Source organism: Cryptomeria japonica, chromosome 4, assembly GCF_030272615.1.
Source record: "Cryptomeria japonica chromosome 4, Sugi_1.0, whole genome shotgun sequence".
NCBI lineage: Eukaryota > Viridiplantae > Streptophyta > Pinopsida > Cupressales > Cupressaceae > Cryptomeria > Cryptomeria japonica.
The window spans coordinates 495,455,620-495,599,798 of record NC_081408.1 but is presented as its reverse complement, the minus strand read 5'-3'; positions in this window follow the sequence as shown (position 1 = coordinate 495,599,798).

Genomic DNA, 144,179 nt, shown 5'->3' with positions numbered 1-144,179 from the left:
CATTCATTTGCCTCTTTTCTCGAGAACTTAATTAGTTGACTAAAATTAATGAAAAACAAAATTTAAAACCAAATCTAGAGTTGTTTTTGGGTTCTCTTTAAATACTTTTTACTGTTTTTTTATTTTATGTTTGATTCAAATAAAGCAAGAAATTAAAGACTATGCTCAAAAGGGAAGTGTCTAAAGACACTAAGGCGGACACGTTGTTGCAGGGGCGGACATGCTGATCGCCAAAACCTACAAAAAATGACGGTCAAAAATTTGAAATTCAAATTGGAGGCGTTGTTTTGAAGTGCACGCATTGAAACAACAAAGTGGAGGCTTTTAAATACAGTCAGATGCACTATTCCAGAACCCATGTGCTAAAAGCTCACAAAAAATGTTAGAAAATGAGACGTGGGTCCCATCGAGCATGCCAGAATGAAGCAAGGGAAAACCAATACAAGGTTAGATGGTTAGTTTAAACCCATATAAACATAGAAAACCAAATAAAGTATAAACCATACTTCTTATACCTTGCAAGAGAGAGTTCTCTCTTGTTCCTCCAATCGAGCTATTGGTCAAGCCAAGGATGCACCCCTCCTTGAGTTGTTTGGATTAGCTCCTTGGCTGGGATGTGGATTTATCTCCACACACAACAAGATTGGTTGGATTTGGATTAGATTTGAATGATGATGGATATGGATTAGATTGGAGAAGATTTGGGCATTATAGGAGTATGATAGGGGATTTTCATCCTCAAATTGACAACATGAGCATGTGATGGAAGTGGATTTTCATCATTTGTGAGGAAAATAGACTCTGATTTATAGATTGGAGGCGGCCAAAATAAAGGGCCAAGATTGACTTTGGGATGAAAGGTTGAAATCAATTTGAGAGGGAGCACATGGATTGAGAGGACAAGGTGTGGTGACCAAGAGATATTCCATAAAGGCATTTCTTGTCTCCACACCTCTCAAGGTAAATGGTGAAGAGCTCCCAAGTACATTGGGAAGAGAAAAATGAATATAAAATTCCTTGGGGGGAGGGAGGAGGAATTAAAAATTCCAAAATAAGAGGATGTGTGGGAAGACTAAATGGAAAAAAGGAATTAAAAATTCCTTGGGAAGAGGATGCATGGGGAGATTCAAAGAATTTTAAATTTCCTTGAAAGGATAAAAGTTGACCCATCCCTAATCAATGTGATTAGGGATGTGTAAATGATTAAGGTGATTGATTAGGTGAGTTAATGATGGATTATAATGCAAGTGGGAAAGTCAGGAGGATGTGACACGAGGAGAGAGAATGAGTGGATCAATATGAAATTAGAGAATAATGATAAGCATGATTCTAGAAGAATTAATTAGGCTAAGTGGGGATTAGGAAAAGTGATTTGTAGGAATCACTTTAGCTAAGTTAATTAATTATGATTAATTAACAAAGAAGAATTTAGAAGAATGGGGAAATTAATTAATTTATTGATAAATTAATTATTGGACTATAAAGATAAGATTAATTAAATTTGATTTAATTAACCTTGAGACAAAGGGAATTAACACAATTAAATTGGTTAATTATGTTGAGAGGCTTCAATTAATTAAGTATTAATCTAATTAATTTTTGGTGTCTACACAAGCTTCTCACATTCTTCTATCTTCTCCTTCAAGGTTTGACTTAGGTGACCATCTTCCATGCTTTTGCTTTCTTTCTACTTTAGCTAATCACAAAGTTCCTTTCTCTTTTCACTAGACTTATCCAGTTGCTCTTTGAATGACTAAATGAAATTCTCAGCATCCTTAAGGTTTGCTTTCAAATTCTGGACTTCAACTTTGAACTGATCAAGATCATCTAGTGCAACAAGAAGTTGATGTTGAAGACCACCAGAATGTATTGAATCACCTTCCTGGAACCTCCTCAAGTTGTTAGAATTCTTTCGAGAAACTATGCTCTGATACCAATTATTGGAATCAAGGAACACTGAGAGGGGGGGGGGGGGGGGTGAATTAGTGTTCTACAAACTTTAACTTTATTAATATGCTTTTTCAACCACTTAACAAATTGAACCAAAAGAAAGATGCCAGAACACAAAGCAATCAACCACAACACCATAACACAAAGATTTTATATGTGGAAAACCTGGTCAAGGGAAAAAAACACGGTGGGCATGAGACCCACAAATGAGTATACTCAGATATAAAGTTTTACAATAAGAATGCACATGCATTTAGGCACACTGCTTAGAACTCACTGCTCAAGAAAGAGAGACTCACTGCCTACAAATAAATTAGAACATATCACTAAAATATATGAACTACATAATAACATCTACAAATTCCTAATTATAGTTTCGGTTAAGCATATTTTAAATTTTTTTCATATTCTACCTTATACTACTCTAATCCACTATTGTGCAATAATCCAGAGCACAAATATCTAACTTGCACATGTGAAACTAAACCCAATTGATCACCAACACCTTTCACATATAAACCAATATCCAAAATGATTATATTAATTGATCTTATATATCTGCAACAAGAAATCACATCCATTTCTAGTCGGCTCAAGAACACTTAGAACATTAATGAAACATGTCCACATAGTCAGCTCAATCAGAACTCAAATACCAATGCAGACAAAAAATAATTGTCCACACGCTACCAAAACCCTCAGACAAAGTACCTAGGTCATAAAAACCATCATTAAAATTGATCCACATAATCCACATAAGGATTATCAACACAAGATTGCCATTTTGCATAGCCAAACTGAAAACTGATACACAGAGGCTTCTAACTCACGAACCAATCTTCACTAGAGGCTAATACTCTAGAATAGGGAAATCCAGACATCCATCTACCTTCCCTGAAATACGCAACTTAAAATGATAACTCGAAAATATGTACTAATCAACGAAATGAACTTCTGCCGAATACTTTGTTCAAGTTTGTCAGACTCAACCAAATCACCAATTAGTCATCCGATATAATCAAATCACATAGTGTGGATGGGATAAATGACTTGGGTTTCCATGAATGGCAACATCAAATGACCTATGTAGTGTCTCTTTCCAACACCCCTTTCAAACCATCTATCACAATATTATCTTTTCCATACAAGGCACCCCAAATAAGTCTAGATCATTTCATTCTTTAATTATCCATCTATCACATCATAATCTAAACAACCATCTTTCAAAATGGAACTAGACCATTTACTTAGGAATCATATTACATTTCACAAAGATAATTACTCACACACATATACAATAATAATAACAATAATTACTAATTTACTCCCCAAAATGGGATTCCATATTAAAAGATAAATTGCATGAACTATATAATGCTAGAATACACATAAGCTAACTATTCAAGTCTTAATACAGCTTGGATTATCAATCTCTCACTTATATAATGAGAATTCCAATTACATCGTAAGTCATTCAATGAATACATCATCTCATAACATTACAAGGTTGAGCTCTCATCTACTACATCTTGTCCTAATGCATATGAATACTAGGATAAGAGTACATATTTTCTTTTACATTTATAATGCCATCAGGATACAATATTACTTTCTTCAATGCATATAAATCAGCTCCATAAACCATCCACATAATGAAGGATCATAGGACCTATATCCATGCACGTGACCATCCGACAAAGAACATCCCAATGGAAGAAGACATCAAACCACCTGAACATGTGGAATCAATAAGGAATGACCCCCTGTGCTAAGAGATGACACAAGGTTCCAAATAACACTCTAGATCTAGGTTGACATCTAACAATCAAGGAACTCAACATGACATCCATGAGATAACAATCAAGAACAAAATTAAATCACATTACAGGGCTGAATCAAAAGCAATAAACTCCTAGAGGTAAAAAAAACCATAAAGATGTACTGCTTAAGTTGGCCTAGTAGTGGAGAACTTGTTCTCTTGAAAGAAAGGTCACAAGTTCAAAGCCCACAAGGGGGTAGGGTATGTACACCTTATCAGCTTCGGCCCGTTACCAATTTAAAAAAAAATCAACCATAAAGACATAAGGAACATGGACACATGTAGGGAAAGAGTGTCATCACATGCTAAGGGGGCCAAGCCACACCTTGATAGACATGTGAAACCATCTCAACCTTGGAGCCAATCAAGGGAGATCGGTTTACTGCTCCAACAATCTTCCCAAGATCATCCCCAGTCAACAATCAAGGGCTATGAGGTGGGGCACCAAAACAAATTTCATTATCTTGATTAAGTGAATTCATAATTACCCAACCCACTAATCAATTATTAAGGTTATCACTTGTAATTACAAAGGAAAACCCTTCATGTGGTTCCTTGGCTATTCTATACCCTAGTGGTCTATTGCTCATGACCCTAGTCCACACATGAAAGATCCCACTTCCCCTAATCATGGAACAATACCTTGGGGTGAAACATAAACCACAAGATATCACAACAACATCATGAATGATCAACATGAAATGATACCATAATCACAACATCACTGATACAACTAAAACACAATAAGAACCATGAGACCAACACATAAAGCAAGAGTATTCACCAACAAAAACATAGCAATAGGCATGAGTAAGACATGCATTCCTCCAACTCAAACATAACCAAATACATCCTCTATAGTGAGGCACAAATCTTTCATTGCAATTCACATAATTCATCCCTCAACAAGACATATCCCTTCTTGCTGGAGCTAATCAAACACACATGCACAATCCTCAATGGTAATGCATAAGCCATCCTACTGGATCTCAAAGCAACATGAAATGATCAAGATAACATCATAAACACTTATGAGAAACTCAAAGCAATCATAAAAATCCTTTGGTAAATGCTCAAAATTTGGAAAAGCAACCAGACAGCACAAAATTGACAAAAGTCATAAAACAGAGTAGTTCAATGCATACACAGACTAGTTTAGCACATATAAAGTACATATTAGCACATATGATACAAAATTCAGCACATATGTTGCATACTTTAGCATTTATGAGACCAAATACAAAAATAAAGGAAAACAAACAAAGTAAGCGACAAAAATGCCCAGTTTCACACATAGGCTCACAAAATGATTACACAACACTCCTAGAAGGCGCAGGAGGATAAAATAAGGATAAGAAAACACAAAACATGATAATAAGATCATATGGAAGAAATTTATCATCAATTCCCAATACTCCTTTCATTAAAACATAGACAAAACTACCTAGAATTTTAAGAACAACTTCAAGGAGTAAAATCAAGCTGAGAGGGGGTCTCTTACACCAAAAGGGAAATCAATCAAGGACTCTTCAAGTCCACCATGAAGGAGAAACAACTAAAAACATCAAGCAACACACATTCACAATCTTCAATAGTACAGTGTATATGTGTGAATAGAACCATAAATCGCTTTTCCTCAATTAATATAAAATAATGCAATACCAAATAACCACTTCAATCACTCCGAAGACAATATTTTAGTAGACAAATATTTTTCTGAAAAACCAAAATGCAAGAAAGAAGTCAAGCTCCAACTTGGAGAATTGAAGTGATGGCCAAGGCAATTGATGAAGTGCAACAAATCCAATCTAAAATTCCAGCAATCCAATTCCAAGCCCAATCAATCAAGAATTAACAATCTTCAATCAAAATTCGCAGAGATGCCAACCTTGTCAATACACAACCAAAACCAGTAAATAGAAAAATTACACCAAAACTATAGAAATGCACCGACCAATTAGAAAATTCCAATAAACCATATTATTTACCTGTTATGCATAGTTTTGAGGTAAGTATTATATTATAGTATTATTTACTTACCCCCACCAAATTAGCCAATAAGATAAAAGGGTAGGTAATAAATATATTTATACCAATAACCAAATAGTAACAAGAGAAATAATAAATCAAAACCATTTAATAAAATAATCTCATGGCAAAATAACATACAAATGCCTAATAATCAAATAAATCAAAGTCAATACAAATTAAATATCACAATTAAATAAATAAACAGATAAATAATAATCCAAAGGCCCAATAAATAAATAAAACAACCAAGCGCAATAAATAAATAGTAAACCATATAAAATAAATAAATATATATATATCCAAGGCTCATAAACTATAATTAAACAATACAAATGCATATCAATTCTCAATAATAAATTGGACAAATAATAATTAAATGACCAAGCTATATAATAAATTGATTTTAACATTAATAAATTATATTGATCAATTATTAATTAATTATATAATCAAATACTCTCAACACCATAGGGTAAATCGATAGAGGGTCGCACAACATACTGTAAGATGCCACAAGGCAATTCAACTACAACACTAGACTAACTAGGATATCCACTAGGACCTAGAGTATAAGGAAGGAAACTTATGCCATCTCCAACACCTTGCCATTGGGATAAGACACACTCAGACTTGTGAGACCAAGTGGATTCAATGTCTAGTACTTGCAATCCTACAACCACCAATAACCACAATACAACATATACAATAATATATCATAGATAATCAGGCAAGTGATAGAGAATCACAATGCCATATCATGCTCACAAGGAGTGGTATGACATTGTCCCTATAACGAAGACACTAGAAGACAAACACAATAATTATATCATCAATTTAATCATCATAAACATGGAATAGGGTTAGCATAATCATAATTTCATAGAAATCCCATAGCAATATGAATCCATCATGAACCATGAGCACATATAAGATCATCAAATAAATCCATCATCATCATAATCCAAGATATGTCAATCATCCATAGGAGCCATCATATAACATATGCCAATATAAAAGGTCTATCATCATCCATAGTGTCAAAACATAAATCAAAACATCGCATAAGAGTCAAACCAAGTCTATCGATGCATAAATCAAAAGACAAGTATAGGAGGGACACTACATCCTCCCTCCCTTTGCCTAGGCTTACTCCTGGAAGCCTAAGAACAAATAGGGTTAAATCTCTCTCATTAGAGAAACATCCTCCCAAGTCACCGAAGAATCATCACTCGGGTCCCATTGGACCCTTATCTGCTCTATATCTCGACCCCTAAGGGTCAGCCCTTAACATTGAAGAATGCACACAGGTTCCAAAGAAAGTTGCTTGTCCTCAACTTGCAATGCATTCCAATCCAAAACATGTGATACATCAAGATGATAAGGCCTCAAAACAAACACATGAAACACATCATAGATACATGACAAGTTGGGAAGCAAGGCAAGGGGATAAGCCACATGACCAATCCTCTCCAGAATCTTAAATGGTCCAACAAAATGAGGTACCAACTTAGAACCTTTTCCATAGTGGATAGGACTCTTTCGTGGATGCACTCTCAGAAAAACCTTGTCACCCACTGAAAATTGCCTATCCAAACGATGAGCATCCACATATTTCTTTTGTCTATCTTGTGCTACTATCAAAAGCTATCTAGTACATGTCACCTACTTCTCCATGTCCTGCAACATCTCTAAACGAAGAATCACTATGTCCTCAAAACAATCCCAACTCAAGGGTGTTCGACATAACCGACCATACAATTCCTGAAAAAGGGACATGCCAATCAAACTATGATAGTCGTTATTATAGGAAAACTCCACCAAATGAATCTAATCCTCCCATATAGACAGTTGATCCATGACATACATCCGCAAGATATCCTCCAACACTTGATTAACCCTCTTAGTTTGACCATCTTTCTCAGGATGATATGTTGAACTAAAGTTTAGCTAAGCTCCTAAACCATGCTGAAGCAAAGTCCATAATGCAGAAGTGAACACTGGATCACGATTTTCTATAATCCATCAAGGTATACCATGCAATCTCACATTCTCCTCCATGAAAATATGAGCTACTATTGCTGTTGTATATGAATATATGATTGGAGTGAAGGGTGCCACCTTGGTCAACCTATCAATGGTGACCATTATAGCACCATGTCGAACGTGAAGACATAGGAAATCCAATGATAAAATCCATAGATATAATGTCCCATTTCCAATATGGAACCAAGTTCGACTACAACAAGCCTGTTGGATGCTGATGCTCTGCATTCACGCGCTGACACTGTAAACAAGAAGACACAAAATATGCTACATCTCTCCTCATGCCTAGCCAATGATATAGCTATTGCAAATCTGCATGCATCTTCTTGACACCTGGATGTGCCAAGTAAGGTGCATGATAAGCCTTTGATAAGATCAATGCTCGAATACCATCTAAAGATGGAACATATATACATCCCGAATGTCAAAAAATAACATCAGACTCTAATGAGTAAGTTGCACATCTATCATCCAAAGCTCTCCTTGATGTAATCTCTGCATGGACCTCTCGGTACCAAGTATCTGAAAGAAGGGTACTATGAATCTTGCTCCTCAAATTGACATCGATAGTCATCACTAAAAAATCATGCCTCCTACTACCACACTCTCCTTTCCCTAAATATATCACCTCAAAATCATACTCACACAAAAAATCCATCCAACGCTACTACCTGGCATTCAAGTTTTGCTGTGTAAAAATGTATTGCAAACTGTAATGATCACTATGCAACTCAAACTGATGCCTAGGAAGAAAATGTCTCCATCGAACTAAGGCATGTACCACTATCGTTAGCTATAAATAGTGAGTACCATAATTCAACTCATGATCTTTGAGCTTACACTACTCATATGCTATCACTTAACCGTCCTGCATTAGAATTTCTCCAAGACCCTTGAAGGATGCATCTGTGCACACCATAAAATCACCCAAAGGATTTGGCACTGCTAGAATAGGTGCACTATTCAGATGCTCCTTAAGGATCTAAAATATTGTCTCACACTGGTCTAACCACATGAACTTCTTCCCTTTCCTCTGAAGAGAAGTGATAGGATGAGAAATCCTCGAGAAATCCTGAACAAATCTGCGATAATAACCTGCAAGACCCATGAAACTACAAACCTTGCCCACATTAGTTGGTGTTGGCCAATCCACAATATCTTGGATCTTAGAGGGATCCACTGTGATACCCTCTCCTAATATGATATGGCCAAGATATCTAAAATCTATCTGGAAAAACTCACACTTCACCATATTGGTGTACAATTGATTCTCTCAAAGGCACTACAAAACCTGCCTCATATGCTCCTCATGCTCCTCCATTGGTCTCAAATAAACCAATATATCATCCAAGAATACAATAACATATCTATCAAGATACATCCTAAATAATCTATTCATCAAGCTCATGAAATCTAATGGAGCATTAGTGAGACCAAAAGGTACCACTATAAACTCATATATATCGAGTGCAAAATGTTGTGTGATGAAGCCTCATGAATCCTCAACCAGTGATACCTAGACTTAAGATCTATCTTAGAGAAGACCTTTGCATCCTTAATTTGATCAAACAAGTCATCAATCCTTAGCAAGGGATATCAGTTCTTCATTGTCACCTTATTAAGATGTCACTAATCAATACATAGGTGAAGAGAACCATCTTTCTTCTTCTCAAACAACACAGGTGTACCCCACGAAGAGACACCGGGTCAAATGAATCCCTTATACAACAACTCCTCCAACTATAATCTCATCTCACTCAACTCCTGAGTAGTCATCCGATAGGGAGCCTTAGATATAGGTTCTTCTCCTCGAACAAAATCTATCCAAAAATCAATGTCGTGCTTAGGCAATGTACATGGAATCTTGCTAGGGAAAACTTATAAATACTCTTGGAGGATGGGATGATGATGAAATAGATCATCACTATTCTCTCCCTCATCCAAGTTATTCACCCTCACTGCAAACAACTGACAACCGTATCACACACATCGCTTCAATTACGTAGCAGAAATCATGCGAAGAGAAATAGGTCACTACACACTCACTATTTCCACACTCTTCCCACTATCATCAAAACATTTCACCCTCTTGCCACGATAATGAATACTAGCCCTATGAGCCTCAAGCCAATCCATACCTATCACAACACCATAGGAACCCAAAGAGAGAACATGAAGATCCACTGAGGTGGTACAAACTCCCAAATCCAACACACAACCATGAACAAAGGAATAAACTGCCACCTTGGACCCTGTAGCCAACTCAACCTACCACCTATCACCTTGCTTTTCCACATCAAGCCACATCACTCAACTATTGAAGTACAAATGAAATAATCTAAAGAACTTGAATCAAATAGTACTGGATAAGAGATACCACCTATCTCACTTGTGGTCTCAAAAACTATAGCCTAGTGCCCAGCCTGATAGTTATCAGCCACTGCAAAAACACGATGGGACCTCCCTGCATCATCTACTATATGCTCAAAAGTTTGTAGTCTCTGACTTGATACTTGTGTGGATATTTGAGGGCAATGAGTTACAAAGTGGCCCTACCGTCTACAAGTGAAGCAACTCTCTCTACTAAATCACTGAGTATCAAGAGGTGCACTAGACTGTTCAACGCTACCTCTACTAGACTGCTACTGAGAACTTTGAGCTGGCTGATAAGGTTGCGACCGCCTATCTCACTATCTATCACCATGAAAAAAGTTTTGATTCTGAGGATGCTTCTTCTAATATCGCTAACTACCTCTGAAAGAAGAAGGATAACTCCTAGCATGACTTGAAAACTATGACTGAGCACCTCTCACAACTAATCCTGTAACTGGAGCACTAACTGTCTGCACACATGGTGTGCCTCCCAAAGCTAAAGTCAGGTTCTCCTTAGCCAACTTTTCCTTCTCCACAACTACCTCCATATTCTTAGGCTCAAGAAGTCTAACCCCTCCATAGATGCGATCATTAAGACCTCTAACAAAATGTTGAATCAACATGGGCTCATCATCTGCTATCCCAACATACTGCATAAGTTCAAAGAACTTATGCTCATGCTGCTCAATTGTCATGTTCTGCTGCCTCAAATCATGGAACAAACTCAACATGTTCTTGGCCGATTTTGTGGTCAATATTGATGAGAGAAAACTATGTTCCATTTTATGCCATATTCTAGCCTATTTTATGCCCCTTCATACTCATTCCAACATTCTACTTCATACCATTTTGTCGTCTTTATCTTGCATATGGTGACATATATATATATATATATCAAAGAGGTATTTAATATAGTTTTGGGATTAAATTATGAAAATTAATTATTGATTGTTTTTATTAATAAGCATTGTTATTTCATGCCTTGGAAAATATATGTTTTAGTATGCTTCCTATCATCTTCTGTGTAAGAACCTTCTTGTCACTGATTATTTCCATGTGGACTCTTGTCACATCAATTCAAAGCATCATTTCTTCCAATGATATTCACCAATGCATATTCAACAAGCATCAAATATGCTTACATGGTTGTCCACATTAGCATTTGGTTGATATTTTAAATTTTGATTCTCACCTCAATATTCGCCATTGATAGAAGATGCCTCCTCCAAATCCTCCATGATCTCCCAGCCATTTATGCTACTTCAACACAACATTTAATCTACCATCAATTACTGCCACGTCATAAATACTAATCTAATTAAGGAGACCCGTTGTTTGTTTTCTAGCTATTTGGTGGTGTTGGGTGAAAATTTTATCAACTCAAGAGAGATTACAAAATGAGGGTTTTCACCACAACATGTGAGACAATATCTCTTAGAAGGCAATATATGGTCCCTCCTACTTATAAGGGAAGACTCCCCTTTTCTACAATAAACTATATCTAATATTATCCTACCTACTAACATTACACTAATCTAGGATGATGCAATTACTTTACTCTCTTTTTTCAGAGTAAGTATTAACCCAATGCTCTATTTACAATGATTTTTTCTTTCCTAAGGCTAAAAACACTTCTTATTTGCAGTGATATAAAATCTAGACTAACTTAGAAGCAAAGAGTCCATAAGAGTATAAATCCTCCCATTGCTCCCTTTTTTTGAAAATAAATTTGGGATGGGAAAGTAATAATAAAGCTCAGAGTCTTATTTTTATCACTATCCTATCAACCTTTACAAATAGATGACTCTTTCTTACAATAAACTTTCAAATATAATCAAGAAGCTAATGAAAGCACAAATACTTTCTATGATTTCCTATAAAGCTTCAAGAACAAAGATGAAATATGTGTAGCCGAAAGAAGTCAACATACACTTCACCTTAAATGCACAAACATAGAAGATAAAAGCAACACATAGACTACAAGTTAGCTCTTTGCTTGAGCATGAAACATTATCTTCAAACATGATAAGTAACTCAAAGATTACAAGATCAAGTTTGACAATATATCATTAATTATAAACATAATAAGTAGCTCAAAGACTACAAGATTGGGTTTAAATATCTTTCAAATAATACCACAATACTCATAATCAACTCCAAATAACATTGTCACATTACAACTTATCCCAACACAAAGATTGAAAGAAACTTTTTCCTTTTATTGATTGCAATTCGATTTACATCTAAAAATAAATTTTTAGAGTGCTTCCCAAACCGATAAAGTTTTGTTGCATTGCCAAAAGATTCATCCAAATATCCTTATTACAATGACCATCCTCATATATATAAAGGAGAGGTGCAACATGAAACTAGGAAAGTTACAACTAATTTGTGACGAAGTCAAAATTAGAGACCTATTTGACTTAGGAAACATGCAATCCTACACGTGTACTAGTGTATACATAGAATGACACTTGAGGTGTTGATAGTTTATTACAAAATGACAATTGAAGTGTTGATTGAAATCACAAAATGCCACTACACCAGAGATGCATAAAAATGACTAAGTGTTTAGAGACACATATTTATTATGATCATCATTCTTCAAAAAGTATTTGTATTGTTGTCAAGTATCCTATATTTCAGATTCATTTGGTATTTGTGATGTTTGACACCTCTGAGGATGAGAGGAAGAGTGGATAGGAGTCTTGCTTCTTGAACTTCATTGTCTTTTCCATTGAGATGGTTCTGGCATTTGAATAGCATTGTAGCATTGGGAAAGCATAAACACTTGTAAGGAACAATTCATCAATCATCTCAATCATTTGAACTGAACAAGATCATTTATTGTTGAATTTAGTGATATTAGGGTTTCCAAAAACCCCATTGTATTATAGTAGATCAATGTGTAAACCGGGCCTATGAACCCTATTTACATGTGTGCATTTGGTGTAATTCGATCTCGTAGACCTGATTTACATGAAGAGGCTAAGTGTGGCTCAAAGGTGCAGTTCAAGTTCGTAGACTGAAACTACACTTATGATAAAGGCTAGGTGTAGTTCGGACCTATGGACCCAAACTGCACCTTGGGGAAAAACATGACATTGGTGTAGATCATACCCATAGGTTAAAACTACATCTAAACAATGCTTTGGGTAAAACTTGTGTAGGTAGAACCTATAGGTCTAACACACACCAAAATAGTGAATGATAAGAACAGGTGTAGGGGGAACCTATAGGTCCAAACTACACCATTATAGTGAAGGGCTAACACAATTGTAAGGTGGACGTATGGGTCTGAACTACACCAAGGGAGATACATGGTGTAGATTGGACCTATAGGCCCGCCATACACCAAAGAGGGAAGAACAAAGTGTAAGGCGGGCCTATAGGTGTGACCATACACTTAGAAATGCTAGGACTTAAACTCTAGTGTATGGCAGGCTTACAAACCAACCCTACATTGTACATAAGGTTCATGGTGTAAGGCGGGCTCATAAGTCCACCTTACACCAAGAATCACACTAAATGGGAATAAGGTGTAGGTTGGACCTACAGGTCTACCATAAATCTTAAGAAGAGGCAATGGAAAGGTGGAGGTGCAATTCGGGTTTGTAAACACGATTTTCACCTGGAAGATTAAATGGTATAATCCGGGTTTATAAACCCGAATTGCACCTAGACACTTAGAATTTACAAGACACACAAGAGACCGAAAAACTTCAAATGAAGGTTCTAAGATGAAAAATCACACATGGGAAGTGACACAAATTACCTCAAAAAGAATGCATAAAGCATATAAGCTACAAATGGGTTAAAAATTTATAGGGTTACCCCAATTTTCCAAATTGAGGATAACAGGTGGAAAAAAAAAATTCAACTGTTTTTATTTGCCTCTTTAATTAAACCCTTTCTAATTTATTGGTGCAAGGTGCCCTCCTGATTCTATTGTTGTTTGAGTTCTAAATAGGTTTTAGATCCTAGGTTGGTGTGTTGGATCAGTTTGGATCCTCTTGATGTAATAAGGAACCTATTTGTAAGGCCAATTAGCTCTAAGGTCATTTATAAACCTAGAGACCAAATTAGGCCATGGGGTTCATATGTTGGCATTTGCATGAAGATTGCATTAATGATATGTTATGTTGTCATTGATGTCAATTAACCGGTAATGATATTGTTGTAATGATGTTTTGTAACCAGTAGGAAGAATTTGTGGAGTGAACCGATATTGCTATATATTGGAGAGATGAACCGGTAATCGGTAAACCCTGCCTGTTGTTTTTGATAAACCCTAACCGATTAAGTTTGGTGAATTGGTTATATTGGTTTACAACCTGATGATGAGTGGTAATAATTATGACACATATGATTATTGTATGAAGACAATTTCAAGTGATTTTGGCGCATTGATGTAACAATTTTTGTCTAGGGAATGAGCAAGTATACTACATATAATGCAAAGCGTGTGATGAGTTACTAAGTTCGATGAAGCGGTGATCGAGGAGTGGTCGAGGCTTTCTTGATTAATGTGTAGAGATTGCTATGTAATCTAACGGTCATACTTGAACTGACTTGTTTGTAATCTCTATGAGAATTAGATTTTTGTTGTGTTACCGACCTAAATGATTTGTTTATAAGGTCGATGAAGTTGTTTAGTTTCAGTTTTGGAAAAGATCACTTGAGTGTGTGGTTGCCAAACCAGATGATGTATCTACAGTTTGAGTAAAGGCGGATAGGAGGATGAAAAATATCTGAACAAGCAAGTGTAGGTCTATTCAAACAGATTAGAAAACTCCTAGTGTTTTCTAACAATTACAATAGAATTGAAATCCCTTAACCGGGCAAGATCTAACAAGCTTAGTGCTATTCAAATCCTCTAACCAGGTGATCCATTAGCTTGGATTTTAAGATCCTCTAGGAGGTTCCTCCTTACAAGGTATTGATTCTAACAAGGCATTGTAGTCAATCCCTTAACCAGGTGGTCCCTAACAGGATATGTTCTTAACAAGACTTTTGTAAAGCTTTAATAGAATAGGCTCCTAATAGAGCGAACTTCAGAAGAGTTTAGATAGTTATCTTGTGAGTCTCATATCACCATGGTTTTTCCCATTTGGGTTTCCACGTCAAAAATATTTGAGTCTAGTGGTGAATGTTTTTGTGGTTATGTTCTTATGGTTGATTTGATTAACTACTTAACTACTTTGAGAAGTCATGATAACTAGAAGCATTGAGAAATGAAGTCTGGTGACATATGAAAAAGCATTTGGATGTTTATGAGTTTGAAGTTGTTTACTGTTAATTTGTTGTAATAGTCAACCAATTTATCTTATGAGTTTTTATCTTGATAGTGGTATTGCATTGATAGTTTACTTTGAGAGATTGATTTTGAGATTGGTGAAGTTAGTATCAGTTTTTATATCTACTGATTCACCCCCCCTCTCAGTAGTTGGCTAGATACTTATTCTTTCATCATACCATCAATTGGTATCAGAGTGTATCATGTCCTCTAAGGTCTAAGCCTAACAGCTTGAGGTAAAGATCTTGCAGATTGTGATGAAGAAGGAAGGTCTGAAGTTTAATAGAGAGAACTATAGGATATGGAGTGACAGACTGAAAATTTATATCAAGAGTCTGGGAAGCTAGTATTGGGAACATGTCAATACTCAATATGTTGCACCTACTGGGATTTTGACTGATGATCAGAAGAAAGAGAAACAAGAAAATCATCAAGCATTAGAGGCCATTATCAATCCTTTGTTTGATGCAGAATATGTAGATGTTCATGGTCTAGAGACTGCATATGAGGTATGGAAAAAACTTGTAGAGATTTATGGCAGTGATGAACATGTTAAGATTGCTAAAGAAGAGATTCTAAGAGGAAAGTTTGATGACATGCGGATGGCTGAAGGTGAGAATATCCAGCAGTATGGTCAAAGGATAAAAGAGATAGTCAGTGAAATTAAGAGTGCAGGAGGTAAAGTGGAAGATGCCATAGTGATCAGTAAGGTACCGAGAACCCTGCTACTGGTCTATGCTATCTGAGTTGCAGCCAATCCGGAGCTAAAGTCCATTGACAAAACTAAGGTAACTCTTGACTCCATCATTAGTAAGCTTACTGCTTTTGAATTTAATGGTTATGATGGTAGTGTACAAAAATATGAGTCTGCATTTAGAGCTTTAGTTTCTAATGCATCTGTGAGAAAATGTAGAGATGCCAGTCATAGTTATGAATTCAGATCCAACAGAGAAGTTGATGATGAAGACAGTTTAGTTGAGCTTGAAGCATTGTTGGCCAAGTGGTTGCCCAGAGGTACAAGTAAATATAGAGGTAAATTACCTTTGAAATGTTTTGCATGCAACAATATTAGACACATAGTTGCTAACTGCCCTAATGGTGATAATGAACACAAACGAGAGAAATTCAAGAAGTATGAGGGTACAGGCAAAAGAGTTTGTCTTATTGTTGTTGATGGTGGTATCACTGATGAAGAATCTGATGGTGATGCTAATGAAGATATTGTGTTTGTAGCTATTAAAGAAGAGATATCAGACTAGATGGCATTAGTATCCAGGATGGATAACTTTGATGATTGGATCATTGATAGTGGTTGCTCACATCACATGACTGGTGATCGGAGCAAATTTATTTCTTTGAAGGAATTTGATGGCAGATTTTTAAGATTTGGTAATGAATCACCTTGCATGGTTAAAGGTAAGGGAACTATTTCTCTTAATGGAAAGAGCAGTGCAAATGTTGTGTATTGGGTTGAAGGTTTACAGAACAATCTTTTGAGTGTGGCACAACTCAATGAAAAAGGATACCCATTGGAGTTTAAAAATGGTATGTGCAAAATCTATGGCAACAAAGGTGAACTGATTGCATCCGGGAAGCAAACTAAAGGCAACCTATTTCACCTTAATCCTAAAGTCAGCAACTATTTAATTGCAAAAATAGATGATAGTTGGCTTTGGCATAGGAGATTTTGTCATATAAACTTTGATAACATTATTAAAGTGAGTAAGTCCAAGACAGTGAGAGGTTTTCCTTAGTTGGACAAACCGGTTAATGCTCTATTTAAAGAATGTCAGTTGGGAAAGATGACATCCTCAAATTTCAAGAGCAAATCTTTTTCAGTAGAACATTTGTTAGATTTCGTTCATACAGATCTTTGTGGACCAATAAGAACCAAAAGTATTCAAGGTGACAAATATTTTATGATCTTCATTGATGATTGCTCAAGGATGATGTGGGTCACATTCTTGAAGAATAAACATGAAGCTTTTAGTAAGTTCGATGAATATGGTGTTGTAGTTCATAACAAAGCTAGGTAGGTTTGCAAAGGTTATGCACAAGAGGAAGGAGAAGATTATGGTGAGACTTTTGCACCAGTGGCAAGACTAGAAGGTGTCAAAACTTTACTTGCCTTTGCAGAACATAAGAAATTCAAGGTATACCAGGTGGATGTTAAGTCATCATTTTTGAATGGGATACTGGAAGAAGAAGTATACATTGAGTAGCCAGATGGTTATGCTCTGACTGATGAGAAAGATATGGTATGCAAATTGCATAAGGCTTTATATGGATTAAAGCAGGCACCAAGAGCATGGTATGAAAGGATTCATACACATCTAATGAAGATAGGCTTTCTGAGAACCAATGATGATAGTAACATATATCTCAAATATGAAGGAGATAAAATACTGGTTAGTGAAGTATTTGTAGATGATATCATATTAGGAGGTAATGATGACATGAACAATAGTTTTGTAGATGAAATGCAAAATGAGTTTGAAATGTCTTTAGTGGGAGAAATAAATTTTTTTATAGGCTTGCAAATACAACAAATGAAGAATGGTATTTTCATCACACAGTCTAAGTATGTGAAAGAGGTCTTGAAGACATTTGCAATGAGTGATTGTAAACTAGTTGGGACACCAATGCTTATAGGTTATAGGTTGTCTAAGGAAGGTGAATCCACATCTATTGATGAGAACGAATATAGGTCAATGATTGGAAAATTGCACTATGTTGTTCACAACAGATCGGATATAGCTCATGTAGTTGGGCTAGTTGCTAGATTCCAAAAGAATCCTAAGGAAACACATCTGATAGTGACCAAGAGGATTTTTAGATACTTGAAAGGTACTGTTGACTATGGATTATGGTATCCATATGGAGGAAAATTTGACTTGAAGGTGTACATAGATGCAGATTGGGCAGGAAATGTTGATGACAAGAAAAGCAAAACCGGTGGAGCATTTTTTCTTGGAGGAAGACTTGTTTCATGGAGTAGTAAGAAGCAAAGTTGTACTTCACAATCTACTACTGAAGCTGAGTATGTTGCAGCTTACATGAATTGTACTCAGGTTATCTAGATGAGGTACATTTTGGAAGGTTTTGAAATGAAGATTTAAGAACCTATAAAGATTTTATGTGATAATACAAGTGGCATAAATATTTCCAAGAACCCTGTTTTGCACACACAAACCAAGCATATTGAATTGAAGTATCATTTCTTAAGGAAAAAAGTGCAAAGTAAAGATGTAATCTTGGCGCATGTTTCTACCAAGGAGAAGCTTGCTAATATCTTTACTAAACCTCTTCCTAAGACTACTTTTGAGTATCTTAGAAGTCAATTAGGGGTTGTACCCCTTCATGAGGTCAGTTAAGCATGATGTAGATTACATCAGTCCCGGACCTACTTACAAAATTTTATAGAAGGATTGGTGTAGAAGTGGAGTTATTCTATAGGGGGAGCATGAAGTTGTAGGTTGTTGATGCTACATAGTAAAATTTGACATTGCTGTCAAAAGGGGAGAAGAATTATGTGATTATGGGGAGAAGAAATAGTGACAAGTTGAAGACATGGAGTGCATGATGAATGCTTGGTAATGTAAACCAAGATTCTTATTCACAATCACAGCAGTAATCGATGGTATTGATATTTGTATTGCCATCAATGCCAAAGGGGAGATTGTTGGCATTTGCATGAAGATTGCATTAATGATATGTTATGTTGTCATTGATGTCAATTAACCGGTAATGATATTGTTGTAATGATGTTTTGTAATCAATAGGATGAGCTAAGTGAAGGAAACTATAACTAGTAGAATAATTTGTGGAGTGAACCGGTATTGCTATATATTGGAGAGTTGAACTGGTAACTAGTAAACCCTACCTGTTGTTTGTCATAAACCCTAATCGATTAAGTTTGGAGAATTGGTTATATTGGTTTACAATTTGATGATGAATGGTAATGATTATGACATGTATGATTATTGTATGAAGACAATTTCAAGTGATTTTGGCACATTGATGTAATGGTTTTTGTCTAGGGAATGAGCAAGTATACTACATATAATGCAAAGCGCGTGATAAGTTACTAAGTTCGATGAAGCGATGATTAAGGAGTGGTCGAGGCTTTCTTGATTGATGTGCAGAGATTGCTATGTAATCTAACGGTCATACTTGAACCGACTTGTTTGTAATCTCTATAAGAATTAGATTTTTGTTGTGTTACCGACCTAATTGATTTGTTTATAAGGTCGGTGAAGTTGTTTAGTTTCAGTGTTGGCAAAGATTAGTTGAGTGTGTGGTTGTTGAACCAGATGATGCATCTATAGTTTGAGTAAAGGCAGATAGGAGCATGAAAAGGATTTGAACAAGCAAGTGTACTACTAATCAAACAGATCAACAAACTCCTATTATTTTCTAACAATTATAGCAGAATTGAAATCCCTTAACCGGGTAAGCTCTAACAAGTTGAGTGCTATTCAAATCCTCTAACCAGGTGATCCATTAGCTTGGGTTTTCAAATCCTCTACCGAAGTTACTCCTTATAGGTTATTTCTTCTAACAAGGCATTGTAGTCAATCCCTTAACTGGGTGGTCCCGAACAGGATCTGTTCTTAACAAGACTTTTGTAGCTTTAACAGGCTAGGCTTCTAATAGGGTGAACTTCAAAAGAGTTCAAATAGTTATCTTGTGAGTCTCATCTCATCATGGTTTTTCCCATTTGGGTTTCCACATCAAAAATATTTGTGACAAGTGGTGAATGTTTTTGTGGTTATGTTCTTATGGTTGATTTGCTTAACTACTTAACTACTTTGAAAAGTCATGATAATTGGAAGCATTAAGAAATGAAGTCTGTTGACATATAAAAAAGCATTTAGATGTTTATGAGTTTGAAGCTGTTTACTGTTAAGTTGTTGTAACACTCAACTAGTTTATCTTATGCGTTTTTATCTTGACAGTGATATTACATTGATGGTTTACTTTGAGAGATTGATTTTGAGATTGGTGAAGTTAGTATCAGTTTTTCTATCTACTGTTTCACCCCCTCCTCTTAGTACTTGACCGGATACTTATTCTTTCATCATACCATCATTATAATGTGTAGAAAGCATGTTGATATGTTTATTTGAGTTGTTTTAGGTCTAGGATAGGTCTACAAAGTCCATTAGGGACTTTGGTACATCAAAAGTGTCAATTATGCAAAATTGTAAAAAGTTGCTAAGCAACATTTCCACCGATTGGGGAAAAGAGGTTCCAACAGTCATAACCAATTAAAAACTGTTATATTCATTGGAGGATGGCCTATTTAGGACTCTGAGATCATCCATGTTGGTGTTGGATGATACATGTAAAGATTTAGTATATTGAGTAACAATAAAACTCAGATTTTGCCCAATTCCTGTAGTTTTCCGTACAATATGATTTGACAAAGGATTTGATATGATGAAATTTTAAATTGGTTGTGTAGTGGTGCGAGTTCAAGTTCTAATGCAAGTGTTCTAACTCCATTTGGAATCATTTGGAGCGAGTAGTGGTCAGTTTCCCAAAAAATGTCATTTAAAACCTCGGTTCATAGGGTTTCACCTAAGATGTGGCCCTAACTTGCAAATTCCATTGTGGAATTCAACGACTTGTTGCAAAATACAAGTTAAGGGAGTGTACATTGAGATTTCAAAAGGGTGGAATCAGGGAGTGAGGGTTGGTGCGGTCACCATCAAGCCCTAGGCTAAACAAGACAATGTGTTTAGTCTAGACTACAAGGAGGAATGAACAAACAATCACCAAGAGAGTGTATGGAGACCATTTTGATGATTTATTTGGTCCATTAGAGGATAGGGGAACATGTCCAAGTGATGAGCTTAGTTTTGCAAACCCATTCTCAAGTGTTTCTTTGGAAAACAAGCCTAATTAGGCCTATTAGGTTTGTATCCATAGTAGGTGCTTACAGGTGTTGGAGAAGAGTCAAGCCTCAATATCTTGGGTTTGGGTGTAATTTTTTCCAAGGGTGCTATGGAATAATGTTGAATAAAGGTGGAAATACTGGTCTGGCAGGGCTACTAGAACTAGGCATAAATAGGGGTTTCTTGACCCGAGTGCACAAAGGAGGCTTCCAATATTGATTGGAAGGTTAGGGTAAGTTTTCCTAGGTGTGAAAAACTCCAAAACCTCCCTTGGAAGTTTAATTGGTGACTGGCTGCCATTAGTGTGTTAGGACCCTAGTTGTGGGGTTGTATTAGGCCTTGGACTAGGCATAGAGGGATGATTTTGGGTCTTCTATTCTTCTATTTTCCCACTTTGCATTAGGTGGTATTAGATCCAAGAAGGTTCTTGAGGGTGGAATAATTAGATTGACAAGATGTCAAAAGGAGAAGACACCAGTGATGGGAGAAGGATGACCAACATTGAATTGGCCAAGATGGTAAGACAACAGGTAGCAACAAACAAAGAGATGAGAAAAGAATTGGATAAGTTGAAGGGTAAGATGGACAAGAAGGAAGGAGACTCTAATGAAGAAGAAGGGAATGATGAAGATTCTCTTTTGTAGGCAAGAGAGAGGATACTTGTAGATTAGAGAAGTTTCCTTGAAGCCCTTGAGAGAGTAGGTAGTAGAGATGGCAAATCAAGCCTACCTATGTTCACTGGGAAGATGAACCCAGAGGAAGTCATGGATTGGTTGGAGGCCTTAGAGAACCACTTTGAGTGTGAAGATGTGCCTAAGAACCAGAAGATGAAGACTGCTAAGTCTAAGATGAAGGGATCTGCCCTTAGTTGGTGGAACTTCTTACAAAATGAGAGAGTAGAAGAAGGGAAGAACCCCATCTCATGATGGAAGAGGATGGTTGTAGAGGTGAAAAAGAAATTTGTGCCTGAGGATTATGAACTGACAATGCACAAGAAGTCGCACAGCCTAAGACAAAAGGATTTGGATGTGATTGGATACACCAAGGTGTTTCACAAACTATCCCTAAGAGAAAAGGTGCCAGAGAGTGAGAAGCAAAAGTTGGCAAGATACATGAATGGCCTCAAATTTGCCTTTCAAGATGAACTAAGTCTCTTCAAATGGCATTAAGAATTGAAGAAAAGTTCATAAGAAAGGGGGACCAACAAGGTAGAGGAAGAGGAGGAAACTTCAAAGGAAGGGGTAGATTTGGTGGAAGAGGAACATCTCCTAAACCCCAAGGAGAGTCAAGTAATCAAGAACTAGAAGGAGAACCAAGGTACAGGGGTAGTTTTAGAGGGAGAAGACCAAATGGTCAAGGTAGATTTGGAGGTAGAGGAACTAATGTGTTCACCAGAAGATGTTTCACATGTAATCAAGTTGGTCACCAATCATTCAAATGTCTCAAAAAGCAAGGTTCTAATAGTCAAAGTGGAGAAAGAAGAGTTCATTTGGAACAAGAAGAAGACACCCAAAGTCTGAAATCACCTTCAAGGCATGCAGATCCAAAGCAAGGGGAGTGTCTAATGTTCCGAAGGACCGTCTTGAAGGTACCAACCTCTAAGGAGCCACCACAGAGGAAAGCACTGTTTAGAACTACTTGCATGGTAAGTGGAAAGGTATGTGGAGTCATTGTGGACTCAGGGTCAACTAATAATATTGCTTCAATGGAGATGGTAAACAAACTTGGATTGAATAAACTCCCTCACCCTTGCCCCTACAAAGTTTCATGGTTGAGCAAAGAGAAGCAAGCCATGGTAAGTGAACAAGTTTGGGAGGATTTTCAGATAGGTGAATATAGAGACAAGATTTTGTGTGATGTTGTAGAGATGGATGCTTGTCATTTACAACTAGGAAGACCATGGCAATATGGTGTAGACTCAAGGTATGATAGGAAAAAAATGTCTATAAGCTGACCAAAGATGGTATGCAATACACTATGACCCCACTACTGGATGATGGTAAAGACAATCATGTTGTGACTAGTTTCATGTTAATAGGTAAGGAGGAGTTTATGAAAACAATAAAAGAAAGGATACCCCATGCTTTTCCATAGTGGTGAAGCCAAGAGAAGAAGTGAGGAAGAAAGAAAAAGACAAGGTGCGAAAGAGGACTGCAAGTCCTAGAGAGGTGAAAGGGTTGTTGGAAAGATACAAGGGTATAGTTGCAGGAAGAAAAATAGAGAACCTACCACCTTTCAGAGATGTAAGTCATTGCATTGACCTTATAATAGGCTTTAAATTTCCCTACAAAGCAACATACAAGTTAACCCCTGATCAAAATGAAGAACTTGCAAGGCAAGTACATGAGTTTCTAGAGAAAGGGTTCATAAGGAAGAGCATTAGCCCTTGTGTTGTCCCTGCAGTATTGGCCCCAAAGAAAGAAGGTACATGGAGATTATGTATGGATTCAAGAGCCATAAGCAAGATCACAATCAGGTATAGGTTTCCTATGCCTCAGATAGAAGACTTTATGGACTGTCTAGCAGGAGCCAAGTACTATTCCAAGGTGGATTTGAAGAGCGGCTACCATCAAATCAGGATAAGAGAGGGAGATGAGTGGAAGACAAAGTTCAAAACAAATGAAGGAATTTATGAGTGACTAGTTATGCCATTTGGCCTCTCAAATGCTCCCAGTAAGTACTAAAACCCTTTATTAATCATTTTGTTGTTGTATACTTAGATGATATCTTGATTTTTAGGAAGAATAGAGATGAACATCTAATACATTTGGATTTGGTGTTGAAAACATTGAATGAAGATCAGTTGAAGATCAATTTGGAAAAATGTGTCTTCTTGCAGTAGGAGTTAGTGTTTCTTAGTTTTTTGATCTCCAAGAGCAGCCTCAAGATGGATCCGTTCAAGGTGGAAGCAATCATCAATTGGCCTACACCTAGAAATGTAAGTGAGGTAAAGAGTTTTCATGGTCTTTCAAGCTTCTATAGGAAGTTTATTAAGAATTTTAGTGGTGTGTGTGCACCTATGCTTGACACAGGTAGAAAATGTCAATTCGTATGGACTAGTGAAGCAGTTAAGTCCTTTGAGTATTTGAAAAGAAGGGTAGTAGTGTTGGCATTGCACACTCCAATGAGAAATTGTAGGTGATTGAAGGTATTGTCATTGATGGAAACCTTGCAATCCTATGGCACTGGCACCAGAAAACTCTACACCGACAGATAGCTTACTAGCACCAACAAAGATGATTACCGACACCCTGGCCGACAAGATTTTGTTTATTGCGTTTTGTATTTAATTGTAATATCTTTTTGTAAGCTGACAAGGCGAATTATAATAGGACTCATATATAAGTATGAGATCTTATAGATCATTTGTGTAAGAATGTAAGTAAGAAAAGGCAGATGTGAACATGTGAATATTAAGGCAGACTTTGGAGTAAGGTTTATGGTTATTTTGTGAGCTTAAACCGATACTGAACTTGGTATAGCAGATACTGAACCAAAGCAGTACATTATATTGGATTTGCATAATCCATTTTGTAAGTCAATGAGACTTCCCTTTTGTAATTAAGTAGTGAGATTCAGGCAGTTGGCCTTCCTACATGTGCATGCCCCTATTGTAAGTAATATTCATTTATTGGCCATTAAGTGAATATTGTGGGTCACAAATCCCACCAAGGTTTTTCCCACATCAAGCTTCCTCATTAAAAATCTTGTGTTATGGTGTGCTTTCTATGTTGTTCTTATTGTTCTAATTCACAACATTAATTCTGGTTTACCGGTACACTGCATTGGAATGCAATTTGTTTAATAAGATCAGAAAATCAGTTAACCGGCAAGATATTGATTCACCCCCCCCCTCTCAGTATCTTTCAGAATCCTAACAATTGGTATCAGAGCCTGGTACTCTTTTTTTCAAAAGCCTAACAACTTGAGGGAGATTCTGACACTGGTATAGATGGATAGCTTGAGAAAGCAATTGGTAATAGCTCTTGCAGATTATGATGCAAAAAAGTTGAAGAATATCAAACTTGAAGATGATCTGAAGGCTGCATAGGAAAGCATTCAAGGACTTCAGGAGAATCTTACTATTGCTAGAAGGAAAAGAAGAGAACTTCATGAGAAGATACAAAATGATGATGATGAAAAGGAAACTCTTAATGATCTTGTAAGCAAGATGAAGCAAGAAAACATGACCTTGAGGAATGAGATGCAAGATATGACTATGAGATTTTGTAAAGACATTGAAGACATAAAGAAGAATGAAGATGACTTGACTAGGAGAATCAATGATGTTGGAAATGAAAATCTAAGACTCGGTCATGAAAATGATATGTTAAAGACAAATCTGATTCATTTAGAACATGATAAAACTGAAATCATGAGACAAAAAGATTTCTTAGAAAATGAGTTGGCTATTGCAAATCAACATAAGGAGAAATTCAATAAAAATTCAGAAGAACTTGATGATATGCTGAAAAATCAGAAACCTAATGGAGATACTAATGGTCTTGGCTTTGAAGTTGGTGAAAGCTCTGGTACTGCAAACAATCATGATCACTGTAAACCAGTAAGACAGCCTAATGCCTACAAATTTAATGGGAAATGCTTTAACTGTAACAAGTATGGTCATAGAGCAAATCGATGTAGATCTAGAAACTATCAGAACACTAATGCACCCATCGATCAATGTTCTAAATGCAACAAAATTGGTCATAATTCAGAAAATTGTAGAATGAATGTAAGATGTTCTGCTTGTGGAAGATTTGGACACTTATCTAATCAATGCATAACACATACCAGCATAGGATATGGAAAAGCTATTCAGAAAAATAATGTGACTTGTTATGCTTGTAACAAGATTGGACATATTGCAAAATTTTGTAGAAGTAAGGCATCACCGACAAATAACAAAGGACCCAGTTTGAAAGGTAAAGAGAAGGTTGATGAGGTAAAGCAAGAATTTTCAAAACAATGGATTAGAAAGACATATCAAAATGTTGATGAGGCTATTCCTTCACCAGTAGAATAGAGTATCACTACACCGGCAGGAGATTGTTCATCTAATTGAAAATAAATCCCTTGGGGGTATGGCAACAAATTGAAAACATGCTAGTTTATCCTCGGTTGATATTAAGAAGATGAAATGCTTCTTTACTGATAGATGAGTTAAGTTCTCACTTAACCAACAGTCATTTATTATGGTAGTTGAACGAAATGACATTATAAAGCAAGTGTTTTTCACTCTTTTTCACTCACTGAGCATTCAAATTTCCTAAGAGTGCAAAAAACCAAAGCTAGAATGAAGACTAGGGAGAGACTATCTCAAACCATATATGACAAATACCAAAAGGAGATATGCTTTGTTATAAAGAAGGATGAAATCTGGATGGGAGCAGTGGTTCCTAGAACAATTTGGGTAATTGAAATGGGTTATGAGGCAGATGAAAACATAATAGAAACATATGCTAAAGCCCTCCTTGAAGCCCCTAGAGAACCAAAAGAAGAAGTATTTGGAAATGTTGAAACCATTGAAAGAAAAGTGCAAACCATGGAACAAAGGAAGAGAAGAGAACAAACAATTACAAAAGTAACTAAATAGGCAAAAGAAATCAAGGAAGACTTGTTGAAAAAGACCGGTATCAAGGAAAGTGATCTGGAAGGGTTACAACTGGAAGCACATCTTTCACTGGTTGGTACCTCCTCCAATAGTGAAATACTAGTAGAGTTTCAAAGAGAAAGAAATATTCTTTGAAGAAACAATAAAGAGATGTAAGGAACACATTGTACCTTATTACCGGCACTAGGAAAAACAATAATGGAATTTAAGGAGTTGTACATGGATACATGCAAGACTAATGTTTTGACAATGGATATAGACAAGAAAAATCAATGAAGCACAGAAAGAAATAAATAATATTGCTGATAATATCATTGGTTCACCAAAACCATTATCGGTAATAGAGCATGAAATAGCAGAATTTGAGGAAAAACTTGAGAAATTGGAGAAGGAAAAGGAAAGAATAAAGTTCAAGGCTAAGAAACTAAAATGCAGACTTGGTTTGAAACTTGACATCCTCATCTCTTTGAGAAAAGAGATATCAGAGGTACTTTTTCTTGGACTTAAGACACCTGAAGAGAAAATGCACATACTCACCGGTACAATACAAAGGACAGAAGCAACATTGTAGGACAATGAAAGGTTCACTAACAGCTTAAATTTTGTACTGGCAGATCTATTTCAGATTGTAACCAATCGGTTCCAGGGATCCAGCTGAGAACTACACTTAGTTGATATTTTTGACAACCTTTGTCATTGATGTCAGAGGGGGAGTAGTTGGGATGAGAAAAATGATGACAGAAGAGATCATCTACTCAGGGGGAGCACACAGTTTTTGGCAAATTTTTGGACTTTGATTTTCTATCGCGCTGTGATATCTGGACTCGCGTCTATGTCTTTGACATAAGTTTTATTGTTTTTGCAGATTGCAGGGTCGTGTTTCTATTCCAAAATCACGTCTGTGAAGCCTTCAGAGACATCTATGTTTGGTGGTCGAGTCTATGTCCAGAAGACGTGTCTGTGTCAGATCTTGGCGCATCTGCATTTTTCTATAGCATTTGTGATAGTTGAAATCATGTCTATGTTTTAGCTTTTGCATTTTGGTTTCTTATCCAGTTTTAGGGTTTTATTTCGTCATTCAAAGTTTAGATCTAGTTTATATTGAGCTAACATCTTATGATCTAGCTAACGAATCGATACAGTTTGTCTTGAAAGCAAAATTGGTTTGTCGAAGGCCCCTATTTCACAAAGTCTTTTGGATCTAAAACTTACCTAACTTGTGTGCTTGCATGAAGGGGTGATCATTTGAAACAATCCAAACTACTAACAAATCTTTGTTGCAGGACCTTGACAGGGATTTTCTTTTGATCGTTATTGTGTGCCTTGTTTTCATAGATTATCAAACACTTGAATTGGTGCACTAAAATCGAACTAGTGTCTTTTGTGTCTTGAGCAATAGGCTCTTTTTGTTTAATCTTTAGAGGGCCTATCTCCCCGTGTTGTCATTAGGATTACTAGTGAGGGGAGAATGACCCAAGTGGTAGTGAGGAAAAGCCATCCTCTTCTGAACCACTATAAACAACTGTATCCATGGTGAAAGCCATGGGTAATTTGTGCTGATTAGTTCATACCAACATTATGTCTCAACATAAACCCATTTGATCAAATTTATTTGATTAGTTGTAGGGCATAACACCTACCAGCTGGGAGCCTTCTGTATTTATAGAGTTGAAAGTGCCACATGTATGGCCACATGAGAAAATTCCCTTACTAGCATCTTTTTGTTTTAGAAAGCCAAAATCCTTCTAGTTGTTGGGTTAGGAGGTCGGACCTCTAGAGAGACCCACACACATATGGTTCTTAGTAGAGATACAAAGTTCGCCACGGGGAGTTTTCATGGGGACTGATGCTTGGCTGCCCCAGAGAAGTGAGTGTCGAGGGTGGAGCAACTGGGGTCAAGCATCTAAGTATCTTATCTGAATAGTGTAGCCTTGGGGGAAACCCCATGTGGGATCAACAACTATTGTCCTGGCAAACCTTAAGAATTGTGCTTGTCTTCTTTTGAACATTCAAACATTCAGGACCAAACATCAAAACATTGTGTCTTTTGTGTCTTCAAGTGTATGCAAAACATTTTTACATCAAACATCACACTTTTCTTTGAGTCATTTTGAGTTTAAACACTTGTAAACATTGATTCTTCATCAACATTGTGTCCTCTTGTCACGGAAATATAGTCAAAAATTTTAGATTTGGTCACAACAAACAACTTTAAAAATTGAAAAAATTGCACTAAGTTTTCAGAAACGCGTCTGTGTCTAACAGAGTTGCGTCTATGTCATCTAGCCATGTCTGTGAAGGGAAGATACACTTCTATGTTCTCTTGAGAAACATTGCATTTACAAAACCTCATAAATGCATCTGTGTCTGACAGAACCACGTCTGTGTCATTTAAGCACGTCTGTGAAGTATACAGGCACTTCTGTGTTCAAAATTGGAAAATTTGTATAGTCCAACAAACAAGAACAGTCAATTTCAGACTTATTGAGCTTCCTAAGTTATTTCTCTGGGTTTTTCATCTAGAATTCAACCTATTTCTGGGTCTCACATACTCTATCATTGCTTTACATCTTGCATTACATTCACATTTGTCTAAACTTGAATCAAAAGGTCACTTGCTTGTCCTCATCTTACTTTGTCAACACACTACATACAACAACATTTTGCTAAGTGGTCCCTCATCAAGGTCTATCACCTTTGGGTCTCATTTGGTCTTACTTAGTGTCAAGGTCAACTTACCTCATCAAGAGAAACTATCATCTCTTTGGAAGCCACACCTACTCTACTACATACATACTTGGTCTTACACTTTGGACATTGCAAGTACACCTTAGAGTCATTTACATTCCATCCAACTCTTAGTCTTCCATACTCTTTTCCATGTTTCATCTAGTCTCACACATCTTGGTCAAGACCTAGTTCATGGTTGAAATCCATTCCTAAAAATCTAGGAGAGAAATTAAAGAGGCTCAAGAGTCCACAAACATGAGTTCCTATGAGTATGACAATGATATCTTTTTCAATTCTGATCATACCACACTACCTGACATGGATGCCTATAGAAACATTCCAAATGTTGAGAACATGGACACTATAAACAACAATGATACACACAATGCCAATATGGAAAACATTTCAGTACATTCAGCAGAAGTGGAAGACTCCATTATGGATCCTTGTTTTAATTGATTGGTTGAGGAAATAATGAGGAGAGATAGACAATATTTCTTACAAGTGATGGCGCAAAGTGGAGCCAAGATCCCTCATGATTTTGACATGTCTCAAATAATGGAAAATCGACCTTTACAACAAACTCACCTCAACATGGATCAAAGGAGGTGTAATAGTGGAGGAAATAGAGGACCACATCTTGTGCCTAAATCACCATCATCTTTGTTTCAAAAACCTGAGGTCCCATACACACATGGTCAAGCATATGATACTCACCTTCGCAAACCATTATGGAAGTCTTATGCAGAAAAATATACTCAATCACATGCCAATGCTAAGGACCAACCACCAAAGCAATTGGATATCCAAAGGCATGTTCAAGACATGGACACAAGGAAATCCTGCATCAAATTTGGGGGCAACACACTACAACAAACTCATGACATGCATGTACAGTATGGTATACATGGACAAAACAAATATTCCATTCCTCATCATGACTCTATACCAAGTGGTCCCTATATGAAACACCACTATAGACCTCCTGCATATGAACATGTGTATGATCAATACCATCCATATATGCAACATGCTCCTCCTCCACCGGGTGGCTCAGGCATGGGATATGGTCTAAGAAGTCAGTCTCCACCTAAGAATAATTTGGAACAGGAAAGTAAGGACTCGCAAAATAAAATGGAGGACATAAATACACCAAAGCCAACTTACACAATGAGAGACATATGTTCTTATCCATTTGACAAAAGCATTCCAATGCCTCCATTTCCTACACACTTTGTGACACCCAAGTTTGATAAGTACAGAGGAAAAGGGGATCCTAAGGCACATATAAGACAATTTTTCACAGCCTGCATTGAGGTAGCAGCAAAAGAGACATATTTGATGAGATTATTCCCACAGAGCTTAGGTGATCAAGCTATAGAATGGTTCTCCCAACTCCCACCTAGAATTAAGTCTTGGGGTGATCTAGCAGAGACATTTATCCAACATTTCTCATACAACATAGAGAGAGATATATCAGTCACTACCTTGTGTAACACCAAACAAAGGGATGGAGAGTATTTTTTATCATTTTTACAAAGATGGAGGAATTTAGCCAGCAGATGCTCTTGTGAAATTCCACAAAAACAAATGGTAGAGATGTTCACCCAAAATGTTAACAAAGACATTGGTTATGAATTGAGAAAAGCTTGTTTGTCCACCTTCAAGGACATCATTGAAAACGTCTTAATGACAGAAAAGGTCCTAATTGAGCAAGGCGTCATCAAAATATTCAAAGAAAACAAAGAGGACTTTAAAGGAAAAGACAAACCAAGATTTTGGAATAAAAACAAGAATACAATCAATGATGGTGTTGTTGATACCAATACAATACGACCCAAAATCATTTTTTTCAGGATCAAACTCTACAAACAATCAAGTGAATACTCAAACAACTTCCAAATCATGAAGGAAGTACACTCCATTGGGAGAACCACTAGAGTCAGTTTGCAAAAAGCTAGTGGCAAACAAAATAATAACAATCCCAGATTTGCCTCCATATGAGCCAAAGGTTAAACCAAATTGGTGGAATGATGATGAGTATTGTGAATTTCATAAGAGAAAAGGTCATAAAATAGGAAATTGCTATCGACTGAAGAACACCATACACAACCTTATTGATAGAGGTGGCATTGAGATTGAAGGAAACTCATCCAATCAAGAACATGAAATGTTTAAGGAACCATTCCCGAAACATGACAAGGGAAAAGCTAAAGCAGCAGATGAGCATACCAAGTATACCAGAGCATCCTATAACTATGATTCAACTGTTAATCATATTTCGATGGACAATCATGTCTCTACCATTATCATCAAGGACAAAACACCTGAGAATTCTACCCAAAGACCCAAGATTGTCCTAAAAGGCATTGGGTCTTCTTCTAAACCAACCTCTAAATGTAATGTCACAATTTGTTGAGGTAAATTCACTTTTCAAGGTGCTCTAGCTAAAAACACCGCTTCCTCATCAACCAAACCTGAGTATGACCTTGTAGAACAATTAGGGAAGACACTCATGCTTATCTCAATCCTTGAGCTCTTATGCATATCCCCCATACATAAATCCATTCTTGACAAAATCTTGAGAGACACTTATGTCCCTACTGATCTAAACATGGACCAGTTTCAAGCCATGGTGGGATACCTTTTTGTTCCACACTCCCTTACATTTACAGAAGCTGACGACACCTTCGTGAGCCAACCACATAATGCACCTTTACACATTGAAGCCTTCCTATGTTGTCAAATGCACACTCCAATGAGAAACTGTAGGTGATTGAAGGTTTTGTCATTGATGGCAACCTTGCAATCACATGATACTGGCAAGACAATTATACCAGCAATGACAAACTCTACACCAACACACAGAACACCGGCAGTGAAAGAAAGGATACTGGCACCCAGGCCGACAAGAATTTTATTTGTAATATATTTTGTAATTAATTGTAAAATCATTGTAAGCCAACATGGAGAGTTGTAAGATGACTCATATATGTATGCGATCATTATAGAACATTTGGAAAATGAAGGATAGGCGAAATAATGTAGACCTAATATGTGAATTTTAGGTTAAGGGTTTATGTATGCAACAGAGCTAAAACCGGTACTGGATCTAGCATAGCAGATGCTATTTTGCAGCAGTACAAGACATTGGATTATTATAATCCATTTTTGTAAGTCAGTGTGACTTCCTTTTGTAGTTGAGCAGTGAGCTCTAGGCACTTGGCCTTCCTGCATGTGCAGACCCCTATTGTAGTAGTAATATTCCGTTATTGGCCAATAAATGAATATTGTGGGTCACAAATCCCACCGAGTTTTTTCCCACACCAGGTTTCCTCATTAAACTACTATGTTATGGTGTGCTCTTCATGTGGTTGTTGTTTTTCTTGTTTACTGCATTACTTTTGATTTACCGGTACACTATATTGACATGCTTTACATGTTTTAAATCAAGTAAATCTTTAAACCGGTTAGATACTAATTCACCCCCCCTCTCAGTATCTTTGGGAATCCTAACATCCTACACAAACATCGAATAAAACGAGTCCTGGTAGATGGAGGAGCTGGTCTCAACATTTGCAAATTGAGCACTATTATACAATTGGGATATTCTGACAAAGTTGTGAATGCTACAAACAAAACTACCATCAAAGCATATGATGATGAAGAGCGTTCATCCAAAGGCATAGTCACCTTACCTCTTAGAGTTGGACTAGTTACAAAGGATGTGGTTTGTCAAGTCCTAGACTTGGATCTCACATACAATATATTGCTAGGACGTCCTTGGATTCATGAGATGAGGGCAGTCCCATCTACATACCACCAATGCATCAAGTTTCCTCATAATGGAGTTGAAATAATAGTTAATGGTGATCCTAATCCATTTATATACTGCAATAACTTGAAACCAAAAATGAAGATGATCATTCCCAGTAATAGGGAAGTTGTCCCTTCTTCTACATACATTGATCCTAAATCATTAAAACCTTTGACATCAAAACAAGGTGAGCTTAAAGGGAAATATCAGGACAAGGGCATGGGTGAATACTCTTTGAATCAAACCATGTGCTTACAACAAGTTATGAGTTCACCAAAAGAATATAGACAACCACATCCTTCTAAACAGGTATCTATCGTTATACTCAAATTTGATCCTACTATCTTCCAAAGATGGGGTGAAATGGAAGAAGAAGACTTATACAAAATGCTTTACAAAGACCCTGAAAATGATACACAAGATCACATCACCATACCATGTGAAAAATATGGTTAAGGATTCAAGATCCTACAAAAGTTTGGGTATGATGGTAAAAGTCCTCTTGAATTAAGAAAGGAAGGTATCATTCAACCTTTGCAACCAGAATTGACATTTAAAAAGGAACGCTCAAAAGGACTTGGTTTCATGTCTTCCAAGGTAAATATTCAAAAGGCAGAAGAAGCATTACAAATCAAAGCTTCCAAATATCAACAAGAGAACCACTATTCCACCAACTCCAATGAATGGGAATGGGGTTTGGAAAAATCCTTTAGTGACTATGAACTCACCAAGACATTCAGAGAACCAGGTGAACCCACAGAAGAAGAGGAATTTTATAGAAAATTCAAAGTTGGTCAAGAAACAACCCCTGAGGATCCCACACAGTTCTTGCCTCTAGGTTCTAGGTCAAAGTCACAAAGAATGAGGACACCTGTCCTGGAATGTGCTACTAGTGATGACAATTTGGATTCATTCACAATCGAGACAGATGAGGAGAGTGCCAACGATGATCTCGACAACTACCTCGACATACCTGAATATAGCTGCATCTTCACCCTTAGTCCTGTTCACTTTGAAAACATTGAAGGTCTTCCCCTTGTCCACCACCAACTTATTAACAAGGACCATGAAGGACCTGTACAGTTCGACACATTCCAAAATGGTGAAGCCTTTATTGAATATCTAGGCATACGATATGATCTTCCACTTGTGGACCATACGGTAGGATACACTATAGAGCTCAACAACATGGCATATTTTGGCTAGGGTGTTGGGCCTTCCAGTCACAAAAATATAAAAAAAACAAAACAAACAAAGGGTCTTATGGTGAAAACCACATTGTGGCATTGTCTGACCCCAAAAATGTAAAAAGAAAGGACGTATATGAGGGAAAAAACCTCTTTGAGGCACCTGAAGATGGAAGGCTTGAAATTCTCCCAACATCATATGAAGAAAAATCATCTATGTTAGTGGAGGAGACCATCAAAACAAACATTGGTACATAAGAAATTCCAAATAACATATTCCTAGCATAATCTCTGACACAGACAAAAAGACCAAAGTTCATAAGTTTCTTCATAGAGTGACAAAAAAATTTTGTATGGTCATATGCTAGTATGCCTTGATTGGATCTGGATTGAGTAATGCATCATTTGACAGTCAAACTGGGGGCAAAACCAGTCAAATAGAAATTAACAAAGATGCATCCACAAGTGGCATTATTAGTCAAAGCGGAGCTTGAGAAATTATTGAATGTCAGATTCTTACACCCAATTGATTATCCTGAATGGATCTCCAACTTAGTGCCTATCAACAAACTAGATCGTATCATTAGAATATGCACAGATTTCAGAGACATCAACAAAGCCTGTCCTAAGGATGATTTTCCATTGCCAAATATTGACCTGATCGTAGATCTCACAACAGGTCATGCAATGTTATCTTTGATGGATGGATTCTCTGGCTATAATCAAATAAAAATCGCATCTGAGGATTAGCCCAAAACATCATTTACTTGTCCTTGGGGAACTTTATGCTGGAATGTCATGCCCTTTAGGCTAAAGAATGTAGGCGTTACATATCAAAGAGCCATGACTACTATCTTTCATGATCTCATGTGCGTTACTATGGAAGATTATGTTAATGACCTCTTGGGAAAATCACTAGACAAAGATACACATTTGGACATACTGTCAGTCATTTTTGATCGGTTGGAAAAATACAAAGTAAGATTAAACCCTAAGAAATGTGTCTTTGGAGTAACCTCCAGGAAGCTCCTGGGATTCATTGTCTCAAAAAAAGGAATTGAAGTCGATCCAGCAAAATTCAAGGCAATCCTAGAGATGCAACCACCAAGAAGTATCAGTCAAATTCGATCTTTGCAAGGGAGACTCCAGTCCATACAAAGATTCATAGCACAACTTGCAGATAAATGTCATCCTTTTCAGCATTTTCTACACAAAAACATCAAATTCAAATGTGATGATAACTTTCAACAGGATTTCCAGATAGTCAAAGATTATCTTCTGAATCTGCCAGTCTTGATGCCACCAATTCTGAAACAACCCCTATTACTATACATATCTGCTAGTTCAATAGCACTGGGACCACTCTTAGCACAACAAGATGCTGAGGGCAAAGAAAAGCTAGTCTACTACATCAGTTGTACTTTGGTGGGATATGAGCTAAACTACACACCAATTGAGTGTGCATGTCTCACTGTGGTCTTTGCTTCACATAAATTATGACATTACATGCTAACTCATAAAACTAAGTTGGTCGCAAGAATAGATCCATTGAAATACCTTCTCAATAAAGCAATTCTTACTGGTTGACTAGCCAAATGGGTGATGCTCCTGAGTGAATTTGATGTTGAATATGTAGACAAAAAAGCAATAAAAGGACTAGCTATCACAAATCAATTAGAAGATGCTCCCATGATAGATGATGCTCCTCTAATTTTAGAATTTCCAGATGAATCCATCTTGACAGTATCACACACAAAGCCTTGACAACTATACTTTGACGGCTCATACACACAACATGGTGCAGGAGCTGGCATCCTCTTCATCACACCTCAAGGGGATTCCATACCAAAATCATATCAATTATCATTTCCTTGCACTAATAACATAGTAGAATATGAGGCATTAACAACTGGTTACAGATTTCTATTCAGTGGAAGATCCAAGAACTTCATGTTTTTTGGGACTCTCAACTTGTAATTCGTCAAGCAACTGATGACTACCAAACAAATGATGAAAAATTAATGCCTTACAAAAGAATGGTGGATGACCTAAAACAACATTTTGCAAAGTTAGATTTAGAGCAGATACCAAGAGAGAAGAATCGAGCCGCAAATGCCATGGCTACTATTGCTTTACTGATCGATCTACCACAGAATGAAACCCGCTATGAGTTCTTGGTGGATAACCTTTTGGTTCCCTCATATGAGATCACTCCTACTGAGATGATATGTGTTGTTGGTCCTGATTCCCAATTATATGGTTCCATTTTCACATACCTTCGTAATAATACCCTTCCTCTTGACTTATCCAACAATCAATGTCGCACTTTCATTCGCCAATCTTCTCGATACGTCATTTTAGCCGATATCCTATATCATCAAGGTCTAGATGGAAATCTTCTTAGATGTTTAGAAAGGGATGAAGCTCAGATTGTATTACATGAAGTTCATGAAGGGATGTGTGGTCCACATTCTAGTGGTTCTACCTTAGCCAAGAAACTCATCATGACTGGATATTACTGGCCCAATATGGAAAAAGACTCATAGTAGTTTGTCAAGAAATGTAAACAATGTCAGCTTCATGGAGACCTCATTCATGCACTAGTGCAATAACTTCAACTGATTGTGACTCCTTGGCCCTTTTGCCAATGGGGACTCAATCTCATAGGAAAGATTCACCGTCCTTCCTCCAATGGCCATAAATTCATCATCACCGTCATAGAGTATTTCACAAAATGCATTAAAGCCATTCCTCTTACACAAGTCACTGGAAAACAAATTGCTACATTCATCCTCAACTAAATTATTTGTCAATATGGTATTCCTATTTAAATCATCACCGATAACGGGCGTCCCTTCAAAAATAAAGATGTTTGGGAACTTTGTGATCACTTCCATATTACCCATCATTTCTCCACACCTTATTAACCCCAAGGTAATGGCCAAGTTGAGGCATCTAATAAAACCATTCTTAAAATCCTAAAAAAGATAGTCGATGACGCTGGCCACAATTGGCATATCCAACTTAATCCTGCACTTTGGGCTTACCGCACAAGTGTCTGCACACCTACAGGAGCCACACATTATTCTCTTGTCTATAGCGCTGAAGCTATCTTGCCTATCAAGGTCGAGTTACCCTCTTTACGAGTCTCTTTGCAAAACATTATCAGTGATGAAGACTACAAGGTCTCTCAATTACAAGAACTAGAACTATTGGATGAATGAAGACAAGCTACTTTTAATCATCTCAAGACTTATCAACAACGAATGATTCATAGTTAAAATCATAAAGTCAAGCCTAGCACATTTGAGGTAGGTGAGTTAGTTCTCAGAGAAAATCCTAAAAATCAGCAAGACAGAGAGAAGAAGGGCAAGTTTGAACCAAATTGGCTTGGTCCTTACATCATCACAACAACCTATGGATCTAATGCATATCAAATTTTGACTCCAGAGGGAGAATATTTGAAGGATCCTATCAACAACATGCACCTTCGCAAGTTTCACACATAGCTCTTCAGAGTATCCTAATTCAAAAATACAAAAAAATCATAAACATAAATAAATCGTTACTTGGTGAAAACCTGGCAAATAGGTGCCTTGTGACACAAAAAAAAAAAGAAAAGTAAACATAAAAACATTTCGTCCAATGGTGAGAATCACTTCGATGGTGCATTGGGCAAGTACCATGGTGAAAACCGGGTCACCGGTGCCATGAGTAGAGACATTGCTCCTCCCTCCTTCAGGATTCCATTTCATCCTTCACTTTGCACACACTCACAACCTATCCATCCATAATAAACTTACCCATTCCCATCATGGATTTTTATTGATAATACTAAGATTAGTTAGTCATTCATAATAATCCTTCCTTTTCACCCCTTTCTATCCATAATAAATCAGCTCCTATCTGTGGCTAAGGCAAATCCTATGTCTAGTGATGGGTGTGGAACTAAGAACATCACACATTCTGAGGAGTACAGTTTCTTCCAGTTTTCTTCAGTCTATCCACACACAATCCACAATAAAGTTCCATCTTCTCCGCAATAAAGTATCAGTTTCATGGATTCAGTTAGTTTCAAATGAGACACAATGGCAACAATTGGCTTCAACAAAATCAAATCTTTCAACAGACTCATACAACATTATGGTTCAGTGTTATCTATCCTTTTTGTGAAAGTAAACATTGTGACCACAATCAAATAGACTTACAAGTGACAAGAGACACTAAACTCGAGGACTACAGTGAATGTTGGTGTCGAGTCTTGGTTTTCTTTTGATTTTATCTTTTGGTGACATATCTTTTAGATTTTCCAGGATGTCTTTGACAAGAGATTCTATCTTCAGGATGTCTTTGACTAGAAGGCGAGGATGGGGTATCATCACCTATTTTTCTTTGTTGTCTATGGATTGTCTCTTAGTAATGCTATGACTTGTCCAAGGATATGAGGACACTGTGAGTCTAGTATGAACTGGGGCATTCTTTGTTTGTGACTATCTGATCTCCATGCAAACAGGTACAATGACTTTCTGGGTCGAACATATATCTAGATTGTCATAACCTATTTGCCATAATAAAGCTCAATGATGATAACGCACAAGAATCTCTTTCACTTCCATATCTTCTATCTTCCATCCCCCTTTCTTGATTGACTTCCATCCTCCTTCTTGAGTCCGTGTAGCCCACTATCACATGACTGAGTATAATGACACACCAAAAACATTTGCATTTCATGTAGTTGCACCTGCATTACCACATATTAGCATATCATACATACATATAGCTATCACAATTGCATCACATCCTGCACACAACACATGTTAGCACATTTTACATTCTCATCATGTAAATAATCATTTTCATTATCATATTCATCTACATTTCATACATTCACATTTGCATTATGCATAACATATAAAAACATAAAAGAACAAAAACATGGCATTTCATCATGTACATATTTGCATCCATATCATAAAATCATCATCATAAAACATATAGAAACATCACATAGGTACACATACATATAGTTGCCACAAGGATGAATCTCATATATATATATATATATATATATAATCATAAGTGTCATGATACAATGATGTCAAAATCATATGGCTACAATCACCTGAAGGTGTCATCATATAAAATGGTAAAAAATGATACATAGGGAGCCCCCTAAGGTTGTGATGAACTCCCTCCCTCGAAGCTGGTTGGCCTCGATGGAGTCTGAGCCCTGGAAGGACCCGCCCTAGGATCATCTCTCCTGCCCCCTCTACCTGGTGGTGTTGGAGGACCCATGACCCCACCACTCGATGCCTGTCTCCTATCCCTCCCTCCAGTGGTCTTTGTTATCTGTGATGGTCTATGGAAGCTCCTAGACCATTTCTCTGGTGGCACTACTCCATAGTATAGGTCTCTCCAGTAGCCTATCTCCTCCCCAGATCGTAGAACATAGGTGTATCCAGCTCCTATATCATTTGTTTCCTATCTCCCTTCCCTCAGTGTCGTCTTAGCCTTTGTATAACACTGGATAGCCTGATCCCTCTCCTGCTTAGTATCCCTCAGCTATCTCCTGAGCCTATCCATCTCCTGCTCGAGATCCTGGATCTCATTTGCCTCTCCTTGGAAGATCTCCCTCAAATCTAGTAACTCATCCTCCTCCTCTCCCCCCTCACCCTATCCCTATACCTATGGCTGCTCCTGTGGTTGCCCCTGTCCCTGTACCTGTCTGGGAACCTGTGCTACTAGCACCTCTAAAGGTAATCCACCTCTACCCCTCACCATGTGATCTTGCCAAGCCTACCTCTCCTCTCCACCCTCTCTCCTCAGAGCTACTCTCCTCTCTCATACTACACCCGGCCTCCTCTGTCGGCCTCTACCCCCACCATCTCCATCATCATCCTCATCACCTCAACCATCTCCATCTATCAGCTCCCTTGGATCTGTTAGCTGTGGAAATGGATGCTCTACCCAATATGTAGTATACTCTGCATCCATCCCTGCATCCTTTATCTCTGACCACATATGCCAAGGCAAGGGAATCATCTCTACCAGCTGCATCACTACCTGATCATAAGACAACAATGGCTTGAAGTGCACTTGATCTCTCACTGTCTAAGCATACATCCCGGAATCCCATGGCATCCGATGTATCCTGTCAAACTGTCTGCCCACCCTATCCACCAAATGCCTCTCAAGAACATATGGCATCTGCCTAATCAGATATCTACTCCTAAACACATATGGCAGCTCCACTACGTCATCCTCCCACTCCTCATACTCTCGGTACGGCCTCCATACTACAATGTTGATCTCATCAATGACCCTGCGCTAGAACTCCAATCTCCCAATCCATGGCTGAGATGTAATCATATCATATAGATGTACAAAAATGTGCCCATGGCCCCTGCCTCTAAAATGAATCGATCATGTCATCAACAGATGATCATATACCCACACCTGCAACAATGTCACTCCACAGCCCAATCCTACTGATCCATGGTATACAAACTGATGTAACTCATAATACAAGTGTGCTAGTAGACACGACCCCCATGCAAACCTAGTGTGCTCTATCACCAATGTCTCCAGTTTACTCCCTCATCTCACAACCAATCCTCGTGTAGCCCTATCTGGACAGAGGAACCCACTAATCACTCTTGCCAGTACTATTGGTAGTGCTAATCCTATTCATGTCATGGTCTCCCAAGTCATGTGTCCAGCCCTCATCTCCAGTCCCAGATCCTGGAACACTCATCTCAGTGAATCCCTATCTCCATCTCGATTGTAGGGTACTAACTCCCCATCGATTGGTATCCTTAGTATCCTATAAACATCCTCCAAGGTGACTATCATCTCACCCATAGCCAAATGAAAACTACAAGTCTCTAAGTGTCATCTCTTAGTCAATGCAGTCAGCGACCCCATGTTTGCCCAAAACTCAGGCACATACAAAATATGACACAGGCCCATATCTTGAACTGCTTCTCTCTCCTCGACTGTCAGCTCTGCTCACAAACTCTGAGTTGATGGGAATCTCTCTTGTGACTCCTGCATAGGTAGGTCCTCCTGCAGTCATGCAAATCAACTATGTCAATCATAGTGGCATTCCCTGTTCATCACAAAATGCTACTTATTATCCTAGTGCTTATATCTATCATATGGCACTCTATCCTAGTGACACTCAATGTTCATCACAAAGTGTTTGTTTTTATCCTATTAGCACTCCCTATTCATCACAAAGTATTGTTGTTTATCCCAATGGTACTCCCTATTCATCACAAAGTACTATGTGTTTTGCACTCCCCGTTCATCACAAAGTGCTGCTTTTTTTTAGTACTCCCTGTTCATCACAAAGTAATATGTTTTTGTACTCCCTATTCATCACAAAGTGCTTCAATCTATCTTATCATAGGGCCTCTACTTGAGTGTATCCTCTTGATTAGTTTCTTGATTGGCAACGTATGTTCTATCACAGAATTGTCAATCCTAGCCCTACCCAGTCTTCCCTAGAGGACCCACCTGAGTGTATCCTCTCAGCAACTTATCCAATCGACAACATATGTTCATCACAGAACTGTCGATTTGGCCTAGAAGACATAAAACACACCTTTATGACATAAATGTGCTTACATACTGCACATACATGTCTACTTTGCATAGACACGCTTGACATACATAAACTTGCCTCTGCTCTGCATGGACGCGCCCATATAGCACATACGTGCTTGCACAACATAGACATGCCTGACACAAACACAGATGTGCCTAGCCAACCCAGATGTGCCTGCCACCAGCACAGATGTGCCTTAGCATTTTTTGACCTTGCTTGACATATCCTAAAAATCATTAAATGTGCTACCTAACATGCATTTATGGCAACATTTATTGCGATAAAGTACAAGGAGGTTTTGCGATACTTACTGGCTCTCTTGCATCTACTGGCCTTTGATATCGGCGAACACGATCGAATCTATGCACCAATACCATCATTGCTGACTACTGTAGCTCTATTCTCTCTCTGCACTCTGATCTCTTGGATGTGTGGATGACAATGAGGATGTTTTCCCCTCATGGTCTATCTTATAGACCACCCTAGCCCTATCCCTATCCCTAGCCATAGTCTCACATGTCAGTCTTCTTTACCCCATGACTCTGTCACTCTATCCTATCTGGTCAGTCCATTCTAGCCTTTCTTTCTTATCAAGAGATTGTCTTCAATATTTCTAGACATTTTCATCCAATCTCTCGAGGGGGCATGTCATTCCCATCTTGGGGCAACTTTGTATCAGTTCATCTTATCTTCTTTGAAACAAAGCGACAAGCTGCATTGTCTCAAAGAGGGACAAAATGTAGACACCTAATATTGTCCAGTCTAATTAAATAAATATCTTATTTATTTAATTATTTAAGCCTGATTCTTCTATTAATTAAATAAATCTTTATTTATTTAATTAATTCATTTATCCTCTTCTAGCCTTATTTCTCATTTAAATAAATACATTTATTTATTTAAATTATCCCTTTTCCTAAATTAAATAAATATTGTTATTTATTTAATTGATCCCACTTCTTCTATTAATTAAATAAATCTTTATTTATTTAATTAATTCATTAGCCTTTTCTACCCATGACACATGTCATTCATCTGTTAATTCCTTTACTACCTACCCTCTCATTATTTTATTATTTCCTCTACCTACCCTCTAATCCTAGCCGACCATTAATCTTTTACACCTCTCAATCTTATCCCTCCATTTGTTATAGTGTCTTCTATATAATGAGATGCTTCCTTCATTATCAACCCTAATGATTCAATCCTAACCAGCTAATCATTCTCCCCGACGACTCTAGCATTTGAACTTTCTTATGCGATCAAGTCTACTTGCAACCACATTTCCATTCTTCATTGAGCTCTTGTGCACACATAAAATCTGAGAGCAAATATATCAAGAAAGATCAATGGAGATAGGAAGAATGGATATTCAAACCCTATTGGACATGTGATGGGATAATCTTTATGATTTCATTTGATTTGCATTGTCTTAGGTAATCTTCATATGTTATGGTGGATCTTTGTTGTTGTTAGGCTAGGGTTTTGTGGTTGAATTCATTTAGTCTTTCAATATTGTTGTTTCCACTTTTACCATATACTGTAGGTGACTGAAGGTATTTTCATTGACGAAAACCTTGCAATCCTATGGCACCGACACCGACAGATAGCTTACCGACAACGGCAAAGATGATTACTGGCACCCTGGCCGACATGATTTTGTTTATTGCATTTTGTATTTAATTATAATATCTTTTTGTAAGCTGACAAGGTGAATTATAATAGAACTCATATATAAGTATGAGATCTTATAGATCATTTGTGTAAGAATGTAAGTAAGAAAAGGCAAAGGCGAACATGCAAATATTAAGGCAGATTTCTGAGTAAGGTTTATGGTTATTTTGTGAGCTTAAACCGGTACTCAACCTGGCATAGCAAATGTTGAATTGAAGTAGTACATTATATTGGATTTGCATAATCCATTTTGTAAGTCAGTAAGACTTTCCTTTTGTAATTAAGTAGTGAGCTTTAGGCAATTGGCCTTCCTGCATGTGCAGGCCCCTACTGTAAGTAATATTCATTTGTTGGCCAGTAAGTGAATATTGTGGGTCACAAATCCCACCGAGGTTTTTCCCACACCACATTTCCTTGTTAAAAATCTTATGTTATGGTGTGCTTTCTATGTTGTGCTTATTGTTCCTATTTACTGCATTAATTCTAGTTTACCGGTACACTTCTTTGGAATGCAATTTGTTTAATAAGATCAGAAAATTTATCAAACGGCAAGATACTGATTCACCCCCCCCCCCCCCCCCCCCCCCGCCTCTCAGTATCTTTGGGAATCGTAACAAGTAGAGAAAACTATATTGATTCAACCTGATTTCCATAAGGTCTTCACCATAGAATGTGATGAAAGTAAGAAGGCAATAGGAAGAATCTTGAGTCAAGAAGGTAGACCAGTAGCCTTCTTTAGTGAAAAATTAAATGAATCCAAACAAAAGTATTCAACTTATGACTTGGAGATGTATGCAATGGTCCAATATTTGAGGAAATGGAGGCATTATTTGTTGCCAAAGGATTTTATAGTCTATACTGATAACCATGCTCTGAGATTTTTGAATAGACAAGACAAGTTGAACCACCAACATATGAAATGGATAGAATACTTTCAAGCATTCAATTTCACCATCAAGCACAAGAAAGGATTGGCAAATAAGGTGGTTGATGCTCTTAGCAGGAGGAACTTTACAGTGAAGGAGGTAAAGTTGGAGAGCATAGGAATTAGTTCCATGAAGGATATGTACCAAGGAGATGAGGACTTCAAAGAAGCATACTGAGTGTGCAAGGAAATGGGTGACAAGTACCACAAGGAGTTCTGAGACTTCATTTTGTAGGAAGGTCTAATTTCAAAGGAAGCCAACTTTGCATCCTTAAAGGCTCCATGAGAGAAAACACTGTGAAACAAAAGCATTATGGGGGATTGGCAGGTCACTTTGGGATTCACAAGACCCTTGAATTGGTTAGAAGATTCTACTTCTGGCCTAGGATGCAGACTAAGATCAGAAAGTATGTGGAAGGTTGTATGATTTGTCAAAAGACCAAGGGTAGTAGTTTGAATGTAGGTTTGTATACTCCTCTGCCCATACCAAACAAGCCATGGGATTCAGTCAACATGGATTTTGTATTAGGACTCCCAAAGACCAAACAGGGTTATGAAAACATCTATGTAGTTGTTGACAAGTTCTAAAAAATGGCTCACTTTCTACCTTGTAAAACCACACATGATGCATCTCACATAGCAGGTATATTCTTCAAGGAGGTTGTGAGGCTGCATGGTTTGCCACTATCAATCATCTTAGATAGAGATTCTAAGTTTATTGAGCATTTTTGGCGAACACTTTGGAGAAGGTTGGGTACCAATCAGTCATTTACCTCAACTTATCATCCCCAATCTAATGGGTAGACTAAGGTTATCAATAGGTCACTTGGAAACCTATTAAGGTGTCTAACTAAGGATCAAGGAGCTACATGGGATTCAATACTTCCTCAAGAAGAATTTTCTTATAATGACTCAGTGAATAGGAGCACTAGTCACAATCCCTTTGAAATAGTGTATGGGTCACACCCTAGAGGTGTATTGGAGTTGAGAGATGTGAAGGATTTAGAAAAGAGAAGTACACAAGTAGAAGAATTTGCAAAAGTGATGAGAGACATACACAAACAAGTAAAGGATAGGTTGGAACAAACCTTAGACGAATACAATCATGAAGAAGATAGGTCCTTTTAAGATCATCCAAAAGTGTGGCAACAATACCTACAAGATTGATCTTCCTCCAGATATTTGTCTCTCTAACACTTTCAATGTTTCAGATATATATGCATATAAAGGTCATGTTACTAATGTGTGCGATGCAGGTCAAGATGATTCCAGGAGGGAAGAGATGTTACAAGACCTACCTAAGAAGCCTAAGCTTGAAGTTGAGAATGTACTTGACAAGAGGGTGAGTAAGAAAACAAGAAGACATACCTACTATGAGTACCTGATCCAATGGAAGGACAAACCCTTAGAAGATGCAACTTAGATAACATAGCAGGCCTTGGAGAAGATTGGATGTAAGGTTCCAGATTTGCGAACTCAAGAGACTTGAGTTTTTTCTAGCCTTGGGAGTATGGTGCATCGAACCCTCCTGATTCCATTGTTGTTTGAGTGATAAATAGGTTTTAGATCCTAGGTTGGTGTGTTGGATCAGTTTGGATCCTCTTGATGTAATAAGGAACCCATTTGTAAGGCCAGTTGGCTCTAAGGTCATTTATAAACCTAGAGACCAAATTAGGCCATGGGGTTCATAATGTGATTGAAGCATGTTGATAGGTTGATTTGAGTAGTTTTAGGCCCAAGATAGGTCTACAAAGTCCATTAGGGACTTTGGCACATCAAAAGTGTCAATTATGCAAAATTGTAATAAGTTGCTAAGCAACATTTCCACCGAATGGGGAAAAGAGGTTCCAACGGCCATATCCAATTGAAAATTGTTATAGTCATTTGGGAAAGGCCTATTTAGGCCTCTGAGATCATCCATGTTGGTCTTGGATGATAAATGTAAATATTTAGTGGATTGAGCAACAATAAAACTCAGATTTTGCCTAATTCCTGTAGTTTTTCGTACAGTACAATCTGACAAAGGATTTGATTTAATGAAATTTTGAATTGGTTGTGTAGTGGTGCGTGTTCAGGTTCTAATGTAAGTGGTATGACTCCATTTGGAATATTTTGGAGTAAGTAGTGGTCAGTTTCCTAAAAACTATCATTCAAAACCCCGGTTCATAGGGTTTCACCCAAGATGTGGCCCTAACTTGCAAATTCCATCGTGGAATTCAATGAACTATTGTAAAATGCAAGTTAAGGGAGTGTACATTGATATTTCAAAAGGGTTGAATCAGGGAGTGAGGTTTGGTGTGGTCACCACCAAGCCCTAGGCTAAATAAGACAATGTGTTTAGTCTAGACTACAAGGAGGAAACAAACAATCACCAAGAGAGTGTATGGAGACCGGTTTAATGATTTATTTGGTCCATTAAAGGAGAGGGGAACATGTCCAAGTGATGATTTTAGTTTTGCAAACCCATTCTCAAGTGGTTGCTTTGGAAAACAAGCCTACTTAGGTCTATTAGGTCTGTATCCACGGTTCTTAGGGGTGGTGGAGTAGAGTCATGCCTCAATATCTTGGGATTGGGTGTAAGCCCAAAAAGGGTACTCAAATCTATAATTTTTTACAAGGAGTCTTTGGAAGAAATTTTAATAAAGTTGGAAATGTCGGTCTGGTAGGGCTACTAGAACTAGGCCTAAATAGGGGTTTCTTGACCCAGGTGCACAAAGGAGACTTTCAAACTTGATTGGAAGGTTATGGTGAGCTTTCCTAGGTGTGAAACACTCCAAAGCCTCCCTTGGAAGTGTAATTGGTGACTGGTTGCCATTAGTGTGTTAGGACCCTAGTTGTGGGGTTGTATTAGGCCTTGGACTAGGCATAGAGGGGTGATTTTAGGTCTTCTATTCTTTTATTTTCCCACTCTGAATCATTTATGGACAATGGCCAAGGTTTCATAGGAATCATTATTTTGTTGGCCACATACAAAAAACCTTGTGGCTGAAATGCACTACCAAAGTGTGGGAGGAGAGAATTGGAAGCTTGTCATTTTATATTACTGTTGGAACAAAGTCAATTGTAATTTGTAGATAGCGGCCAAGATTGTATAAGCCATTATTTTTTTAAGTTATCTAAACAAATAAAACTATTCTTGTATGCCTTTGTTATAGCTATGTATATATAAGTAGCATAAGCCTGATTATTGTATGCAGATTTTGATCTCAAAACTCTTTTCTCTGATAAATAATATTTGCACGATCATTTTGGTGCAAAAGAAAAGTTCTCATTTCATCACTAGGAAAATTATGGAGGCAGGGCCCACTTCATAGGGTGCTTGGTGACTTTTAATTTCTGCAATTTTATTTCAGTAATGTGTGATTTGATTTGTATCATTTTCTAATTTAATTTAATAATTAGGGGTAATTAATGTTGCGTTATGACTATTGCAAATCAATTAAACATTTTATATTATTACACATTGGTTAGTACTCTGGAATTGTGACTAAAATGATTTATCATTAAGACAAATTTATATTCTAGAATAAATTGTTGATTTCACAGATTACTATCATATTGTCACCAGGAAGTGACAGTTCTTGTCGCTAGAGTTATTTTGATTTATTGTAGACAATATTTGCAAAGAATGTCAAGTGGGAAAGCATACAAAAGAAATATTCAGAGGAAAGGAACAATCGTCTACTGGATTGTTGGATCTGATATGCGGTCTGACCAGAACAAGGAGTTTACAAGGTGAGAGGTATTTCATGCTCTTAATTGACGATCATTCTAGAATGACTTGGGTTGCATTTGTAAGAGAAAATTCAGAAGCATTAGAAAAGTTCACGATATTTAAAGCTAGAGTTGAGAATGAAGTTGATAGAAGAATTAAGTTTCTGAGATCTGGTAGAAGAGGATAATTTATTTATGATGAATTTGATACATTCTATGAGAAATATGAAATTAGAAAGAAATTATCAGCTCGTAGGACACCTCAGTAGAATGGTGTAGTTGAAAGGATGAACAGGACTATTCAAGAGGTGACAATGAATATGACCAAGGAAGAAAAACTACCAGAAGTTTACTGCAGAGAAGCTATACACATTTTTGTGAATAATAATTCAAAAAATGTATACTCCCAAAACAATAAAAAAAAAATCACATTATAGTTATCCAACTTACTTTTAAAAAGTAAGTTGATTAAATTTAGTGTGAACAAAAATTGAAGAATACATATCATCATATTGTACCTTGACGTCCTAGCAACATGATCATGTTTTGACTAAAGTCAAGGAGAAACATAATCATGGTTGTTTGTATTTGTTTACTTGTTTCAACCATCTCGATTTTAACTAATCAAAGCCTTACTGACTTTCTTTCACGTCCTCGGACCTTGTGAATTCTTGGGTTTCACTAGTCAGACCGCATATCAGATCCAACAATCCAGTAGATGATTGTTCATTTCCTCTAAATATTTCTTTTGTATGCTTTCCAACTTAACATTCTTTGCAAATATTGTTATCCAGTTTAGTCAATTTTGGTAAATCTCTCACAACTTTTATCATACTAATATTTACATAATTGTCAAAATTGATATAAAACATCCTCTGATGGCAAAGACAACCCTCATCTATCTGTGATAATAATCAATGTCATGTAGTAGCTTCCAATTGTTACATGTTTCCACCAGTCTCCTTCCCTGTAGAAATAAAAATTTCGGATCTCACAACCACCATCGTGAAAGACAACATTGTAACAATTTTCTTACATCTGTCCAATACTCAAAATATTATGATGGAATTATTTTACAGAGTAAACAATTTCAATGTTATGCTTCCCATCAAATGTAATAGAACCAATTCCAACAATTTGAGCAGTCTAATTATCTCCAAATCTAACAAAACCACCATCATATTTCTCAAGCTTTACAAACTTACTTTTGTCACCTGTCATATGATTTGAATATACACTATCAATCAACCATTCATCTCTATCTCTCCTAACATGCAATGTTGAAGCAAGGGTCTCAACAATCTTAGAGTTATTAGATTTAGGTCCATCTTTCTCTACCATGAACAAAAAATCACCATCCTCATAATCCAACTCATCATCTGAAATACTAGCATCATCTCTAACATAATAGGCTTTCTTATTGAACTTTCCCTTATTATCCTTAAACTTATATTTTGATCTTCTTTCCAAACATCTAGATACATTATGACCAAACTTTCCACATTTAAAACATTTAAGAGGTAACATACTAAACTAAGGGAAATATTTTTATAAGGCTTATGGTTAGTTTCAATTCAAATAAACATAAAACATTCAAATAGACATGAAATAACCATTATACCTTCATAAATCTTCTCTTGCTCCTCTGATTGAGACCTTAATAAAGTGGAATTTGTGCCCTTTCTCCACTTGTTTATATTGGCTCTTGATTTCAGATGTGGGTTGCTCTCCACTACAACAACACCAAAGGGATTTTGATAGGTGGATGGGATGATGGATGAAATTGGCTTAAGTATGGAGTGATTTGGGTAGCATAAGGATGCTATGGGGGATTCTAAAAGCCTATTTGGAGAAAATAAACTTTCACAAAGATGAGATATGGAAATAAGGGAAGGATACTCCAATTTATAGATTGGAGGAGGTCCAAATTAAGGGCCAAGATTGATTTGAAATGGAGGGTGGATATTGCAAGAAAGTGAGAGAAGATTGAGAGGACAAGGTGTGGAGATCAAGAGATTTTTCATAAAGGCATTTCTTGTCTCCACACTCCTCAAAGTGCATGGGAAAGAGATCCCTAGGAACATTGGGAAGGGAAAAAGGAATATAAAATTATTTGGGGAATGGAGAGAGCAATTAAAAATTCCAAGAATAAGGGATGTGTGGGGAGAATAAAGGAAAAAGGAATTAAAAATTCCTTGGGAAGAGAGGGCATGGGAATGTGCAAAGGATTTGAAATCCTTTGACATGACCAAAGCTGGTGCATTTAAGGTTTGGAAGGTGAGAGGGGAAAGCCATTTATGGAAAAGAGTTAACTTGCTCCTAATATTGGAGATTACGATTGTGCAATGATGAAGAGAGGTGATTAGGTTGGTTAATGAAAGATTAAAATGCAAGTGGGAAAGCTAGGAGGATGTGACATGAGGAGAGAGAATGAGTGGAGGAATATAAAATTGAGGGATAATGATAAGCATGATTATAGAGGAATTAATTAGGCTAAGTGAAGATTAGAGGATGTGATTTGTAGGAATCAATTTGGTTAGGTTAATTAATTAGAATTAATTAACTAAGTGGGACTTAGAAGAATTAATGATTTAGGTGACTTTAGAAGAATATGGGGAATAATTAATTTATTTTCAAATTAATTATTAGACTTGGTGATAAATTAATTAAATTAGATTTAATTAATTTTAAGAAGAACAAGGGTGAACATAATTAAATTAATTAATTATATCAAAAGGCTCAAATTAATTAAATATTTAATTTAATTAATTTTAGATGTCTACACATACCTTTATACTTGCAGGTTCCTCTCTTCAGTTTTCTCACAAAGTTTGCTTCCATCTCATCCAAACTCTCATAATCTGAATCTTCATCTACAGTTTTTGTGCTTTAAAGGTCATTTCTAATTTTTCTTTGTCTCTGCCAAACTTCCTCATCTCAAATGAAGTCAAGGTGCCAAATAATAGTTCTCTAGTGAATTTTGTTAGATCATAGGTTTCTTCAATAGCTGATATTTTGTTGTTGTGTCTCTCTAGTAATGTTCTCATGATCTTTTGTATCACATCCTTCTCATTCACAACACTATCAACCTTCTTCCATCTCAAATGCTCATAAGTGCCCTTAGCAGTCTGCATCTTAGATAGCTTGACTATTTCATTTCCTTCATAAATAATTTTCAACCTTTCCCAAACTTCATAAGCAGTATCTAAAACAACAACCTTCACCAATTCAGTTTTAGATAAAGCACTAAAGATAACATACCTTGCTCACTCATTTTGTTCATAAGATTCAATCTCATCCAGTGTAGTAGGTCAATTTGTTAGTGTCAAATACTTAGTCCCCACAACCTTCCAGGTCTTGTAACTCAGAGAAATCAAATATCCTTACATCTTTACTTTCTAGAAACTATAGTCGCATCCTTCAAAGGTAGGGATAGTCAATTTATGTGTCATCAGATCTCCTCGAGCGATTAGTCTCACTTTCTAGGAACCAAAGCTCTGATACCAATTGTTGAATGTTCGAGACAACTGAGAGGGTGGATAAATCAGTTGTCAATTAAAATTCATCTAACTTTTCACAGAAACAAATTCAGCAAAAACAGATTTCAGATTGCATAACCATGAACAAATGATAACATGAAAAGAGAACACACAAGAGACACCCAATATGACGTGGAAAATCCAAGAAGGGAAAAAACATGGAGAATATTAGTTCTCAAATTAGAAAACACCCGTTAGGGTGACGTTGGATAAGGTGGTTTTTACAAGATGACTCACTACCAGAATTGCTCACTGCAAGTGGGCTCACTGCTTGACTAAAACTACCAGAAAAAAAGGAGGGCTCACTGCCTAGAGGAAGAAAGAAAGAATCCACCACAAAAAAGAACAACTGCGACCCTACTGCAATGGTGAAAGAAACCTTAGGCTCACTGCCACTGGTACCAAACAACATCAGCACATAAACCCACTCATCAATCACTTCGCATCACCAAAGATATATCTTCCTTTTACAATCAACTTCCTTCTACTAAAACATTTATGCATTTTTAATTACAAGCGATTTTTATATATATTGATCTCTAGAATGGATTTTTCAAGTTGGCCGACGAGATAATAAAACAAAATTCAAAAATAGGTCTTCACTAAGTATTCCCACGGTGGACAAGAATGAAAAGTGGCCCATACCACAATGCAACAACACGTAATCCAAATGCCACAATCACTAGACCAAGAACATAGAACATCTTGGGATAACCGAAATAGGTAAGAACAATTTTAGAGTACAACAACATGTGTCAAATCAAAATAACAAAGATACATGCACTAGAAGCATAAACCCTTAAATGCAACAAAATAATTGAAGATGCGAAGCTCTCCAAACTCTGTCAAAAAAGCATCATTAACACAACATAGAATTCCAAAGAACGCCTTCCGGACCACCAAACCATGAAAGAAAAATCTCAAAACAATATCCAACAATGTACCAACATATCATGAATATATCTGCAATAAGTCCAAACATCCAACAAAAAAACAAGCATAGAAATAGAATCAATACATTGACATCAATAACATCCATATCGAAACATCAATCAAACTTCACATTTGCAACAACTATCCTTTCCCAAAGTGTGGTCCGGGTTTGAAAAACTATAGTCACATCTTTTTTGCTTGGTATTTTCAAATGCATATGCTCTCTTTTCATTTTACCTCCAATGATGGTGTGCTTGAGTCAATAAACCCAAACTACACCAATGATTTGTGGTGTTTGGGTTCATTGACCCAAACACCCATCTTGTCTTTCACTTTTGATGGCCCTTTGTTTGACTATGCACCATGTTATCGGAGTTGTTTGGATTCATCAACCCAAACAACGCTAAATTTGTGGTGTTGTTCGTGTCAATGAACCCGAGAAGCACCCAAGTCCATCCTTTGTATTTTATACCATTCTTGTTAAAGTTCAGGTTTACGAACCAGCACCCCACCTTACCATTCAACCAACACATGTTGTAAGGTGATCCCATAGGTCCACCCTACATCGTGAACCCAATGTGTGGTGTATGGTGGATCTATGGGTCTAACCTACACCATTTTTTCCTTATACACTTTATAAGTGCATTTTGGGTTTATGGGTTCAACCTACACCTATAACAAGCTTTTCCCAAGGTGAAGTTTGGGTTCATAGGTCCAAACTACATCTAACCTTTTTTCCAAGTGCAGTTTAGGCCTATGAATCTGAACTATACCTTTGAACCACACTTTAGCCATTAGTGTAAGTTGGGCTTATGAACCTGAATTACACTAATTGCACAAACACATAAATAGGGTTCATAGGATTGATTTACACCTATACTACTATAATGAAATTAGGGTTTTTATAATCCCAATAACACTAAATGCAACACACTCATGAGCCTGTTTAGTTTAAAATGGTCAAGATACTTGATGTTTGCTCATCTAAAAGTAATGATGATTTCTCCATGCTACAATATAATTCTTGTATAGATGACAAAAGCATCTCCAAGCAAGAAGGCTATGAAGTTCAAAAACCAAGATTCACATTCGGTCTTTCCACCATCATTAGTCTCGTCAAATATTGGTGACATAAGCAACACTGAAATAGGTCATGTTGACCTAGCATATTTTCTTAAGAGAATAGAGCAGCCATCCTCATACTATAAAAATGGATCCCACCATCAATAATGGTATTCATTTGGGTTAAATATTCCCCATGTCTTCTTAGGATATTGAATTTGTTATGGTATTTGCGAATCATTTTGATTCTGTTAGCAGAAGCGTGAAAGACACAAGTGGCAAAAATTTAATTAGACTTTATGAAGACTTCTTTGACACTATCTTCAAGTGTCCTGGAACATTAAGAAGTACTACGATATCACCATTCCCTTGACACAATCCTACTATGATAAGAATTCAGATAAGTGTGGGAAGAATATGAATGACAATTAGTTGAGGACCCTAAGACCTACAATTGCTAGGTGGCCAAAGACCTTTCCTAGAAGTGATCTTATTGAAGAGTTCAATAATTTGGTTACTCTCTTCAGCAAAGTGAAAGGACTTCCTACTTCAAACACCTATTATGAATGGATGTATCAGTTTATCCATGTCATCAAACAAAATAAGGAGAAGATATTTTGGGGGAAGCAAATAAGTGATGCCATATGTGAGAAACTCACCAAAGTACCAACTACCCTCAAGTTTTACATGACATCTATCTGGTGTATGCAACAACTTCTATGAGACATTTCTCAAGTTTGTCTACATCAGGAGATAGAAGGCAAGTTGTTGTATATGAGTACTATTCCCAATTGGTATTGAAGAATAACTTCAATCATTTCATAAGGGTGAATTATGCATTCTTTGGCTATCATATGTGTATGTTGAAAAAAGATTTATACAACAAAAGAGTATCAGATCATGCATGGTAGGTAGTGAACAAATATGGATATATGTTCCTACAATTCCCTATCTTTACCTATCTAAGGGTAGGATGATTAAATGGTAAACCTTTCATTCTCCCAAAATATCCATCAAATAAAATTATTGTGATGGAATTGGATCATCAAATGGTGGTGGTACATGAAGCACAATATGTATCACACAAAACAAATCTAAAGTTCTCATTGACCATTGGTAGGTACTCTATCAACTCAATATTGAAGTCTACAGAAATGGAAGAAAATATGAGGAGAGTAAACATGAGATTCTTCAACGCAAGAAGAGACTTTGATTACAGAGGAATGAGGAACAAATTGAAGAAATTATCTATTCACATGTACCGCATTGAAGACATCTAGATTGATTGCAATACAGAGCATGATATCAGGAAGCTTGATTATTGTCGGCTCACTATGGACCAAATTCAAGAATTTGATCTTGCAGATATCCCAGATGATCTTGAAAAAGATGGTAATGTTCTACACCTTACCTGTGTTTAAAATAAATTTTCATCAACACCCTTGCCTCTCATTCAATGGTCACAGAAGAAGTCAACTTCCATTAGAGACAGATTCTAAAGTATTCTTACGAATACCAATGTTTGGCTTGCAAGCAAGGGAATTCAATTGAAGCCCTTCTCTATTGGTTTCGATGATGATACAGTCAAACATGTTGGTAGGAGGTTAGAGATTAGAACAAAGAATAAACAAGATCCAGCCACTCCTCAAAAGGCTCCAAAGTTTAAATTTACAGTTGGGGCAAACAAAGAAAAGATCGCAGGAGCATTTCGATGATGAACACCCTAATCTGGAGCTAATTAATGTTGATCAACTTGAAGGTGAGCCAGAGGATAATGAAAATCATGATGAATATGATGAAGAAGGACTACCATAATCAGATAAGTCCCATGAGTCTCTACCCCAAGTATCTCTTTCTTCTTCCACCATGGTTCATGCTCTTGTTTCTACCATTGAATCAAAACCTTTTGGATCTACTATCACATGTGTCATTCCTAGTACGATTGTACATGTTTCTTCCACGAGTGCTAGTGAGTCTTCCTTGGATACCTCACATGACAATATTGATAATGTTTTCTCTACTTTACCAAATTTGTCGGAAGTGTTGGCTACCATGCTTGATGACATTGATAAGTTCATGATAGAGATGGGTCCTAGACCCAATGACTTATCTCTAGAAAATTCTTGTATTTTTGTTACCACAACATCACCTATTGTGACTACTACTTCTGAAGAGAAAATAGATACCTCTCAAGATTTAGTCATAAGTTTTTATGATGATTCCTCCATACCGCCATGGTTCTTCTCTAATGCCCCTCAGAGGAAGAAACAAGTTGTTTCTCTAGATGATTTTGATTTTAGTCAAATCATCTACACCAAGCCTTAGAACATCAAGAAAGTTGAGACCATATCAAGGGTGAAGGTGGATAGAGCTAGAAACAAATATGTAGAGATTTTCATTCCTCCTCCTGATAAAGACATTGATCATATCCAAGAATTATATTATATCATCAACAGAGTTGAATTGGGCAAACAAATTCATGATTCTATCATAGGAGATGTTCAATCAACTTTGTATGCCCTTGTATCTAGGCATGATGAAGACAAAAACATGAAGGATGAGCTCAAAGCATAGGTTGAGTAGCTCACTACTATGCTAATTAAGGTGACTAAGTCTTTAAAGGCCATTGAACCAGTGACTTCATCATTGAATGAATAGATTATGAAGAGAGTTGAGCAAGCAACTTCATGAAGCAGAGCAATGAGCAAATGGATGGATGAAATGCTTATCCAAGGTACATAGTTCCTATTCTTAGTTGTCACCATAATCAACAATCTTGATACCATGAAAACTAAGGTGGATGACACCATAGAAATATTCTCTCAAGAGTTAGAAGAAAAATAAAAGGATTTTGATGCAAGGTTGAAACTTGAAGACTTCAATTTAGATGACCTTGTGCAAAATAGTGTCATCCCTTCTCGAGCTATGTATGTTGAGCAACATGAAGCATTAAAGCATCAAATAAACAAAAATGAGATTATTGATAGGATATCAAAAATTCCTTGTACTTTCCTTGATGAAAATCAAAACGCACTTGGTGTGGATATGATCATCAACAAGTTTAGTTAATTGCTGACTACTGAAATTGAAAGAGAGGACTTCTCTTTGTCCTCTATTGATAAAGTGGTTGATCTATAGTTCATTCTAGATTTCCTATATTCTCTTTTATAGAAACATAAGAAATGATGTGTTGACTTAGGAAATTCTATTACATGGGTCAAGGTCATCACTAGTTATACCCAAGGACCCGATGAATCTCAAATGAAGATTGTTGTACAAAAAATTGAAGAATTCTAGAAACGAGATCAATGTGAAGAAAATGATAGTCATTTTTATGATTTTCCAATGGTATTTTGTAATCCCAATTGACACCTTAAGTGTCATTTTGTATATGCTCTATTACACATTAGGACTACACATTTCCTAAGTCAAATAGGTCTCTACTTTTGACAAAGTCACAATTAGTTGTAACTTTTCCTATTTTTGTGCATCATCCCTCTTCTATATATATAAGGGATTTCATTGTAATAAGGATCTTTTTCCATCTTTTTGCTAATACGCAGAAACTTTGCAGAATTGAAAAGATATCTAAGTCTTTGAGCTTATAGTGTATTCAAGAAAATTTAATCAAAGAAGAAAAGAAGTTGCGTCCAATCTCTATCTTGGGACTACTTTATTGTGTGAGGGAATGCTAGTATGCCATTCTTGTTCACTTTCTTTGAGGTTAAATCTTGCATTGTAAAAAAGTATTTGAATTAGAAGAGGTAAAGGAGAATATTGTAAACTTTGCTTTATGATATCTCGCTAAAAAAGTTTGTAAATAGTGGATAATAAGATGAAGTCTTTATTTTTTATTGAGTTATCTTATTAGAGCAAAAAGTTTTATGATATATTTAAAAGTCTTTGAGATTTCAATATATCAATATTTGGGTTACAATGGTTGATATGACTTAAGTATTTGAAGGAAACTTTGAGTTTGTTTGCATACAAAAGGCTTATCCCTTAAGTCATTTTCAAAAAAGGAAGCAACGAAAGACTTTGCACTTTCATGGACACTATGCTTCCATTTAGCATAGATTTTTAAGATTACTGCAAGTTAGAATTATTTTTTTACTCTATTCTAAATAAAGAATTGGAGAGATACTTATTCTAAAAAAAAAGAATTAAGTTGTTATACCATCTGATATTAGTGTAAAGCTGGCAGGTAGAATAAGAATATATAGAAATTGCAGTAGAAAGGGGGAGACTTCCCTTATAATTTTGAGAAATTATACATTTCCTTCTGAGAGGTATCTCACTTATTGTCATGAAACTCACATTTTGTTAACCTTTACCAATTTACAAAATTTTCACCCAACAATACCAAAAAAAATCATTAGTACTACAAATTAAATAAAATAGAATTAAAGGGATAAAGCACAATTACTCGCATAGCCATCCACAAGACCACATAACCAAAATGGAGATTAAACCAAAGGTAAATCAATCAACAAAAGTGTCAAAACCAAGACATGGACTAGGGTTAGGTGTGGTAGGGACTTAGTGTCACCTTCGATCGACTACCATTGGGAAAGGACGGACATTCAAAACTGTGGGACTAGGTGGAGTCGGTGCCTAGTACTTGCACTCATACACAACATCATCTTGGAACAAACATGTACATGTATATATATTTATTGTATCAACATATCCAGGTGAAAGAGAATTATAAAATCACATCCATCTAATAATGAGTGATGTGATATCATCTCTTACACAATTGTAGATAGTAAAATAATATAAACATACATATACCATAATTAAACAACCATCATCCATATATAATAAGACTATCAGAATTAGGGTTGTTGGAAGATGCAACATCACAAGTAGTAAACATAAACTATATCATCTAAGAAATGCATTATCACCAAGTCCATCAAATTTATTAAACCCTAACATCATCTAGTAGCCCTAAATCTAGAATCTTCATAAAAAATACCGTACTATATCCACTGATGTGCAAAAGTATCTCAAAATAAGAAAGAGCAAAGCATGAAACAAGAAGTATGAAGACATGAGAAGAGTCCATCAACATCTATCATAACCATCATAGATTATAATCATAGAGGGACACTACATTATTGTTGAACTGAGTAGAAGCCCATCTTTTGGAATGCTACTTATAATTCATTATTCTAAACATCTAAAATTAACTTCATTACTACTCATCTACATTTATGTACCTTTGCACTTATAATTCACAAATTCTCATACAATCAATACATACATCCTCCACAAAAGATCTCTTCTTTTATATATCATTATCATAAATAAAATACATCAATTACATTGGCCTAATTGGATGTGAGGTGTAGAGTATAAAGCATCAGGCCAAAAAAAAATCTCCAAAGAAATGTAAAAGGGAAAAAAGATGTGGGAAGAATCGCACCATGTTGGTACACCTTCCAATTACTCCCAAATCGTTGTCATCAATTCCACACACAATTGCATGGATAAAAAATGCTCAAGAAGTAGACAAAACCAATAAATAAATCTAATCAAATATATTCAAAATATGATGTGGACCTCCACAACGAATGCAAGAGCATCCCCGGTTCATAGAAATCTTGCATCAACCAAAAATATTTCCTTTATGTTTTGCTTTATGTTTGCAGTTTCAACATTTCTTTCTATGTGTCCTAGATTTGGCTCACCGGAACCTATGGAGTTGTATTTTACTTGAAGACTTGATCATCTTCCTTATTCCCAAACCGTGGAGCATTTGGATCATTTTCTGGCAAGTTATTGCTACCGATTTCTGAGGCAGTTTCTTGTTACCGATTGCCTAGACCTATTTGCTTTGGTGATGTACCGGATCCCTTCCTTAGTTTACGGAGCCCTAAGCATTGATTTTGATGTTCCTTGGTGTGTGGCTGACCTTTTCCCATCATCTACTCTTCATCCTTTGGATTTTCTAGAGGAATTTCTTTGGCGAAGGCTGACCTTGTTGGTTTTGCATGTTAGGTATTGTTCTTTGGGTTTTGATCTTTTTTGGGGCTAATTGTATCCTCTTGGATCATATAAATCATTGTAATAGAGTATTAGAATGTAACCAAGCAGTTATACTGAGCATAGAAGATAGATCTTAAGATTTGAGGTCCCAGTACTTGTGATCAGTTCTTTATTTTGAGCATGTTTTAATAGGCCTGTGAATTAATTTCTATAACTCGGTTGTTACTAGTTGGTTGTAATCAATTTTCATGTGATAGTCCAATCTATTCTACATTGCCTCTATCATGTCCTTGTGTTTCCATTGTGTTTACTCTTTCTAACCAATCCAGATTGATCTGTTTGAGGTCCTGCCTAACCGATGACTGCGTCAAGTGGTATCAGAGCGAGTTTTCATTCCGAAGACTGCATTGTCCTGAGAATTTTATTGTAGGGTGGTGGACTATGCATCCGATCTATAGCTACAGAGGACTGGCGTAAAGATGGCGTGAAGAGGAACTAGGAATTGTGGAGAGCGTAGGAATGTAGACCCTGCTGTGATGAAAATGTTGTGAGGAGACAACCCAGAGAAGAGGCTGACATATTGAAAATGTAAGTGAAGATGAAGGAGAAGAAGAACCGACATAACAAGTAAACCCACCAGTGGTTGATCCAAATAAGGAAAGGTTTTTGAGGGTTTTGAGTAGGTCGAATACTAAACCTCATTTTACCCCACTAGAATATGATAGAAAGTTGGATTTAGATGAATTGATGGATTGGATCTCGAAGATGGAGAAATATTTTGATTTTGAAAACATTGCAGAAGAAAGGAAGGTGAAATATGTCTGTACTCGGTTGAAAGGTCATGCATCTCTTTGGTAGGAGATTTCATAGGTTGATAGATAAAGAAGAGGTAAATAGAAGATCAAGTCATGGGATCAGATGATTGCTAAGTCAAATTCAAAATTTATGCTAGATGATTCTCAAGTGAATTTGTTCTGAAAGTTGCATAATTTGAGACAGAAGGAATCTAGTGTGAAGGAATACACCGAAGCATTTTACAAGTTGTATATCAAATCCGGACATGTTGATGATGAAGTTGAACAAGTTGCAAGATATTTGACTGCATTGTGGGTGTCTATACAAGATGAACTCAATTTGATCAAATTACAGAGTGTTGAAGAGGCCTACTAGTATGCCCTGAAGGCAGAAGAAAAGCTAAACAAAAGACACGAGTAGAGGTAGAGAGGCAGAGGTGGAAGGTTTTCCAGAGGAATATTTCAAGGAGGAAGAGGATATACGAGAGGTAGAGGAGCCTATACAAATTAGAACAAGGACATAGAAGTGAACAAAGAAGGTAATTCATACCAGAAAGATGAAAGAAATTTCTAGCGAAGGAGAGAACCAGATGCCTACCGGAATGAGAATTTTGGAAGACAAGACAAGAGAACATTTAGAGGAACTTGCTTTAAGTGTGGAGGAGAAGGACATCATTCTTTCTAGTGTAAGAAGGCAGAGAATATCAGAAGAGTAGCAGTTGTGGAAGAAAAACCCATGAGATCAGACAATAAACTAGAAGATGGGGAACTGTTGATGATGAGGAGAGCTTTGTATCATACCGAGAGAGATGAAGAGCCCTTGCAGAGGAAGAATTTGTTCAAGACCAGATGTAAGGTATCTGGTAAGTGATGTAAAGTTATTATTGATGGTGGTAGTTCAGATAATCTTGTTTTAGAAGAGATGGTGAATAAGTTGACTTTGGAAAGATTGAAACACCCTAAGCCTTACCAAATAGCATGGATTCGGGATGAACATAAGTTGTTAGTAAGTGAGAAATATTTGGTGAAATTGAAAATTGGGAATTATCATGATGAAGTATTGTGTGATATTATGCCTATGGATGTTTGTCATCTTTTGTTGGGTAGACCTTAGCAGTTTGATAAATAGACAATACATGATGGGAGGAAGAATAGATACACTATTGTGGCCAATGGGATGAAGCAAACCTTTTTTCCCTTGGAGGAACCTCTAAAGAGTGAAGTCTGTATGAATGTTATAATCTATTTGGTGGATAGAAAGAAATTATTAGATAGATTGAGACATGAGAATGTTTTTTTTTGCTTTAACTCCCAGGAAGACTAAGAATCTAGAGCATGAAGAGGAACAATGGGAAGAGATAAAAGATTTGTTAATAGAATATGAAGACATCATTTCAGGTAATGTGCCTGATGGATTGCCACCTATGAGAGGTATCAATCATTACATGGGCCTAGTTCCTTGAGGAAATTTGCCTAACAAATATGCACACCAGATGACATTGACAAAGAATAAAAAACTGAATAGACAAGTGTAGGAGCTGTTGAAGAAAGGTTTGATCAGAGAAAGTTTGAGCCCTGGTTCAGTACCAATAGTATTAGAACCTAAGAAGAATGGAGAGTGGAGAATGTGTACCGATTCCAGAGCAATAAACAAGTGGTGTCATAAATTGTACACCCTTACTAGGGTGGTACAATTTCACACTTAGGTTAGAACCTGCCTTAGTGTGTCTTGCATCTTGCATTTTTTATTCCCCTTTGATAATTTAATTAGTTAATTTAATTAAATATAAAGTCATGTTTCATCACTTTACATATTATAAAGTTGGACCCTTTACCCTAAGCGTGCCCGTTTCCATTTTATTCCTTTAATGAATCATTTAATCATAAACCCTAATTATGTCTTATTTTGACCTTTAAGGCCCAATTTTGCATATCAAAAAATCTTGAAATCAGCTATAACTTTGGGATGCGCTCTAATATCATCATATCTAATGGCCCCAAAAATTTGGTGAAAAGTTGGTCAGACCGTGGCGGGAATGCACATGGTCCTTGACTTTTTTCTCAAAATTTAGGGAGCATAATCCTATGATATAATAATTCTTAACCCCAAAATATTGGTGGGGAATTCAAATCCTAGGTCAGCCTAAAGAGAAAATTAAGATCTAGGGTTTCATACTTAAGAGCTCTCTTTCTTCATTTAAAGGGGTTTTCTTCTAAGAATCTAAGAGCAGGTTTTTGGAGCATAAAAGAGCCTTCATTGTAGCAAAAGAGTAGATCTTTAAATTCTTTAACAACATTCGACATTCATCCATCAAAAATTCATCAAGCATCATTTCATCAATTGGGGGGCTTTTGAAGATGTAGGAAAACAATAGGATATCACTGACTGAAGATTGGCTTGTGAGGCCCTTGGGGTTGGGTATGGTTTCATGTTGTTTTCATGTCTTTGCATAAGCTTCAATTTGATTCATATTCATTCTTTAGATTACTTTTCATCATGGATTTAGAGCATTTACTTTGTCAATTATAATCAATTAGGGTTTACTCTTTAGGGTTTCTCTAGATTGTTTGCTTTCATTTTAGGATCTTGAACACACATTTTCAGTTTATTATCAGCTATTTGTGGAGGTGGAAATCACCAACATAGGGGTTTGACTAAGGAAAAACACAATATAGCCACCCAAAACCCTATTTTGCAAATTCAGATATCGGTTCGGATCTAAGCGTCACTAGAAGTTTCAGGACCGAAGGAGCGCATAGAGATAGTTTTTGAGTGCAGATTTCATTAGAAACCCCAAGGATAAGGGCATGGCACCCTAGTCCTACCTAGGATAGGGGTGTGGCACCTTGGTCCTACCCTCTGTCAACAGGATTTGGCACAACAATGTACTACAGGCTTCAGAACTTACTCTGTCAGTTGCAGCTCCAGACTTGCAGAATCAGGACAGTGGCGTGACACCCTGATCTCGAAAATTTCTGCTTAGATTTAAGACACAGGTGCACCTTTGATTTTATCTATTATTCTGTACTTTTTAATAGTATATCAGTTGTCCTTTGATATGTATTTATAGATTAGGGTTTCCTTGCTTACTTGCATCCTAGGTTAGAATGCATTTCTGAATCATTCCTCTATCATTTACATCAAGGAATAGAAAACCTATGAGGTGATCCTCAACTCTCTCTTCCACACAAGAAGTAGCCCGAAGTGTGTCACCTCCCTAGGCTCTTTCATATTCCATGAGTGTGTATGAGAGTAGGATTAGGGTTTCCATAACTAGTCTCACTTTTTCCCTTACACATCTTTGGTGAGCTCGATGTGAACACGATTGCATTTTCATTACGTTGCATTGTTAGATCTAGATTTGATTTCTTTTCATTTTTCTTTAAAAACATAAATTCCAAAAAAAAAGTGAAAAAAATTAAAAGAAAAGAAAAAAAAAGTGTTTTCCCTTTATCTGCTTGCATTGTGTGCTTTCATTTCAATTTCAAAATGTTAGATTTCTATTTGCAAGATGTTCATGATTTTGATTATGTATGCAATTTTGTTGATTTTGAGTTTAGTAAGGATGAATTAGATGAATCTCTAGAGGATTTTTTGAACTCTAAGCCTTATAAACCCTCATTTTGCCAAAAAACTAATCAACCTTGTTATTATGCCATTTCGTGGTGTTGAGAAAGATAAGTTGAATGATTCGTCTCATGGGTATATTCCTATCAAATCCTCCACAAAATATAATAACATGGTTGACCTTCACGATCCCTTTATGAGGCTATGTCTCCTTTTGAGTCCAAAGATAAGCCTTTCAATCACTATGTTCATGCTTTATTAGATGATGCTCTTGATAACTTTATGTCTTTTCCTAAACCTTCAAACAAGAGTAATGCATCTAAAAGGTTAATCAATATGATCAATGTGAATGAACATAGCAAACCTCTTTTTATAGTCCAAGGTGCTTGTCCTTCTCCAACTTCACCTCTTCCTAATCAACCTCTTTTCACGGTTCAAGGTGTATATAGTCATGAATCCTTTAGTACTCGAAACAAACCCATCATTATGGTTCAAGGAAGGAATCCCACTAAGAGTCTTTATAGCTACGCTAAACAACTAACTAAGGAGAATTATAATGCAATTTCCCATACCTATAATATGAGAAACAATAGGCAACCTAATCCTCCTCTGGTAATTCCAACTTCTCTTCCTGATCCTCAACCCATTCTTCCTCAAGCGCCTCACATTTCACAAACTCTTGGTAAGGACTATGACCTAGTTGAACAGCTTAAAGCTACTCCTACCAAGATATCCCTCTGGGATTTGATTCAAACTTCTTCAACTCATCATGGAATAATACAATATGCATTGAAAACATTAAATGTCCCACCTGCAGTGACATCTAATAATAAGGCTTCCTTGATCAATTCTATCACATCACCTAAGGCTCAGATTGTATTTACACAAGATGAGCTACCCTCTAGTGAAATTCAACAACAATATGATCCTTTGATGATTGTGGTTATCAGAAATGATAGTGCAATAAAGTGAACACTAGTGGACAATGGTTTTGGCCTTAATGTTTGTAGTATTAACTTGTTTCCTAAGATCAATGCTGATACATCTCTTATTAAGCCCGATTCTCATACTATCTGAGGCTTTGACAATGTTGCTAAATCCTCATTAGGTATCATTACCTTGCCTATTAAGGTAGGTCTTGTTACTTTACCCACACCTATCTATGTCATGTCTGGAGAATTGACGTATAACTTATTGCTAGGGTGACCTTGGATTCACAGCATGCAAGTTGTCCCCTCTACATTGCATAGGCAAATTAAATTCATTTACAACAATAAAACATATACCTTGCTAGGTGACACAAGTCTCCAGGCTTGTCTACAAACATCAAGTTCTAAATCTTCTTCAATTGGTTCTTCCCCAACTGTCTTAGATAATTCCTCTACAACTTCTACTCCTACTAATATGACCACTTCATCAAACTTATCTCCTACATCCAAATCAATTCCTAATACTTCCTCAAGTGAACCTAAGATTCTTGAGACAAAATCTTCTCATCCTAATTCTACTACTAGGAACACATTTTCTCCTTAGAATGTTCTTTTAGAAGATGATTTGGGATCCCTCGATTTCAATCCTACTTTCATAGGGGAATACAAAATCCCCCCTAGAGAACCTAAGGTGCAATCTCCTTTTTCTGGGCCATTGAGTAATAACTTTATGGCAGCTTCCTAGACTTCATCTCCCATTTCTGACTTGGAAAACTTTGATCCTTCACTTTATGAAAATCCTCCTTCCACATAAATGGCTAATCTTTATGGTACTAGTTTTCACATCCTAGCTAGATGCAGATATAATGGCAATGGATGTGGTGCTCAAGAACAGGGGATCAACATTCCCTTGGAAAAAAACTTCCACGATATGACATTTGGGCTTGGTTATGATCCTTTTAAGCATAATAAAACCTCTAGGAGATCATTTATTAGTGTTAATGTTATTTCTGCTTCTCTTTCACTAAAATATCCAGAGTATATTGACTGTGACTCTTCTAGTGTCCTAGCTTTGGATGTTTTTCCTAACAATGATTCCTTAGCTGAATTCTTAGGAGCTTATGACAACTTTCCTCGTTATCACCATAATTTTGGCTTTCCCTATTGTCTAAATGTGGAAGCTTACTTTGGGAAATAAAGAAATAGCGATGAGATAGTTAAAGAATTTCTTGAGTTAAAAGACGCTCCTCAACAAAGAAATCTCCTAATAAGTGACACTATTGATATCAGGATAGATCCTTATGTTGAAGATAAAATCATTAATATAGGGAGATGTCTTGACGAAGAAGAGAAAAAATAATATTCTGAGTTATTACTTGAATTTCTTGAAATCTTTTCTTGGATATACTCTGATATGCCTAGCATAGATCCTAAGATTGTCACTCATAACATTGTCCTAATTCCTAATGCTAAACTTGTGAAGCAAAATATTCAAAAAATTCACCCTAAAGTGGCATTACTTGTTAAAGTTGAGATTGAAAAATTGTTGGATGCTAGATTCATCTGTCCTATCAATTATTCTCCATGGATTTCAAACATTGTGGTTGTGGCTAAGCCTGATAATAAAATTAGGATGTGTACGGACTTCCGTGATCTAAACAAAGCCTCTTTAAAAGATGAATTTCCTCTCCCGAATATTGATATGATAGTGGATTCTGTAGTAGGTCATGCCCTATTATCCTTCATGGATGGTTTCTTAGGATATAATCAAATCTTCATTAATCCTCAAGATCAATACAAAATTGCTTTCACCGTCACCCCTTGGGGCACATTTTGTTGGGTTATGATGTCTTTTGGATTGAAAAATGCAGGTGCAACCTATCAGTGTGCTATGACTCTCATCTTCCATGACTATATGCATAAGACTTTAGAAGATTGCGTTGATTATATCTTAGAAAAATCCATTCTTCGTATAGATCATGTTAAGATCCTTCGCCAAATCTTTGAGAGAATTCGTAAGTATAACATGTTTTTGAATCCTTGAAAGTGTGTGTTTGATGTGGATAGTGGAAAACTATTAGGTTTTGAATAGTTTCACATCATGGCATTGAGGTGGATACAAAGAAAATAGATGCTATTGTTAACATGCCACCTCCTAAGAATGTCTCCCAGCTAAATAGTTTGCAAGGAAAAATCCAACCTATTCGTAGGTTTGTTTCTCAACTTGCGGATCGTACCTTTCCTTTTACTCAATTGCTTAAAAAGAATACCATTTTCCAATGGAATAAGGATTGTTGTCAAGCATTTGAAACCTAAAAGCCTATTTGACCAATCCTCCTATTCTTCGGCCTAATGATCCGACTAAGCCTTTCTTGTTATACATAGTTGCTTCCCTTCATGATCTTGCAACTTTATTGGCACAACGTGATAAGGGTGGTAGAGAATGTCCAGTTTATTATATAAGCCACACTCTACTCGATTACAAAATTTGATATTCCGCGATAGAAAGGCAGTGCCTTTCTTTGGTCTTTGCAACCCCAAAGTTAAGGCATTACCTTTTGAATGTTGAGGTCTATGTTATCATTATATCTATTCCCCTCAAGCATCTTTTCTCTAAAAATGACCTCTCTGGATGCTTAGCTAAGTGGGTTATGATGTTGACTGAGTTTGACCTTAATTTTGTCTCACAGAAGGTGATAAAGGGTCAAGCATTGACTGACCACTTAGTTGAGGCTCCTTCACCCTTCTCCTTACCTAATCTGGAGTCCTTTCTTGATGAATACATTTTCTCTATTGAGATTGATGATACATGGGAATTGTAGTTTGATGGCTCTAGATGTCGTACATGATTGGGGGTAGGGGTGGTCTTAATTTCTCCTAAAAAGATGTATATTCCTTTATCATATCATCTCAATTTCTTGTGTACCAACAATATTTCTGAATATGAGGCTCTTATAGCTGGAATTAAAGAAACCTTAGCATTAAATATAAAACATTTGCATATCTATGGATATTCTCAACTAATCATAAGACAAGTGACAAGAGTTTATAAAGCTAAGAAAGACAAATTATCACAGTATAGAGATCTAGCTATATCCTTGTTAGATAAATTTGATTCTTATACCAGGGAGCCTATTCCTCAAAAAGATAATTGACATGATGATGCAATGGCATGTGTAGCCTCTCTTGTATCTTTAGAGGATCCCTTGGTAGATCTTCAATTCACTATCCACAACATCACTACCCCCGCTATTGCTGATAATCCTAGTGATGTGGCGTATTGTTGCATTATGGATTCTGATGAATGGTACTCGCATATCGTGAGATATTTGAATGATGGTACCTTTCCTAACTCTTCGAACAAGAATACTAGGGCTAGGATTCATAATTTGGCTGCTAGATACATTATCCTTTCTAATGTTCTTTATAAGAGGGCTTATAATGGTCTTCTCCTTCATTGTCTCAACAAAATCAAAATCCCTATTGCCCTTGAGGAAGCACATTCAGGTGCTTGTGGGGGGAATTTTGGGGGTATATCCTTAGTTAAGAGGTTTCTCTGAATGGGATATTATTGAAAAATCATGCTAGAGGATTCCTTCACGTTTGTTAAGAAATGTCATCAATGTCAGCAGCATAGCAATTTGTTCCATGACCCTGCCCAAGAAATTTGATCTCAAGTAGCATCTTGGCCCTTTTCTACGTGGGGTTTGGATCTTGTTGGTAAAATATCTCCTCCTTCATCTCAAAGAAATACCTTCATCATAACTACAACCAATTACTTTACGAAGTGGGTGGAAGTTGTTCCTCTTTGATCCATTACCGTTGAAGTAATTTGTCAATTCATTTTGGAAAATATTATTTCCCAATTCGGAATACCTTCTAACTTAGTTTCAGATAACAAAACGTCATTTAAAAATAAGGATGTGAAGAAGTTTCTCAAGAAATATCATATTCAACATAAATTTTCTATACCTTATTACCCTCAATCAAATGGTCAAGTTGAGTCTTCATATGGGATAATTGAATAGATTCTTTGAAAGACGGTGAACCATGGTAAGGATTGGCATACTCAATTAACCTACACTCTTTGGGCCTATCGAACAAGTGTACATATTGCTATGGGTTGTACTCCTTATAATCTTGTTTAAGGTGTTGATGCGATTATGCCTTTAGAGTTAGAAATTCCTTCTTTGAGAGTCTCTCTTCAGGGTATAATGGATTATTATTCTTATAGAGAAAAAAGAATTCAACAACTTGAAATGCTTGATGAATGACATATAAACGCTCTCGATCATATTCAAGCATATCATAAAACTTTGCAAAGGAGCTACAATGATAAAGTTATTCAACATTCCTTCTTGGTAGGTGATATAGTGCTTTATGAGAATCAACGTAATGTGAATGCTTTACTCGAGAAGAAAGGAAAATTCAGTCCTAATTCACTTGGACCATACATCATTGTCGAGGTCTATGGATTAGGTGCTTATAGGATAGTAGATGTGGAAGGTACACCTCTAAAGGAACCTATAAATGCTATGCACCTTCGCAGATACTATGCCTAGCCTCTATATCTTTCTTTCTCTTCCTCTTTCTCTCTTTCTAGTTTATCTTCTCTCTTTGTACTTTTTCTTTCTTCAAAATTGGATAATGTGTTAGCGTATCTTCATTAAAGTATGTGGTATTAAATGGTGTTATATTGTTTAGTCTACATTACTTCATTCTTGACAAGAATGTTCTTTTACTTTATTGTTTGTCTTGGATTCATTTATGTAAATTGTAATAGATTTGCATTTTATACATGCTAGCATATTATACAATTTATTATGTGTTTACTTCATTCTTGACAAGCATGTTTTTTTACTTTATTGTTTGTCTTGGATTCATTTATGTAAATTGTAATAGATTTACATTTTATACATGCTAGCATATTATACAATTTATTATGTGTTTACTTCATTCTTAACAAGCATGTTTTTTTACTTTATTGTTTGTCTTGGATTCATTTATGTAAATTGTAATAGATTTACATTTTATACATACTAGCATATTATACAATTTATTATGTGTTAAGTAGGATTGTATCATGTTGTGTTTAATTAGAGTTAATTAAATCACATTAGTCATATAGTTCTTGAGCTTAACACATTTCTCTTCTACATCAACAAAATAGCATTTAATTAAATACTTAGTTATTTAATTAAATCACACATGTATCAATTTAATCATGAAGCATTGAGAAATTAATCACATGGAAATTCAATTAGACATACATGTTCATCACCAAATGTGTTACTTTGAATCTAAGCAATGCATACATTGTTTAAGTATTACAATAACATGTTTGAGATATAACACGGGCATAAATACATACATATCCATCAGTGTTATAACATATACATCAACAAAAATGTCTCATAATCTAGTAAGGTCATCTCCTATCCCTGGGACTAGTAGCTGGAGGATGGCGACTAGATATCCCCTCCCGATTTGTATGTGGAGGTGGGCCCATGGGTGTGTATCATGATACAGACCTCAAGTGACTCTACGAGGAGCTCCTGTGATCCCTCTCCATCATAATCCTACGATATGTGGCTGCCTCTATGTGCAACGCTGCTAAATCATGCTTTATGCATTGTAATCTCTCTAGCGGGACCTCCATCTCTATCTGAAGGGGGTGAATAGATCCTCATGGCATCTTACACTCCTATGTGATCTATGCACTATCTGCAAAGAACTGGGAATGTGTGCAGTCATGATAAGGTCTGTCAACGCGTTTTGAATGAGAGAGTGCCACTCCTGGACATGAGCTGCAAGGAAAAGGAAGAGTGCCACACCTTACCTACATCTCCCTCTCACCAATAGGGATCGTGGATAGAGACTGCCTAAGATTGGGACCTGCTAGGTTTTCCATGCTTGAATTGTCTCTGTACAATGGGCATGGGCCAATGGGGACTAGAATCAGGACCCCTAATAGGGTCTTTCTTCACTTGCAATGGGATGCTCGGTGGATCTAGTGCTATGGTATCATCCCCATAGTGATGAGGAACTGCATCTGATTCATCCTCCTCCTCATCCTCCTCCTTGTCCTTGTCATCCTCCTCATCCTTGTCATCCTCCTCCTCGTCCTCCTCCTCATCGTCTCCATCCTGATCTCCCTCTCTAGTATTAGTATCATCTTCATCTCCACCTGCCTCCTGCTCTCGTACATCATCAGCCTGATCATCTGATCCCTCCTTGGATGTATTGGGTCCTCCTCTGTCACCCATCTGTCTCCATGGTCTAGGGTTCCCTCCAAGGAAATCTGATGGGAAGATGGCTCCAGGATATGTCCTACCCCACCATGTGATGAACCATCGATGTGCACCCACATTGTCTTTGTATTCTATCATAGCATCTCGATCTGACCCATCTGAATCCATGATGTCAATCTCATCACTAGTGAGCCTAGGAATAGCTTCAGGCCTTGGAATCACGCGATAATGACAAATGTACATAGGCACATCAGTAGGAACACATTGCTTGAACCCAAACTACTATCAAACTCGGTCGAAGTAGAAGGGGATGACTATGTCATTGTATCGTCCCTCTAGTAAACAGTTCCTCTTCATGCAAAACATATGCCTGTGTATCCCTACCCACATGTACATCCTAAGGTAGGGTCTCCATATGACTCTGCCTATTGTTAATCTATCTAAGCTCAATCTCCATTGCAAGAGATCACCAAATTGCCACTCATGGGTAAGTGGATAAGCATATACCCTAGGCTGCTCTGGGACTAAGTCTATAGGGTCTCCAATGGGCCTCGTACAGGTAATGTGCTAAAAAATCCACACCTGTAGTAGTGTGCATATCACCAGGTTGCATCTTTGTCCAAATACATACTCCCCAAGGTCGTGATAGAGATGTGCAAGCATGCTCTAACCCCAAGAGTATACTCTCATGTGTCTCTCCATCACTCAGATAGTGTACACGAGGCCTCTATGCATGTGTGTGTTGCACCCATTAGGGCACACGACCAATGTGATGGTAGCTATCATCAGTTGCCTCAGTAATGGAACCTCATCGGTCGAGTGTAGGAGCCAGCTAACCATGATATGGCCTCTCGTCTCACTAAGCATCACTCTCCCCACAACATATACTTGCTCTCTCCTATAATCTTCCTCAAAGTGGTTGGATTGGTATCACGGTCTCTCCCCTAATAGGAAGGCACAAGATGCGATATACATCCTTGAGGGTGATCGTCATCTCCCCCATAGGCAATAGGAACATCAAGGTATTTGCATTCCACCTCTCCATCAATGCCATAAGCATCATAGAATGGAATCTGATGGTCGACATAGTCATCGCATACCACAAACCCATCGGGCGCAACAACTCCCTCTCCCCCTGTGTCAGCCTCGGGATCTGCTCCTAAAGGCTTCAAAAGGTGATCCTTAATGTATGCTCATGGGTGTATGATAGTATCTGCAAAAGCGAAACATTCTTAATTGATCATCATCATCATCATTGTCGTCATTGTCATCAAATCAAAGCATTCATTCTATTTATTCCAACATTCAATCACCTGATCCTGTGTCGCCATTGGTCACCCCAAACAGGGACCAAGACGCCTTGAGTGGAATAGGGTGCCCTATTGGGACTAGGGCACCTCGGATGCCCTAGGAGGACTAGGGCACCCCGGACACCCTAGGAGGACTAGGGCGCCCTAGGACCCTTAGGTGCCCAAACAGGGGGCACAAACCCAGTTTTGATGATGACATCATAATATTGAAATCAATGAAAGCATGAAAAAATTCAAAGGGAGTCAATGGAAGGTCACCTCACCTCGTCAAGTGGTCGGTCGGTGAGTACGGACTGGCATAGGATCTCCATCCACATAGGTCGCTCAGGTCGGCGTCGAGGCATGGTGGCTAATAGGTGGTCTCCTCTGCTGTGAATAGTGCCCAAAAGTTAAAAAGTGACAAATGAAGGTGTCACTTTCATATTTATGAGTTATGTACTTTTTCATTTTATGATTTTAAGTTAAAAAACCTAATTTTCGTAGTTTTCCATTAATCTCACATATCTTGAGCTAGAGAGCTCCTATTCTCGCACCGTCGATGGTGTTGGAATCCTGAGTTCTCCCTCCCACTCCATATTAGTTCCATAACATGCTTGGATGAACAATCAAGCCTTTTTGTCAACTTGCTTCATGAAAATCTTTATCACAATTTGCAGTGGTAAACATGATACCCTATTTCACCTCACTAATTAGCAAGCCGAAATAGGGGGCATATAGCTACCTACGAATTTCATCACCTTCCTTAGTAAGAATTAGGTGATTTTGTGATCTAACATGTGGTTTTGTAGGGTGTGGTTCCTAATTGTGTACTGCAGATACTATTGGAGGCTTCGTCCAACAACTTATGGATATATCCTTTTTCAAATAATTTTTACTTTTATGTACTTTAGCTTGCATATGCACATAGTGTCATATGACCGCTAAAGTGGGGGCTAAATGTAGTGTTGTAAATTGTACACCCTTGCTAGGGTGATACAATTTCACACTTAGGTTAGCACCCACCTTAGTGTGTCTTGCATCTTGCATTTATGATTCCCCTTTGAGCATTTAATTAATTAATTAAATTAAATCTAAAGTCATGTTTCATCACTTTACATATTATAAAGTTGGGCCCTTTACCCTAAGCGTGCCCCTTTCCATTTTATTCCTCTAATGAATCATTTAATCATAAACCCTAATTATGTCTTATTTTGACCTTTAAGGCCCGATTTCGCATATCAAAACATCTCGAAATCATATTTAACTTTGGGATGTACTCTAATATCATCATATCTAACAACCCCTAAAATTTGGTGAAAACTTGGTCAGGCCGTGGTGGGAATGCACATGGTCCTCGTATTTTTCCCCGAAAATTAGGGAGCATAATCCTATGATATATTAATGCTTAACCCCAAAATATTAGCAGGGAATTCAAATCTTAGGTTGGCCTAAAGACAAAATTAAGATCTAGGGTTTCATACTTAAGAGCTCTCTTTCTTCATTTGAAGGGGTCTTCTTCTAAGAATCTAAGAGCAAGTTTTTGGAGCATAAAAGAGCCTTCCTTGTAGTGAAAGAGTAGAACTTTGAAGTCTTCAACAAAATTCAACATTCATCCATCAAACATTCATCAAGAATCATTTCATCAATTGGGGGGCTTTTGAAGATGTACGAAAACAATAGGAGATCACTATTTGAAGATTGGCTTCTACCTCTCCCTTGGGGTTGGGTATGGTTTCAGGTTGTTTTAATGTCTTTGCATAAGCTTCATTTTGATTCATATTCATTCTTTAGATCACTTTGCATCATGGATTTAGAGCATTTACTTTGTCAATTATAAGCAATTAGGGTTTTATTTTAGGGTTGCTCTAGATTGTTTGCTTTTATTTTAGGATCTTACACACACAAGGTTATTTCCACACATTTTCATTACATTATCAGCTATTTGTGGAGGTTTAAACCACCAAAAAAGGGGTTTGACTAAGGAAAAACCCCATATACCCACCCAAAACCCTATTTTACAGATTCAGAAACAGGTTCAGATATGAGGGTCGCTTAAAGTTTCAGAACCGGAGGAGCGCATAGAGATAGTTTTTTAGTGTAGATTTCATTAGAAACCCCAAGGACAGGGGTGTGGTGCCCTAGTCCTACCTAGGATAGGGTCATGGCACCTTAGTCCTACCCTATGTCAGTAGGATTTGGCAGAAGAGTGTACTATAGGCTTCAGAACTTACTCTGTCAGTTGCAGCTCCAGACTTGCAGAATTAGGACAGTGGCGTGACACCCTAGTCCCAGACATTTCTGCTCTAATTTTAGACACGGGTGCACCTCTGATTTTTTCTCTTAGTCTATACTTTTTAATAGTATATTAGTTGTGCTTTGATCTGCATTTCTAGATTAGGGTTTGCTTGCTTACTTGTATCCTAGGTTAGATTGCATTTTTGAATCATTCCTCTCTATCATTTACAGCAAAGGAATATAAAACCTAAGAGGTGATCCTCAGCTCTCTCTTCCACACAAGAAGTATCTCGAAGCGTGTCACCTCCCTAGGCTCCTTTCTATTATGTGATTGTGTATGAGAGTGGGATTAGGGTTTCCATACCTAGTTGCACTTTTTCCCCTACACAACAAGTTCACAGTGAAATATTAGTTTCCTTTGCCTAAGAGGATGACATAATGGATTGTTTGAGTAGGGCCAAATACTTTACAAAGATAGATTTGAATAGTGGATATCATCAAATCAGGATCAGAGAAGGAGATGAGTGGAAGTTCAAGACAAATGAAGGACTGTGTGAATGGTCGGTGATGCCTTTTGGGTTAACTAATGCATTGAGTACTTTCATGAGGCTAATGAATGAGGTATTGAAGAAATTCTTAGGTAAGTTTGTTATTGTATATTTCGATGACATTCTTATTTTCATTAAGACAAAAGAGGATCATTTGTTGAGAGAAGAAAAGTTGCTGATAAATATTAAGAAGTGTACTTTCATGAAGGATGAGTTAGTCTATTTGGGATTTGTGATATCTCAGGATAGTTTTAAGATGGACACTAAGAAAGTAAAAGCAATTGTTGAGTGGCCTACACCGAAAAGCATTGGAGAGGTAAGATCATTTCATGGATTGGCTAGTTTCTACTGGAAGTTCATCAAAAATTTCAGTTCAGTTTGTAACCCTATGACTGAAACCATGAGGGGAGATCGCAAGGAATTCAAGTGGACCACCGAAGAAAACAAAAGTTTTGAGCTATTGAAAAGGAAAGTGATTAGCATCCTGTGTTAGCTTTACCAGATTTTAATAAAGTATTTCAAGTGGATTGTGATGCAATTGGAACAACAATAGGAGCAGTCTTGAGTCAAGAAGGGAGAGTAGTAGCTTATTTCAGTGAGAAATTGAATGATGATTGGATGAGATATTAGTGTATGATTAGGAGTTTTATGCCATAGTTCAAGCCTTGAAGAAGTAGAGACATTGTCTGTTGCCTAAGGATTTTGTGTTGTATATGGATCATCAAGATTTGCAATATTTGAACAGTCAAAGTAAGTTGAATCAAAGACATATGAGATGGGTAGAATTTTTGTAGAGTTACACCTTTGTGTTGAAGCATAGAAGTGGGAAATTTAACAAATTTGTTGATGCACTGAGTAGGAGAATGAATCTATTGATAGCGATGAGAGTGACAGTATTAGGATTTGAGGAATTGAAGACCTTGTATGATGATGACCTGGATTTTGCAGATCCTTAGAGAGCATGTAGAGAACCAGTTACGGTAGATATAAGCAAGTGGTTGGATTACTACATTCAGGATGGGATGTTATTTAGAGGAGTTCAGTTGTGCATACCTAAGAGTTCTATGAGGGAGAATCTGATAAAGGAGAAACACAGTGGAGGATTAATGGGGCATTTTGGTATTGACAAAATAATAGCATTGGTGAGTTAGCATTACTTTTGGCCCCAGATTCATAAGGATGTTAAGAAATATGTACAAAGTTGTAGAGCTTGTCAAGTTACAAAGGGTAGTAGTCAGAATGTGGGCTTGTATAAACCTTTGACAGTACCGGTAAGACCATGGGAGGATATAAGCATGGATTTCATACTTGGATTTCCTAAAACACCGAGGAAATGATTCTATATTTTTGGTAGAGGATAGATTCTCGAAGATGGCTCATTTCATACCTTGTAAGAAGACATAAGATGCATTACATGTAGCAGACTTATTTTTCAAGGAAGTGGTGAGATTGCATGGATTACCTAAGAGCATAGTTTCAAACAGAGACACCAAGTTTGTTGGCTATTTTTTAAGAACACTTTGGAAGAAGATGAAGACAGATTTGAAGTTCAATTCTACTTATCAACCATAAACTGATGGATAGACATAAGTAGCAATCTGGAGCTTGAGAAATTTGTGGAGATGTTTGGTTGGAGACAAAACCAAAAGTTTGGATTTGATTCTTGCACAAGTGGAGTTTGCCTACAACAATTCAGTAAACAGGATTACTAAGAGAACACCTTTTGAGATTGTTATCGGAGTGGATCCTATAGGTATATCAGAATTAATAGATATTAGCAGTGAAGACCGGATAAGTTCGGAAGCAGAAGAATTTACAGATCACATGAAGGACTTACATATTCAAGTTAAGCAACATTTGGAGGACATGAACAACAAGTATAAGGAGAAGGCAGGTGAGAAGAGGAGACATAAGGAATTTGAAGTTGGTGATGAAGTGATTGTGTATCCAAGAAAAGAAAGATTCCCAGTTGGAACTTATAAAATATTGCAGATGAGAAAGTTTGGACCTTGCAGGATTTTGAGAAAGTTCAGTTCTAGGAATGCATATGAAGTGGAGTTACCGGATAGTTTGAGTATTTCACTTGTGTTTAATATTGCATATCTTCATGAGTATCATGAACCAAAATTCAGTGAGGACAATATTGAAGACTTGGAGAAACAGTTTCCCCGAAAGGAACCAAATCAGATTGAAGACATTTTGAACAGTAGGATTGGGTGTAGTATCCAGAGCAGTCAATATAAGGAGTATCTTGTGAAGTGGAAGGACAGATTAGTTGAAGATTCATCTTGGATTTTTCAAGCAGAGGTAGACTGCCTTGGTTTTCCTCTGACCTCAACAAAGTGATAGACTCACTTTTTCAACAACCCCGGATGTCTGATGCAGGAGCATCCTCGGTTCATAGCAATCTTGCATCAACCAAAAATATTTCCTTTTTGTTTTGCTTTATATTTGCAATTTCAACATTTCTTTCTATGTGTCCCAGATTTGACTCACCAAAACCTATGGAGTTGGATTTTAATTGAAGACTTGATCATATTCCTTATTCCCAAATCATGGAGCATTTGGATCATTTTCCAACAAGTTATCGCTATTGGTTTCCTAGACAGTTTCATGTTACCGGTTGCCTGGACCTCTTTGCTTTGGTGATCTACCGAATCCCTTATGTAGCTTGTGAAGCCTTGAGTGTTGATTCTGGTGTTCATTGGCACGTGGCTAACCTTTTCCTATCATCTACTCTTCATCCTTTGGCTTTTCTAGAGGAATTTCTTTGGTGGAGGTCGACCTTGTTGGTTTTGCATGTTAGGTCTTTTTCTTCAGGTTTTGATCCTTTTTTGGGTAGACCGGATCCTCTTGGATTGTATAAATCATTGTAATAGAGAATTAGAATGTAACCAAGAAGTTAGACTGATCATAGAAGATAGATCTTAAGATTTGTGGTCCCGGTTGTGACCTATTCTGTATTTTGAGCATGTTTTAGCAGGCATGTGAGTCAGTTTTTGTAACCCGGTTGTTACCAGTTGGTTGTAATCAATTTTGATGTTATAGTTCAATCTATTTTGCATTTCCTCCATCATGTCCTTGTGTTTTCATTGTGTTTACTCTTGTTGACCGGTCCAGATTGATCTCTTTGAGGTCCCTCCTAATCGGTGATTGCCTCAACAACACTTGTAGATGTTCAATACCTAACACCAACAATACCATATCAAAGAACAACAACACTAGAAGTACCAAAAAGTAGAGGAATGCAAAGCATTACTACAAATAGGTACACAACCACTATAGAACTGATGCTCGAATCAACACCAAATATATTGTGGATCAAATGTAACCTTGCATATAACATAATTTTTCATCCACCAACATCATAGTTCATCTACAATCATAGATGAATCAATGTGGCATAATGCATACCAAAATGTTGAACCCAACCTAACAAAGTATTCATTGAAACAATCACACTTAACCAAAATATATTGTAGACACCTAAATATATCTTCAATGCTTTGGAATAGCCATGAGAGAACTAGATATATCATCTATTTTCATGTATATAAACCACCATACATCAATATGAAACCATGAGCAATCATTTGATATAGCACCACTAATCACATACTTTTGGATCTTGGTTGACATCAATGGCAACAAGTTTGACATCAATGACATCACAAACTCATATTTGCAACAATCTCCCCCTTTGTAATTGATGGCAACACTTGTGTAGCTACCAAAACATCACTATATCTCTCCAACAATAAATCTTTACAAACATTAGTATATATCTCCCCCTTTGACATCAAGGGCAAAGGGCGACTCCACATCACTATATAGACTTGTTATATCTGTACAAAATTTCTCTCATATCTTTAACAACTCCCCCTTAGGATATGATCAAAAAATTGAAAACCAAAATTGCATTCCAACATTCTTCTTACTCATCTGCATATAACTAGAAAGGAACAAAAATGCCTTATTGGCAAAAACTAAGGTTTCTATATAGCAGTGGGCAGAATGCCATTGTTAACAAAGTTGAGTTAGACCAAGTGGTCTTCCAATCATCTTCAAAAAAGTTTAAAATGTTGTGCTAACTTTCCATCTTCAAAAGAAGATCCTCAAGCTCACTACAACTACCAGAGACCGTTACAATGTGATCCAACTTCTAAGAGTTTTCGAGAAGTCTCACCATGTTGGTGAGCTGCAAGTATACAATGGCTCCCAGGTGATCGAACTATAATCTTATCCTTCTAGTTGGTTAAGAAATTTAATATATCATATATGAGTTTTCTATTTGAAGCCTTCCAATACCATTTGCATCCTACTTCAAGTCTATAGTACGATAATTATAGAATCTATGATTTTACAATATCTATTTGTCCCTTAATGTCTTTAGTATATTTAGGCCATCAGTGAAAAAATATGTCACCTCTACATCATTTACACTCTTTTCAGAAACTTTTATACTATCTTGTAGCCTAATATGTGTTACTGCACATATATCTACTAACTCCTCTAATGTCTTTTATTCTACCATCTTCTCTACATCCTTCAAAACTTTGTCTTCCAATGTGGAAGTATGTTCCTTAAAACCCTTAAGAAGTAATTTTAGTTTCTCCTCACCAGATAAACTCTCATCAAAAACAATTTTCAAAAGTCCTTCATGAAGGACTTTTGGGACATCCTTAATCACTTCTAAACCCTGAATCTGAGACTTAATGAATCTATTGCACAAAGTGGTGAAGTATATCACCTAGATGAAGCATGTACAGGGGAGACAACCAATTAAGATCCATCTTACCTTGAGACATAGGTTCTTGAAGTACCTTAGCAATAATTACCAATTCACACTACATTTGTAGGATCAAAAGATCTAAAACAAAATCTCTAGAAAGGCCTAGACGATTCTCCACCAGGCTCCATAACCTTCTCTCCCTCTATCATTTTCTCATTTTCTTATTCCTTCTCTAGACTCTTCTACTTCTTCACATTATTTTCTACAACTATCTCCACACCATTGTATACCTCTATCAAATTATCTACACCAATTTCCAAACCTACATTTCTCTCTTTCTACTCACCAGTCTTCTTCTTTGAATCATCTTCAGTTTATCACCACTAGGAGCACCAACTTCTATCAACATCAGACCAGTACCAGTGTCTGTCTTCTGCACAAAACAAGACACACTCTTCTTCATTTTTTTGCAAAATATTTTTTTACTTGTTCTCTTTATTTAACTTTTGGTTTTCATTTAGACCCTCACCCATGAGGAGGTTGACTCTCTCTTTCATTATATGTTTTTTAAGAGTCTAAATGATCTTGGTTCTGTCATCCCAAGATGAGGGACTAGAAACCATATCTAGTGCAAGAGTTTAGATGTTGAAATCCTTCCTTAATACTTCCTTTCTTCTTCTTGTCAAGGCATCCAACAACTCCACTGGTAGTTTATTAGCAATGTATGTAACGTTCTTGTTTAATCTAATCAAGTACTAGATAATGGCTTTTTCAATTGTCACTTTGTATGTCAGAGGGGCATCCTTATATAATCCTACAAACTCCTCCAAAGAATCATGCTAATAGATAGCATTCACCAAACTATTAAGGTGAAGCGGTTGATTATTAGGATCAACTACATGGGTATCAGGATTCTTCTTCTTTCCCTTTACTATTTTATTTTCTTTATTCTCTCCACTATTGTCTCCTTCTTCTTCTTAGCTAGGGTCTCTGTCAAGGAGATCAATGTTCTCTTTCTTTGGATTAGAGAGGCATCATCCTTCTCTTCAACTCATGCCTTATTAGGCCTCTTATTTATTACAAACTTCTCTTTTTGTTCTTCTTCATTTATGCTACTATTGTTTAGATCTTATACTAAAGTTTCCAGACCAAATTTCTCCTTTGTGGCCTTTTTTCTCAAGTCTTCTACCCTTTTTATCACTTGTCACTACTCTCATAGGGGTTCCAAAGGAACCAATATTCATCTAAGGAGAGGAAGATGTAAACCAAGTTCTCCTCATAGCTTGCTTCCCAAAATCCTTAGCCATAATGGGTAGTTTAATCTTATTGTACATGCTCTCCATTCTATTTGCATTAGTCTACTTAGACTTCTTTCAGATAATCTTGCTCAAAATCTCAAAAGCTAGCCCAAACCTTTCTTCATTCGGATCTACTAACAATTTTAGCAAAGTTTCAATATTCTTCTCTACTTACTCCTTAGATATCTCATACAATAGCTTTAGTAGCCAAGCAGTCCTTATTGACTAGAAATGTGACTTCATTCTTGTATTTTATACCAATCCACTAGGGATTCTTTCTCTTTCCTACATCTTATCTTAAAAATTATTGAACCAACTTGAATATGCAGTATTATATGCCTATGTATCCTTATTAAAAATTTTGATATGATGTTTTATTTGTACAACTATAGGAGTAAACTTGTTCCAAAATTTATTTCTAACTCTAGGTTGCTCATTCATAAACACAAATGCTAAGAAAATTGTCAAGAAACCATACTTGAATGGGTACTTAGTTTTCTTTGTCCTATCTTGATTATCCAAAATTTATTGCCTCAAGAGCTCACTGAGATGAAAATTCTCTCCTTCAACCACCATTTGATAAGTAGAGTGTATTGTGGTGGCAGTGGCAGAAACCTCATAGTTCTAATAGTATAATGGAAGACACCTAAATCAATGATGTCCTCAACATTCATAGACCTTTTATCAAATTCTGCATTGGTAAGCCTAGAAAATATATCATTCTTCATGGATTTAGAACAAAGTGTTGAAGGTACACAACCAGGTTATCAAAGCCCTAATAGAAATGTTTGTGATCTTATGTGGGTGATCAAAAAACATAACATCTCCACGAATTTGGCTCAGGATGATTTGAATCCATGCATGCTCTTAGCTAAAATAAGGGAACTCCTTCCAAATGTTCAACCCTAACTCTGAAATATGCTTATATTTTTTCTTGAAGGTCATCAAGTCGTCTTCCACCATCTTTGTCTATAGATCATTGAACTTCACATGACTCGCTTCAATTAGGGGCACCTGAGTATAAGCCCTAACATCCTTTCTATACACTACATCCAATGGTACCTTTGAAAAAACTCCTTGCTTATCTTTCTCCATCGCCACAAATGGGTAATATTTAAACTGGACTCGGGGATTCAAGGATGAGTCAATGACAATAGGAGTAGCCATTGAATCAACAAGCAAAATTGATATTATTAAATTTGCAAAATACCTTGAGCGCACTACCGCTACGATTTGCACAAGAAAGCCTCTTTCACACACTATAGCTCTCAAATTTGCAAGATCACAAGTTATCAAAATGAATTTAAAACCAAATTTATCCATTAGCTTCAACCACTTAGGTTTAGCATTGAATACACTTGACTATTAGATACAAAAATCTACTACTCTATATTAATAGAGACCACAAATACTTCCAAAATTCACCACAAAAACTTACCAAGCTCTAGAAAATCCTTCATAACATCTACCATGATAAAACCAATCTAGCATGCAAACCAATAAAGGGTTCTTAAGGCCTTCAATCAAATCTCCCCCTCAGATAATGCATTTTATCTAATTTTTGGAGGAAGCATCTACACCACCAGTGAGTATAGACCCATCCACTATCTTTCCATCTACATTCTTATCAAATTTCTTCACCCATGTCTTTTGCATCTTCTCTTTTATATCATTGATATCAATCTTCTTTTCTAGATCAAAGGTCTTCACATTCTTTCCTCTGCCTAACCTAGCAATTTGTCCTTATTTTTACAATTGTAACAAGTAGGACCTTGTTGTGGACCACTTCCACTCTTTTTGACATTATATCTACACTCAACAAACTTGTGTTGTAGATAAGGGTGGGCATCTCACAATGGAACCCACCAAAGGGTGTACACAACATCAAAGTTGGATAATAGGGCCTGAACCAACCTAGAGAGGGGATGATGATAGGACACACTAAAATTGGAGAACAAAAATGAGGTGTAAATTGGACTAGTGACAATTTACGACACTACACCTGGTTTGAGTAGGAGGCTTCCTAAAGTTCTTCTTGTTCTATACTTAAGTGAAACCCTTTTGATCTTCAATAGTCTTCTTAAATTCATCCCTGACGTTATCATTTCATTTGCCATCTTTGTAGGGAGTTTAAGAATGTTCTCCTTGGTCAAAACCAAGACCACCTTTGTCCTTAGATGGTTTCTAAGCACTTAACATCTCATTAAGCATATCACTATCACCTTTGAGCTTCAAGTTATTATCAATTTATTTTTTTGCCTCTTTTAATCCACTTCTTCTTTAAGCTTAGTGTACTCTTTGGATTTTTTATGTAGATTTATTTCAATATCATCAATGGTCCTCTTTCCTTCATCAACTTATTTTTTTAGATGGACAACATGTTATTTTGCTTTCTTCAAGTTTTTTTAATAATCATTCAAATCAGATAGAGATAGACTTAATTATCCTTCAAGATCTATAACTGCATCAGTATGCCAATCATGTGATTTCATATCATCTAAATCTTCATATTTGTACATTGTCTTCAAATCCCAGATCTACCTTAGCCATCAGAATTTTTTTTAGGAACCTCACATTCATACCAATTGTTGAACACTCTTGGATGCTAAGAGGGAGGGGGTGAATCAACATATATTAAAACTTAACCATTCACTCAACATTCAATCCAATTACCATATGTGCAAAAGTAAACAACAAAAATAAAAAATGCCAATAACGCAATGACACCAAGATTTTACGTAGAAAACCCAATGGGAGAAAAACCACGATGAGAACTATCTCACAATATGAAAAAATAATTACAATGTTTTAGGATCTAGGCCAAGGAAGCACACAACTCCTGATTTGGACTTGGGAGCTGTAAAGCGGAAAAAATTGAACCCTAGTCGTTCTCCCCTCCCCAACTCCGAGGAGAGAGAAGGGAGAGTCACTAGGGTTGATGGTTTTCACTTAGGAGGGACTTTAAATTCAAAAGAGGGGTTGAAACCCACAAGATCCAATCCCACGCAATGCAAGATTGGATTCTATATGAGTTTCAAGGGTTAAGACATCAAGGATACCCTCTTTTGTAAAGAAATGTAGATAGCAAGATTGAACTAGGAATGCATGTAAAGTAGGAAAGATTCGCTTATAAACAGAGATAGGAATATAGGATGAAGCTGCGGACCTGGAATTAGCAGTAAAATGTCGAGATGGTGCTGTTTTGCAAATTTGAGCAAAAGTTGATGGGACGATGGTGCCTGGCGTGCACACGGTCCTCCGAAAAATCCGCGAAACGAAGGGGGATCTGTTCGTCTCTGCACAAGGATTCCAGATCTTCAATTACAGCCGCGTACCTACAACCTACACACAAAAAAGAGAGGATGATTGGGGGGTTAGGGATGAGGGGTTTGCCTTTAGGTCAAACCCCGGTTTTGGAATTAACCAAGAAATGAGAATGTTGTAAATGTAATTGTTTGTAATGTAAACAAGTACTGATACCTTGTTGTAAGAATGTTTGTATTCTTACATGCGAAGGTGTAATGTATGTAGTATGTAATGTGTTGTATGTGATCTCCTCTTCAATGGTTGGATCCTTGTCTTGAATGCAACACTTAGCCTTGAATGGAGACTTAGAATGATCAATTGCTTGAAGGAATGCTTGAATGCTTGAATGTTTGAATATCGTTTCCACCTTTTTTTCCATCTACCAAAATGGGAGAGGAAATGTAGTTTATATACTTGTCAATTAGGGCTGATAGACTGATTTTCCTGACCTTAGGCCGACCAGGAAATGTTATTTTCCAATTTGCAAACATAAAGACCCGAAGCCCCATAAGAGACCGGGCCCAAAAATAGGGCCAGGGACCAAGGCGCTGGGCACCATGGTCCCACCTCTCGGGACAGCAGGGTGCAAGGAGGATCAGGCCAGGGTGCTGAGAAATGCATTTTTTGATGTCATGAACAAGTTTCGGGGTCTCCATTCAGGTTCCGTGTTGCATCGCCATCGTGAAGACCCAAATGTGGTCGAAATCGCAAGTGTCGCAATTTTAGGACGCTACATTTAGCCCCCACTTTAGCGGGAGTATAAGCGTACGCTCATACTTCCGGTAAAGTACAAGGAAACAACATTGAAAAACTTTCACCACGTCAAAGAGGCAAGATACACCAAGCCCCCAGTGGACTAAGGATCTTACGACTTCGATTGACAAAGTAAAAGGGAAGATCACGAGGGAGAACCATGACTGTCAGTAGTAAGGTTCCCTCACTATGAGTCATGCAAGAAAGATATCAAAAATTTTCCAGGCAAAGCTAAATTTGTCAAGAAATTTTCAAGTATCTTGAAAGGATATGGACGGGATGTATGCCCCCCTATGTTAAAGCGATCGCACACGCCTCATCGGGGGTGATTGCTTTAAGGTAGTGATACATATAAGAAATGAGAAAGGAGCAAATTATCACAAGGATTTAGCCCCCAAGTGTGAGATAAGCCCAAGGATAAAAAACACAAAGCACAAGGTGACTTCACTTTCCTCGGGGTCAGTATGCTGTATGATAATTCATGTATATCATATGTATGTATGCATAATTGTTCTTCATTCCCCAATCAAGGAAGGTCGCCTAGAAGAAGGGAACACATGTATCTTTTGAGTCAACATGAGAGAGACCAAAAGAGATCTCAATGTTTTGCATCGTCCTCAAGTAGACAACACTAAGGACAACAAATAGAAGAATGAGAATAACACATAGAAGAAGTAACAAAAGATCAAGAGAGGAGGAGAGAATCTGCTATGCTAATGAAACTAGTCTAGCACGTCATCTACCCCCCGATCTTGCTGATCAATGTTTCGGGAAGGTAGGGAACACGCTAGAGGAGGAACATCCAACACAGCAGATGGAGCTATCACGAGATCCAAATAAGGGCTATGTTCATGTTCCAAGCCACGTTGTTCTTGTCTAGGAGCTAGGATAAGTGCTTTAGAAAATGCATTAGATAAATGGTTATCAACATCGACATATTCATACTCACTATCAGAATGAACAGGAGTAACATTTTCATCATGAATAATATTTTCATCTATATCATCATCAAGATTTATAAAAATAGGATCTTTAACTCGCACAGGATCAAGACCATCATGCATCTTATGTTTAGGAGATTTTGGCTCAATTTTCGGCTGAGGAGAAAATGGAATAATACTGGTTGAAGGTGTTTTTGGGGATTGCAAAGTTTGAGAAGCAGCTGCCTGAGCTCTAAGACGATGCTTTTGTCGGCGTTCACGTGCAGAACGATTTCGTCTAGTCTTAGTAGGAAGTTGAGAAGAGGGAGGAGGAGGAATGTTCTCATCCTTATCACTTCGGTGTTTAGGTTGTGGTCTCTTAGGTTGAACAATAGGAGAAGAGGAAGGTCTCTTCTCTCCATAAGAGGAATGAGGAGGAACTGCTCCATATAAGGGAGGAATATTTGGTTTAGGAAGGAGGCCAAGCCCATCATGACGAGGAGGTATAGGTCTACCTTTAGATATAGGCATAGTCACATCCATAGGGATGGGTTGGGAATCTTCTTGAGGAAAGACATTAGTTTTATCTTTCAAAGGAAGAACTTCCTTCTCAAGAATGATAGGAATGTCAATTTTGGGTGTTCTAGGTTCACTTATAGATAGGATCATATCCTTTTTCCACTTTTGATAAGATTTGAAAAGATGATCACTTCGCGGAGGAAGAGACTGAAATTGTTTAGGCCAAAAGTAATCAATAGGAACACTAGAAGTTCTTTCAGCTGGTTTAAAGAGACAATGATTGATAGTAACAACTTCACCATTATGGGGAAATTTCAAACACTTGTGAATAGGAGAAGCAATAGCTTTCATGGAAGATAGCCAAGGATAACCTAGCTTCACACGAAATTGTTCAGATGATGGAATAATAGCAAAGTCCACATCAAGGGATTTGTTATGGACCTCAATAGGTAATGTAATAGAACCAATTGCAGGAGAAGAAAATGCATCAAATAGTTTCACAACCACATTTGTTTCGTCATAGATCACTTGATTCAATTGCAAAGTAAAAAGAAATTCTTCAGTAATGACATTAACCATACAAGAAGGATCAATAAGCACTCCACGGCAAGGTGTATTTTTTACTTTTGCAACTATATATAAAGGACCATCAGGTGCCCTGATAGTTTCACTAGAATCAAAGGTGATGGAAGGTTCTTTAGGGATTTTTTGCTGCTCCACAAAGTTAATCACATTCGGAGTCATGGACATAAGATCATCAGATGAGACAGAGGAATCAGTAGTATCAATCGCATTAGAGGTATGAGAAGGTAATGGATCAGTAAAAATCTGAAGATTTTGGTTAGGAGGAGCTACAGATGTGTTGCCTTTATCATTCACACCAGAAACAGAGATAGTATTATTATCAATCAAATCTTGAATTTTACCCTTTAAAGCAAAACATTTTTCAGTATCATGCCCAGGATGACGATGAAATTGACAAAAAGATTTGTTATCAAAATAGGGTGAATTAATCTTTGCAAGATCTATTTGCCTTGTAGGAGGAAGAGTAAGCACATTTTGTTCCAATAACTTATTCATAATACTATGCAATGATTCATTCAAAGGAGTGAACTTTCTTTCTTTCTTGAAAAACTTAGAAATAGGAGGCACACCTGATGCTGCATTCAGATTGTTGTTGATGATGTTTTCATTGAATTTAATGGACTCTCTGTTCAGTTTAAACTTCCCAAATGGTTGTTGACTACTATCACCCTTATCACTCGGAGCCATAGGATTTGCTTGTTCCATTTGACTCACAGTCAGTTGATAATGGTGAAGAGTTGCGCACAACTGTTGGAAAGAAGTAAACTCAGAAAACAGGAGTTTTTCTCTAACATCTTTTTGTAAATTAGAAATAAAGATTCTTTGAATATCATTGTCAGGCACTGGAAAAGAAATTTGAGCATACAAATGCTTATATCTACCAATGAAATCAGTCACTTTTTCTTTAACACCTTGTTTGCAATGCATTAAATCAATCAAAGTAACTTTAGGACTTATATTGTTTTGAAATTGTTGAATAAAAGCATTTGCAAGTTGTTCGAAAGAAGTAATAGAATAGGAAGGCAATGAGCAATACCATTGTAGGGCTTTATCTCTTAATGTTCTAGTAAACAGTTTTGCAAGCAACCTTTGGTCATAAGCAAAATCAGTACATATTGTTTGAAATGTCTTAACATATGTTAGAGGATCACCCTTACCATTATAAAGCTCCAAATGTGGAATTTCAACATGTTTAGGGGGAATAGCTTGAACAATGTCAAGAGAAAGTGGGCTCGCAACATCAAATGTGGGCACACTAAACTTAGATTGATTCATAGAGGCAATTTGTTGCTGTAAAGAAGAGACAGTTTGTGCAAGATTGTTAACGGTCGCTTCAGTCAAAGAGTTCATATTAGACGTGTTAGATTGTGATGGAGGTGTTATGTTATTGAAAGAAGGTAGAGAGTAAGGTGGTGGGACACTATGATAGTTAGTCATAGGAGATGATTGGAAAGGAGGAACACTACAAGGAGGAATGGAAAACGAATTGCCCCCTTGCGTCATGTTCATTTGTGGAGATATAATAGGAACACTTATTGAAGGAATGAATGAAGAAGTTGGTTTGAATGAAGGAAGAGGGTTGATTGAAGAAGAGAGATTGCCCCCATGACTAGTGATCATAGGAGGAATGTCTTGTGTTGAAGTAGTCAATATGTTTGATGTAAAAGTAGATATACTAGCAATAGGAGTCGTCAAAGGAATAGAATGATTGACTTGAGTAGGAGGTTGTGTATAACCTAAAGTTTCAGCAAAACTCTTCATAGGCATCACATTCGAATCCACAATGTGTGCAATACCACGCAAAATATCAATTCCATTCTTATCACTTTGAACCATACATTTTAGACCCTCAATTAATGAAAGAGCTTCACTATCAGGATATTCTTGAGACATCCATTGTCGAAAATCATCAAATTGGTCATCCAATTTTGAAAGTTGTTCTACAGAAACCTCGTGGAGAGCTTCTTCATCATTAAGAGGATTAGAGGAATTACCCATGTCCTCGTTAAAAAGGCCATTCAAATTAGGTTTCATCTCCTCCAGTAATTACACCTTGGAAAGACTTAATTCTAAGGCTTCGTCTAACGGGAATAGTGTAAGTAGGGCTTATTGTTGTAAAACTCATGCACTAAAGAAAGAGAGAAGATTTTGAATTTTAGAGATAGCAAATTTCAATAAAATCAGCCAATCTCCTAGATTTAAGCTGTTAAATGCAATCAGGACAATCTCCCGAAATTTCAAAAAAAATGTCTGGGACCGTGGCGAATGGAGTGCACACGGTCCTCGCAACTTTTTTCAAAATTTGCAGGGATGAAAGTTATGATGATTTTAGAGCTAATCTGAAAAAATTGAGTGATTTTACAATCTATAGATAGGCCAAATTAAAGTTGCAATCTCAAAATTGAACCCTACCAAGATTGTTGAAAAATGTAAAATTTGAATTTTGAAAAAGAGAGGGAAACTGAAATTTTGAATTTTATGATTTTAGAGGGAATACTAAAAGCAATGCAAGTTTTGAAATTTAAAAGTTGACTCAATTTCACGCAAAATTCAAATTTGAAAGTGGAAATCAAGGTTATCGCAATTAGACACTTAATTTCAAAAGTCACAAATTGTAAAAATTTGAATAAAGCACTGAAATTTCGAATGAATGCTAACACACTTTTCAGATTTAGGACTGTAAGAAGCACAACTTTGATACAAATTTCAATTTCAACAATTTTTGAATGATTAGAAGCCTCAATCCAAGCAATTGCTAAACCAACTTTGACTGTAATTTTGAAAGTGTTAAAATTGATAAAATCAGCCAAAATTCTGGATTTTAGCAGAAAAATACAGTAAGATCTAGCTCCCGAAATTTTGGAAAAAATGTCGGGGACGATGGCGCTCGGGGTGCACATGGTCCTCGCAACTTTTTTCCAAATTTTCAGGGATGAAAGATATTGTGATTTTATTGCAGAATCCAAAGTTACAGCCGATTTGGAGGTGTTTTGATTAGTGAAATTATCAGTCAAAGGTTGAATCAAGGAGGTTTAAAAAATTAGGGTTTTGACACTTAACCACTTAATTTTCAGAATTATAGCACAAATATGAATTGACAATTTGCAATAGAAGGGTAGATCTGAAACAAGCATTAACAATTAAACATTCCACAAGTTTAATTACTAAAAAGAAAATTTTAGGGTTTTTTAATGCAATTAGCCTCTAAAATTTGCAAAAGATCAAACATGGAAATGTAATTAAGGAAGCAAATTTTTTAGATCTAACCATGAATAATCAGAATGAGGATGTTCACGTCGAGTTCACCAAAATGTAAAGTGGAAAAAATCGAACCCTAGTCGTTCTCCCCTCCCCAACTCCGAGGAGAGAGAAGGGAGAGTCACTAGGGTTGATGGTTTTCACTTAGGAGGGACTTTACATTCAAAAGAGGGGTTGAAACCCACAAGATCCAATCCCACGCAATGCAAGATTGGATTCTATATGAGTTTCAAGGGTTAAGACATCAAGGATACCCTCTTTTGTAAAGAAATGTAGATAGCAAGATTGAACTAGGAATGCATGTAAAGTAGGAAAGATTCGCGTATAAACAGAGATAGGAATATAGGATGAAGCTGCGGACCTGGAATTAGCAGTAAAATGTCGAGACGGTGCTGTTCTGCAAATTTGAGCGAAAGTTGACGGGACGATGGCGCCCGGCGTGCACACGGTCCTCCGAAAAATCCGCGAAACGAAGGGGGATCTGTTCGTCTCTGCACAAGGATTCCAGATCTTCAATTACAGCCACGTACCTGCAACCTACACACAGAAAAGAGAGGACGATTGGGGGGTTAGGGATGAGGGGTTTGCCTTTAGGTCAAACCCCGGTTTTGGAATTAACCAAGAAACGAGAATGCTGTAAATGTGATTGTTTGTAATGTAAACAAGTACTAATACCTTGTTGTAAGAATGTTTGTATTCTTACATGCGAAGGTGTAATGTATGTAGTATGTAATGTGTTGTATGTGATCTCCTCTTCAATGGTTGGATCCTTGTCTTGAATGCAACACTTAGCCTTGAATGGAGACTTAGAATGATCAATTGCTTGAAGGAATGCTTGAATGCTTGAATGTTTGAATATCATTTCCGCCTTTTTTTCCATCTACCAAAATGGGAGAGGAAATGTAGTTTATATACTTGTCAATTAGGGCTGATAGACTGATTTTCCCGACCTTAGGCCGACCAAGAAATGTTATTTTCCAATTTGCAAACATAAAGACCCGAAGCCCCATAAGAGACCGGGCCCAAAAATAGGGCCAGGGACCAGGGCGTTGGGCGCCATGGTCCTGGGGGACCAGAGCGCTGGGTGCCCTAGTCCTGAAGGACCAAGGCGCTAGGTGCCATGGTCCCACCTCCCGGGACAGCAGGGTGCAAGGAGGATCAGGCCAGGGTGCTAAGAAATGCAGTTTTTGATGTCATGAACAAGTTTCGGGGTCTCCATTCAGGTTCCGTGTTGCATCGCCATCGTGAAGACCCAAATGCGGTCGAAATTGCAAGTGTCGCAATTTTAGGACGCTACAGGAGCTAAGGAGCACGACCTTAAAGAAAGATTCAAAGGACTTGAAAAACATTGAAGATCACTTCTTTAGGGAAAGATACAATGGACTTGATTACAAAGAGTAATTGTTTGTGAACTGAGTAGATGTGTATCCTTTCAAAAGCTAATTACAATTCACTATTCTAAACATCTAAAACTGACTTCATTATTGTTCATCTACAATTGCGTAACATCAAACTTATCATACACTACTACTCATACAATCAAAACATACACCCTCCATAAAAGATCTCTTCATTTATATATCATTTGCATAAAGAAAATGCATCAATTAGGTTGACCTAATTGGATTTAACATCTAGAGTGCAAACTGTTGGCCCAAAAAAATTATCCAAAGTAATGTGGAAGGGAAAAAATATGTGTGAAGCATCACACCATGTCGACACACCTTCCAATTACTCCCAAATCATTGACGTCAATTTTGCATGCAACCGCACAAACCAAATTTATGCTCAAGGCAACTCCAATAGATAGAACTAATAAAGCAACTTGACCAAATATACTCAAAATATGGTGCAAACCTTTGCAACAAGTTTAAAAATTCTCATCATAGCATCACCTAACACAAACAATACCATATCAGAGAACTGCAAGACTAGAATTACCAAAAAGCGGAGAAATGTGAAGCATTCGTACAAACAGGTACACTGTCTGTTGTGAAATATGGATCGAAGAAAAATGACAGCGATTCTGGAAGACTGATTGCCATGAGTTATTGATCATCGCCATCATTGAATCCGGTTTAAATACAAGAGGAAAGGTTGCCTACGTAGGGACATGCCACGTATGGACATGTACCTACGGAGGCAACCGTTCATAACAATTAGTTTGTTTATGTTTAATTTCCAAACTGTATGCTCTGTTAATATATCACTCTCTAGATAATAACCAATTTACCATTAGTTAGATTCATGAGGGCTATATCTTAACACTCCCTCTTAGCAGGAGTGGATCTAAGTAATTTTCTTGGGAGCATATTCTGTCATGACTTCCGACACGATTCGGGACAACATTTAATATAGTCTTGTCATGACAATAAACTCAATATCATGATATCTGGCTCAGTCTGGGACAATCACTTAAGAAGTCAATCATGAGATGATCACATACTTTAGGATCAAGATATCCAGCACAGTCCGGGACAACAACTTAATGTAGTCAATCTTGACACTTGGTCAACTATTGTCAAGATCGTCACCTTGAAATAGTAACCTTAAACATAAGAAGATCGTCATCTTCTTGAACACAGTTAGAATATTGCAATATACATTTTATTTATTTATTCATGAAAAAATTACACATGGTAGGAATTTCATCCTAATAATCTCAATTATAATCTAGTCATACCAAGTTTACTTCTGAAGTATTCTATCTTCAATCTTGCAAGTGGCTTGGTGAAGATATCAGCATTTTGTTCTTCAGTACTGATGTACACTAGTTTTATGACATTTCGATCTACCATATCTCTTATGTAGTGATAAGGGATCTCAATATGTTTGGATCGGTTGTGAAAAACTGGATTTACTGAGAGCTTGATACAGCTCTGATTATCACAGTGAATTATTGTTGAATTCAGAGTTTTTCCAAATAATCCAAATAATAACTTTCTTAGCCATACCGCTTCACGAGCTCCCATGGAGGCTACCATATATTTTGCTTCGGTGGAGCTTTGTGCAACTGCTGACTGTTTTCTACTGAACCAAGATATCATAGCAGAACCAAGACTAAAGCAACACCCTGTAGTACTTTTACGGTCAGTGGTACTTCCGGCCCAATCAGAATCAAAATATCCTTCAAATTGAATCTCAACATTTTCATACTTTAAGCCAAGTCTGATTGTGCCTCGTAAATATCTTAGAATGTGTTTAGCAGTCATTAGATGTATCTTCTTAGGTTCACACATGAAGTGACTTAATACATTTGTAGCATAGCAGATATCAGGACGAGTATTTACCAAATACATGAGTTAACCGACGATTTGTCTGTAAAGTGTGGGATCTGTAGGTTCTAAATCTTCTGCCTCAATTTTCAGCTTGTGCAAATTAGTTTCCATTGGTGTAGCTAATGGCTTACACTCCATCATCCCAAATCTAGTTAGAATATCTGTGGTGTACTTTCCTTGATTTAGGAAGATGTAGTTTTTCTTCTGCCATACTTTTAATCCCAGAAAATAATATAGAAGCCCTAGATCCTTCATATCGAATTCTGCTACCAGATCTTGCTTACATTTCTCAATGAGATTATCCTCTCCTGTTATCAAAAGATCATCCACGTAAAGGACCAATATAATCATATTGCCATTTGAAGCCTTGAAGTAGATGTTGGGAACTGCTAGGTTCTTGGAGTACCCTAGTTTGGAGAGATAGTTGTCTATCCTTGCATACCAGGCCGTAGGTGCTTGTTTTAACCCATAGAGAGATTTCTTTAGTTTACAAACATAGAAATTTTTATCACGTATGGTGAATCCTTCTGGTTGTTCTATATATACTTCTTCTTCAATTGAACCATTTAGGAAGGCAGTCTTTACGTCCATTTGGTGAATTTTCCATCCTTTGGATGTTGCAATTGCAATGATTTTTCTTACTGACGTATACCGGGCAACTGGGGCAAATGTCTCTTCATAATCAATTCTTGCTTTCTGAGAGAATCCCCTGGCCACAAAGCGAGCTTTATGTTTTTCAATACTGCCATCATATGCATATTTGATCTTGAATAACCACTTGGATGAGACAATTGATTTGTCTTTTGGTCTAGGCACTATATCCCAAACATCAATCTTTAGTATAGATTGATATTCTTCAACCATAGCATCTTTCCAAGCCTGTTTTGATAAGGCTTCTTTGACATTTGTTGGTTCAGAATTTGTGAGTTCGGTTAGAAGTGCAACATAACATTTTAGAGTTCTTGTTCTCTTATTTTCTTTGGAAATTTCATTTGGTTCTACATTATTCTCTTCAATCATTTTCCTTGCCCATAGAGGTCTTTTCTTGTTATTGAGTGTTTCAATATTTTCATCAACAAGAGGTTCAGAAGCTCTTATGATGTCCTCCCTCTCAGTGTCTGAAGGTTTGGAATTTTCTATGATATTCTCCCTCTCAATCTCAGTTATGTGATCTTCTTCTTCTTTAGTAATGTTATCATCCTCAGGTTCTTTGAGTGTAGTGTTTTCTTCAAACTTTACATCTCTACGTATCTCAACAGATTTTTTTTTCCTAGAATGTAAATGCGATATCCTTTAGTATTTTCACTATAGCCAATGAAGATACCTTTTTTTCCGGATGGTTCTAGTTTTGTTCTCTTTTCTTTAGGAACATGTATATATACGGGACAACCAAATATCCTTAAATGACTTAAGTCTGGTTTGTTCCCTGTAAAAGCTTCTTCAGGAGTTATGTTTTCTAGAACTGAGTGCGGACATCTTGTTTTGAATGTAGACTGTTGTATTTGAAGCTTTTGCCCAGAATGAAGTGTGTAAGTTTTGGTCATGCATCATGGCTTTTGCTGCTTCAATTATGGTTTTGTTCTTTCTTTCTGCTACTCCATTCTATTGTGGATTATATGGTATAGTATACTCCCTCTTAATCCCAACAGAATTACAAAAGTCTTTGAAGTTGTTAGATGTATATTCTCCCCCATTGTCGGATCTTAACACCTTAATTTTCTTCCCTGACTGGTTTTCTACTAGTGCCTTGGATTCTTTGAACTTAGATAGTACTTCATTTGAGTCTTTGCACTTTAGAAAATATATCCATGTTTTTCGAGAGTAGTCATCAACAAAGATTATGTAGTATAAGGATCTAGTTAGGGATGGTGTTGACATGGGATCGCATAGGTCTGAGTGAATTAGTTCTAAAATAACTTTTGATTTGTGCTCGCTTGAGGGAAAAGAAACTTTCACATTCTTTCCCAAGGCACATCCTTTGCAAATGCCCATGTGTTCAGATTTTAGTTGGGGCAGTCCTGAAGTAATCTTCTTTATGTTGGATAGAGCACTATATCTTAGGTGTCCTAATCTTTTGTGCTATAATTCATTATTATTTGAAACTTCAAGATTTAGTGCTTCCTTCTGATCACTGCATAGTTTGTATAGGCTACCATCTCTTGAACCTACTGTTATGGCATTTTTTATATTTGTATTTTTAGGCCAAAGTAGAACTTTATCTTCATTGAAGGTAAACCGATATCCTTGATCAGCTAGGCCTGAGATTGAGACTAGATTTCTTTTTATTCCAGTTACAAACAGAACATCCTTTAATTGTAGAGATACTCCATTTCTTAGTTTGATAGTACAGGTCTCAATTCCTTTCACAGGATATGTGGAGTTATGTCCAATAGTAACCTCTTCACTTGAGTGCCCGTTAAGTGTTTCAAAGTGATTTCTGAATCCAGTTATATGCCTTGATGCTCCACTGTCTACGATCCAAGTGTTTTTATTTGTATTTATTTCACTTGATAGGGCTAAGAAGAAAAGTGAGTTTTCTCCTTTGACTTCGGCTAGAGTAGCTTGTGTTTTCTTCCTTTATGGACAATTCCTGTGAGTGTGCCCATATTTGTCACATTTGTAACACTGAATTTTAGACATATCTCTTTTCTGATGGTTTTTATTTCCTCTCTTCGGTTTGGAGAACTTTTTCTTTTTGTTGAAGGTATTTGTATTAAGTGCTTGGATTTCTCCTTCTTTATTTGTCCCTAATCCTCTTGAGATTAGTCGAGATTCCTCTTGAATGCACTCATTCTTAAGTTGTTCAAATTTGGGTAAGGGGGGTGTTCTGCTAATACATTGAATGTAGGATTCCCATGAAATTGGTAATCCTCTTAGGGCTATGAGAGAGATTTCTTGATCATCTACCTCATTTCCAATAGTTTGTAATTGGTCTTTTACTTCAGATATCCTTGAAAAGTATGTAGATATTGTATCATCTTTATGTTTAAAAGTTGTTGTTTCAAGGTTAACATTTTGCTCGCATTGTTAACTTCATGTGTATTTTTTATGGTTTTAAATACTTCATATGCTTTAGGCAGTCTAGCTATAGATGGAAGAATACGATCTTTGACTGAGTCAATAATTATTTTCTTTGCTTTATTATTACGCCTTTTCCAGGTAGATTTCTCTGGTTCATCATTTGGCATGTCTAGATTTTCTTCTATGTAAGACTCTAATTCTAGTTCTTCAAGAATGGCAATGATTCGTATCTTCCAGGAAACGAAGTTGGAGGCTCCTTCGAGTCTATCTTCCACTCTCATATTACTTGACATTTTGAATATTTTCTTAGTCGGATATATCCTCTGCGTATATAGCCTCTGCGTTGATTTGTTATTTACTTCCGATAAATGCTTATGAGTAATATGGCTGTCTAATTTATTCTCTTAATAACCTGGCTCTGATACCATGTTGTGAAATATGGATTGAAGAAAAATGACAGCGATTCTGGAAGACTGATTGTCGTGAGTTATTGATCGTCTCCATCATTGAATCCGGTTTAAATACAAGAGGAAAGGTTGCCTACGTAGGGACATGCCATGTATGGACATGTCCCTATGGAGGCAACCGTTCATAACAATTAGTTTGTTTATGTTTAATTTCCAAACTGTATGCTCTATTAATATATCACTCTCCAGATAATAACCGATTTACCATTAGTTAGATTCATGAGGGCTATATCTTAGCACTGTCACTATAGAACCAACACTCGAATCAACACCAAATCAAATGTGGATCAAATGAGAAGACAAAACCTTGGATATAACACACTTTTTCATCCACCAATATCATATTACAACAACAATCACAGATTAATCAATGGGGCACAATGCGGACTAGAAAGTTGAACCCAATTTGACAAACTGTTCATCGGAACAAACACACATAACCAAAATATGTTGTGGACAACTAAATATATCTTCAATGCTCTAGAATAGCCATGAGACAACTAGATATATCATCTATTATCATCACCATCAATCATCATACATCAATATGAACTCATGAGCAATCATCTAATATAGCACCACTAATCACATACTTCTAGACCTTGGTTGACATTAATGACAACATATACTCATATTTGAAATAGTGTTCACTTTTAATTATTTAGTCTTCTATTCTAATGGCTAAAATAAACAAATATCTATTGTATAAGTGTTTTTTTATTCTTCTTTGATACTCTCAACTCACAAAACATAAAATCAATGAAAGAATCTATGAAGAGATAATATAGCTTGCTTGAAGGTAACTTGGATTAATTAGAGATATATATTAACATCCAAGATTCTCCAATATATATAGTTTTAGATGTGTCTCCAAGATCATTGCATAGATGTTGTAGGGTACTCCAAATAAATATGATTAATTCTTGCTTAAGAGGATCCTTGAATAATATCAATTTTGTTAGATCATTAACTTCAACATGAATTAGATGCCCACCTTTTCCAAGGAGAATGTACTAACAAATATTGTCTTTTAAAAATATATATTGTTGGTACTGAGTTCAAATATCTTCAATACAAAAAAAAATATTTTTGTTGAAAATATCATTGTTTATTTATATATTATCATGGTTCATCAAATTATTGTATTTATTAAGAGAATTAGAGATGTTTGACACTATTTATTCACCAAATGTTCTATTTTAGTCATAACATAATTAAATTGAGATTGTGCTATACTATTCTAGGTTCAAATTTCTCATCCCATATGTTTAGGTTGGTGGTTGATTAAGATAACAGAGGCCTAGTAAATAAATGTCACATAGAATAATGTATATGTAAACAAAATGCATTTACGAGAATAAATAGATGTCATACTTATCTACAACTTAGAGAGAATAAATAAACATCACACCTATCACTAACTTATACTTAAAAAAACATCCACACAATATAAATCTTAAAAACATCCAAATGTAAGAAAATAATTGACAAATTTTAAACCCTTCAAAATCTACAATCTAGTCTCATATGTTTAGGCAAGTGATGTGTTAAGATAAAAGAATCTTAGTGAATAAATGTCACATACAATAATGTTTATGTAAACACAATACATGTACAAGAAGGAATAGATGTTAGACTTATCAAGAATTTACAAATAATGAATAGACATCATACTTATTAGTAACTTACACTTAAAAAATCATCCATACACTATACATCTTACAAACATCCAAATATAAGAGAATAATTGATACAATTTAAATCCTTCCAAGTCACAATCTAGTCTCATATGTTTAGGCAAGTGATGGGTTAAGACAAAAAGAAACTTAGTGAATAAATGTCACACACAGTAATGTCTATGTTAACAAAATGCATGTACAAGAATGAATAGACATTAGACTTATCAACGATTCACAAAGAATAAATAGACATCATACTTATCAATAACTTACACTTAAAAAAATTGTCCACACAATATACATCTTAAAAACATCCAAATATAAGTTAATTATTGACATATTTTAAACCCTTCAATCTCTACAATCTAGTCATGTGTTTACGCAAGTGACAGGTTAAGATAAAAGAAATTTAGTGAATAAATGTCACATACAATAATGTCTATGTAAGTAAAATATATCTACAAGAATGGATAGATGTTAGTATTGTCAATAATTTATGGAAAATAAATAGACATCATACTTATCAATAACTTACACTTAAAGAATCATCCACGTAATATACATCTTAAAAACATCCAAGTGTAAGAAAATAATTGACATATTTTAAACCCTTCAAACTCAACAATCTAGTCTCATATGTTTAGGCAAGTTATCTTTTAAGATAAAACAAGCTTAGTGAATAAATTTCACACACAATAATTTCTATGTAAATAAAACACATGCACAAGAATGAATAGACATTAGACTTGTCAACAATCTAAAAAGAATAAATAGACATCATACTTATCAATAACTTGTCAACAATCTAAAAAGAATAAATAGACATCATACTTATCGCTAACTTACACTTAAAAAAATCGTCCACACAATAGACATCTCATGTCACATATTAAATCACTATAGTAAGAAAACTCTAAAGAAGCTTACACTGAAAAGATCATCCACACAATATACATCTTTAAAACATCCAAATATATGCGAATAATTGACATATACTAAACCCTTCAAACTCTACAATCTAGGATCTCATATGTTTAAGCAAGTGATGAGTCTTCTGGATGATATCATATGTGTTTATATAGATCAAGAGTAAGAAAATAATTACACTTCAAAAATTGTCCACACAATATACATCTCAAAACCGTCCAAATGTAAACAAATAATTGACATATTGTAAACCCTTCAAACTCTGCAATCTAGTTTCATATATTTATGCAAGTGATGAGTTAAGATAAAAGAAACTTAGTGAATAAATGTCACATAAAATAATGTCTTTGTAAACAAAATGACCTACAAGAATGAATAGACATCAGACTTATCAACAATTTATATACAATAATAGACATCATACGTATCAATTACTTACACTTGAAAAATTATCCACGCAATATACATCTCAAAAACATCCAAATATAAGCGAATAATTGACATATTTTAAACCCTTCAAACTCTACAATCTAATCTCTTACAAATTTTATACTTCAATTTATATTTATTTTTTACTTTTCTAATAAAACACTACGAATGATCCTTCTTTACATTTTAGAAACATTAAGATCAAATAATTGATGTTACTTTTGCACTTCCATTAAACTATTCTTGTAATAAATGAACAATAGACACCTTGTGATAATGTCATTATTTTCTATGTCCTAATCAAAAGTTTACCATTTTAAACAAGCTTGAGTTGTTAACATCCCACATGAAAGAGAGGTACCAAAAAGCCCACGATTTACTTGTGTTAAAGCAATGAACTGAAAAATTATCCCATTCTATTTGGTTACTTAAAAACTAAGTTATTTAGCTAACACGTGTGAGAATCTAGCCTCAGAAATTAGAATTGACACAAGTGAATTCGTTTTGTACCATGCGTACGGAACAACACAAATTGTGGTCAGATTCGATCCGCTGGTTAAATATAGCGGCGCTCCATTTGTAAAGATATTCCTACATCACGTGTTATTCCGCAACTTTTTACTAGTGCGTTTGGTAATCATGCCGCCAACATTTGGCGGCGCCCCCAAAAAGAAAGGGTGTCTTTTTTCATGCCTTGGGTAGGACCTTTAGGCAATGGCTATGCAGCGGACAAAACGGCCCGCCTCATGCCATGCCTTCCCTTCATCTCATACCATCCCATATTGGTCCCATATAATTTAGTTACTTAAATATTTTATTTTTTACTTTTAGTTAATTTTTTAATTTATTTTTTAACTTAAATATGTATAACTAATCATTAATTTTAACTTACATATGTTAAAATAACTTAATCAACTATTAATTTATTATATTACTAATTGTAACTTTTAGATATATATAAAATAAATTAAAAAGAGATTAAAATAAGTGGAGGTTCTGACGGGACAGTTTGATTGGACGGGAAGGAAAGGCATGGCATGGGGTGGGCCGTAACTAAATTATACATATTTAAGTTAAAAAATATCAAAAATTTTACTAAAACTAAAAATAAAAGAACTAAGCAACTAAGTTAGTTAAAAATATTTAACTAAGTTACACATATTTTTTTATATTTTTTAAACCTTCTTTTTAACTATATTTTACTTTTATTTTTAAGTTATATTAATAATTTTTTTAATATATATGTTAAATTTAGCTACACATATTTTTACTTAATTATAACTTTTTTACTTCTATTTTTAAATTAAATTTATTATTTAAAAATAAATATATAATTAAAAAATTAAACTATTATTTACCTAATGCATTTGAAAAAGTTAAAAAATAATACTATTAAAATTTGCTTATATGTTAAAATCACATAATTATATATTATAATACAATTATATTAAAATAAATAAAAATAAAAAATTTAAATATATAACTTATTATTAAAATAAAACATTAAAAGAAAAAATAAATAAAACAACAAAACATAAACAATAAAAATAAAATTTTAAAAGAAGTTAAACTAGTAAAACTTAAAACAATATAAATTAAAACATTAAAGATTAATAATAAAAATTAAAAAATGCAAACATATAACTATTTATTTATAAATTAAATATATATTTAATTATTAATCTATTGTTTTATTATTATAATTAAAAACATAATAAACAAAAATTATAAAGAAATATATTAATATAAATTATTTTAGTTGAAAAAAAGAACGAATAAAGAAATATATTAATATAAATTATATATCCTGTCTGATTCACTCCAGAGCAAGGTACCTTGGAAAGCGTTCCAGCTGAGGCTGTATGTCCGCGCAGCAGGACCGATATGGGATGGTATGGGATGAAGGGAAGGCATGGCATGGCATGAGGCGGGCCATTTTGTCCACTGCATAGCCATTGCTGACATTTTAGGCCACTTTACCTACCTTTCAAAAGGAAATTAGATATTCTCTCTCCCTTTTTTTTTTCCCTCTTTTTCTTTTTTTAGAATTTTATATTTTTTACAAATTTATTTCAATTCAATTCAATATGTGAGCACAAGTTTTGTCAAGAATCAAAGATTGAGGAGTATATCTATTCCATCAAATTCGTTTGGGGAAAGATTTTGACCTCATCTTTTATGATGACGGGCCTTGCAATCAGTAAGACTTGATCCCTAGCAGACTCATTTAGAACCATTCAACTTCTCTACTTATAAGCAAATAACATTATAATCTAAGATGATCATATTTTGGAAAATAGAAAAAATAATTAAAATATTTTAGGTGGAAATTTTTAATAGATGTTACATGTTGGTCTATTAATAGTGTGAGAATATGAGTGAGTTGAGATTAATGTTTTAGAATTGGTGAATGAGTTGATTATCATATTTATTGCTTTCACAATTATAGATTTAATCTCACAAGTATGGATCTATATAATGTGTTGATTTAATTTGTGTCTATAAATCTAAGCTCTACTAATTTTGAAAATGGTAGTCTTAGTTCTCACTTTAACATTCTTACTTCGTTCCTATTTTAGACTTAGTGTCTATGCCTACTAGTTTGCATGTGGTAGGGATAATTGCTTAGTTTACGTCAAACCATGTAAGAATATCAATCCAATAATTAGATAAAAGATAAAGGGCAACACTCTCAAACATGCAAAAATATCCTAAATGCATGTCCAATGTAAATAATTTGATAAGCTATTTGTGTTGAGTGTAAGTAGTAAATGATAACTCTATAATCTAAGGAGGCTATCTATGTCCTAATAATCTAAATCAAAAGAGAGCTACACCTCTAAATACAACACCAAGAGTCAAATGCCTTCATGCCTTGAGTTGACAAATAGTAGCCATAAAGATAGGTCAGATTACTCCTAAAAGTAATCTTCTTAATTTTAAGAGGAAAGGGGTCATTTTTACCAGTGTACAACTGATTGAGATCACTTCTACAACTATATATCTAGCTTAAGGTAGGAAAGGGGTAAAATGAAGATCTAGATCAATCCTTAATAAAGGACGCAAATAGGAACACACAAGTTGTAGGTTGTGTGGTCACTTATCATGTCCTTTTTTTTCAAAAATAGCACTTACTAAGAATAGTAAGTTCTTACTATCCAAAATACTAAGTCAACAGTAACAGGACACATTGAAAAAGTCATTATGTCGAGAGGCATCTACAATGACATCAAAATGTCTGTAAACAAAAATTCAATTTTGAAATAATTTGACATGCAAATGACGGGTAAATGCATGAAATACGCCATCTTTTGGTTTTTGTGGAAGTGTTATTTTATTACTCCAAATAAAATAGAACCCTCGCCACTTGTCTCCAACTATATGAAACTGTTACATTCAAATGATAGTGGAAGAGTGTCATAATATTTAAAAGGGAACAATCAATAAAATCAAGTAGCGTTGAGAGGTTAGTGGAGCGGTGGGCTTGGCATTGTGAGTATTTGACGATTCTAAATTCCAGGTTCATGTTGTCGTCTTAGATAATGCTAATACATACTTAAGCAACTCTATTATTATCCATATTTTTTAAACTCTTGTATACTAATAATATTGTTGCAATCGTCAGATTACCTTTTATTATAAGATATCTCTTGGCATAATTTACCTATATTTCTTAAATATAGATATACTAGTTTATTTAATATTTATATTGTTTGGGTACAATTTACATCCTTTGAACAAATAAATATTGAATTTATTATACATGTAGTGGTTCCAATACAATTGGGGTGTGGGATTCTCTTGGAGGTAATTGGAGTTAATTTTGCATTTTACAAAGCATCTTCAAGAAATGGGCAAATAACCAAGTTTGGTCATCACTTATAAAGTGGGACCAATTTCTCGATTTAAATTGGTATTCCCTCCTAAATCATGGCATGGAGATTTTTAGGCATCCAATTCTCGATTTAAATTGGTATTCCCTCCCAAATCATGGCATGGGGATTTTTAGGCATCCAATTTGGACATGTTGCATATAAAAACAAAAATTCTTTCATTTGGGATCATTTTAACATCTTTCTTTTTATCTCATAGAATTGTATGCTTTTGGCCTTTCAGTGGACAAATACCCATAGGAGAACTAGATCTTTGGATGGAATGCCCAATATTTTAAGATAATATGAGGATGGGATCTTTTATATTAAAAAGAGTAATCTCACTTAGAGGTTGCATTGAAGCTGAAAGACTTAGGAGATTTCATCAATTTTTTGGTGTTTGGCTTGTAGGTTGTTTTGTTGCAATTTTTTTGGGTATTTCTTGTATGGTTTGAAGACTAAATTTTATGTTGTTTTCTTTCCTATTTTAAGCGTTTTACAATATTATTTTTTTGTACTTGAAAGTATCTCATATATTTATCTTATATTTATGGGGAGTTTGATGCAGTTTGGTGTTGGAATTTTTGAATCTAGAGCATTGAGAGCATCCTATTGTAGTAGTTTTCGTGGGTTAGTTTATAGATTTTCATATCTATCATATTTAGTATCATATCATTTTGATATAAGTGCATTCCGTCATTCATATGGTAATTATTAGTTACTCACGAAATGTATTCCATCTGGTGCACAAATTATCAATTTTGGGTGTTTATAATGTGCATTATATTAAGAGTTAAATTGGCAATAGAGTTTGTAGGTTTGTTAATCTTTTTGTTGGATCTTGTCATTTCTAGATATTTTTCTATCCTAACAGCATACTACAGTTGTTTTACTAGACTATATTAATAGAAGAAGAATCATTGAGTTTCTATGCAAGATTGTAGATTATGATAAATTGTTAAATGTTTATGGGTTTGCAAGATAAAATCAAAAGTGATTCAAAGAGCATTTATTGGTTCAATTTTTTTGTGTATTTCTATATTTTTAAAAAAATATCAAATACTCCATTTGGGACATTACATCACTCCTAAGCTAAAAGTGTATCATTTGTATACTTTTTTTTTTAATCGGTAATTGGTATTTGTATTAATTTGAAAGAAAATTACATTCCATATTATCAGTTCATCAGCAATGCATAACAGAACTTGAATTACCAGTTCAACATTTTCAACCCTTACATCATAATGCAAAAAATGTGATCCCATCCCCTAATAGTATGCATTGGTCTAATTGACAAAAACCAAAAAAACCCAAAAATAGAGCAAAGTATTGCCCTTCATCATAGTCCTCCTCCATGATTGCTTTCCCTTTGTTATCCTCTGCCACCACAATTGTCGCATTCCGGCCCACTATCTCTGGTTCACATTTGCTACCAAAAGATTCACCATGTAGCATACCACGGACCTTCCTTGTCTTCCTTTAACCCACAAGGTGTCCTTGTTTACACTTAGGAGGGGCCAACTTCACCTTCAAGGCTCGGTAGTTCTTGTGTGGTCCTCATTTTGCTTTCTCCAACCTAATCTCCCAAGCAATCACTGATTCAATGTACGATTTCACCCTTGCATCCCAATCTGAGTTGTCGCCTTCCTCACTTCTTTGTTGCAATTAGCACTCCATAGTAGAAATGGCTTGAGAAGAGATGTGAATTCATTGACATGAATCCACACCCCACCTAGACAAGTGATGCAGGAGCATCCCCAATAGATGGGCAATCTTGCATCAACCAAAAATATTTCCTTTCAGTTTTGTTCTTTGTGCAGTTTTTTGTGTTCTTATCTGTTGGCACCGGTAGTTGCTTGTTCTTCATGGAAGATCTTGTTTTCGGTTTCTGGGCGGTTTCATGTGGTTGATTCCAAATTTCTAGTTCATTTGGGTTCTTTTCTGGTCAGTTATCACTTTCGGTTGGCTTTTTCTGGGTTCTCGAGGCAGTTCTTGTGCTTATAGGTTGGATTTCTTTCATTACTGGTGCGATTCTTGGCATGTGGATTCATTTTGGGTCTTGTCTGATGTTCTTTGGCATGTGGCGGACCTTCCTGCTGAACCGCATCACTTGGTTGTTATTTTTCAGAAAGATTTATCTAATTGTTAGGGCCGATCTAATTACACGTTTCATTTTCCTGCATTGGTGAATTTAATCTTATGAGGCTGACTCGGATGTGTTCCGATGGGTATAAATATGATGTTAGGTAATCATTTGTGGGGGCAAAGAACGTAGAACTCGGAATAAGGATTGAGATTTGCATGTTGTGATCCGGTTGATTCTTAGAGTCCCGGTTGGATAGTATCTGGCTTGAAGCCTGCATGTAACCAGTTAACTACCAGATGTTCTTTGATGATAATATAATGATTGTCGGATGATTGCTGGAATTTTTATGGCTTTAATATGATCTGTTTATGTAATGTTTTTATGTTTTCTTTTTGCTTTCATTGTGTCTCCCTCATTGCATAAGTCGGTTGACTCTTTTGAGGGTTTTTACCGGTTATGGCTACATCAAGTGGTATCAAAATTGGTTATGGACTGGCTGGTGGAAGAATCATTTGCAAACATTGAGGCATTCCTTGGAGTGGATAGATTTCCGATTGGAGGCAGGTTGCCTGTGTATTCAATAGATTGACGAGGAGAGGCAATTGAAATCGGTAGTCATATCACCGAGTTGAGGCAGTTCACCGAAGTGGAAGAAGAGATGTTACTAAGGAGAAAAAAACCCTAGAGGGTAGAACAAATGATGGAAGACTTCAAGAATGAAGTAAGGAATGAAATCCAGAATGCTTTGGCTGATTTGCGAAGAAACCCTGATTATGAGGATGAATATGAGGAAGTCGGTGAAGAGATTGAGGAAGTTGAAGGACCGAAAGATGAAAGAGAGGAAATACTCCTAAGAGCAGTGGTGCAAGCAAGTAAAGTGCATAAAGTTGAGGTTTCTAACTTTTCTGGAACGCTGAACCCGAAAGATTTGATCGATTGGATCAGAGAGTTGGAGGACTACTTTGAGTTTGAGGATGTCAAGAACCCACAAAGAGTCTGATTGGCACATACCAAGTTGAAATGGCATGTTGCCTTATGGTGGAAAGAATTGCAAAAAGATAGAGTGGAGAATGGTGAATTGAAGATCACTCGGTGGAGACAGATGGTTGCAAGATTGAAGGCCAAGCTCATACCGGAAGACTATGAATTGGAGTTATTCAAGAAGTTGCAAAACCTGAAACAAAGAAGCATGACTGTGAAGGAATATACTGAGGATTTATATAAGGTGGTAATCAGATCTGGACATAGAGAGATGGACGGAGAAAAGGTGGCAAGGTACATCAATGGACTTGTTTTTAACATTCAAGATGAGATGAGTATGTTGAAGATTTCCACAGTTGAAGAAGCTTACCAGTATTCTTTGAAGGCTGAGGAGAAGGTGAAAAGAAGACAACCGAATAAGGGAAAGGAGAAATTCAAGATGAGTGATGGTATGAAAAAATTGATTGAAGAAGAGGAGTCAAAACCTAAGTGGAGTAAAGAATCAGAGCAGAAGACATCAAGGAAAGGTAGCATCAATACCGGTAGAGAATTTCTTGGCAAATGCTTCAAGTGTGGAGAAACCAGACATAGATCCTATGAATGTAAGCAAGGAATGACAATAAGTTGTGTGGCAAGTGAGGAACTGGAAGGTGATGGTACCAAATCTGACTATGCACCGGAGCAGGGAGAATCCCTTATGTTCAAAAAAAAGGATACCGGATCTACTCAGAGGATGAGTCTTTTCTAGATTGTGTGCAAATTAGGTGGTAAGTGTTGCAAGGTCATTGTAGATAGTGGAAGTACTGATAATTTAGTATCTAAGGAGATGGTTGTGAAGCTTGGATTGAAGAGGCTTAAGCATCCTTGTCCTTATGAGGTGAGTTGGTTACAAGATGATTAGAAGATGGAGATAAAGGAGCAGTGTTTGGTGAGTTTCAAAATTGGGCCTTTCAAAGATGAAGTTTTATGTGATATTTGAGTGTTTGTCATGTCTTGTTGGGAAATCCTTGGCAGTATGATAGAGGAGTTATTTATGACTCTACAAGAAACCTAGTTACTATTAAAAAGGATGGATAGAAGTTCACATTGATTTCTTTGAAGGAGAAAGAGGAGGTGAAGAATCTGAGTCCTGAGAGAAGTTGCAATATCGAGAAACTACTTGCATAAGTTATGCCGGAGGGTTTAAATAAAGATATGATAGAACCAGTTGCAGAGGTTATATCAGAGGGTGATAGGAGCTTACAGAAGGATCTAATAGTTGAGCCTTATGGATAGACGGAACCGGTTGACAAAGAGCTGATGGTGATAAACCTGATGAAGTTTTATGGCAGAACCAAACCAAAGTTATAGAAATAGAGACAATGTGCTGATCAGAAGCAAGGAAAGAGGAACAATGGGGGTCAGGGTTAGAGGAGCCGGATGAGGCCCCAGAAGAGCCAAAGCAGAGGTTGTTAGACAAAGAAGATGTCTGGATCAGAAATGAGCATGGGATCTTCATTCCGAATCCTTTTAGATGTTCATGAGTTTCCTCTCATGGAACATCTTTTTCAACCTGGGTTGTCTGATGCAGGAGCATCCCCGGTTGTGGGAAATCTTGCATCAACCAAAAATATTTCCTTTCAGTTTTGTTCTTGTTTTGTTCTGTGTACTTTTTTGTGTTCTTTTCGGTTGACAGTGGTAGTTGCTTGTTCTTCATGGTAGATCTTGTTTTTGATTTCCTGGTGGTTTCATGTGGTTGATTCCAAATTTATAGTTCATTTGGGTTCTTTTCCTGTCAGTTATCGCTTCTGTTTGGCTGTTTTTGGGATCCCAGGGCAGTTCTTGTGCTTACCAGTTGGTTTTATTTCATTACCGGCATGATTCTTGGCATGTGGATCCATTTTGGGTCTTGTCCAATGTTCTTTGGCATGTGGTCAACCTTCCTGTTGAACCGCATCACTTGGTTGTTATTTTCTGGAAAGACTTATTTAATTGTTAGGGCTGACCTAATTACACGTTTCATTTTCTTGCATTGGTGAATGTTATCTTATGACGCCGACCCAAATGTGTTCCAACGGGTATAAATATGATGTTAGGTAATCATTTGTAGGGGCAGAGGAAGTAGAGCTCAAAATAAGGATTGTTATTTGCATGTTGTGATCTGGTTGATTCTTAGAGTCCCGGTTGGATAGTATTTGGCTTGAAGCCTGCATGTAACCGGTTAATTACCGGATGTTCTTTGATGATAATATAATGATTGTTGAATGATTACCGAAAGTTTATGGATTTAATATGATCTATTTATGTGAATTTGTTTTGTTTTCTTGTTGCTTTCGTTGTGTCTCCCTCGCTGCATAAGTCGGTTGACTCTTTTAAGGGTTTTTACCGATTATGGTTGCATCAACAAGTAAACCCCTCCTTATTGCGAGCCACCTTACTTCTTGGATCCAACTCAAGAAACCACACCATGAACAATGAAGCAATATCCACATTAGTGTGGTATCAAAATTCCCCATTCAGATATTCTTCTCCTAGCGCAATTTTTGCTCAAGTGATAAAGGTTCTTTCCTCAAAGATGAAAATTTTTGCAAGCCTTTCATCAGTAATTAGACCCCAAAATGCAACTTGTTATTTGTGGGTCTATAGTGAGAATTTATCCTCCATCTTCGATCACTTCGCAATCTCCACACACCAATCTTTCATCGAGACACCAAAGAAAACATAAATGGCATCTCCAAAAACTAAAGGTATATAATCATATTTCTTTTTCCCTACGCCTTTAATGCCATTTAAAACTTGTCTTCCTTCATTAAATTTGACAACAATATCTTGTATATGGATCCTACCCACCAATGTAGATCTTTTGGTTTTCAAACTCTTGTTTGCCATGATGTCTTATCAGTGTAGCATATATCAACCCATCATTTTTTCTTGAAGAGAAAGGCCACCCCTAACTGCCGACAATCGGCTCTGTTGCAAGTGAGATGAAATTTTACCTTCGTACATCCACCTCTATCAATCACATATCCAATGCACTTCCTTACTTCTCCCACACTTACATGCCACATATTTCATCATTCCTTACACTTCTGGCATTAATAGTTTTTGCCACTCTCTCCACATCTTAATTCTACTCTGCAACCATCACCCATTCCTCTTTCCACTTTATGTCACCTTGTAGATAATCTATGACCTCCTTAGCTTGAATATCCACTTCCTAGTTTCCTTCTCTTAGAGTATGGGATACCTTAAATTTTGGGAATTCCTTTAATTGGACCTAATTATGATTTGTATTATTTTGTCAATTTTCCAATGAATTTCATTCCCCTTCGTTATTGCCTTAGTGTTAACCTTTGAATCACCCTCCAGCTGTAAATATCTCACCCCTAGTGTTTTTGCCATCTAAATTGATAGAAACGTTGCATTTTCTCTCTACAATATTTTTGGTAGTCACCCCTAAACCTTGGCCATATCTCGCCAAAACCTCACCCTCATGATTTCTTGTCACACACTTTTCTCTTGATTGACTAGGATTGCCTCGCATCGCACCATCAAAGTTCACTTTAATTCAATCTTTATCTGGGGGAATCCATTTTATATCAAGCCTAGAAATGTTTTTAGGATCAACCCTTGAATTCCCATTAATGAGTTGTATCATTTGTATACTTGTTATTGTATAAAGGTCACTATTATCAAAGTGGGCCCAAAACATAAGAGAAAAGGTATGTATTTGTAATATTATCACTACATTTTGCTTCCACTTTTATGTGCATAAAAACTATCAATGGAATGTATGTTAAAGTAAATGTAAGTAGCCAAATTGAAAGTACATGCTTAATCATCCATAAAAATAATATAGATATGAAAGAAGATTCTACCTCACTACTTGTTCCCTTGAAATGAGTTATTTGTCTTGAAAAATATGTAAATAAAAATGAAATAAATGAGTATCATCACACAAGCATTTAAAACAATAATGTGTTATCTATAATAAAAAGCATAAAGAAAAATAAAGGTAGGGCTACAGATATTATCCTTGAAGCAATAAGGTGGTGAGGTAGTTCCATGGGAAAGCAAAATAAATATGATACTATTCGTGGATATATTTGAGTTATATGATAGTCCAACATGCTTAGGTCATAAGAGGAATGCCAATGATTTCATTTACCCCCTCTAAATATTTGCATACAAATGATGCAAGTAGTTTGGATCAGCTTAGAGAATATATATCAAGCAAGGTGATAATGTCATATGACATCAAAAAAGTAGTATGTTATACTCATAAATGTACCATAAATGATAATAAAGAATATTATCACAATGATATTATTTATAGGGAAAGGCATAATATTTAAGAAGTGTTAGATAAAGGTATCCTACAAAATCAAGACAAAGGTGAAAAACCATAATGGAATCATAAAATCTCATAATCATGTCAACATAAGATATAAGCATGATAAACATAACATGAGCGAATTGGAATAGTGTAAACATAGTAGAAGATAAGCATAAGATCCTTAATTGATCTTGTAATCACAAAAGAGTATTAAATGTCATCACATTGATAATATTATGGAAAAAAAATAATCATCATGGAACATAATAATCATGAGATGTAATATTAGTAGTTATGGAAGACTCTATAATAATCATCTAAAAGACCGTGTCAATAAATTAATTATAATATATGGATTCATATACAAAAGTACAGAAGTATTTCATCAATATAGTAGAATAACAACCATTACTATATAAAGATATGGCCTCCAAGTGGGAAACATCTTCAAAATAATGTAAAGTATATATAGATACATATGTTGAGCTTGAACACCCCTATTCTCATCCAACAACATTAGATAGATCATCTTATAGATCATCCTTATCTAAATGTAATCATGATATTGTACTTTTTGAGTGTTCTTTGGAATCTGTTTGAATGTGGTACATTTAGAGGATTTAATATCACTATCATCAAATCGACCCTTCTTTTGTGGCGTCTTCTTATAATAACGAATCCTTGCTTTGTTTGGTACATATGAGGGAGCAAAATTATCCTTCTCTTGCTTCACTTGTGGTGGAGGATAAGCATTATGAGTTGGTTTTATGTCGGCTGAATATTAGGATATAATAAAGAGGGGTCCAACTAAAATTCTTGTATGTCTACTATATCTTGTTTCTTTCCTTGTAAATACTTTTGAAATAATCAATAAATCCCATATTTACAATCATAGGGAGCTTCTATTTAATTTAATTTACCCTTGCGGTCATAATAAATTTATTTAAGTATCGTGTATAATGAATTGACTTGACTATACATGCATATGTATCTCACTTCAATTTTATAATTCCATCTCATATGCATATTTCATATATTGATGTGTCGGAGAGGGTATCACCTTTCGTCTAACCATGTTCTTCCAAGTTACATATATAATCTATCAAATAAGGAATGATAGGGAACAATAAATCCACTTCCTAATACCTACTAGGAGAGGAAGGAAAATACTTCCCCAAATATCCACAAAGACGTCATTTTTCATCTTCAATGCAGCCCTAGAATTTGCATAAATATCTTGTGTTAACTTTTACGATTATATGGAAGTCATTTCATGCATATATTATATTAATTGGATGTACAAGAGGATGTAATGGTGTAAAGTTAGGGTTAGAGTTAAATTAAGATAATAAAACCACTTAATTACCTAATTAACTATTACATTAGGGAGGAGAGGAATCTAATAGATCTAGCATTGGAAGACTGGGATTATGATTAGATTCATGGTTCCTTTTGATAGGGCTTGCTCCTCCCTAAATTGAATTGATTTGGATTGTTGAAGATTAGGGAAAAATAGGTGACTATTGAAGCAATCTAGGAGAAACAATGAGCTACAGATGTCGTATGAAGCCACCAACTTGGATTTGGGAAAAAGAATATGTTTCGGATCTATTCGCAGAAGTTCGCCCTGTTTTTTTTAGACGAGGTAGTATTAATTCATCGTGGTTGTCTGTGTAGGATTTGAGAAATACAAATCCACAGAACCCAAAAGAAACCTGCATGCAAAAAACCTGTCACAGAGAAAGAGAGAGAACGAATACAAGGGTTTTGGCTCTGACAAAGAGAAAAGATGTATTATCAGAGAAAAATGAATCAAGAATATGAATAATACAAGAGATCAATCCTTATAAAGGAGATCAACACCAAAAGAAAAACCTAACCCTAAGGTGTGAGCATTTAATAATTAAATATTAATTATTAAATGACTAATGTATGCATAAAGAGAAATCTTAAGAGGAGAGCAAAGTTAATTAATTACTTTACTCTAACACCCCCCCTTAAGATGAGCTACAATGCAGCTACAAACAATGCAGAAGAAAGCAAAGGAACTACAATGCAAAAGAGGGTCCCGGCAATAAGGCCTGATGAGGTACCCGAATACAAGAAAATCTCTACAAAGCGGAGTAAAGGAGAAAACCCAGTGGGAAAAAACTCCTCTCCAAAAAGAGATAAAGAATCATGCTGAAAAGAAAACATGAAGGAAGGAAGGCCTCACTGAGACCCCCCAAGGACAACTTCCTTCACCCCAAGCATTGAGCGCAACTGAAGATAGCGCGGAGATGCCAAAGGTTTAGTGAAGATGTCAGCAACCTGCTCCTCTGTAGGAATATACTCCAAGATGAGAGAACCATCCTGAATCAACTGTCTGATGAAGTGCATGTGGATTTCAATGTGCTTTGTCCGCTGATGCTCCACTGGGTTGCGTGAAATGTGAATGGCACTCTGGTTGTCACACCAAAGAATAGTGGGACAATCTGGAGGAAACCCAAACTCTGTCATCAACTGCCGAAGCCATAAAACCTCCTGATTGGCTAACACTGCTGCTCGGTACTCAGCTTCTGTAGATGATAATGCAATAGCGGATTGCTTCTTGCAAGACCATGTGATAGGACCAGAACCAAGGCAAAAAATGAAGCCAGAAGTAGACTTCCGATCATTGACATCACCAGCCCAATCGGAGTCAGTGAAGCCAATGATGTGAGGGGATCCTGAAGAGTAGTGAATGTCATAATGTGTGGTGCCCCGAATATATCTCAAAATACGTTTGGCTGCTTGCCAATGGCTCTCATGAGGATCATGGGAGAACCGAGAGACAAGGCCAACCGCAAAGGAAAGATCAGGACGAGAATGTGTCAGGTACAACAGACTGCCAACCAACTGCCTGTATAAAGTGGGGTCTACTGAAGGAGTAGTGCAAGTGGAAGACAAAACAACACCTGACTGAAATGGAGTGGGGGCAGACTTGCAATCAAGCATGCCAAATCGCTGAAGCATATCAAGAGCATACTTCTCCTGAAAAATAGAAATCCCATCCGAAGACTGAATAACCTGTAGACCCAGAAAGAAGTGCAAGAGACCAAGATCGGTCATCTCAAACTGCTCCATCAAAGCTCTCTGAACACTCTGAATCATGGAGGATGAGCTACCTGTAATGATGAGATCATCTACATATAGCACTAGAATCAAAAGATCACCCTCCTGATGCTGAATATAGACTGTGTGATCGGAATGACAGCGTGTGAAGTGCGAGGAAAGCAAGAAGGAGTCCATCTTCTCATACCAAGCCCTGGGGGCTTGTTTGAGACCATACAATGAACATCGAAGTCTGCAAACCAAAGAAGTGTCCTGCACAAAACCCTGAGGCTGCTCCATATAGATCTCCTCATCTAGGTCTCCATGCAAGAAGGCACTCTTCACATCCATCTGAAACACTGTCCATCCCTGTGAAGCTGCAAGTGAAAGTACCAGGCGTATAGAATTCATCTTGGCGACAGGAGCAAAGGTCTCAGAGTAGTCAATACCCTCTACCTGAGAAAACCCCTTCGCAACAAGACGGGCCTTATACTTATCAATAGAACCATCTGCAGCATACTTGGTACGATACACCCACTTGCACCGAACCAACTTTCTTCCCTTAGGAAGAGGACAAAGATCCCAAGTATGATTCTTCATCAAAGAAGAATACTCCTCATCCATGGCCCTATCCCACTCTGGGTGTCCTGTTGCCTCTGAAAACTTTTGAGGATCATCTGAAAGGGTATGACTCAAAAGACTAGAACCAGATGTCTGAGCACGAGTGCGACGAGTATCTGAAGGATCACCTGCCAAAGAACCAGCTGCATCAACAGTATCACGGGCCCACTTCGGCAAAGATGGAGCAACTGGTGGTGGTGGAGATGGTGGATCATGATCTACATCATCCTCAAGAGATAAGTAATCCTCAAGAGATGAAGAGGAAGGAGTAGGCAATGAGGGAGAAGCTGGTGATGGAGAATCCATCTGAGGATAGCACTCATCAAACTGGACATCCCGCCGAAACAAGACCTCTCTGGAATCAGGATCAAATAACCTGTATGCCTTAACATCCTCACAGTAGCCAACAAATATGAGTGGTCGGCTCTTCCTCTCCATGGCTATCCGCTGAGCATCAGGAATAAATGCCCAAGCCTCACTACCAAAAACTCGGAATGTAGAAACATCAGGCTTGACATGGGTCCAAGCCTCCTCAGGAGTCATATGTCGTAATGCCTTATGGGGCATCCGGTTCTGAATATAATTGGCACAATTGACTGCCTCAGCCCAAAATGAAGAACTCATAGCTCGAGACTGTATCATACAATTTGCCATCTCCCGTAAGGTTCTGTTCTTTCTCTCAGCAACACCATTCTGTTGAGGGGTATAAGGAACTGTAAACTGATGCTGTAAACCATGCTCAGTGCAAAAATCTCTGAAAGCCTGATTTACATACTCCCCCCCATTATCTGTGCGTATCCTCCTGATAGAAAGTCCAGATTGCTTCTCCACAAATGTCTTAAACTTCTTGAAAGAGTCAAAGACATCAGACTTGTACTTAAGAAAGTACACCCATGTACGTCTGGAGAAGTCATCAATAAAAGTGAGTACATAACGGGCCCCTGAAAAAGAAGGAGTCGGAAAGGACATAAGATCACTGTGTACCAACTCTAGGGCTGCCCTAGCACGAGAGGCTCGACCCTTAGGAAAAGGATCTCGATGATGTTTGCCAAGGACACAACCACGACATACACCATCTGTACAAGAAATCTGTGGAAGCCCAATCACAAGTGCTTGTGTACTCATCTGTTGTAGATATCTGTAATTGACATGACCAAAACGCTCATGCCAAAGCCTGCTCACTGAATCTGCATGTGCTATAAGAGAGGAACCAACAGTGTCTGAACTCTCAAAGCCATCAAAACTATATAAGTGAGATGCAGAATCCACACTCCCAGTAGCCACAACCAAGTCAGGATCATGAAGATCTCGAATAACCACATCATGTGGAGAGAACTCAATTGTCTTACCAGAGCCGGAGTGGCAAATCTGATAAACGGATAGAAGGTTTGTCGAAATGTCAGGAACCAAAAGCACATCCTGAAGACAACCACCATCCAATGAAACAGTACCTGAACCCTGAACGGAAAGTTGTGCTAAGTCACCAACTGCAATATGTCTAGTGCCTGTAGGAGCAAGAGCGGTGACCAAATCCTGTGTGTGTGTCATATGGTGAGAGGCACCAGAATCTAGAATCCAAGTGGACGCTGAGGACAATGCTCGTGTAGAAAGAGCATGACCTTTCCCTGTGGGCTGTGAAGGAGGCTGTGGTGCACTGATATTATGCTGCTGCATGGCTTCCTCCAAAGCCTCTAAACGTTTCCAACACCTGGAAACGGGATGTCCTTCCTTGCCACAAAAACTGCAAGGATCACCTGATTTCTTCTTAGTCTTGGAGGAAGACTCACCAGACTTTGAAGATTTGCCCTGTTTAGAATTGAATTGTGGTTTTGAATCAGACTTAGGTGGTGGCTTGGAGGGATTCTCACTAGCCTCTGAATCTTTCTTAGGCTTCGGTTTCTGCTTCTGTTTTCCTTTGGAGGACTGGGCTACCAATGCTTGGTTCTGTGAACCTGAAAGTGAATCCAACTGCTTAAGCTTAGCTTGCTCACGAGTCAGACGATCACAAAAGACCTCAAAAGAAGGCATGACATGTCAAGCACCCAAGGCATCCATGGTGGAATAGAAGGTCGAAGAGAAGATCTGAAATGGACCCCGAAGCTTGGAGAGAATCAGGAAAATGCACTCTGTATCAGTCTTAGTCTTACCACAACCCTGCAAGATAGATCTTTGCTGTTTGAACTTCATCAGAAAGTCCTCAATAGAAGGAAATGAATCAGGTACCAAGGAAGTTAACTCTGCCTCAAGCTGCAAAGCTCTGAACTCGTTGACAGTACCAAAAAGTCCCTCAAACTTGGTCCAAATGGCTCGAGGAGTGATACAACCTTCAAGATGAAACTGGAGACTGTCGGAAATGTGTAAAGCCATCAATCCCATAGCCTGATCCATATTGTTCCTGTGCTGCATAATCTCAAAAGGATGTGTCAACTGAGGCTGAACCTCATCCAAACAGGACCATAACCCTTTTGACTGGAGAAGAGTCATCATGCGACCCTTCCAAGTGTGGTAATTATGCGGTGTGAGAGATTCAATAGGTCTGTCTGCCATCCTGTGAACTGTGCCTCAACTGCTCTGAATTTTTAATTATTATTAAGTGGTCTTTCAGAACTAGACAGAAGATGCAGAAGGGGTTTTGTTTTTTTTGTATTGGTGTTTGTAAATTCTAGTTTTCTGATGTAAATAACAAAAAGCAAGAGAAAACACTTCCCCACAATGCAAAAAACTAATCCCCAGTACAAACTGAAAGCCATAAAATGATAGAAAACAATAACGGGTTGAGACAAAATTTGGAGAACCTGAATATTTTTTTGATGAAATAGACTATAGATCTGAAAAGAGCACAGAACCACCTTTCCGATGCCTATTCGCTTTCGAAAAACGGAGTCCGTATGCAAAAGATATGGCTCCTGGAGTGCAAAAAACATGTTCTGACTTCGACTGGCAAAAAACACTACAAAACGGAAAAATTAGAAAAAAAGATCTCCATCTTTTAGATCGGGCTCGGAACCAGCTTTCCAATGCCTATTTTCATTCGAAAATCCGAGCTAAAATGCCCGAGTTATACCCGATTTAGTAAAACTGCTCCAAAAAAGCCCAAATAGGCCCTTTCAGCCCTCAAGGGCTAAAAAAAAGAAGCCCCTGGTCCGCCGGGCTAGGCGCTGGCGGCGCTGGCCGTAACACTGGCTGCGCCTGCCAGAAAACCAAAACAGGCGATTTTTATATTTATTTTTTGATTTTTTTTTTAATTTTTCCACCTCGGTTTTCGTGCCCTAGGGTCGTACGGCCTTGGGGCCAAAAAAATTTTTTTGCCTCCTGGTGCAACTGTGTCCAAATCGGACGAATTTTATATGGAAATAGGGGTTTTTGGGCGCTACGAGCTCAACGGTGAGGTCCGTTTGGGCTCAAAGTGCACCGAAAAAAAAATACCCCCCTATTCCAAAATAAAAAACAGAAGACAAACACAGATCTGATGCAACCAAAACCTGGATCTCAAAATCTTTCAAAAGTCTGAACAAGCTGCAGCAGATCAAGCTCTGATACCATGTAGGATTTGAGAAATACAAATCCACAGAACCCAAAAGAAACCTGCATGCAAAAAACCTGTCACAGAGAAAGAGAGAGAACGAATACAAGGGTTTTGGCTCTGACAAAGAGAAAAGATGTATTATCAGAGAAAAATGAATCAAGAATATGAATAATACAAGAGATCAATCCTTATAAAGGAGATCAACACCAAAAGGAAAACCTAACCCTAAGGTGTGAGCATTTAATAATTAAATATTAATTATTAAATGACTAATGTATGCATAAAGAGAAATCTTAAGAGGAGAGCAAAGTTAATTAATTACTTTACTCTAACAGTCTGAATTTATCGTTATCGAAAGATGAACCTGTTTGTCTATGTGAATTTTGTCGACCCTCCTGAACAAAACTTTGTACTTGTTTCCTGCACATAGAAAGAAATAGGAAATTGTTGGGAATAGGCATTTTCCTAAGTCAAACCCTAGTTTAGGAATTGACCTTGAATGAAATAATGCAAATGCTAAATAGATACACCTCATATTTTCAATTGTTGATGATGATACTTTTCTCTTTGAATGTAATCACAAATTTTGTATGAAATGGAATGAACATGAAAAAACCATAATCACACATACATGCTTGCATAAAAATTGGCATGAATTTACTCCACAATTCTTGATGATGAATATACAGCCTTGAAGATCTCTAAAAATGCTTGCTAATGAATGCTTCATGGATGCACAAATACTTTAGGTAAGTTGTGTATATGAAAATGAATTGATAGGATGCCTTTATATATGACTTTCTAGGTAAATTACTAATTAGGTCAATCTCCAATAGTCATGTGAAGCCATGAGGATCAAATCTTACCGATGAGATATAACCCCTACCCCATTTCAAATTGGGATCAGATTGAGCGGGACCATGGCGTTTTGGGGCGCCATGGTCTAGATTAGGGTCCCTGGTCCCACCACAATCAAGACCAAAACAATATTGAAAGAGGGTGGGTATCCCATGGTAGGACCCACAAAAAGGTTGCTCGTGGCCTCAAAGATGGAGAATAGGCACAAACAGACATACAAAGGGGATGAGGATAGGACATGCTAAAGTAGGAGCACAAACATGAGGTGTAAATTGAACCAATGACAATTTATGACACTACAAAGGATACCATCCTTGATGACCATGTTGAAAACCTCAAACATAATGTGAACCAGAATAATTGTTATTCTGTAAACATTTTCCTAATAGAAGTAAATAATTGAAAGAACACTAGGGGAATAAACATTATGGGCCATTCCAACAAATGTTTCAATAGGAATGTGTGAAGAGGATTGAATATGTTCAATATCCATTAAATGTGTATTCATATGTGTATACAACATTTAGGATTCTTAGACAATCATTGGTGTTCAATATTACTAGACTATATATGTGATAAAAATATATTCACAAAAATATAATTTTTTAGTTGATGGAACAAATAAATAATGTTTCCATCATTCAAATTGTTAATGTGCATACTATTATTTTTAATGAGATTTTGGATTTTATGTTTGAGTGTCATACAAATTTGAATCTAGTGTTCATTTACTTAATGGAAGTTACAAAAAAAATATTGGCATTATTTACTCTTATACATAATCCTCTAGAAGAGTTGAATGTGTTGGTGTAAATAATTATTCATCTTGGATATTATTACACTTACTTAAGTTTACTTAGGATAATGCATTTCATATTAGTTTGGGTATGAGACACTTGGGTGTTTGTGCCACATTGGGATAGTGTGTGTAGGAGAAATTCCACCTTTTATGGTGTTGATTTTGTTGTTACACTCCACTCTTGTTGTTACACTCCACATTCAGTGGGTGAGCCACCTCATGTGGACTATTATATTATTTCTCCTACCTACCCACACCTATTTCCTACCTACCCTTGTTTCTTATTGAGCCACATGTCGTGTTTGTGTGCTCACATATCCCTAGCCTTGCCTATATAAGCAGGCTCATCTACATTGTATGTAACTATTGAATCCTATTATTGATCATTTTCTATTGATGAGAATACAGTTTATTCTTGTCCCATATTATGTCTCTATTTTGTACATTTCATTGAGCTCTTGATCTTGGCAAAATCTCACCGAATGAATGAATGGGAGGAAGGGTGATCAAACTATTGTTAATAATTATCTTAAGCACATTTTTCAATGGTTCATTAAGCTTTGTAAAGTTTATAGGTCCTTGTTGTTTGAAATATATCAAGTATTAGAAGTGGTAAAAGTTTGGGAGAACCCATACTTCAAGCCATTAGATGTTGGAAAATTATATTCTAATTTTTATATACGTGCACACAAATCCATAAAGGAAAAAAGACTATTAAGGTAAATGGTCACTTTGGTAGGAGGAAGGAGTCCTCAATTGGAGGCAAAAAGATGAGGGTCAAATAATAGGAAATTAGTTTGTGTTGAAAATGTTTGGCACCCAAGTCTAAACATTTGAGGAAAACATATTTGTTCAAGATTGACACCAAAACATTGCCAGATATTTAGTACCGCTAGATATTCAAAAATATTCAAAATCTAGCCTCAACAGGGTAAATGCCCAGTCATGATGGATTAACTATGTGGTTGTTTTCACTTTTACCAATATGACTAACAACTTTATATTTTTGTTCTTTAACAAAATTAATGGGGTTTGAGAAAAAAATTGTTTGCTTTTGAACGTATTTTTTCAAAATTTAATCTAATATATTTTTTGTTATGAATTTCTAAATATAATCTCTAACAAAATTTAGAAATTATACTTGCTAGGATTTGTAATAACTTTTGATTTTAATTTATTTTTTAAACATTATATAATCCCAAGAAAATCATTATGCTATACACTTTAAAAATTAATTTTATGATTATTCTAGGTGAAACTAAGGGGGCATGCACTAATGCTTTGAGCTTTATATCTTAATCCTACTAAATAATTAATTTAAAAAATGTGTTTGATAAAAAAGATTAAAAAATAATTTCATCTATTAATTTTTAGGCAAGTTCTACATGTGCATGTTATTGCCTCTGTCAAAGTTGAAAAAAGGATCACTTTTGTACATCTTTTACTTAACCAAATTTTATCATTAAGATTTTAGAATAAATTTTATATTTGAAACTTAGAAACAAAATCTTACATTTCATATTTTTACACCATGTTAATATTCTATCTAAAAGTGCTTCAAATATTTACCTCGAGTATAACTAACTCTAATTTTCAAACAAAATGTTTCCACTTGATAATTTTAGAACTCCCTCAAGGATAATATTTATTACAATCGTTATCCTTTATTTGATAGTTCACTATAACACACAAAGACTAGAAGAAAATAGCAGTCATTAATATGACTATTTTTATGCTTAGGCACATTTAATCAAGGACATGAAAGTGCTATGATATGGTAATTTTTAACTCATGAAAAGAGTGGATATAACTAAGAGCCAAAGAAGAGACCCATTCAATGGCATAGTCCATGAAGGTTTGTGGAAATAATTTAGTTGAAATAATTTTATATTCATATGCAAAATCTAGGCATGCAATATTAATACATTATAGATGAGAATAGAATATCATTTTTTATAATATAATTAAAATATTGATGCTCCAAAGCTTGTTGGTAATGGATATGCAACAATTGTAAACACAAGAGGTGTACAATGTGGAGGATTATATATTATAGAGTTAGATTTAGTAGACATATTGCATATAAATGGGTGGAGTGTAAAGATGGTGATTAGTAAGAGGTCATGTCATAGAAATGAATCAATGTCAAAGTAGCGGGAAGGAAGTATTGCACTTATTCTTCTTGGGACAAGGAAATGGAAAGGATGTGGAATTTGACAAAGAATAGTGGCTACAAGTTTGTGGACAAGAAGCAAAACAGAGATACTATAGTTTGGACTCCACCCTCAGCTAGAGACTTAAAGGTCAACTTTGATGGAGCAAGCCATGGAAATCCTGGTAAATTGAGATATGGAGCTATTATAAGGGACGAATTTGGTAATTTTGTTGGTGCAAATTTTGGTCCCTTAGGAATCACAACAAACAATATGGCGAAAATTATAGGGTTGTTAGCTGGTTTGGAATGGAGTGTGGGCCGAGGTTTTCGCGACATAGAAGTAGAGGGTGACTTGCAAATTGTCCTGAATGGGATAATCAATCAGAAATTTGAGAATTGGAAATTGGAGGTGTGTCGCCCCAAGATCCAAAGTTTATGTGACAGCCTAAACAGATTCACTTTTAAACACATATATCGAGAGGGAAACTCGGTGGCGGACTGGCTAGCAAACAGAGGAATCAATTGCGATGGACCAAAATGGATGTCTAAGGTAGAGGAGTTACCAGACGGTCTGCTTTTAGTCCTTGTTGCAGATAAAGTTGGGATTCCAAGATCTGGAATCGGATAACAGAGATTTTGTCTGAGACAGGCAGAGTGCATCGAGGAGAGGTGATATGATATTATTTTTGCCACGAGTGCACATAGTATTCGAGGCCTGTCAATTTCCAAAGTAACTTTCTACAGGGGTCAGTCGATTGTAAGCTGAGGCAAGTGTGCAACGAGTTTTGGCTTGCTCGGGCCCCAAAATTGGATAAACTTTGGCTAAATACGAACTGGAGAGTGGAAGCAGGTAATTGTTTCTTTGACGGCAGGATCACATGGCACCCGAGCAGCTTTCCATGCCTATAAATTGTTACACTTCGAAAAAGATATGTTTGCAGAGTGAAAGATTCTAGCAGGGATTGGACAATGCACTTGATTGACTCAACAGGTCACAACTTTTTATGGCAAATTTGGTGGGCATAAGCAAAATAGGAAAGTGTGAGGGATCTCTAGGGAGTGTTGTAGGGTAATCTTTGGCCATGGCTTACTTTGGAAGGGTTAGTTGTGTAAACTGTGAAAATGCATTAAATGTGCAGTTGAGAAACTTGTTTTCCATTGATGAGTATGTATACGACTCTATGAGGGGGCTAGTGGGCATTACACTAAATACTAACAGGCACTGGTGTGATGTTATGGTGTTGGAAGTCGTCCTCCTGCCACTGGTGGATATCATAGAAACGAACGAGCATGTGGTTGAACTGTTAGCAGGTTTTAGAAAACCATTTATTGCAGATACGGTTGCAGATGTCATTCTGGGTATGGAGGAAGATGTCAGAGTGAGCATCGTAAAGATATACTTCCAATTTGAGAACTACCTACATTCAGATACGGAGGATGACAGAGAGAGTGAAGAAGAAGACAATGAGGCTAGGGAAGACAGTGAAGAAGATGCAGATGAGGAGGACTTTGTGGACAGTGATGTTTTTTGAGAGATGGCCCGTAGAGAAGTATGGAGGGAAGAGCGGGCGAGACTAAAGACTTTTGGGGAAGAGGCGTGGGATATTTTTAGGTGTGTGGTATTCAATGGTAACTTGGAACCATTTCGAAGGGTAATTGAGTCGGATGACTAGTGGCTTTCGGAGAATTCCACACGCAATGCAATTGGAATTGGTGAGTTTGTTGATGTAATCTATCAAGCCATTGGGGGACAGGTGTAACCTCGGGATTGAGCAGGATTAGTTGTGGGGTATATTTGGATAAATTGGGGCTGATAACTTTTTGTTTCTATTATGTAATGTTGGGCATATGTGTATAGACGGAAAGATGTGTATAGACTAGTGGGTCTCTATTGTCTGCAATCGTATGTAATTTCCATAATTTCAAGCAATATAGGGAGCTATCCCCATAAATGATAGCACTTACCAAAAAAAAAATGTTCCAAAAGGAGCACATGTTATGCATAATGTTAAGTAGTTTCTAACTATTGAGGAGATTTGGTATGAGTAATTGCATCAATAATTAATTATATTTTAAGAGCGAGAGAGAGAGGGGGGGGGAGATCTTTCTTAAAAACATAAGAATCATGATCATAGTCTTGTTGATCTCAAAAATAACTCATTAGCATTAGAATGGTTAGATATATTAGAATTTAGATGAACACTTCTTTGTAACAAAAGAAATTAGCATCTTTACTGGCTCGTGGCATACAAAATCTCCAAAATTGTAATAACAAAGAGATATATAAAGATAAAAAAAATGTGAAGCACTCAAGTATATACAATTAAAAAAAATAGAAGATAAAAATATAAAACATGGAAAACCCTAAGATAGTGTTAGATCAAAAGGGATTCACCAAAATGAAAGAGAAATCATAGCAACCATATTTTAATATAATACAAAAAAAAATCCCTTTTACATAAACCTAGGGTATATAGATAAATAGCATCAATATTTAGAATCTATCGTGATAAATTATAAATAACACTAAAATAAATAAATTCTTAAAAAGGAATAAAATTACGGAAATACTTAATTAGAAAATTGCGATAGATGTCAAAAGTTGATTCACCGATAATTTAAAAATATCAATGATGCTTATACAAATGCTTTTAAATTAGTGAGTGAATTGTTTATTGTTTTGGATCACTTTCATGACTATGGATTTGATCCCATGAGCATGGATCTAATTTGCCATGTGAATTTGATATATTCTTTTGGATCCAATATTTACTATTTTTTTATAATGATTTTAGTTCACCTCAATGTTCATACATGAAAAACTAGTTCTCATACTTGTTGGTTTCATGTGGCAGGGAGAATTCTTTCCCTTCTATCAAACTATGTAAGTATACCAATTCAAAAACTATATAAAATGTAAGTATACCAATTCAAAAACTATATAAAATGTAAGTATACCAATTCAAAAACTATATAAAAGATTGAGGATAACACTCTCAACCATACAAAATTCCCTAGATGCTTATGTAGTATATATATTGTGATATAATGCTCTTAGTAATGTAGACAAATAGAAAAATAAACTCTAGGATGTAATGAATCTAGATATGTCTAAATGATCTAAAATGAACTAGGAATAAACACCTTTACATATAATACCATTTTAGACACATAAAATTATCCTTTAATTAAATAAATATTTATAATTTATTTAATTATTTTATTCTAATGTCCTCTATTAATAAAATAAATATTTTTAATTTATTTAATTAATTTCTTAGCCTTTTCCACTATTACTTAAATAAATATTTTTATTTTATTTAATTAATTCATTAGTCTTTTCTTTTCTAGATTAAATAAATATTTACTTCCTCCTCTTTCCTAAATTAAATAAATATTTCTATTTATTTAATTTATCTAGCTTTTCCTCTATTAATTAAATAAATTCTTTTATTTAATTATTTCATTCATTATCCTCTTCTTTTTAATCCCAGCCCTCCAACTTTTTCACATATATCATAATCTAAAATCGTAGGCATCTGACAGTGTCAATTGTCTCTTCATTCATTTTGTGCTTTCTCCAAAGTAAACCCATCTCTTAATCTCCTCCCTTCATCTTTGCCTACCCTTCAATCATATTCATTCTCTTTCATCTATGTGATCATGGCCATTCATAATTTAACCTCTTAATCTAAACCCTTTATTCTCTTTGAGAATTTTATAAATGAGGATTCTTCCTTCCATTTTGATCAATCTACAATCCTTATCATGCTTACATAATGCCAAAATCTCTCTAGGATCATACATCATCACAACCTTTCATCATCTTTGCATCATATCCTTACATCATCAAGCAACCACATTCCATTCTTTCAAGACCTCTTGTGCATGTGCTATATAGCTGAGAGAAAACATCATGGAGGATAGGAGAACAATGAAGACAAGCCTCTCTTGCATGTGAAGATATATTTGGTTATTTCTATGTTATTCACATGCATTTGTAGTTCTCTATTAACTATTTATTGCATTAGTTTGTAGATCTAGAGTTAGTGGTTGACTTTGTTAGGGTTTACAAATAGGTCACAATTTAGCATACACAACTATTAATCACAAACACAATTATTTTCTACTTTGATTTAAACACAATGACTATAAGGATAGGTTAATTTAGTGTCAAATTTAAAAATTAATTTTGAAACTTATTTGTCCCTCACAAAGCATCAACATGGAAATACTTATAGGTGTGGGACCTAAATTGAACTATAATATTCATGATTAAATGGTTAGTTCCTTATATATTCTAGATACATTGATTTCGATAGGGGAAGAGAGAAATATCAAAAGTAAATAAGATGATGCACCAAAAGATATATTTCTTACTAAACTACTCTCATAGATTATTAACATAAAGACCAATAGTCAACATGAACTAAGTTTAAGCATGATCACATGAATGTAAAAGACGATTTGTCATCTTTAAAAAACTTAGAAGAAGGGTAATAAATCACAACTTCATATATTAAATATTCAAATGTTTGCATAATTAAATTCTATGAAAATCCATTATATAAGATCTCAATATGTGTGTGTGTGTGTTTATATATATATATATATATATATATATATATATATATAAATAATCACTAAAAAATAAGAGATTGTTATGTCTACAAGGCTCTTAGAGCTCAAGTTTACAAAACCAAATCTCCTTAAACAATGAGTCAAGGCTTTTATTTATACAAAATGATTCAAACATAAAAAAACAATTAATTTTTCTTTAAGGAGGATTAAAGGCCAATGACGATGTGGCAACATGGATGTGCTATCATAAACTCCCACTTGATTTGATCGTCTTATTTAACATTGTATAATTCACTAAATATGGGTGGAAGAGATTTTTGCATGCCTAAGTAACATCTCAAATATTGTTAAATATAGTCTCTTAATTCCTTGTATTATTCAAAAATCAATTGTAGGCTTTTATGTATTTAAAAAATATTATTTTTCCCAGCTAATGATCTATGAGGTGTTAAATCTACCAAGCCATCAAGATCAATGACACATGCTTTCCTTCGATGTTCTTGTGTTATTCTTTTTTTTGGAAGATATAGGAGTTGTCAGGTCTTCTAGGTTAGCAAGATTAATGAGATCCACTTCCATTTAATACTAATTCATGTCTTGACAACACTTATAAATCTCATAAGCCATTTGAAGGAGTTATATCTAAAAAATTAGATATAAAATAGGTGATACGCTAACATAGATCCTCACAATTTAAAAATAACAATTTGTTATCCCACCTTAATTGACATGGAGCCACGCTGAGGCTTTGGATCCAAGCAACTATTTCCATTTCAACTAAGAACTAACATGGATCATTGAATAAAGATGGCATGACCCATATGAAAATTCCTACTACTCCTCAATATATCCTTAAAGCTAGCAACTAGTAAAACCCTACATGTTAGATTTGAGCGACCAATGACACAAATTATCTAAAGCATTCAAAGGCTTCAAAACACTCGCAATTAAAAAAGTTACAAGATAACAAGACAAAATATACAATTAGTCAATGTAGTGAAAAATCACTACAATTATTTTTTATCCTTCTTCCATTATTTTCTATGAACAACTGATTGTCTTTTGCATCTCTATGATTGTACTTAAGATTTATTGATGTTGACTATTAGATACTATGCTAATGCTATATGAATGCTAATGCTCTATGAGAGATAGGTGGGAAATATTTATTCTAGCTCATCAAATTAGTTACTTTTGAGTACTTATATCTATTTTCTTTTCTTAAGTTATGATAAGCTAAAATAGATAAGGAACCAACCTTTCAATCTTAGAGATTTACTTTGGATTTATAGGTTCCACAATTAAAAGATCTTTGTATATGGTACTCTCTCTTGAAGAATTGATATTACATACATAGCTAAGCATTAACAAAAATAGGACCTTTTTTATGTTAGTATATACAAAATTTACAATTGAAATTGTAAAGCGGAAAATCGCAATCGAACCCTAGTTGTTCTCCCCTCTTCCAACTCCGAGGAGAGAGAAGGGAGAGTCACTAGGGTTGATGGTTTTCACTTAGGGAAGAGACTTTACATTCAAAAGAGGGGTTGAAACCCACAAGATCCAATCCCACACAATGCAAGATTGGATGCTAAATGTGTTTCAAGGGTTAAGAAAGCAAGGCTACCCTCTTCTGTAAAGAATGTTGATAAAAGAATTAAGCTAGGAATGCATAGAAAGTGACAAAGATTCGCTTATAAACTGAGATAGGGATATAGGATGAAGCTGCGGACCTGGAATTAGCAGTAAAATGTCGATACGGCGCTGTCCTGCAAATTTGAGCAAAAGTTGTCGGGACAATGGCGCCCGGCGTGCACACGGTCCTCCGAAAAATCCGCGAAACAAAGGGGGATCTATTCGTCTCTGCACAAGGATTCCAGATCTTCAATTTCAGTCGCGTACCTGCAACCTACACACAGAAAAGCAAAGACGATTGGGGGATTAGGGATTAGGGGTTTGCCTTTAGGTCAAACTCCGGTTTTGGAATTAACCAAGAAATGAGAAATGCTGTAAATGTAATGTAAAACAAGTACTAATACCTTGTTGTAAGGATGTTTGTATCCTTATGTGCGAAGGTATAGATGTTGTTGTTTTTTGTATTGTTGTATGTTGTAGCATGTAATGTGTTGTAAGTGATCTCCTCTTCAATGGTTGAATCCTTGTCTTGAATGCAACACTTAGCCTTCAATGGAGACTTAGAATGATCAATTGCTTGAAGGAATGCTTGAATGCTTGAATGCTTGAGTATACTTTCCACGCTTTTTCCATCATATCGAATGAAAGAGGAAAATGTAGTTTATATACTTGTCAATTAGGGTTGATAGACTGATTTTCCCGACCTTAGGCCGACCGGGAAATGTTATTTTCCAATTTGCAAACAAAAAGGCCCGAAGTCCCATAGGAGACCGGGCCCAAAATAGGGCCAGGGACCAGGGCGCCCTGGTCCTGAAGGACCAGGGCACTGGGCGCTCTGGTCCCACCTCCCGGGACAGCAGGGTGCAAAGGAGGTTCAGGCTAGGGTGCAAGAAAATGCAGTTTTTGGTGTCATGAGCAAGTTTCAGGGTCTCCATTCAGGTTTAGTGTTACGTCACCATCGTGAAGACCCAAATGCGGTCGAAATTGCAAGTGTCGCAATTTTAGGACGCTACATTTAGCCCCCACTTTAGCGGGAGTATAAGCGTACGCTCATACTTCCGGTAAAGTACAAGGAAACAATATTGAAAAACTTTCACCACATCAAGGAGGCAAGATACACCAAGCCCCCAGTGGACTAAGGATCTTACGACTTCGATTGACAAGGTAAAAGGGAAGATCACGAGGGAGAACCATGACTGTCAGTAGCAAGGTTCCCTCACTATGAGTCATGCAAGAAAGATATCAAAAATTTTCAAGGCAAAGCTAAATTTGTCAAGAAATTTTCAAGTATCTTGAAAAGATATGAACGGGATGTATGCCCCCCTACGTTAAAGCGATCGCACACGCCTCACCGGGGGTGATTGCTTTAAGGTAGTGATACATATAAGAAAAATGAAAAAGGGAAAGGAGCACATTATCACAAGGATTTAGCCCCCAAGTGTGAGATAAGCCCAAGGATAATAAACACAAAACACAAAGCACGAGGTGACTTCACTTTCCTCGAGGTCAGTATGCTGTATGATAATTCATGTATATCATATGTATGTATGCATAATTGTTCTTCATTCCCCAATCAAGGAAGGTCACCTAGAAGAAGGGAACACATGTGTCTTTTGAGTCAACATGAGAGAGATCGAGAGATCTCAATACTTTGCATCGTCCTCAAGTAGACAACACTAAGGACAACAAATAGAAGAATGAGAATAACACATAGAAGAAGTAACGAAAGAGAGGAGGAGAGAATCTGCTATGCTAATGAAACTAGTCTAGCACGTCATCTACCCCCCAATCTTGCTGATCAATGTTTCAGGAAGGCAGGGAACATGCTAGAGGAGGAACATCCAACACAGCAGATGGAGCTATCACAAGATCCAAACAAGGGCTATGTTCATATCCCAAGCCGCGGTGTTCTTGTCTAGGAGCTAGGATAAGTGCTTTAGAAAATTCGTTAGATAAATGGTTATCAATATCAACAAGTTCATATTCAGTATCAGAATGAACAGGAGTAACATTTGCATCATGAATAACATTTTCATCTATATCATCATCAAGATTTATAAAAATAGGATCTTTAACTCGCACAGGATCAAGACCATCATGCATCTTATGTTTAGGAGATTTTGGCTCAATTTCCGGTTGAGGAGAAAATGGAATAATGCTTGTTGAAGGTGTTTTTGGGGATTGCAAAGTTTGAGCTCTAAGACGACGCTTTCGGCGGCGTTCACGTGCAGAACGATTTCGTCTAGTCTTAGTAGGAAGATTAGGAGATTGAGGAGGAGGATTGTTCTCATCCTTAGCACTTGGGTGTTTAGGTTGTGGTCTCTTAGGCTGAACAATAGGAGAAGAGGAAGGTCTCTTCTCTCCATAAGAGGAAGGAGGAGGAACTGCTCCATATAAGGGAGGAATATTTGGTTTTGGAAGGAGACCAAGTCCATCATGACGAGGAGGGATAGGTCTACTTTTAGGAAGTTTATTAATCATAGGCATAGTCACATCCATAGGGATGGGTTGGGAATCTTCTTGAGGAAAGACATTAGTTTTATCTTTCAAAGGAAGAACTTCCTTCTCAAGAATGATAGGTATGTCAAGTTTGGGTGTTCTAGGTTCACTTAGAGATAGGATCATATCTGTTTTCCACTTTTGATAAGATTTGAAAAGATGATCACTTCGCGGAGGAAGAGATTGGAATTGTTTAGGCCAAAAGTAATCAAGAGAAACGCTAGAAGTTCTTTCAGCTGGTTTAAAGAGACTATGATTGATAGTAACAACTTCACCATTATGGGGAAATTTCAAACACTTGTGAATAGGAGAAGCAATAGCTTTCATGGAAGATAGCCAAGGATAGCCAAGCTTCACACGAAATTGTTCGGAAGATGGAATAATAGCAAAGTTCACATCAAGGGATTTGTTATGGACCTCAATAGGTAATGTAATAGAACCAATTGCAGGAGAAGAAAATGCATCAAATAGTTTCACAACCACATCTGTTTCATCATAGATTACTTGATTCAATTGCAAAGTAAAAAGAAATTCTTCAGTAATGACATTAACCATGCAAGAAGGATCAATAAGCACTCCACGGCAAGGTGTATTTTTGACTTTTGCAACTATATATAAAGGACCATCAGGTGCCCTGATAGTTTCACTAGAATCAAAGGTGATGGAAGGTTCCTTAGGGATTTTCTGCTGCTCTACAAAATTAATCACATTCGGAGTCATAGACACGAGATCATCAGGTGAGACAGAGGAATCAGTAGTATCAATCGCATTAGAGGTATGAGAAGGTAATGGATCAGTGAAAATCTGAAGATTTTGGTTAGGAGGAGCTACAGATGTATTGCCTTTATCATTCACTCCAGAAACAGAGATAGTATTATTATCAATCAAATCTTGAATCTTCCCCTTTAAAGCAAAACATTTTTCAGTATCATGCCCAGGTTGACGATGAAATTGACAAAAAGATTTGTTATCAAAATAAGGTGAAGTAATCTTTGCAAGATCAATTTGCCTTATAGGAGGAAGAGTAAGCACATTTTGTTCCAATAACTTATTCATAATACTATGCAATGATTCATTCAAAGGAGGAAACTTTCTTTCTCTCTTGAAAAACTTAGAAATAGGAGACACACCTAATGCTGCATTCACATTGTTGTTGATGATGTTTTCATTGAATTTAATGGACTCTCTGTTCGGTTTAAACTTCCCAAATGGTTGTTGACTACTATCACCCTTATCACTCGGAGTCATAGGATGTGATTGTTCCATTTGACTTACAGTCAGTTGATAATTGTGAAGAGTTGCACACAACTGTTGGAAAGAAGTAAACTCAGAAAACAGAAGTTTGTCTCGAATATCTTTTTGTAAATTAGAAATAAAGATTCTTTGAATATCATTGTCAGGCACTGGAAAAGAAATTTGAGCATACAAATGCTTATATCTACCAATGAAATCAGTCACTTTTTGTTTAACACCTTGTTTACAATGCATTAAATCAATCAAAGTAACTTTAGGACTTATATTGTTTTGAAATTGTTGAATGAAAGCATTTGCAAGTTGTTCGAAAGAAGTAATAGAATAGGAAGGCAACGAGCAATACCATTGTAGGGCTTTGTCTCTTAATGTTCTAGTAAACAATTTTGCAAGCAACCTTTGGTCATAAGCAAAATCGGTACAAATTGTTTGAAAAGTCTTAACATGTGTTAGAGGATCTCCTTTACCATTATAAAGCTCCAAATGCGGAATTTCAACATGTTTAGGGGGAATAGCTCGAACAATGTCAAGAGAAAGTGGACTCGCAACATCAAATGTGGGCACACTAAACTTAGATTGATTCATAGAGGCAATTTGTTGCTGTAAAGAAGAGACAGTTTGTGCAAGATTATTAATGGTCGCTTCAGTCGAAGAGTTCATATTAGATGTGTTAGATTGTGATGGAGGTGTTATGTTATTGAAAGAAGGTAGAGAGTAAGGTGGTGGGACACTATGATAGTTAGTCATAGGAGATGATTGGACAGGAGGAACACTACAAGGAGGAATGGAAGGGTTAAATGAATTGCCCCCTTGCATCATGTTCATTTGCGGAGATGTAATAGGAACACTCATTGAAGGAATGAATGAAGAAGTTGGATTGAATGAAGGAAGAGGGTTAATTGAAGAAGAGGGATTGCCCCCATGACTAGTGATCATAGGAGGAATATCTTGTATTGAAGTAGTCATTATGTTTGATGTAAAAGTAGGTATACTAGCAATAGAAGTCGTCAAAGGAATAGAATGATTGTCTTGAGTAGGAGGTTGTGTATAACCTAAGGTTTCGGCACAACTTTTCATAGGCATCACATTTGAATCCACAATGTGTGCAATACCACGCAAAATATCAATTCCATTCTTATCACTTTGAAGCATACATTTTAGACCCTCAATTAAAGGAAGAGCTTGACTATCAGGGTATTCTTGAGACATCCATTGTCGAAAATCGTCAAATTGGTTATCCAATTTTGAAAGTTGTTCTACAGAAACCTCATGGAGAGCTTCTTCATCATTAAGAGGATTAGAGGAATTACCCATGTCCTCGTTAAAAAGACCATTCAAATTAGGTTCCATCTCCTCAGTAATTAAACCTTGGAAAGACTTAATTCTAAGGCTTCGTCTAACGGGAATAGTGTAAGTAGGGCTTATTGTTGTAAAACTCATGCACTAAAGAGAGAGAGAAGATTTTGAATTTTAGAGGTAGCAAATTTCAGTAAAACCAGCCAATCTTCCAGATTTAAGCTGTTAAATACAATCAGGACAATCTCCCGAAATTTCGGAAAAAATGTCCGGGATCGTGGTGCTCGGAGTGCACACGGTCCTCGCAACTTTTTTCGAAATTTGCAGGGATGAAAGTTATGATGATTTTACAGCTAACCTGAAAAAATTGAGTGATTTTATGATCTGTAGATAGGCCAAATTAAAGTTGCAATCTCAAAATTGAACCCTACCAAAATTGTCGAAAAATGCAAAATTTGAATTTTGAAAAAGAGAGGGAAACTGAAATTTTGAATTTTATGATTTTAGAGGGAATACCAAAAGCAATGCAAGTTTTGGATTTTAAAAATTGACTTAATTTCACGCAAAATTCGATTTTGAAAGCGGAAATCAAAGTTGTTGTAATTAAGCACTTAATTTCAAAAGTCACAAATTGCAAAAATTTGGATAAATCACTGAAATTTCGAATGAATAATAACACACTTTTCAGATTTAGGATAGTAAGAAACACAATTTTGACACAAATTTCAATTTCAACAATTTTTGAATGATTAGAAGCCTCAATCCAAGCAATCACTAGACCAACTTTGACTGTAATTTTGAAGGTGTTAAAATTGATAAAATCAGCCAAAATTCTGGATTTTAGCAGGAAAATACAGTACGATCTCGCTCCCGAAATTTCGAAAAAAATGTCGGGGACGATGGCACTCGGGGTGCACACGGTCCTCACAACTTTTTTCCAAATTTTCAGGGATGAAAGATATTGTGATTTTATTGCGGAATCCAAAGTTACAGCTGATTTGGAAATGTTTTGATTAGTGAAATTATCAGTCAAAGGTTGAATCAAGAAGGTTTCAAAAATTAGGGTTTTGACATTCAACCACTTAATTTTCAAAATTAAAGCACAAATATGAATTGATAATTTGTAATAGAAGGGCAGATCTGAAACAAGCATCAACAATTAAACATTTCACAAGTTTAATTACTTAAAAAGAAAATTTAGGGTTTTTACGCAATTAACCTCTAAAATTTTGCAAAAGATCAAACATGGAAATGTAATCAAGGAATCAATTTTCAGATCTAACTATGAATAATCAGAAAGGATGTTCACATCGGGTTCACCAAAATGTAAAGCGGAAAATCGCAATCGAACCCTAGTTGTTCTCCCCTCTTCCAACTCCGAGGAGAGAGAAGGGAGAGTCACTAGGGTTGATGGTTTTCACTTAGGGGAGAGACTTTACATTCAAAAGAGGGGTTGAAACCCACAAGATCCAATCCCACACAATGCAAGATTGGATGCTAAATGTGTTTCAAGGGTTAAGAAAGAAAGGCTACCCTCTTTTGTAAAGAATGTTGATAAAAGAATTAAGCTAGGAATGCATAGAAAGTGACAAAGATTCACTTATAAACTGAGATAGGGATATAGGATGAAGCTGCGGACCTGGAATTAGCAGTAAAATGTCGATATGGCGTTGTCCTGCAAATTTGAGCAAAAGTTGTCGGGACGATGGTGCCCGGCGTGCACACGGTCCTCCGAAAAATCCGCGAAACGAAGGGGGATCTGTTCGTCTCTGCACAAGGATTCCAGATCTTCAATTTCAGCCGCATACCTGCAACCTACACACAGAAAAGCGAAGATGATTGGGGGGTTAGGGATTAGGGGTTTGCCTTTAGGTCAAACCCCAGTTTTGGAATTAACCAAGAAATGAGAAATGCTGTAAATGTAATGTAAAACAAGTACTAATACCTTGTTGTAAGGATGTTTGTATCCTTATGTGCGAAGGTATAGATGTTGTTGTTTGTTGTATTGTTGTATGTTGTAGCATGTAATGTGTTGTAAGTGATCTCCTCTTCAATGGTTGAATCCTTGTCTTGAATGCAACACTTAGCCTTGAATGGAGACTTAGAATGATCAATTGCTTGAAGGAATGCTTGAATGCTTGAATGCTTGAGTATACTTTCCACGCTTTTTCCATCATATCGAATGAAAGAGGAAAATGTAGTTTATATACTTGTCAATTAGGGCTGATAGACTGATTTTCCCGACCTTAGGCCAACCGGGAAATGTTATTTTCCAATTTGCAAACAAAAAGGCCCGAAGTCCCATAGGAGACCGGGCCCAAAATAGGGCCAGGGACCAGGGCGCTGGGCGCTCTGGTCCCACCTCCCGGGACAGCAGGGTGCAAAGGAGGTTCAGGCCAGGGTGTAAGAAAATGCAGTTTTTGGTGTCATGAGCAAGTTTCGGGGTCTCCATTCAGGTTTAGTGTTGCGTCGCCATCGTGAAGACCCAAATGCGGTTGAAATTGCAAGTGTCGCAATTTTAGGACGCTACAGAAATATCAAAGATATTTGAATAATTTTTTATTTACATACAAAACTTCATTTCTCATAAAATATACTTTTTAATTGTAAAATTAAATTAGATTTATTATTTTTTAGTTAATAATACATTTGATTATCAAAATATTAATTACTTGTATAGAAATGGATAAATTCAATTTTAACATAAATAATGCATAATTGCCACTTAATCACGCATAAAAAAATTACTTTGTAATTATTCTACATGTCATCGGAACATAAATTCATTTATCTTTATTAAAATAGTATATAGTTTAAAGATTAATATTTAATAGGCATTGATAATGGTTGATAAAAAGATGAATACAATATAATTTGAAAAGTATATAAAATGAATATACGCCCTCTTCAAATTATTCTGAATTCAGCATGTGTGGATCGGTCGGATGATCTATGTTAGGATAACCGGTGGACAACTAAGAGGGGGGGTGAATTAGTTGTCAACAGATTATAAAACTTTAAGCACACAAAACCTTTTACCGGAATGCATAAACCAAATACTGGAATAGCAAATATAACAATTATGTATAAACATAAATCACAGAACAATTACCAACCATCCATAACACATAACACCATGGTTTGTACATGGAAAACCCGGTAAAGAGAAAAACCACAGTGGGAAGCCTACCCATAGTCAGATAATACTTTTGCAGCAAGTATGTGATTACAATAAGAGGTGTCTGCACATGTAGGAATGCCAACAACCTAGAGTGCACTTCTCATCACAAAAGGAGCCTCGTTGACTACAAATAAATCCAAACTACAATCTGAAAGGATGAATGAACTACAAGAATAGCATCTCCTATGCCTCAGTACAGTTCCAGTTAAGCTCAATACTGGAGGTCTTAAACCTCTTTTACAAACCCAATTCGATCACCTATGATCGACCAAAACCTTTGCATATGATTAAAACTTTATTCGCACACAGATAATCCTATAACCCACATACCATGATCTACAAAGAGATCTTACATCATATTTATACCAACCCTGGACCTAAACAATTAGATACGCCACCTAAAAGATAACACAATAGATCCATTGCATAATCCCGCAAACCAATGATAAGCCAAGTCGGCCTAAGACTGTAACAACATAAACCAAACAATAAATCCAACCGGTGCTGCATTGGGAGCATCAACCAACACGTTACATAAACCGGTCCATAACCTAACAGAATAACACCAGACCCAAAATAGGTCACCATAAGCCAAATTAAACACCATGATCAACCGGACCACGAACATGATAACCATCAGCATCCTGATAGCCTTCTAGAAGCCGCACCAACACCACTTATCAAATTCAACAAAAGATTTTCAACAAAGCGTTGTCTATAAAACTCTTACCGGTAACCAAAAGGCTTACTAGAACATATGATAGCATCCAAATCATCAAATCTCGAACCAATTGAATATGATACACATCAGGAACACATGAATAACCAATCCAAACCAATTCCAACCAGAAACAAATCTCTAGATCAACATGATAATCCAACCACTCTACCGGAATCCAATAGATAACAAAACAGCTAGTGTTGACATTAATGACAAACATCAATGTAACACATAATCAATTCCTCCAAATTTCCAACAGATCTGATGGTGTGGAAAGTTGATCCTTCTGGTTTGTATTCGGTTTCATCTGCCTTTTCTATTTTCACTCAAAATCATAACTCCTCAAGCCCAATTTGGGCCAAGGCCTGGATTAAAAACCTTATCCCAAAGGTGAATATCTTTACCTGTATTCTTCTCCAAAATAGGATCCTTAGTACGAACAATTTATGCAAAAGGGGATTACATCTTCCCAACATTTGCCTCCTTTGTATGGCCGATGTAGAGTCTATTTCACATCTTTTTATTGGGTTCCCCTTTGCTTAAGAAATTTGAGGGAGATTGCTTCAATTATGGGATCTATGCGGGGTCTTCCCTTCCTCTATGTGAGATCTATTCTTTCAATGGAGAACTCCTAGCAAAAGTCAAGTTATTAAAAGACTTTGGTCTTATACCCTTCCTCATCTTGTTTGGGGCATATGGAAAGAGAGAAACAATAGAATTTTTAGACTTTGCATTATCAATTGAGATCATTTTCCACAAAATCCAAAGAGCTATGAAGGAAAATTTCAATTGTATTAATAGTGACCAGATGAGAAATGAGGTTCAAAGTTGCACTGATTATGATTATAAGGTTGCAAATGCTTGGAAAATTTAAATGGATATTGCCAGAGTTTTCAAGCCAATAAGAAAGCAACGTGATGATACTTGTTGGCATGAGCCTCCTTTGGGTTGGGTAAAAATTAACTTTCATGAGGCAACAAAGGGTAACCTGGGTCTTGTTGGATGTGGGGGACCGATCAGGGATAGTAGTGACAACTATATTTCTACTGTGACACTCCCCTTGGGTTGCTAGACAAACCACATTGCTAAAGACATTGGAGCCTATTCAAGGTCCTTTTAATTGCTAAACAGATAAATTGCACTAAGGTGTGGATTGAAGGAGATTCCAAAAATATAATTCAGTGCCTCAAAAAAGAAGTGAATCCTTCATGGAATATTGCTAATTGGATTGGCTTATCTCATAAAATTATTGACTCTTTTGATAAGTGTCAAATTTCCCATACTTATAGGGAAGGTAATAAAGTTGTGTACCATTTTGCCAACCTTGGAGTTAAAGCCCATGATAAAATTATTTGGTGAAAAGGGGACCATCTGGATGATGAAGCGAGGGGGTTAATAAGGCTAGATAGCCTAACCAGCTGAGAAGTTAATGTGCTATGATTATCTCTATTTTTTACATGACTTATTTTGTAATGAGTATTAGTTGTGAGTGTTGTACGGGGGACAAATCATGGGCTTCCTAAATTTATTACTATTCTAGAGCCTTTTCCTTGCACGTTTTCTGGGTTCAATTATTTTCTTATTGCATTCATTCTCAGTTTGGGGCCATTTCTTGTTTGAAAAACTCTTGTGCTTCTACCATTTACAGACTTCTTTTTGGGTACAAAGGTGGTATTCAAATGGGCAGGGATCTGAAACAAGTGGAGCCTATGGACTGTACCATGCTAAAAAATAATAAAACTATATGGAGAATCCTAGAGAAAGGTGGTTTCACTACCTACATTGAAAAATTACATGGGGTTAAAGCCAAGGTGACAAGAGAGTTTGTCAGAAATTACAATAAGGGGTCGGTTACCCTTCTTGGAAGGGAAATTGCAGTGAATGAGGACCTCATTGTAGTGGTCACTGGTCTCTCAACCGATGGGGCAAATTTTTACAAAGACAGAAAATTCTCTAAAAAGGCGGTTAAGCTTTTCCCAAAAGAGGAGAAGAAAGACCTGGTAAGAGACAAGACAACTAGCTATAATACTACGAAGATTAAGACCATTTGGGGCGATGTCCTTAAGGTTCTTATGGAGTATGTTACTCTCGCTGGGTGGTATAGCAGAGCTTTTGCTTATCATTTGCGCTCCTAAACCACTTTCAACATAAGGTGAAAATTTATTTTCCCTTCTTTCTTGCGTCCTCATTGAATGCCAGTGTCGTTGAACATAAGAAGGATTCTCTCAAAAACCCTGTCTTGCATGAAGGTTTGATCCTTCTTATTTTTGAATATGTTAATTCTTTGTCGCATGTGTCTTCCTCCCCCTAAGGTTAATGTTGACTCAGATGATTCTCAGTCCTTGAAGGATGATTACCACACCAACACTGATGATGATGACTTTTATCCCACTATTTCTCCCTCTAAAACTAAAGGGAAAGTCATTGCTACCATAAGCCCTAAATCTAATAAACTGTGTAGTCCCAACTCCCCTTCCCCTATTTGGAATCTTCAATTGGGTGTTACGTATGCTAGCATTTTGGTTGATAACCCTTAGAGCTAGGGTAAAATTTCATCCCCTTCGACTTCTAGTGAATCTTGTCTTGACCAAAATATGGAGAGTCATCAACCTTTTCTGAGTACCCTTGATCCCTCTTCGCATTTGCTCAATTCCAAGAAGGAGAGTGTGACTGATGTCTTGGCCTTAGCCAGAGATGGAGCGGTTGATACCTTTAAGATCTTTAAGTGGGTTTTCCATGAGATAAAGGACATCGAGCTAAAATAAAGAGCCGATAGCAGCAACCTAGAGATAGTTAAAGATAAGGTTAAGAAAATGGATAATGTGCAGGTTTCCATTGAGAATAGCCCCTAGTCTGACAAGGATAAGGCCTTTGTAATTAATTGGCTTAAGATCACAATGGAAGCTTTTGATAACTTCAAAAAAGACTATGAATTTAGGATGGCTACTCAAGAAGAGCAAATTGTAAAAATTAAGGATTCCATCAAAGTTGTTGTTAAGACCAGTCGTGGTGTGATTATTGCCATAGTGGAAAGCTTCAAGAACGTGATTTGCAGCCTTGAAGAGCAATTCCAGTTGAAAGTTGTGGTGGATGTGGAAACCAATAATGATCAGGATATATCCACGGGCCCTAGCAAAACGACAAGAGGCAATTTGAAGAGAAAGGCAATGGGACCTCTTCCTGACTTTCAAAAGCTTAAGACAATCACCAACACTATGATTGAGATCAAAAAAGAGGTTGAACAATCTATGAAGCAATTGGAGTAGTGTTGGTTTTTTGTTGTCCCTGTGCTGGTTCTGGTTCTACTAGTGTTTTTGTGTCCAATTTTATCTGATGGTATCTGGTTTTGTAATTTTGGCTTGTTTTGCTAATGCCCCTTTGATGTAATGTTGCTCTTTGTTTTTCTATGGGGTTAGTTGGATCTTGTGGTCTTCTTTAGCTTAACGCCTTATTAAGTCTAGACTTCTCTCTGCTTTTCTGTTAAAGGGTTTTGGTTCCCTTCAAAACCTGCTTTTGCCTTAATCAAAAACAATTTATACAAAAGAGACCAGCCATTAAAAGTACATCTTAAAAACACCTAAGATTTAAGAAGAAATGGGTTACATTTTAAACTCTACAAAGCACTCCCAATAGTCATCGTTAATCACTTGTAAGCATTAATATGTAAGCTAATAATTAATATTACTTTTACATAATATATAGAGACAAAGAGATCTTTTAATGTTCATAAGTCTAAAAATAACTTATGGGACAACTAGTCTTGTCATTTTGTCTTGTATTTTACATTTTAGTCCTTTTACTATGCAAGGTGATGATAACCATCACATCTTCTCAATAGTCTCCTTGCTAAATAAACTTTGTCAAGAAACAATGACATTATATTTGCATGCTTGTCTCTCATGTCCATGAAGGCATCACACTCCACAGTAAAGTGTTCCCCTGATTCCATGAATCATCGATATTGTAAAAAATATACACCATTTCTTCTCATGCTTCTTTATTCTTGTCCACCTTATGTTTCGCATCGTAATTGATGGGAGTTAGTTCTTAATTAAAGAATGAGAATCCTCACCCTCCAAAAAATATTGACTTTTTTTAATTTAAAATCACACCACATAATTAAAAAATATGACAAAAACAATAACTAGCATGTAATGCCCACGATTTACTTGTGTCAAATTGCATGAGCTTAATGGTCCGTACGTACGAAATGGCATAAACAAGTGGGCCCCATTTGGACATTATTATAAATCGTTAAAATGACACAAATTTTTAAATATGAAAAAAGGTAGAGATTCCAATAATTATATAACGTGAGAATTTGCCCAGCTTTAACCCTTTCCAGTTAAATATAGCGGCGCTACATTTGTCAACATATTCTTACTTTTTGGCCAGCTGTTTGCGGGCCAACTTTTTACAAGTACATTAATCTTCCATCTAAATTTGGCGGCGCACAATAAAAAGGTGTCTAGTCTCTCATGGCTTGTGTGGGACATTTTAGGCCACTTTACTATTGAAAAGGAGGCTATAACCTCTTTTCTTTTAATTTGAGTCACATAGATAAATAGCATTAATATTTAGAATCTAGAATAAATAATATTTTGGAAAATGGAGAAAATAATTCAAAACATTTTAGTTAGAAATTGTGATAGATGTTAGATGTTGATTTATTAATATGAATATTAGTGATGTTCAAATGAATGTTTTGGAATTAGTGAATGAATTGGGTGTTATTTTGGATGGCTTTCACAATTATGGATTTAATTAAACGAGCATAGATATAATATATGCTTATGAATTTAGTCTTGCTAATTTTCAAAATGTTGATGTTAGTTCTTATCTAAATGATCCCAATTTGTTCTTATATTAAAAATGGTTTTTGTGCTTGCTAGGGCATGTGTTAGGGACAAATTGCTTCTCTTGTGCCAAACCATGTAAGGATAATGATTAAATGACTAGATTAAGAGTGTAGACAATATTCGCAATATAAAAATGTCCTAGATGCTTGTGTAATGTGAATATTACAATAAGATGCCAACAATAATACATGCAAGTAGTAAATGATAGCTATATTATCTAAGGAACCTAGACATGTCACAATAATCTAAAATGAAATATAGTTACACCAAGAGATAAAGATAATGTTTTATTGCCTAGAGGTCACGCTAATTGAAGTGTGCCCAAAGCATAAGTGAAAAGTGTAATGGGTATGTACTTCCTACCTTTGAAACATTTTGCTTCTAATTTGATGTGCATGCAAACTATCATGAGAATACATGTCAAAGTAAATGCAACCAACCAACATGAAAGTAAATACATAATAAGAATACAATTGTGGAAGTGCATTCTACCTTAGAACTTGTTCCCTTGACATGAGTGCCCTATCTTGAGAAATCAGCAAAAAAAAATGAAAGCAATGAGTAGTATCACATAAGAATTCAAAACAATATTGTGTAGTCTATCATAAATAAAAAAAGAAAGAAGGAAAAATATAGGAGAGTTCTAGATATTAGCATTGAAGCAACAAGGTGGCTAGGTAGTATCATTGGGAACCCAAAGATATATGATATTATCCATGGATAGCTTTGAATCATCAATGATTTCATATGTCTCATTCAATTACTTGCATGCAAGTACATTGGATTAGAGAAGACAATATATACATACCAATACATACCAAGATAAACAATCAGGTAATAAATATAAGTAATCATGGTAAAGACAATGTCATACA